This window comes from Salvia hispanica, chromosome 3 (genome assembly GCF_023119035.1).
Source record: "Salvia hispanica cultivar TCC Black 2014 chromosome 3, UniMelb_Shisp_WGS_1.0, whole genome shotgun sequence".
NCBI classification, from domain to species: domain Eukaryota; kingdom Viridiplantae; phylum Streptophyta; class Magnoliopsida; order Lamiales; family Lamiaceae; genus Salvia; species Salvia hispanica.
In genome coordinates, this window is record NC_062967.1 from 7,402,138 (window position 1) to 7,521,921 (window position 119,784).

Sequence of the window (119,784 nt, forward strand, 5' to 3'; positions counted from 1 at the left end):
GTCATATATGCATGAGGAATTGAGAGGAAAATATGCGAATAAGGCCGAAACAAAAAAGGCCTAACAAAATTCAGTAATTATTGCGATCAAATGGGCTATTTAGAATTCTAGAAATAACTCACCAAGCCCAATTTGATTTACCTATTTTTGATTCATTTACAATTCGTTTTGAATTTATATCTCATACCATTGTCTTCTAGATTAGACAAAAATAATTACAATGTATTAGGCATATAACCCATTTTTGTTCTTATTTTCTGATTTACCTATTTTACAATACATTTTTTTTAGTACTTATAATATGTTTTTCTTCCACCATTGTGGAATGTATTAGGTATATAACTCATTTTTTATTACTATTTTTTTTATTTACCTACGTTTTTATTTTACTTCTAATTAATTTTATTTAAATAATGATTTACACTTTTTTTTTGTTTTACTTCTATTTTTATTTTACCTGTTATCTACATAGGTTTTACTTTTATCTAATTTACCCTTAATTTTATCTTTACTTACACTCGCTTTTGTTTTTTGTTTTACACGCTTTTTCATATACATATCCGATTTTTTTTTTCTTATTTTCTCATTTACTTATGGTTTTTTCTAATTTACTTTCATATGATTTATATTTCTCTTATTTCTTCTATTTTCATTATACTTTAATTTTACTTAAACACATGAATTTCTCTTTTATTTTCTATTTTACTTTCATTTTTATTTTACGTGATTTTTACTTTCTTCTTCTCTTATCTTCTAGTTTATTCTCAATTTTATTTTCTAATTTACTTACACTAGCTTTTTCTTATTTTTTTTTGTTTCACACACTTTTTATATACACTTTGAAGAATAACTTTCAAACATGTAATTTAATGACAACCATCATATGTATCCATCACTCATTGTTTTATTATTTGTTTCTATGTTATTTTTTTATCTCTCGCATTCCTCTACTACTGAATGCTAATATTCTAATAATACAATTACTTATGACGATATTGACTCCAAAAATACTATATAAATTTTAAGAGAAATTTGGACCCCAGCTTCAAATTCCTAGCTCTTCAATGGCCGTAATGGAATTCAGATTCATAATTTACGTATATTTGGAGTAATGATTTATACTTTTTGCACATTGCAGATCTTTATCCAAGATTCAAGAAGAAGACCTCGAGAATTCAAATTTTAATCCGTCGTCAATAAATATTCCAAAAATCGCAGCTTGCTGGAAATTAAGTTGTAGAATTGGTAATAACTTTCTACACGCAATTTCAATCGTTTGTATACTCATGACTCCGACTTTACCGCAACTCCTGTGTAGACTAGAAAAATATAATTAAATAAGTAACACATGTCTCTCTAAGAAATGCTAACGTATTAAACCAAACTACAAATAATTAATGGAAAATGGGGCTGACAGTATTCGGGTCATTATCGTGTTAACATAATCTGATAAGCCCAAATTTGATCACAAACATAACTCTTTCATTCAAATATAAACATGAGGACTAAATAAACTATAATCTCGGAATTAAAACAATTAATTAATAAAAAAATAATATTAATGCTAATGGACTACATAAACCCAGCACGAAAGTAACGTCAACATGAATAACATATGAATACGATAATGTGTTACACTAATATGTTAATTTTATACGTGTTTGTATCATGTCCAAAATTGTAAACTATACTAAATGACAAAATATAGTCATATAACCACTATATTCGCCTCATTTAAGATGATTATAGAGTTATGAAATGAAGTAAAGTTGATAGAAAAAATATTTGAATATATTATTAAGGGAAGAGAGAATAAGATTTACTATTTTATTATAAAAAAAGAATATTAACTAACGTGACAAGCTGACAAATATATGAACCAATTAAGCCTCTTTCATTATAAGAAGTAGGAAGTCAGCTCTCAATCAATAATAATTTAGGTTCACTAATAGTTTTCCCTATTTATAAATGGAAATAGACTAAATTATGGTAAATAATTCGACCCGTTATCGGCGGCCCAAATTGTCATTAAAAGTTTGCAACTTGCCCACTACGGTGAACAGCCCAAATACTATTAAATTCGTTATTTAAATTTGGAAACAGTATCATAAATTAACCACCAAATTAACAATTGCTTAAAAGTTATATTCTAATAGCATCTCGTGAATTTTTCTTCCACCTTCTCATTTTGTGGATTTTCTAATTCCTACCAACTACACCTGAAATAGTAGTTACTACGATCACGGTCCCTATTCAATCCTTCACCGCGTTCATAAATATAAACTTAGTATTAACGTCCACAAAATAATGTCTCATTCCGTTCATAACTGGACTTCCATGATTTAAAGTTTTATATACTCTTTTTTAGGTACTTTCTCTATCCACGAGTAATTGATAATACTTTTCTTTTTTCATCCGTCCATAATTAATTAATGCCCACATTCCAGTAACTTACACACTCACATTTTATTATAATACTAATACTAATACTAATACTAATATATAAAAGGATGAACTACATCCTATTAATTTTTCAACTAACTTTCCACTATATATTTTTTAAAATTCAAGTCAAACAGACTAAATTAATCGTAGACGAAAGGAATATCTGGACCATATTCTCCTAAATTGTTCCAATCACATTCAGTTATAAAACTAATACTCCGTACACAATAAATAGTCTCTTTTATCATTATTTTCAGAACATTAACATCAATCCATGTGTATCAATGTCTTATCATGTTTTACTGCTACTAATTTAATAATTTTTTTCTCTCGTAATTTAGTTATTGATTACTCCCCCTAACTATAAAATTATGTGTTTTTGAAATGATATGAAAATTAATGCACATAGATAAAAATAAGAGAAATAAGAATAATGATAGTTAAAATAGTGTTAGTCGATAGTGAAATTCATTTTATTATTAGTTGTTAATGAGCTGTAATGGCAGGTCATAGTGGTATAAGTTGTAAATAAATTGATGTATACGGGTAATGTGTCGGGGACAACATCCATAAATGGAAATACACATACTTTTATGGGATTGACAGAAATAAAAATTGCACATATTTTTATTGGACGAAGAGTATAATGGTTAGAGAGAGTATATAAAAGTGAATGCCGTATTCAACTAATGTTTTCACTAATTCTATTTCTTGTGGTTAGAGAGAGTATATAAAAAGTGAATGTCATATTAGACTAATGTTTTCATTATAGTTTCCTAAAATACACACCGAATCAGAATAAAATTTTAAATCATTGATGAAAAAAGTTTGTCATGGTCATTCAATATAAGTTGTTTTCGACGGGTTTTCAGAAAAATGAGAGCAGGGTAAACTAATCAGGAATATGCATGAAACAGAGTCCAGAATCAAGGAATGTAATAATACTGAATGGTTCAATAGTTTTATTCCATGGAATATAATCAATTGCTAATTAATTATCAATCCCAAATTGAGACCAATTTTCAACCATTAGATTAGAAGATCTTGTGGTTAATATAATGCCAAGTATAATATATTTTAAATTTAAATAATTATTAATTAAATTAAAAGGGTATTAATATCAAATCCTATATGTAGTAATTATAACTAACTACTTTCTCTCTCCTCAAAATCATCTCAAATCTTTAAATTTACGTAACTCTCTCAATTTAAATTATTTTTTTTCGCAAAAAATATATCAAATTAAAGATAATTTAATAAGGATTCCAACGAGATCTCAATTGCATATGTTCCGACGACGTTCGGATGATGAAATTTGATATTTTTTATTTTAGTTTTTTAAGTAAATGTTGATAACCAGATTTTTATCAACAAATACATCAAAAAATCTCAATAAAACCATGTAAAAATCTCAATAAATATGTGTTGATATTTTCTTGTACTAATGTTGATATTCTTATATCATATTGTTGATATTTGTAATACACAATGTTGATATAAAAAAACACCCACGAAATTATCATATGATAACATAATGAAATGCGATACTACCCTTTTGTTGATATTTTGTCTACTATTTATTGATATTTGTGAGCTTTAATCTCATCCACTCATTTTAAAATTCAAGAGTGGAGATTTAGTCTTAATTTTAGATTAGGGTGCTATAAGCATTATAATAAGACCCTTTATTCCATAATTCCATAATTATTTGTTATTAATATTTATATGGAATCAATTATTGTTATAACACCGTGTATAGGAGAGACTTTGTTAAAGTAAACGGAATATGAAATTGGAAATCAACTCCAACTCCAATGTGACAATCGCATAATATAAGACAACTTGAGGCAAACATGAAATTAATTAACAATGAATTTGAGCATATTTTATACGTAATTTTTGCACGTCCATGGTTTTTTGTTCTATAATTACAGTCATAAATACAATAATAATAGTAATAATATACGATCAATAGTTCTCTTACGATTTATCAAGAGCTTAATGTCATGAATGATTGCACTTCCAGCAACATTTTAAACGAGACTTGCAATTAAAAAAGGTATTCCCTGCTGCATGATATATACATAATTTAATTAAGTAACTAAACAAACTTGTAAAATTAGAGGTATATTTTTTATTTGAGCGCGGTATGCGAGTAATCATTATTTCTGTAAATAGTTGACCTTAAACATTTACTAACAAAAATTATGAGATTTTTAAAATAAAAATATTAGTATTATTAAATAGCTTGCCAGCGGTTATAACTTATAAGCAGAATGATGGTTTTATTTTCGGAGAAAATGGGCATAAATCGATATTTCCGCATCTCATCCCATCATCAAATTAATTACTAGCAATATGAATTAGTACTCCATAAAATTGAAAATTTGTATCAAGATTTAGAAAAACAGATCTTAAAATATGTCGTTTTGCGATGCATCTTCTTGGAATTTCAATAGTGATCAAGAAGACTGTGGAGTCATATTGGTGGAGTGAAAACTGAAACTGAATGGATGGGTTGACCTTGACTTTAGTAGACAGAGTCAGCTCTTACAAGAGAATTAGGAAGTGAGTTGATTATTAGAACACCATTGTAGATAAATATACATTCCCAAGGTCTTTTCTGACTTTATGCTGAGTAGGCGCGCTCTCTTTCCGCTCCTTCCGTCTTATAGAAATAAATCAATTTAAAATAACACAAATTTTAATGTATAATTGATAAAATAAAAGAGAATGAGATAAATGAGAGTTTTTTTTTTAGACATAGGTGGTCATGGAGAAAAATGAGTTAAAATAATATAGTGGATTGATAGTAGACTCCATAAATGATAAAGTAAAAAAAAAAGAGAAACAATTTCCATAAATAGATATGAACAATACATATGAGACGGGGCGAAAAAAATAATTAAGTCTATTTATATGGGATGAAGGAAGTAGGTAACTAACACGACCTAAATATAAATAACATATTTTTAAAGTTGGATTAACAGCTATTTATATTTTATTTATATTACTTACTCTAGATGTTTAGCGATGACTCCAATTTTAAATAAAATTAAAGTTAATCTTATCAATATTTTGTCATTAGTTTTGCAAAATATATGACAAACTTGCTCAATTCGTAATTCCGTCGTTACTATTGTGTTTTCTTGTAAGTAATTTACAATTAAAATGTTACTCCCTCAGTTCCATAGTAATAGAGACATTTCATTTTGTTTACTCATTTTGAAAAAAATATTATAAATATTTGAAGTGGTGAAAAAGTAAAGTAAGAGAAAGAATAATGTAGAGAAAAGTCTTATCTATAATATTCTCTCTCTTATTTTACTTTTTCTTCACTTTAACTATTTATAATTTCAAAACGAGTGCGCAAAATGAAATGCCTCTATTACTATTGAACGGAGGGAGTACCATATAATAATACAATTAAATAATAGAGTAATACTCCATATACTTTGTACAACATAAAAACAAATCTACAAGGTATGATACATTTGCAGACTGCAGTTGAACATAAAGCAATAATAATGCTTTTTTCTATAATGAGGTCAATAAATTTCCAAAGTTTGAAGTATGAGTATTACTGTATTTGTTAGCCCGAAAAGTAGTTAAGCTTACTATTTGTACTAGAGCCTGCACATTGGGTTTGAATATTTATAATAGATGAATCCATTATCTCAAGTTCATTATTAATTGCCCTAATTAAACCTATACACGCAATAGGGTGGCAAAAGATCCTATGAAGGATAATTCATCTCTAAATTTAACAAATCTAAGCAAATATAATTGATTATATAACAATAAAATATCACCATCAAATTAAAATAACTCAATTTCTCATATTTTTGGTAGGCAGTAATCGAGTATATCCGACTACATGATGTGAATTAACTGATCAAAGGTAGTACCTTCTGGCGGCTGCTGATGACCTACACTATATCCCTATATGGCTATATATATACTTCAAGTACATATCAGCAATTAATATAGTATTATTCGATTGACAAATTTATGGGTACACCTATAATTGTAATTCTCATCCTTTACCAAAATAATAATCAAGTTTCACTTTTACTATAAATCCTAATTAGGTCTCAAATTTCACTAACTCTCTTCACTTGTACTTTCTTCGTCCTACAAGAATATACACCATTTCTCTTTTAGACCGTCCTACAAAAATATGTACTTTCCTATTTTGGAAACTATTTTCTCTTTAATAAGGTGGGTCCTATTTCCTACTAACAAAACTTTAATTACTTTTTTTCCCTATCTCTCTCTTACTTTACTAATTTTACATAAAAAGTCGAATCCAAAGTGCATATTATTTGAGGGACTGAGGTAGTATATATTCTATGTTAGTATAAACTAATATAAAAAATGGACACATATTCCACTAACTTTTACAATATAATATTTTTTACGTTTCTTAAAACTCGTGACAATACCGGATGTGACTTCTAATGTAGAAAGAGGGGAGCATATTTTTCTCACTGTAATTAATGATAATTACAGCATTACTAGTCGTACTTCACATTCATGAAGCACTCAATGTAGCGAATGTCGGCATGGGGTGTGGATACAACTAACGTACGTACATAAACTTTTAATAGGTTTCAGCCTAGGGCATTCCATCAAATTGTGGTAATGGATTGATATCACGTATTTGGATAATGAACCTCTTAATTATCCCCAAATTATAACTTATCACATAATTATTGTGATTGTAATAATTTCGGTCAACTAGAGCTAACAACGAGGGTTTCTTAGAAAATCATTAAAAAATATTGGAATTTATAAATGTATAGTACTACTTAGCTATTAAAAAGATGGCTAAATAAATTTGGCAAATGTAGAGATCATGCGCGGACCCTTGACGCGGAATTATTTTGCAAATGGCCGCGAGTCACCAGTCAAACCTTTCTGACTTTTCATTACCTACCATCAACTAGCCATTTTTTTCTCCGAATATTGAAGCTTAATTTGGAAACAATATTTTTTTTTGCATTTACCCGTGTAATATCAGATAGTTTTCACATATAGGTACGTAGGGATATATGATGTCATGATGAGAGTATGATTTTTCTACGAGAAATGAGAATGCCAACAAACATATAACATCAATGAACGAGCACATGATTAAATCACTGTAGATGGATCTTTATGACCAAAGAGGTGACCAAGATTTTTCCTTTTGTTATAGTTTCAGTTGCCACTCTCATCCGATCAGTTTTTCTATATAGTAGTAGTTGTAAGAGCATAATTTGTATGGACATGACATTTTTAGTTACTAACACTGTTCAATGACCTGATAATATATCACATGCATGTAATTGAGTAGTACTTAATTAATTAATGTCCTTAACATTAATTACCAGATTATCAGACAGAACTAATACCACGGTTCAAAACGTTTTTCATTGAAACCTTGATCTATATTTCCTCATTAAAGTATCCAATTAAAATATGTTTTAAGGCTCGTTCTAAAATCTAAACCGTGAAACCCTTTTTCAGAGAACATATCTTATTTTGTAAAGCCTTCTGCCATAGTACTCCTCCCTTATCTATAACTGAAAATTCATTCGGTCTAGTTTATAATGGTATATTAAAATAATGTCCTCAGAATATTAAAAATCTATCTGTAATTAATGCAAATATCCGTGTCTTTTATTCTTTTTTTTTAATAACATGTTGCGTCTTTTTTCAATAGTACCCGACCGATTCAAATCCAAATAATTCGAGAATAATACTAGTAATAAACACTTCCAAACAAGTGGGCATCGATAAGTTTCGATTTTGGGACCTATAAATAGACATAATACTCCACTTCACAAACACCAATCACAATCTCCCCTCCAATATTTCAGCTCTCTTTTCCCACAAAAAAACACACACTAAAAAATGGGAAAAACTGATAATTTGGAGAGGTTTTCGAGCTGCAGAGGCGTAGCTTTTGAAATAAAACCCCATTCCGACCTCTTCGCCATCCCGGCCCCGCCTGCTAACACTCCTCGCAACGGCAGCAGCCGCCGATCCTGGGCCCGATGGGGCAGCTTCGCCCGAATCGTCCCATCCTCCGACCTCTTGGACCGTTCCATGAGCCGCACCAGCAGCCATTTCTGCGACCTCGACGACGACGAAGACGATGCCGATCAAACCCTCGCCGACATTGAAGAAGGCCACGAAGAAGGCAAACACGACCACCACCCTCCCCCTCCTCCACCACCTCAATCCGCCGCCAAGAAGAAACCCCCTCCGTCGCGGCTCTCCATCATCCTCCTCGATCAAGGCCTCTTCACCGTCTACAAGCGCCTCTTCGCAGTCTGCCTCGCGCTGAACACCACCGCGCTAGTCCTCGCCGCCGCTGGCGAATTCCCCTACGCCAGAGACCGCGCCGCGCTCTTCTCCATCGCGAATATCTTCGCGCTGGTCCTCTGCCGGAGCGAGGCGGCTCTGAGGGTCGTTTTCTGGCTTGCGGTGAATGTTCTGGGCTATTCATGGGTCCCACTTGGTCTCAAAACTATGACGACCGCTTTGCTTCAATCCCTCGGCGGAATCCACAGCGGCTGTGGGATTTCCTCCGTCGCGTGGCTTGTCTACGCATTAGTCCTCACTCTCCACGACAGAGACAACACTACACCCGAAATCATCGCTGTTGCAGCCGTGATCCTTGGCCTTCTCTGCCTCTCCTCCTTAGCAGCGTTCCCTCTCGTCCGCCACCTCCACCACAACGTCTTCGAGCGGACCCACCGCTTCGCCGGCTGGACTGCGCTAGGCCTCCTCTGGGCCTTCATCACCCTCACCATTTCATACGACCCCTCAACAAAAACCTACACCCATAATCTCGGCTCCAAGCTAGCAAAAACCCAAGAATTCTGGTTCACGACCGGAATCACCGCCTTAATCATCATCCCGTGGCTCACCGTGAGGCGGGTCCCGGTCCGCGTCTCGTCTCCATCCGGCCACGCCGCGATCATAAAATTCGACGGAGGTGTCAAAGCCGGAATCCTCGGCAGGATCAGCCCGTCGCCATTCTCTGAATGGCACGCGTTCGGGATCATCTCGGACAACAAGACGGAGCACATGATGCTCGCAGGAGCTGTGGGAGACTTCACGAAATCTCTGGTGTCAAACCCGCCGAGGCATCTCTGGGTGAGGCAGGTGCACTTTGCGGGTCTTCCGTACTTGACCAACATGTACGGGCGGGTCCTTCTGGTGGCGACCGGGTCGGGTATATGCGTGTTTTTGTCGTTTCTGCTGCAGCCGTGCAAGGCCGACGTGTGCTTGCTTTGGGTGACCAAAGGGGTGGAGCAGAATTTTGGGAAAGAGATTAAGGAGTGGATGAGCGGGCACCCGAAGGAGAAGGTGATCGTTCACGACACCGCGGTGCTGGGCCGGCCCAACGTGTCGGAGATGAGCGTGGATGCGGCGAAGAGGTTTGGGGCGGAGGTGGTGATTGTGACGAGTAATCCGGAGGGGAGTAGGGATGTGGTTGATGCATGCAAGGCTAATGGGATTGCTGCTTTTGGACCTATTTGGGATTCTTAACTTGTTCTCTTCATTTTTACTATATGGTTATTTAAGTGTAACTATGCATATGTTTGTTTATTGTATGTGTCTTTGTAGATGAGGATGTCAAAATTAAGTTTTCTATGTGTTTCCAAAGTATCGGATGTGTCGGTTGAATCCTAAGAAGTTGGGATATGTACTAGTAGTAGTTAATCATGATTGATGTACTACTCTCATTGTGTAAAACTACTACTTAACTTTGTTGATCATGTTTATGGTGCTTTGGTTTATTTCCTTTATAGTGATTGATCGATGATCACATGGATATTAATTATACATATCTCATGCCACTACTTAATCACAATTTTCTAAAAAAATAATTCTAAATGAATGTTTGACCATCTACAATAATTTATTAGGCGACTGGAAAAGTGAATATAGCGTATATATATGACCATATCGAAGATATATTGTGCATTTACGTTTATATTTATATTGACTGAATATGTCAAGGTATAGCGTGTAAGTAAAACAAGTATTGACTGGGTATGTCAAGCCGTCAAGGTCCAATAAGAAGATCAATTTTAAAATTCCAGAGTTGGAATTAAGTTAAAATGGTGTGAGTGTTCTAAAAATTCGAGGCCTTCAACAATAATTAGGCAGTTGTTTTTGATTTTTTTTAAAAAAAAACTATTGAACTTTAAGTGTTAATTACTCCATCCGTTCCATAGTAATGGATGCGTTTCTTTTCGGCACGAAAATTAAGGAAAATTGTATTAGGTGAGTTAAGTAAAAGGAGAATAAAGTGGAAAATAAAAAAAGTAGAGATATGAAGAGAGAAAAAAGTAAGAGAAAGTAAAGTAGGTGTGTAAAAATGTGTTGACTTTTACTAATAAGGAAAATGACTCTATTACAATGGAACGTACCAAAATGGCAAAATGACTCTATTACTATGGAACGGAGGGAGTATTAAATGTGAAAAATACATCAAATATGGATCAAACGGAACCGGTGCGCACAAGAAAACTCAAGATCATGTACGTTCCGGTGCGCACAAGCAAACTCAAGATCATGTACTTTCCACAAATTAAGTAGAGTCATTTCATTTTCTGCACTCGTTTTGAAATAATAATAATAAATAAATAGTTAAAGTGGAGAAAGAATAAAGTAAAAATATAAATACTGTAGATACCCTCTATTGCTCAATTAGCATTGGCATAATTTGGTACTCTCACAAGTAGGAACAGAGTATATGATATTTCATTCGTCCATGAAAAATAGTCTTATATGTGGACGACACATGTTTTAATGAGAAGTTGGTAAAGTAAGAAAGTAGAATAAAAGGAGAGTAAAATACGAGAGAGATGAGAAAATGTGGGTAAAATATAAGAAAAATACTTTCCACTTTTTGAAATGCGACTATTTTCGTGGATACTCTCACGGTAAAATGCGACTATTTTTTTTTGGACTAGTATTCCATGTTTTATTTCAATTCTTGTTGTAAATATAAGTTTAGTTGATTATTTCAAATTAAATTAATACTAATTGCTAGGATTTATGGTCGTGGTGAGAAACAAATCATCCGAGATATTTGGAATACTAGTTTGACCCAAAACGAAAGGATTTCGCCGAATTGAGGTGAAAAAAAAGTTTCATAAACTATGAAATCCAATTTTGTACGCTACTCTGGTTGAAAATACGTGTTTCTTATATATAAATATTGACATTGTCATTTGAAGTAAGTATAGTTATTAATATTGAAAACATCAATATAATTTGACTTCATACTTTGTAGTAGACTTCCCAAAACAAAGCCGCCTAATAAAGTTGCTTGAAGCTATAAAATTATATTCCAAATAAGAGAAATACCACTCCCTCCGTTCCATTTTAGGAGTTCCGATTGATCAATTTCGGACATCCTGCTTTAGGAATCCAGATTGGGATAAACTAATAAAAAATGCATACAAAGTAAGTAAAAAAGTGTTGAAAATGAATCTCAATATCCACTACAACATTTATTTATTACACATATAATTAAAAGTGGATCACAACGTCCCTATAATATTTACTTCCGTCCCGCTTTTTTATAGTGGAGTTGTGGGCTGAGGTGTGCAACGAGAATGGGAGATGGATCAAGGCCCGAACAAAAGTAGCGATTAGCGGCGTAAGTTAAATAGATCCCGGCCCAATATGCATAAGCTTTTGGTTCTGTATTATCGTTGAATTACTAAAACTTACATGATTCCATACACTATAACTTTTTATTTTTATTTTTATAGTAGTTCTTTATTTAACAAATTATATGATCGATGCACTTTTGAAAAAAAAGATGCAATATTTAAACCCTACATATTTCTAAGTTAAATTTGCAATAAAATAATAGTAATATCATTATTATTACTTACTGCCTTCGTCTCCGATTAATCGTTATTCTTTTCCATTTCGGTCCGTCCTTCAATAATTATCACACTTCATTTTTACCATAAATGGTAAGTAGATCCCACATTCCACTAACTCACTTCACTCACATTTTATATAAAATCAATATAAAAAACTGAACCCCACGTTCCACTAAATTTTTCAACCAATTTTTCTTTACATTTTTTAAAATTCATATCCGTCAAAAAGTGATAATTAATTAGAGACGGAGGAAGTATTACTTATCGCTCACTAAAAAAACGGAAGAGATACAGATCCAACTTTACCTATATCCAAACTTAATACTCGCGGTCCATGTTCACGAGGTTTCTGGCCGATGTATATAGGTACTTTTACTAGTGTTTTTCACACTAATATGGGGTTTGATTGTTTCATGTGCTAACAAAATCTAGAGGACAACCTCAACATTCCCGGCATTCTTTCCTTTTAAAAAAAATGGTATTCAATCTTTTATTTTTGCAAATGCAAAAATAATATCGGATCTTTGTTTTATGTTATTTTTTATATTTTGTCACTATAATACCTCTTTTTAAATACTAAATGACATCCATATCTCGTGAGGGTAATTTTGAATTCCAGATACTGTTATTATTATTGTGTAGGAATGGGATATGGATGTCATTTAGTATTTAAAAAATGAGTAAACTACATAAACAATATACGATCTTTGACTTTTGCACAAAAATAGTATAATTTTTACCTAAAATTCACATTTTGAGTACCTGTTTATGATTTTCACCCCAAATTACCCCATAAAAATCACATTTTCACATTTTTGCCATGGAGGGAATTTTTGGGCATACATGAAAAAGGACCTAAAATGATATACTTCCTCCATCCCATGAAAATATGACCACATAAATAATACGAAAATTAATGCAAAATTGGTAAAGTAAGAGAAATGGGGAGAAGAGTAGTTAAAATAATGTTAGTGGATAGTAGAACACCCATTATTATTAGTGTTTAATGAGATGTAATAGTGAGAAATAGTGGTATAAGTTGTACACATAAATTGATGTATATGGATAATGAGTTGATGACAACTTTCTATAAATGGAAATGCCCATATTTTTATGGGACAAATGGAAATGGAAATGGAAAGTGTGCATATTTTTATAGGATAGAAGAAGTATATACATTCCCTGTCTTTCTGTTCTATACTATTATTACTAATTATTATTAATAATATTATTATTATGTTACTATAAATTAATAATTAATTTGTATTTAATATTATTTAAATTATAACTCAAAAAATATTATCTTAAGCGAGACAGAGAGAGTGGATTATATTTTGTTTATATCTAGGAAAATGTATCCTTTGTACTCCCCGATTTTTGAAAACGATACTGTATTTTGGTATCGCTAGGCGAGCATTGAGCCACAACAGTTGGCGCCGTTGCCAAGTAATATTTGAAGTTTCCATTACAAGAATAAACATATACACATCCATGGGGTCCGAAGGGGTCTACCGACCCATGTTACACATGAGCGGTTAAAACGCGGTCTTCTTGCTAGAGAGTCCTACTTTTATATATTAGTTTTAAAATAAAATGTGAGTGAGAATGAGTTAATGGAATGTGGTGTCCAATACAAAAAATGGTAAAAGTGAAAGGTGACAAATTTTTAGGTACGGATGAAAAAAGAAATACTCCCTCCGTTCCTTCATAATTGAGTCATTTTTTCATTTCGGGAGTCATTTCCATACATAGTAACTTTTTCCTCTTTCTTACTTTACTCTCTCATACTTTATTCTTTCTACTTTATTCACTTTTTACTTTATTCTCTCTACCTTTTTTCTCTTTCTTACTTTTTTATCTATTTATTTAACATACTCAATATTCATTTCTTAAACTCCGTGTCGAAAAGTTCCGTTTTAACTATGAGGAAACGGAGGGAGTAGGTGACAAATTTTCAGGGACGGAAGGAGTAGTACTATATGTCATACCGTACCAAACGATGACTAATTTTTTAGTCAGTGGCGGACGCAGGATTTTTATACTGGGGGGTCCAAATTACATTAACGGTAGTTGCATATTTTTTAGCGTCGACGATTATAGCAATAACCCGAGACATTATGAAGCTGCGAGAGAGATGAATAGTTTGAGATGCAGTTTTCTCCTCTTATGTGCTGCTTCGTATTTAGCAGTTACATTTTCTCTTCTCCGATACATTTTATATTCTCTCCATCCCTAAAAAATAGTCTCATCTGTGGGCGAAACTAAGAGAGATGAGAGAAAAAGTAGATAAAGTAGAAGAGGAAATGTAAAAAAACAAGAGAGAAAATGTGAAAAAGTGGATAAAGCATGAAAGAAAGTTTCTATTTTTGAAATGAGATTATTTTTTGTGGATAGATGGAGTAATTTTATTTGATTTCTATTATGCTTTTACTTCTTTTATTCAACACCACATTTTTTGCTTTGGATGTCTAGGTGAAAAAATTGCTCACAATAAAAAAAATAGAGAATTCAACTGAAGGAGCCATTTTAAGAATGCTAGCAATGGGATTCGAACACACAATCAAGTACTTAAATAACCAGATCACAAACAACTGATCAGCTAACTAAATACTTGAACAATGTAGTTTAACTATACATAGTATAGTAAATAGCAAAATGGGTGGGGTTCCAAGGAACCCCCGTACCCCCACATAGGTCCGTCTCTGTTTTTAGTAACTGTCCTATTAAACAATGTTGTTAAATAATTGAAGACCCATGTATTGGTGTTTATTGACAAGATAAAATGATAAACAATAATGAAGTAGCTGCAGATCTAGCTCCAACAATAGGAGACACCATTGCCTTAAGCTGAGTAATGGTACCTGCCACCATTAAAGGATGGGTCAATTAAAAGACTCAATACCACCAGTCCCCACCCCACACCACCTCTAATTATATGCGCAATTTGTTCCCTTTCTTTGATAGACTGTCATCTTTACTTCTTCTTTCCATACAATGAGGAACCCTAATGAAGCGTAAAGCTGATTCCTCTTCGTTAATTGATATACAAATATACTTCCAACGAGCACCATGAACCCTATATTTATAATTATTGATCGGAAAGGTTGACAGCACCATAGTTGGAAGACAAAGCCCATGAATAATTGATTCGAGGAATGGTATAAGATTCTTTGATCAAACCCGTTGCCACCACTTTGTATGCTGCTTCAGTCAAGTGCAAGCCATCCCAACCCACATATTCATATGGATTCTCACACACTTGACTCCCTCGTAGCGACGGGTCTATGTTATATGGTCCGCACCCTCCGCAACAAGTTGCAAGCCCTCCTTTTGTGAACCCTAAAAAAATTTAAAGAATAAATACTAATATAGTTTAAACTTATAGTGCTTAAGTGAATAGTATAAGTGAAGTGCTTCTTAGTGCTCTGTCTTACCATATTCTAGTGGGGAGCCATAGAAGCGCATTGCAGCATTGTAATAGTCCGCGTAGATAATTTTGGTGGTGGGATTCTCCTCTTGGATGCGGTTAAGTTCGGATTGAAGTAGGTTATTGTGGTGAGTAGCAAACTCGTTTAACCAATCAATACAACCGGTTTTTGGGTCGTAATCATTTTGGTTCAAGCTTTTGAACATTGTGAGATATGCGGCTAAACATCCAATGGGAAAGTTGCCTGGAACCATTAGTGTCACTGCTCCAAGTTTAATCAGTTCCTGCATATTGTATTAATTAAATATCCACATTTATATTAGTACTGGGTAGTGATAAAATGCAAACTTATATATTGTACAAATTCAAAACTTCTCAACACGGCTTCAACACAGTTTCAATACAATATCAACACAGTGTAAAATTTCAAGATTTTAATGTCAACACAGTATCAACATAATATCAACACAACATCAATCATTGATTACCGTTGAAATTCTGTTGACATTTTCCTGTTGATGCTTTTTTGTGATCTGTTGACATTTTTCAATGGTCCAGATCATAGTTTTGAATTTGTACAATATTTAGAGTTTTCATTTGATCACATTCCTATTAGTACTGGATTTTGTTTTCTTTTGTGAAGTACTCCTAAATGAGTGCTCGTGGTGAAATAAGTAGTAGCATAATTAATTACATTGATTGCTGAAGTGATTTCACCAACAACTTGAGGTACGAAATTTTTGACTGACTCCATGCTTTTTCCATCAAGTAAAGCGTGATTATAGTCGTTGCCTCCTATCTCTCCAACTATCACCAATGATTCCTCCATAAATCTCTTAAGCTCTGCATATCAATGCCATTAATTTCACGATCTCTTGAAGCTTTTATAATAAAATAAAATAAAATTAAATTAACATATCTAAATATTAACATGTGCAATTAACTAGCTTTTCGGTGGGTGTAACAAAAAATATTTATGACTTGAGTGTCATATGAATAATTGAGAGTCCTTTTTCTATGACGTTCACGTTTAATTATCATGTTCTATGGTCCTTTTGTCATTGAGTGGTGAGTAACTGAGTGTCCTATGAATAACTGAGTCCACACAATTTTGATGTGTCAACCACATATCACTACCAATCTTATAGTATCCCTTTTTATTTATATTTAATCTGAAGTAGCCTATTTTTTAATTTAAATATTTTATCCTTCAATATCTAGTACTTGTATATAATAGTATTAACTTTTAATATTGTATTTTAAATAGTAATAATATTAAAATACTAAGCTAGTCGGGAAACACTTTAAACATACAGATATATGAAAACCAGTTATCCGAAGTGACTGTGAATCATCTGATCAAGTTAATAGGCTGCAGAAACCTTTTGTATGCAAACACTCTATATTAAAATTGCATGACATCCTTAATTTATTCCGTCCCATGTGTTCCACTATAAATAGTTATTATTTCAAAAATATTAATTTATTATTCTTTTTATTTTCGATCAAATGTGCGCAACATTGAAAATGAATGAATTTTTGTAAAAATTTAGATAGATAATTGTTTAGTGGAGAAAGTATCGAATCAAGAATAAATGTTCACTAAAGTTTTGTGCAATATTATTTTAATCTAAGATTCTGCAAGATTCGGCTATTATAGGTTTTCAATATGTGCGTATCAAATTTTTAGAGACTAATTGTAATTCCTAATTCATCAAGCACATCATTAATTAGACTCCTCAGATGAAGATATAAGCAGTGGCGGATCTAGGATTCATAAACGGAGGGGGCGAAATATATATTAGTAGGTTGGTTTAGGGCGAAAATAACAAATTTTTTTCGATTTAAGGAACGACGTTGGAACAAACGAAGGGGGCGGACATGGTAATTTTAAGACCGGATCAGAGGAAATTAGTCGCACGGAGGGGGCGATAGCCCTCTCCTGCCCCCTAGATCCGCCGGTGGAAATAAGATCATGTTAAACTAATAGCTTAAGAAATTTGATAAAATCAGAAAAGAAAGAGAATAATATAAATCTTTCCTGACCTGAATGTTTGCGATAGAATTTTGGCAAAAATAATTCCTTAAACCAACGCAACTGATCGGAGAGAGAAATATTTGCATTACGCACTTTGATGCCTTTGCTCATAAAAAAGTAGTCCGGCAGCGCATTCGCCGATGCCGTCGCAAAATTCACGCTACTTCCGCCGCTCAAATTCTTCCCACCATAAAACGGCGGCACCAAAGGAAGCCCCAAATATTCAGCTGCATAACCACTTCATGAAATAAATATTCAAAAAATACAAAACAAATAAAAAATACTCCATCCGTCCATAAAATACAATCCAAGTTTGATTCGGGGCGGATTTTAAGAAATGTGAAGAAAAGTGAATTGAAAAAGTTATGGAATGAGCGGAGGGAGTAGTAAGTACTACTAGTAATAGTTAATCCATACCAATGAAGTCGATAATGAGGCGGCCGTCGGAGCATCTTCCAGTGGGACGATGGAAGAATGTTTCACCGTACGGCGGCACCTGAAAAAAGAGGGGAGGGTCCGATTGATGCAGGTGCTGCAGGTTGCCTGTATCAGCTATTGAATCACCGAACCCAATTATGGATTTGAAGCATGAACAGGAAGCTTGTTTGGTTTGTGTTAATAACAAAATAATCAAGAAGAAATAAACTATAGTACATGTGAAAATGGAAGAAAAATTTGACGGGGCCATTATGGTTGACACAATTTAGTCTAGTGATATTCTCGTATAGAGTTATAGAAAAAAAAAATATCTACACTGGTTTTTTTAACACGTTTCGAAAAATAAATGACAATTAAATTTTTGGACCAAAGGGACCCCTCCTTTCAGAAATAGCGATGTTGAAACCTCTTATGACTTTGTCGGTAGGTATCCATCCTATACAGTTGAGTTAATATCAATTACTAGTATTAAAGTGATTTGTCATAACATTTTGTATACAATATCAGTTAAGGAAACGTTGTGCCGCGGCGGGGGGAAGAGGGGGTGGGGGTGCAAACGCGGCGTGGAAGGGACGGCAGGGGTGGCACTACAAAAAAATCGTTCATTAGTGACGGCGAAAAACAGCTCAAGAACTACTAACGGATGAATGACTGAAATTAGCCAGTCACTAATTAGTACTCCCTATGTCCCACTTAAAATGAAACATTTGAGAATCGGCACGAGATTTATGCTGTGTTGTTTTTGTGAGTTAATGAAGATAGAGTAAAGTAAGGGGTTTGGATCCCCTGCTGTGCAATCAACCACAGCAAGGGATGCTGTTACAAACACACCATTATTATACTTATAAATTTTAACATTAAAATATTAATCATTATGTATTTTGAGTAACAGCATCCCCTGTTGTGGTTGATTGCACAGTAGGGGATCCAAATCCTAAAGTAAGAGAGATGAAAAAGTAGAGATGGAGTTGTTTCCAATTTAGGAAACGTTTCATTTTTAATGGGACAATTCAAAAAGAAAAACGCTTCATTTTTAATGGGACAATTCAAAAAGGAAAACGCTTCATTTTTAATGGGATAGAGGGAGTATCAGATAAGTCCGTCACTAATATGTGGCAGCCACCTACTTTTCCGTCATTGAGTGGGCTAGTAACTTGGGTGACGGACAAATCCGTCACTAAAGTTTTTAGTGACAAGCTTGTTTTTGACGGATCTGTCGGTACTTTATCTGTCAATAAGTTGCAATCCCTCCTTTTGTAAACCCAAATAAAAATTATAAATATTAATCTAGTGTGAACTTATAGTAGTTGTCAGAGAGTGAAGTGCTTCTTAGTGCTCTGTCGTACCATATTCGAGTGGGGAGCGATAGAAGCGCATTGCAACATTGTAATAATCCGCGTAGATAATTTTGGTGGTGGGATTCTCTTTTTGGATGCGGTTAAGTTCGGATTGAAGCAGGTTATTGTGGTGAGCAGCAAACTCGTTTAAACCAATTAATACAACCGGTTTTTGGATCGTAATCATTTTGATTCGAGCTTTTGAACATTGTGAGATATGCGGCTGAGCATCCAATAGGGAAGTTGCCTGGGACCATTAGTGTCACTGCTCCAAGTTTAATCAGTTCCTGCACGTTTTAATCGAAAATTTATTACAGTATTTGAATATTGTTTCTTTAGCATATACTCATAATTGACTACTCATGGTCAAATAAGTAGTAGCATAATTAGTTACATTGATTGTTGAAGTAATGACACTGACAACGAGAGAAAGAAACGTTTCAACCGATTCTATCCTCTCTCCTTGAAGTAAAGCGTGATTATAGTCGTTGCCTCCTATCTCTCCAACTATCACCAATGATTCCTCCATAAATCTCTTACGATCTGTACATTTAATTTCATTAATTTCATCATCTCTTTAAAACTCCCATATTTTACAATAGAACTAAATTAATTTCATTCTCTCTTTAAAACTTCCATTAAATTTGATGATTTTTGCTAATAATATTGTATCAATCCATAAGTACGCATAACATATAATCACTCAATATCTAGTAAGAAATATGTTACTAAAACATATGAATATATATAGAATTTATAATTTTATATTAATTATAATTAAAATAGTAAATTTAATAGTGAAACACTTTAAAACATAGTACTACATAAAATCATGAAAACAAATTACCGAACTGATTATGAATATATTTCGAGGATATAGGGTCCACAACCATTTGCATGTTCCAATATTAATTTCACAATTGTAATAATCATATCATTAATTAGGATACACAGTTGAAGATATAAGATCATGACAAGATAATAAGTTAAGAAATTTGATCAAATCAAAGAAGAAAAAAGAATAATGCATCTTCGCTGACCTGAAGGTTTCCGATAAAATTTTGGTAAAAATAATTCTTTAAACCAACGCAACTGATCGATGAGAGAAATATTTGCATTAGGAACTTGGATCCCTTTACTCATATAAAAGGAGTCCGGCAGCGCATTAGCCGACGCCGTCGCAAAATTAACGCTACTTACGCCGCCCAAATTCTTTCCACCGTAAAATGCCGGCACCAATGGAAGCCCCAAATATTCAGCTGCAAATCCACGTGAACTAAATATTCAAAACATAAAAATGATTTAAAATTTTGATCGGTCATACATTACCATACTAATGATTTAGGCATTACTATCCACTATCACAATTTCAACTATTTTTTACCGATTTGAATTAAAACTCGTATAATAAGTACATGTACCAATGAAGTCGATAATGAGGCGCCCATCAGAGCATATTCCGGAGGGATGATGGAAGAATGTTTCTCCGTACGGTGGCACCGTAAAAAAGAAGGGAGGGTCCGATTTATAGAGATGGATTAGGTTTCCAGTATCAGCTAGTGAATCACCGAACCCAATTATGGATTTGAAGCATGAAGAAGAGGCTTGTTTGGTTTGTGTTGATGATAAATTAATTAAGAGAAAAATATATGCGATAATGAGTCGGTTTTGGGTAGAAAAAGCCATGTGTAGACCTGAGATAGTACATTGTGTTGGTTTTATGGAGTTACAAGAGATAACCGGGCGTAATACGACCCAAGAAGGAATACAGAAAAGAACTGAAACAAAAAATACAAACGGAAATCAAAACTATAAACCGTAGGAAAAGGAAATAGCCGAGTCGAGGAGACCTTGGATTCTAGTTTCCAGGACGTGGACCCACTAGCCTTGGGCCAAGCCCAAGCACCAAGCCCACGACCAGGCCCAATGAACAGCCCAAAGACCAATTGCCAAGGGCACGGGCTCGAGGCTCGCGGCGGGGCGGGCGGCGCGCGCGTGTGGGCTCTTACATCACATCTTAGTCCACTATAATTATTACAGGTAATAATCCTTCTTATTAAATACTAGTTTAATAAGGGTGTAACTTCCAATGTGTGGGATAATTAACTCTCTTAATTATTCTCTAAGCTTCTCTCATAGCTCATTAAGTTTGCAATTTTGCACAACTTTAATCCATTATTTCTCACTCACCGGGAATCGGATTTGAGAAAATAAATATACCGCGGTCATCTACTCCGAACGTAGATCGACGCTATATTATTTAATTTCACAAAATTAAATATCTCGTTGAAATTATAATTGGTCAAGGTCCATTGACCGGGCATAGATTCCAAACACATTGTGAGAGGGAGACATTCATCTTATATATAGTTAATATATTAGGTGATGAGCAAAGGGAGCCTGATCTCGGAATAAGATGATGAAATCCTCTTATGACTTTTCGAAATCAATATATATTTCCATATATTTCGGATAATGATATGCATTAGCAAATGCAGGGCACAAATATAGCTTTCTCCTAAATTAATTATACAAAGTAAACGCTCTGCATCAATGATTAAACCCGGTCTTTCCATATTAATAATCATTAACATAGTACCAACATATATAGTAGTACTATTGTATAAAACTAACACGAGTTTGTCCACTCTTTTAAGATTGCAAACAGTCTCTTTACAAATCGAAATTTCCAGCACGTCATGTAATATAGTATTACTAGCTGGTATTGTTGACCTATTAATAATAGTACTAATTAATTAATTGTTACAAGAGCAGAAGTGACAAAAAAAAATAGACAATGCACCCCAAGACTAGTAATAGTTCCATTACCTAACTAGTAGTATTAATTAAACATTGTTATCTAAGGTCTAATTTGTGTGTGCTCTCCACTTTTAATGTATTGTAATTGTAATTATTTAGTCTAGATTCATACAACCGCATATATATACATGCATTTATAGGGAATATTGTCAAATAAATCATTTGGTTAAATTCTGATTAGTCACATACTTCTCAAAAACAGAATAATAAATCACCAGGTTTAAAAATTAACAATTATTCCAAATTATGTAATTTGGGTGAAATCGATACTAATATGCCCACCGGAATATCCATGTGGACAAAACGACGAGAAACATAACGCAGACATTTGATAACATTTTGCCAAATAAATCATTAATTTTAATTAAATTTTGACTAATTAAACAAGAAAATGGATGCAAATTTTGACGAGCCATTGGTACATGTACAAAAATAGTTGTACTTTGTACACACATTCTTATAGTGAGAAACTATGATCACGGTAATATTCAATTCAACTCGCCTTATTAACCAATATTTATAGTCATTGATAAATAATTGAAGACCCATGTATTGGTTTTATTGACAAGATAAACAATAATGAAGTAGCTACAGTCTACAGATCTAGCTCCAAAAATAGGAGACACCATTGCCTCCATTAATAAAGGATGTGTAGTTGTAGTCAATACCACCATTCTCCCCCATCACTAATTAATTATGAGTAGTGATTTAGAGACATAATGTCTCCAAGCCATAATAATATTGTGATTAATTTACCCTAACATTAAAGTATTAAATAGATATAGAAAAATGTTTTGGAGACATAATGTCTCCAAGCCATAATGCTTAAAATGGTAAGTATATATTATATCATATTTTTAATTAAATTTATATTTTGTATATGTACTTTATTACCCCTACATTAATTTGTTTACTAAATACACCTATTTAAGGATATAAATTTTGATTATGCATAGATGATGCATGCATTTAATAACATGTTGCAATCATCTAATTGTTTAAAACATGATTTGATAACTTTTTTTATATATGTCCATTTTAATGCATTTACTTAAAGATATTTCTTTAAAATTTTAAATATTAATTTTATTAGCTTTATATATTTAGTGTACATTTTGTCTATAAATAAAATAAGATTTATCAACAAACAAATAATTTCAGACTTCTTAATGAATTAGTCTTTATAAATGTGAATTTAAATAATTTTTAACAAATAATTAGCGCTATAAAATATAAATAATTAGTTATCTAATATTTTTGAACCGTAAATACTTAGAGTTACTATAACATGTGACAAAAAATAATTACTTTGTAATTATAATACTATAATCTTCAATATTGATAAACTTATTCTTTTAATCACTTTTTATTCACAATAATCTTTAAAAAATAATAAATTTTTTAGCTCACTTTAATATAACACCCAACACATTAAAATTTGATAATACTATATTATATATTAATACTACTAATTAAGTGAGTATATGGTTTTGATTTTAAGAATTCTCTAGTTCTAATTTTTTATTTTTTTATTTTGATTTTTTTAAATTCTTAAATCTTGGACCATTATAGTTGAACCTCGATAAAATCATATGTTCTTATATCATTTATTTCATATTTTAAATATATTAAAATATTTAACTATAACATGCAATAAATTAAATTTGATACATGGTGTACGAATGCTAATTGAGTCTAGTGTTTATGATTTTAAGTTTAATTCTTTATTTTACAAAATTATAATTTCTTTAATTTATAATTTTTGAAAGATTATGTTTAACAGTGATCAATAAATAATCGCATGTTCTTAACTTATATATTTAACATTTTAAAGCTACATATTTAATATTCCCTCACTCTTTTTTTTGCAAATATTAGAATTCCTAACTCTAAACAAATAATACTCCGCACTATCTTATAATATTAGCAGAGTTTATGATTCTTATTACTTTTAATTATTAATCAATTAGTAGTAGTTGACATGTGGTATATTAAAATAATCTAAAATGAGAAAAGTAGATTCATCCAATTATTTTTGTATTAAATTAATAATTTCTTTGATTTTTAACATTTAAAACGATAGATTTGAATCTGAATAAAAATTAATTGTATTTTCTTAACTCATCTATTTAATATTTTAAAACTAAATAGTTATATTAAAATATTAGACGCCCTAGCTTAATTAAATAAAAAATATTAAATTTAGTTAAAGCAAAGAAAAATAACAAAAAAATTGAAAAGATAATGAAAAAATAGTATATTATTTTATTATATAAACCAATTTGAATAAGATAAATGTTTAATTTTTTACATATTTTTTCATATACTATTAAATGAATGATTTCATTGTTACTATATTGACAAAATGTTTCAGAAAATTTAAGGAAAAAAATAAGTTATGAAAGAATAGCACAACGTAAAATCTATTTGAAAAAGCATATGATGCTATTTAAGTAATAAAATTATTTTACAATTAAATATAATAATTTAGTTATGTAGTGTGTTAATTAATACTGGTAATCTAAATTACTGATTTTTTAATTAATTGTTTTAAAAATTTACACGACAAGAATGGTTTTGATTGAAAAAATTTTAAATTCATTACTCTAGTTGCATGATTAAGTTTATCTCCAATTAACATATATGCATTTAGATAAGAATAATTAATTTGGTTAAATTTTCCTTAATTAGGTATATATCTATGAGTAGTGATTTAGAGACATAATGTCTCCAAGCCATAATAACATTGTGACTAATTTACCCTAACATTAAAGTATTAAATAGATATATACCTAATTAAGGAAAATTTAACCAAATTAATTATTCTTATCTAAATGCATATATGTTAATTGGAGATAAACTTAATCATGCAACTAGAGTAATGAATTTAAAATTTTTTCAATCAAAACCATTCTTGTCGTGTAAATTTTTAAAACAATTAATTAAAAAATCAGTAATTTAGATTACCAGTATTAATTAACACACTACATAACTAAATTATTATATTTAATTGTATAATAATTTGATTACTTAAATAGCATCATATGCTTTTTCAAATAGATTTTACGTTGTGCTATTCTTTCATAACTTATTTTTTTCCTTAAATTTTCTGAAACATTTTGTCAATATAGTAACAATGAAATCATTCATTTAATAGTATATGAAAATTGAGTCTAGTGTTTATGATTTCATTATATGCTCAATTTGTTCTCTTTCTTTGATATACTCCATTTGGAAGTGTCATCTTTACTTCTTCTTTCCAATTACATATAATGAGGAACCCTACTGAAGCTTAAAGCTGATTTTGTCAGTTAATTGATGTACAAATATACTTCCAACGAGCACCACAAACCCTATATTTATAATTATTGGTCGGAAAGGTTGACAGAAGACAAAACACATGAACAATTGATTCGAGGAATCATGTAAGATTCTTTGACCAAGCCTGTTGCCACAACTCTGCTGCTTCAGTCAAGTGCACGCCATCCCAACCCACATATTCAGATGGATTCTCACAAGCTTGATTCCCTCGTAGCAACGGGTCTATGTTATATGGTCCGCAGCCTCCGCAACAAGTTGCAAGCCCTCCTTTTGTAAACCCTAAAAAAATTCAAGAATAAATACTAATCTAACATAAACTTATAGTGCTTAAGAGTAGTTGTAGGACTCCGATCAATATAAGTGAAATGCTTCTTAGTGCTCTGTGTTAATTACCAAATTCGAGTGGGGAGCGATAGAAGCGCATTGCAGCATTGTAATAATCCGCATAGATAATTTTGGTGGTGGGATTCTCTTTTTGGATGCGGTTAAGTTCGGATTGAAGTAGGTTAATGTGGCGAGTAGCAAACTCGTTTAACCAATTACTACAACCGGTTTTAGGATCGTAATCATTTTGGTTTGAGCTTTTGAACTGTGTGAGATATATCCTTGTACTACTCCCCAATTTTTGAAAACGATCCTTGTATTTTTTGAACTAGAGTTAAAAATACACACATCCATGCAAACCGAAGGGCTCGACCGACCCCACCACCGGCCAAGGAAATTTCGCTACTTTCAATATATAGAATTTACAGAAGCGGATAAAAAGCGGTCTTCTTGCTATGTGATCTCAGCGTGTATTGTGAGAAATTTGTGACATAAAAGAGGGGAGCTATTTGAGGATGTGCAGGAAGAATTGAAAATTCTAGTTGCAGAGGATGGCTGTGAGAAGAAGATTTACAGTTCAGAGTTCAGATAGTAGCATGAAAGAGAATGAGTGTTAATGTTGTTGGGGTGGGGCCCATGTCTTTTTCTCCCTTTTCAAAAAGGTTGGAGATCTCCAATCATTTATAGTACTACTCATTTTTTATACTCAATGCAACTGTCCTATTAAACGAGGTTGATAAATAATTGAAGACCCATGCATGTATTGGTTTTATTAAGAAGATAAACAATAATGAAATCGCTGCAGATCTAGCTCCAACAATAGGAGACACCATATATTGCCTCCATTAAAGGATGGGTAGTTGTACTTAATTCCACCAGTCTCCCCATCACTAATTATATGCTCAATTTGTTCTCTTTCTTTGATAGACTCCATTTGGAAGTGGTCATCTACTCATCTTTACTTCTTTCCAGTTACATATAATGAGGAACACTACTGAATCCTTCAGTTAATTGATGTACAAATATACTTCCAACGGGCACCATGAACCCTATATTTATAATTATTATTGGTCGGAAAGGTTGACAGAAGACAAAACCCATGAACAATTGATTCGAGGAATCGTGTAAGATTCTTTGATCAAACCCATTGCCACCACTTTGTATGCAGCTTCCGTCAAGTGCAAGCCATCCCAACCCACATATTCAGATGGATTCTCACAAGCTTGATTCCCGCGTAGCAACGGGTCCACATTATAAGGTCCGCACCCTCCGCAACAAGTTGCAAGCCCTCCTTTTGTAAACCCTAATAAAAATTATCAATATTAATCTAGTGTGAACTTATAGTGCTTAAGAGAAGTTGTGGGATTCGTGATCAACAAAAGTGAAGTGCTTCTTAGTGCTCTGTCTTAATTACCAAATTCGAGCGGGGAGCGATAGAAGCGCATTGCAGCATTGTAATAATCCGCGTAGATAATTTTAGTGGTGGGATTCTCTTTTTGGATGCGGTTAAGTTCGGATTGAAGTAGGTTATTGTGGCGAGTAGCAAACTCGTTTAACCAATTAATACAACCGGTTTTAGGATCGTAATCATTTTGGTTTGAGCTTTTGAACTGTGTGAGATATGTGGCTGAGCATCCAATAGGGAAGTTGCCTGGGACCAATAGTGTCACTGCTCCAAGTTTAGTCAGTTCCTGCATATTGTCCACATCAAATTATCACCATTTAACTCGTATTTTATTTTTTAAGTAACATTGATTGGTCGTGGTGAAATAAGTAGTAGCATAGATAATTACATTGATTGTAGAAGTGATGACACCAACAACGAGAGGAAGGAACGTTTCAACCGATTCCATGCTCTCTCCGTCAAGTAAAGCATGATTATAGTCGTTGCCTCCTATCTCTCCCACTATCACTAATGACGCCTCCATAAATCTCTTACGATCTGTAAATTTAATGCCATTAATTTCATAATCTCTTAAACCATTTTTGCTGGTTCACAACACATCCTTTTTAATTGTTACTACTAGAACTAAAGTGGATGGTGGGACGAAGTTTTTTTGTCCGTGTAACAACCTTTTTTCATGATCTCTTACTTTTCCTATTAACTTATAGAATAAAACTAAAACTAAAATTAAAATATAAATATTAATTGAATCCACCTCGCTTTGGAACCGTCCACAAATGAGTCTATTTTTTTGGACTAATTAGTATAGTTAACATAGTGAAGCTAGTCCTAATTAAAACAATTTAAAACACACATAATATTATGAAACCAATTATCCGAACTGACTATGAATATCTCAACTCTGAATGATATATGCTAACACAAAATATATTCCCAAACTATTTTTTAAAACAAGTACTATCAAAAGTGTGCACTACGTTTTAGTTCATCAATTGATGGCAAATTAATTGTTTTAATCTAAGATTCCGCAAGATTCGATCAGCGACCATTTCTTTTAAATTGTAGAGTACTAAAAGTATGTCCGTATCAAATATTTTAGTCACTATCATTCCTTAAACCAAGATCATGTTCAAAAACAATACGAGTAGCTTAAGAAATTTGATAAAACCAGAGACCAAAGAGAATAATAAATCTTCCCTGACCTGAATGTTTGCGATAGAATTTTGGCAAAAATAATTCCTTAAACCAACGCAACTGATCGGAGAGAGAAATATTTGCATTACGCACTTGGATGCCTTTGCTAATAAAAAAGGAGTCCGGCAGCGCATTTGCCGACGCCGCCGCAAAATTCACGCTACTTCCGCCGCTTAAATTCTTCCCACCATAAAACGGCGGCACCAAAGGAAGCCCCAAATATTCAGCTGCATAACCACTTCATGAACTAAATATTTAAAAAGAATAAAAAAAATTATAAATAATAGTACTTCATTCGTCCCCCTGTACATGTCTCAATTATCCGTTTTGGGATGATGTCCCTTATTATCCTACTTTGATTTTACTATTTTTGGTAATCTGACTTACATTTTACTAACTCATTCTACTAACTTTTTCTATATGTCCATATTTTTTAAAACTCAAGCTTAGTAAAAATGGAACACATAACAAGGGACGGAGGGATTACTACTAGTAACGTACCAATGAAGTCGATAATGAGGCGCCCGTCGGAGCATCTTCCGGTGGGACGATGGAAGAATGTTTCACCATACGGCGGCACCTGAAAAAAGAGGGGAGGGTCCGATTGATATAGGTGCTGCAGGTTTCCGGTATCAGCTATTGAATCACCGAACCCAATTATGGATTTGAAGCATGAACAAGAAGCTTGTTTGGTTTGTGTTAATAACAAAATAATCAAGAAAAAATAAAATATAGTACATGTAAAAATGGGAGAAAAAATTGACGGGGCCATTATGGTTAACAAAATTTAGTGTAGTGATGGTGTGTATATGTGATACTCTCTTATAGGAAAAAAAAAAAATTATTCACACTGCAGGTTTCATGTTTCAAAAAAATAATTGACATAAATTTTGTACCCAAAGGACCCCAGATCCCTCAATAAAGAATGAGGGATAATGAAATCCTCTTATAACTTGTCGGCAGGTATCGTGTCTCATTCAAGATAAATCGCTATATCATTTCACGAAAAAATTGAATTAGGCAATCAACTTCCAACTAAAAGATTACTTTTTCTATAAGAGCCCATGCACGGAATTCAAAACTATATCATTCTTAATTATTTATGGAGACTTCATATCATTTTTAAACAAATGCAGAAAATCTCACCAACGTCATGTTCGAGTGTATTATCAATTTATCATGCACAATATGGTAATTGTAGACAAAGGGTCAAATGCAGAAAATGATTCTATAATAATGAGTGATCTCATTGCTATTTACTAAAATATTTATTTATTCTTCATTTTTAAATCAATTTCTTTGATTCATGATTTGTGACAGTGATGGAGATACTCCATAAGGCTGATTCATGATTTGTAACAGTGAGATAGGCACTCCATAAGGCTGATTCATGATTTGTAACAGTGAAAGGATGACAAAGTGTCATGGTCATTGGTCGACGATGCCGATACAAATACATAATTGAAAGGACTTATTCAAGGGATCAAAGTTAAATTAATCGTGCATTTATTTTGGAATTTAGAAATATTAAACTTGGAGTTGGAGGTTTTCTTTTGAATATTTGAACTTTGAATGTTTGCTGGACTGACTAGATTGTAAACTCTGTTGGATTGATCCTTGTTGTTTTGAATCTTTGAACTTGAAGGTGTTTACTTTTTTGAATATTTCAACTTTTGGTATTATAAAACTAATAAGTTGTAAACTTTGTTGAATTGAGCAGATTATAATAGGTTATTTGTATATTTTTTTATTAGGAAATATACACATAATTATGTCTACAAACATAAGAAAAATAAAGAGAATGGCAGCATAAGTGGTTGGTTGGCCATTTTTCTCACGCGTTGACCCTGGATCTAATCTCGTTCGTCCAACTATTTCATTGCTACCCTAGTATATATAGGATAATCCTTGTATTCATTTTCATTCAAGTATTCAACGAGAGTTCTCTACGCAATATTCAACTTGATGTTCCAGTTATAGCAATATATTGAGTTGGCAATTGAATTTTGATTTTTTGAGCACATATTAAATGAAGAATGAACCTTAAAGCTAATTTCTCTCTAGCTAATTGGCTGATTAAATAAGAAAATTAATAAAAACATGTGTAGAGAGTAGTCGTTACATGTACATAAAGTAGTTGCACTTTGGGCACACATAGTGAGCACTCTCATTATTCAAATCAACTCGCCAAATTACACCCTTTTTATGATCATTGGTCGGAAAGGCCGACGACACCATACTTGGAAGAAGATGAAGCACATGAACAATTGATTCGAGGAATGGTATAAGATTCTTTGATCAAACCTGTTGCCACCGCTCTGTATGCTGCTTCAGTCAAGTGCAAGCCATCCCAACCCACATATTCAGATGGATTCTCACACACATGATTCCCGCTTAGCAACGGGTCTATGTTATATGGTCCGCATCCTCCGCAACAAGTTGCAAGCCCTCCTTTTGTAAACCCTAAACCAAATTCAAGTGTGAACTTATATAGTGCTTAAAAGAAGTTGCAAGACTTGAATTCATAAACAGTGTAAGTGAAGTGCTTCTTAGTGCTCAGTCTTACCATATTCCAATGGGGAGCGAAGGAACCGCATTGTAACATTGTAATAGTCCGCGTAGATAATTTTGGTGGTGGGATTCTCCTCTTGGATACGCTTAAGTTCGGATTGGAGTAGGTTATTGTGGTGAGTAGCAAACTCGTTTAACCAATTAATACAACCGGTTTTTGGGTCGTAATTATTTTGGTTCGAGCTTTTGAACAGTGTGAGATATGCGGCTAAACATCCAATGGGGAAGTTGCCTGGGACCATTAGTGTCACTGCTCCATGTTTAATCAGTTCCTGCATATTGTATTAATCAAATATCCACATGTGTGTTAGATTTTGTTTTCTTTTGTGGTGTATAATTAATTGAGTGGTCGGGGTGATATAAGTAGTAGTAGCATAGTTAATTACATTGATTGCTGAAGTGATAGCACCCACAACTTGAGGTACGAAATTTTTGACTGACTCCATGCTTTTTCCATCAAGTAAAGCGTGATTATAGTCGTTGCCTCCTATCTCTCCAACTATCACCAATGATGCCTCCATAAATCTCTTAAGCTCTGCATATCAATGCCATTAATTTCATGATCTCTTTAAGCTTTTATAATAAAATAAAATTAAATTAACATATCTAATATATTAACATGTGCAATTAACTAGCTCTTCGGTGGGTGTAACAAATTTTTTATGACTTGAGTGTCATTTGAATAATTGAGTCCTTTTTCTATGTCGTTCACATCTAATTATCATGTTCTATGGTCCTTTTAATTTATGACATGGGTGTCATATGAGTACTTTGGGATGGAGTACAATTTTGATGTGTCAACCACATATTACTACCACTCTTGTAGTATCCCTTTATCTGAAGTAGACTATTTTTTAATTTAAATATTTTATCCTTCAATATCCAGTAGTTGTATATAATAGTATGGTAAATAGTCATTTAAATTACCAAGTTTGATCAAAATTTGATTTATCTCATAAAGTTTAAAATCCACTAATTAAATTATAAAGTTTCAATTTTTTTAGTTTATTCCGTGGGTCGAATTTTAAGTGGAATCTTGCATCTCTATATTGAAATCTATCTTGAAATTTCAATCCAACTTTAAGATCAAGTTCCTTACGATTACACTTTGGATTATACACGCATCATTTTTGTGATTTAAATCTCAGTCCATCTTGAAATTTCAATCACGTCAACATAGATTCCACCTAAAATTCGACTCCTGAGATAAACTAGAAAAATTGAAACTTCGTGATTTAACTAGCGGATTTCAAACTTTGTGAAATAGACCAGACTTTGACCAAACTTAGCGATTTAAATGTCTATTTACCTTAACTTTTAATATTGTATTAATTAAATAGTGATATTACTAAAATAGTAAAGCTAGTTGGGAAACACTTTAAACACACAGATATATGAAAGCCAGTTATCGGAACTGACTGTGAATCATCTGATCAAGTTAATAGGCTACAGACACCTTTTGCATGCAAACACTCTATATTAGAATTGCATGACATCCTTAATTTATTCCGTCGCATGTGTTTTTCACTATAAACTTTTATTATTTCAAAAATATTATTATTCTTTTTGTTTTCTATCCAATTGTGCGCAACATTGAAAATGAATGAATTTTTGTAAAAATTTAGATGGATAATTGGTTAGTGGAGAAAGTATCGAATCAAGAATAAAAGCTCACCAAAGTTTTATGCAATACTGTATTATTTTAATCTAAGATTAGGCTATTATTGATTTTTAAAATGTACGTATCAAATTTTTAGAGACTAAATGTAATTCCTAATTCATCAAGCACGTCATTAATTAGACTCATCAGATGAAGATATAAGATCATGTTAAACTAATAGCTTAAGAAGTTTGATAAAATCAGAAAGGAAAGAGAATAATAAATCTTCCCTGACCTGAATGTTTGCGATAGAATTTTGGCAAAAATAATTCCTTAAACCAACGCAACTGATCGGAGAGAGAAATATTTGCATTAGGTACTTTGATGCCTTTGCTCATAAAAAAGGAGTCCGGCAGCGCATTCGCCGACGCCGCCGCAAAATTCACGCTACTTCCGCCGCTCAAATTCTTCCCGCCATAAAACGGTGGCACCAAAGGAAGCCCCAAATATTCAGCTGCATAACCACTTCATCAACTAAATATTCAAAAAAAAAAAATTAAATAAAAATAGTAGTTCTAGTAATTAATAGTTAATCCATACCAATGAAGTCGATAATGAGGCGGCCGTCGGAGCATCTTCCGGTGGGACGATGGAAGAATGTGTCACCGTACGGCGGCACCTGAAAAAAGAGGGGAGGGTCCGATTGATGCAGGTGCTGCAGGTTGCCTGTATCAGCTATTGAATCACCGAATCCAATTATGGATTCGAAGCATGTACAAGAGGCTTGTTTGGTTTGTATTGATAATAAAATAATCAAGAAAAAATAAAATATAGTACATGTGAAAATGGGAGAAAAATTTGACGGGGCCATTATGGTTTACACAATTTAGTCTAGTGATGGTGTATATGTGATACTCTCTTATAGAAAGAAAAAAATTTCTTCACACTGGTTTTTTTAACACGTTTCGAAAAATAATTGATACTCAAATTTTTGGACCAAAGGGACTCCTTCCATAATTAGCGATGTTGAAATCCTCTTATGACTTTATCGGCAGGCATCCATCCTATTCAGTGGAGTTAATATCAATTAGTATTAAAGTGATTTGTCATAACATTTTATAGACAATATTTGTTTATAATTATACGAAAAATTATGTATACAAATTGTGTTAGTACAACCCTATCCCACATCGGATATTTGAGGGATTTGAGGCATTTTGGGAGTGACCCAAAAACAAATCCGTGCGGGCTTGATCCAAAGCGGACAATATCACACTAATGTTTGCCGACACCGACAATCCTGACAAGTGGTATCAGAGCCAGGTTAGGTGGCTATGGGTCGGGCCGCGACCCATGTTTGTGTCGATTGCGTCTGTCCTGATGTGATCTGGTTTGAGGGGGTGTTTGTTATGTCTGTTATGTACAAACTCCATCCCACATCGGGAGTCTGACGGAAGTTGGAAGGTGTATATAATTTCTGTCCAACTCCAATTAGTTTGAGATTTTTTGGGAGTGACCCAAAAACAAATCCGTGCAGGCTTGACCCAAAGCGGACAATATCAAACTAATGTTTGCCGACGATCCTGACAAATTGAGTTATTGAGTTATCAATTTTATGGTCTGGAAAATAATCTTACAACACTAATTTTATTATTAAAATAATAGTGCAAATTGTTTTGAGATCAATAAAATATCTACGGTCACTATCTCAACAACAATTAATAAATTCACACAATTTCGACGCTGTTTTGTTAGGGGAGTGGATTCTCTAGCTGCTATGGATGAAACACACGAAACAAATTAAAATACTACTATATCGAAACTATTTAATTAGAAATTTTTGCAAGATTAGATAATTTATGAGCTTAATTGTATACTGTATTAAATAAGTTGTAAGCAAATACAATAATAATTAGTTACACTATATAAGTTATTAATCCGTGAAAAAAAGAAAACAAAAAACCGAAAGAAATTTAATAACAGGATAAAGGGATTAAAACACTGGTAGCACCTTTATTAATGAATAAAATCTCCATGGTTACAAAGAAGTAAAAGAGAGAAACTCATATTTGGATTAAAACTCAGTTATTTCACTCCACAACATCTTATGCGGAGTTTTATCCATAGCAGAGGATCCATTCCCATGTGTTAAACACACGAGACTATGTTTACAATTTAGTAGCACGTGATAATAAATAAATATGTATGAAATGATTATTTTAAAATATTTAGTAAACTGTTTTGTATAAAAATAACTTAATCAATGGAAAAATATCTTTACTTTGCTTTTTTTTTTTTTCTTTCAACCGTAAAAACACATCCGCAAGTAGTTTTTAAGTTGTACACCATTTACAAAGAGGAGGGATGGGGCTTGAATCCCATTATTTTCTTCGTCCCTCTGTAGCTCACGAGTAGTATTTCTTTTTGGATTATCCAATTATAGCTGAATCATTTCTTATTTTGGCAAAAAGTACTTTACTATCTCTTTGTCTTTCTATCTTTTTCCTTTCTACTTATTCTCCTTTTTACTTAGAGAGGGGTAATTACATGTTTCATACAAAATGTTTTTATCTTTATTTCAATTTAGTACAAAAAGTATTAAGTTTACATATTTCATACAAAAAGTTACATTAGTATTTCAAATTAATACATTCCGTTAAGTCCCTACTAACACCATTACTTCCAATTACATCATACATACAAAAAGTTTCATAATGTTTCAAATTCGTACAAATTTTTTTTAATGAAAAATGAAAAACACATTAAAAAAATCACCACTCTTCACCATCAAATTAGCGAATTGCATTTTATTATCGAAGCTTTCTCATGTAACAATGGAGAATACAACTAAAAAGATATTGAATCTTTTTTGTAAAGATGAAATATGACCTAATTTTATACTGTGTACTATAAAGAATATAATAAAAAAAAATAGAGTATATTGAGAGATAGAATTTTTTTTTAAACCACGATCAATTGCTGAAGTATTGATATTGACTGATACTATTTTTTAAAGTGATTAATTGTATTAAATCTCTAATTATTCTTTTATTATGATGATAAGTTGGACAAATTATAAAGTAACTAGCGGTGTTTAAAATATTTAACGGAATGTATTAATTTAAAACAGTAATGTAACTTTTTGTATGAAATATGCAAACTTAATACTCCCTCCGTCCCAAGGTATTAGACCAACTTTCCTTTTTGGGATGTCCCAACATATTAGACTCATTTCCTTTTTTAGCAAAAAACATCTATCTTATTTTATTCTCCACCTATTTTTTTCTCTCTTCTCTCCCCTACTTTTTCTCTCTCATACTTTACTCTCTCCACTTTAACTATTTAAATATTAATTCCTTAAATCATGTGCCCAAAAGAAGTGAGTCTAATACTCCGGGACGGAGGAAATAGTACTTTTTGTACTACTAAATTAAAATGAAGGTAAAATATTTTGGACCGCACATAGAAACGGATGGAGTACTAGTTTTATTTTACTAGCTAAACTTCCTCTATTCCAAAGAACATGCACTGGGACATACTAATGGGGTTCAAACCCAATCCCTCACGTCTATAATTGAGCTTGACAACCAATAGCTTGACAACTCAACTTAATAAAAATGTTGCAACGTCTCTTTCACTCTCCGTACAAAACGTCTCTATCATGTGTAACTCGATACATTTTCTTTACTAACTTCTTTTTTTAGAAAATTAGATAAATTTTCGTTCATTAAATTAGATTAATATACAAGTTATGATTAAATTTATTTGTTATGGAGTAATTAATTACCAATCACCTTATGTAACGTCAAATATGAAGAACTTACATGAAAATAAATTAACTAACAATTATACATCTGAAGAAAATCTGTTCGTTTGGCTTTTCTTCAATTTATGAAATTGGTATTTATAATAGTACGAAGATTCTTAGGAAAGCCAACGCTGTTATTATCTTGTGATTAATTCTATTTATTTTGGATGTTGATTTATTGAAAATCACTAAATTGATCATTCATATCTATTTATTTGAGATGCTAATGTATTCACGAGGAGAAAAAAGAGATTGAATATAAGCTCTGTCAAATGTAGACACGTAGGTAATTGCAGATCTGAGATGTCAATGTTAGGAAAGTAAGAAATGTTAAAATGGCTGAACTCATACAAGTGAAAATGACAAGACTATTTAATACTCTAGTGCTTAAAATTAGACTACATCAAACAGGACGTCCAGGCAAATTTTTCCTTCAAGGACCACAAAATTAAGAACCTGAAAACTCAATTTTCCACGAATATTTTTTTTAGTTCACTCTTAAAACTGTATATAATATGAGAGTTTTATTGATATAATATAAAATGACCATGTCCAATATATCAATTTCATTCTTAAATGTTGATAGATCCACTCTTTTAAATTTTATACAGTCACATGGGAATCGTAATGGCCTGTTAATACTTTGTCGCTTTAGCCAATACGAAATTGCAGTAATGTTCTGAATTAAAATTAAACTCGTTGAAAACAAAATTATTTATTAATTAATACTACTTCCATCAGTAGGAGAGACTTTCGATTACTCACTCATATCTACACTATTATCTCTATGTGTCATGCCCGCATTTTCTAAGAATATAAATAGAAACAGAAAAACAACAAAACTCGATATAATAGAAATAGCTAAAATAAATCAGAGTATTATTTCGACAATCAAAACTCAAAATGAATATTATCTCAACTAGGGATGTCAATCGGGTCAGCCCACCGGGAAATTAAAAGTACATGGCAAAATCCGCTTCATATAGACTACTTGTTAGACTATAATTCCCTTTCCCTTCATTTCAAATCCATACTGCCTGAGACTTACAAAATAAATATTCTTATCAAACGAGCTCAAAAATCAGAACTCACCCACTCCATTTCCATGTGCTTAACAATAAATTAGATGCTCCAGCAAGCCATTAAATTAGTCTCATTCCCAGAGGAAAGGAATGCTCGATCAACACATCACCATTCTCTCTCAATTCTCAATTTCTATTTCTTACCACTGCTGCTATCTCTCTTCTAACTCCAAATTGAAACCCCTAAACGCCGATTCTCTCTCTTGCTCACGCCATCTCTAAAGACCTCCATCTCTCTCTCTCTCTCTAAAACTCATCAGTCGACAATCTGATGAGAAATTTGCCATCGTCCTTGATTCTTGCCTGTTATAGCCGCTACCGCCGCTGCTGCCTCTCTTCTCTGTCACAGCGCCACTGCTGCCCTCCTCTTCACGGCGGTGCAGCGCTTCCACTGCCTCGCACCGTCTCTCTTTTCCTCTCTCGGTCGAAGGTAAGGCTGCACTTTCCCCGGTCAGAACGCAGCGCTGCTGCTGTTCGCACCCAACGCCGGCACCGCTGATCCCACCTCGTCACTAGTGTGATATAGAAACGTGGGATCATGGAGCGATATGTATGTAACTGCTGTTGAGATTTTGTCTGAGAAAATAGACAAAATCTGACGTGATTCAAAACTAATTTGGGCTCAAACAATTAAGTGGGTATTATAAATAAAAGAATTAGGCTTTTTAAGAATGAAAAGACTCTAGCCCAAATTCAATAATTAAAACTCCAGCCTATTACATCAAACAACAAAAAGAATTGAAGGCAAAAAAAAATTTGGACGTTCTGTCAAAACAAATTTGAAAGGATTCAAAAGTTAAGGTATCACAGTAGGGGTGGGTCGGAACGGTATATCATACCGAAAACACCATACTATATACCGTATTGAAAACTGCGGTATGACAAAATAAGATACCGCATGATTAGTTTTTTATACTGTTATCATAATGTTATTGTGGTATACCGCACATTTACGATGTACTGAACGGTATATTGTAATATCGTTATGCACAAAAATCTATTTTGTACACAAAATATTTAAAATTAGGATTTTCGGAGATTTTTCAAATTCTATGTTATATATAGTATATAATAATATTTATAATAATATTTTAACATGCCGATTTTTTAGTATGCACCAACGATTCGGTATAGTGATGTGTCGAATCTACGGTATATACTGAATATTCGGTATACCACGGTATATCGCAGTATAGAAAAATTGACATCGTTACCGTACCGATAGATTATTGTACGATAGATTTTGGTACGGTATCATACCATATCAAAAATTGCGGTATACCGAAAAACCAGTATTTTCGGTATTTTTTCGTACGGTAAGTGCGATATATCGGCATTAAGTATTTTTCTCAACTCCTAATTATCTCTTTTATTTTACTCTCTCCACTTTAATTATTTATCATATTTTTCTAAAACGAGTGCTCAAAACGAAACGCATCTACTACAGGTAGACAGAATAAGAACTTTGTACTTTATTAGAAATGAATTGTATCCCTTTCTAAATCATTTATGACACAAAATGAATAGACGCATAATTAATAGAGTAAAAGATAAAACATAAATTTGTATATATGTCCCATAATAAGAGTCATATTTTGTTATTTCCACAATAAAAATCATATTTTACTTTTATCATAAATAGTAAATAGATCTCTCATTCCATTAACCGACTTTACTCTCATTTTATTATAAAATATATATAAGAAAATGGACTTCATATTCCATTAACTTTTTTAACTCACTATTTTTTACGTTTTTTAAATTCCGTACTCAGGTACTAGTAGTTCAGTACTCCGATTACTGAGATTCCCATTTGCCTTACTATTTTATTTTGGTCATACATAATGATTAATAAGGTGTGAAATTCTGAAACCTTAAAATTGATTCATCTGTTGTTGGGCTTTATCTCGTTTAGTAATGGGCTGTTGTTTCTAATATGGGACATAGAGAACATTTGTTTATTATAAATGTGTACGGTAGAGGGATTGGGGGTCTAGCCTATATATTGTAATGTATAATTTTATTTTTTATTTTTTAATTTTAAAAAGATAATTACAACTATTAATTTAGGATTTAAAAATATAATATCAATATAATGTATTAAATATATCAATGTGAAGACCTGACAATGTCAACATAATTTCATGTTAATATTGTACAGGCATTATATTGACATATTATGTAAGGTATATTGACATAAGCTGCTTTACGAAATTTATGAGTATTCACGAAAATTTTATTAAATTTAGGATCTCGTTAGAATTCTTATAAGATTATCTTTAATTTGATATAAGTTGTGCGAAAAAATAATTTAAGTTAAGATAGTTATATGCATTTAAAGTTTTGAGATATTTTTCAAAAGTTAGTTATAACTAATTTGTTGCTAATTGACACACCTCATAATTAATAAAGTTAAATATGTAACATAAAATATATACGTTCTATAACAAGAGTCATATTTTGTCATTTCAATAATAAGAATTATATTTTATTTTTACATTCCACTAACCTACTTCACCCTCATTTTATTATAAAATTTATGTAAAAAAATTGGTCTCATATTCCATTAATTTTTTCAACTCACTATTTTTTACATATTCTTAAATCTCTTACCCACGTCAAATATGATCCTTATTATGGGACCGTGGGACCGAGGTACTATATTAGTAGTAGTTTCTATCATCGATTGTTGAGATTGCCATTTGCCTTACTATTTTATTTTGGTCGTATATAATGATTAATGTGGGGTGAAATTCTGTAACCTTAAAATTGATTCATCTGTTGCTAGGCTTTATCTCCTTTACTGATGGGCTGCTGTCTTGCTGCTGGGCTCGGCCCCTTTATGCCGCCACACTCTTTAGTTGGTTTGTTACTGTTTCAGAATTTCAGCGAATAGAGTATTAAATGTACATGTATATTAATTTCTGATTAATATAAATTATTTAAACAATATTTGAATAGGGAATGAGATTTTAACAGGGCTAATAAATTTTATTCTGTTGCTTTTGCTTATTACTAGTATTAACACTCGTGTTATGCACGCACGGGACGTAAAAGTTTTAAATAATGAAATACAAAATATAATAAATATATAGAAAATAAGAATTCAAAGCAATGTGTAGATTTAAAAAAAAATAGAAATGTACTTATCTTCAGTGCGGATCACCTACTACTTATCTCACACCATCCCCTACTCAACCCCTTACACACATAAGTAATGGGTCCATCATCATGTTTTATGTTTGTGAGGGGTGGAGTAGGGATGTAGGATAAGTAGTAGGTGATCCCATCCGATCTTATCTTGTATCACTCTAAATGAAGAATTTACTACTCTCTAGTGAATGAAACATTTAGAGTGAACTACAAAAATAGTCCCTGGACTATGTGTTTATCTCGCCAATGAACCCTGGACTTTAAAAATATCCCCAGACAACCCTAGATTAAGCGTTTATCTCGAAAATGGTCATTTTTCACTGTTTCGTGACGGAAATACCCTTTTAGGGGTTTTGGAGGGTTTGGGCAATTTGGTCTTTTTACATTTTAAATCTGATATTATTTCAGTTATGTACTAAATCGATATTATTTCAAAATTATCATTCTCTTTCCCTTTTGTCATCCTTCACCTTATTTCAATATTAGATTTAATTTTATAAAATTAAATTTTAAATTTTAATTTTTAAATATCAATAATTTTTTTAATTATGAAAATTACTATTAAATAACAAATTAATAGTTTTAATCAATATTTGATAGTGTCTAATATTTAATCAATAAGGTACGACGACACCTTAGATTTAATCAATATTTAATAATTTTAATCATAAATAGATCATATAACACGATTTATTCCGAAATAAATATGCATCTAATGTATAGGAGAATTTGACTAAAAATATTATGAAGTTGACTAAATCGTGTTATATGATCTATTTATGATTAAAACTATTAAATATTAATTAAAACTAAGGTGTCGTCATACCATATTGGTTAAATATTAGACACTATCAAATATTGATTAAAACTATTAATTTTTTATTCAATAGTAATTTTAATAATTAAAAAAATTTATTGATATTTAAAAATTTAATTTTAAAATTTAATTTTATAAAATTAAATCTAATATTGAAATAAAGAAACAAAGTGAAGGATGCCAAAAGGGAAGAAGAATGATAATTTTGAAATAATATCAGATTTAGTACATAATTGAAATAATATCAGATTTAAAATGTAAAAAGATCAAATTGCCCAAACCCCCCAAAAGGGTATTTTCGTCACGAAACAGTGAAAAATGACCATTTTCGAGATAAGCGCTTAGTCCAGGGACTATTTTTGTAGTTCACTCAAACATTTATACTCCCCCCATCCCAAGTTACTTGAGTCGTATACTCGTATTCCATTTTGGGTTGTCCCAAGTTACTTGAGTCGTTTCTCTTTTTGGTTAAAAACAAAACATCTAATCAAACATATTTTATTCTTTCTTTTACTTTACTCTCTCTTCTATTTCTTACTTTATTCTTTCATCTACTTTATTTAACTCATTTAACACAACTTTCTTAACTCTCGTGCCGAAAAGAAACGCCTCAATTAACGTGGGCGGTGAGAGTACAATTTTAATTTATGATCTAAGTGGAGTAAAAACAATAAAATTAATGACAAAAATACGTGTGACTAATGATCAAAGAGTATGAATTAATTAGAATAAGATATGCAAATAAAGAAAATATGTGTGAATAAAGATCAAAGAGTAGAAATCAGATAATTTGAATAAAAAATGTACTTACAATAACAATATATTAGATAAATAAAAAAATATTTTAATTAAGTAAATATAAATTTTAAAAAGTATATTAATTAAAAAAACACTTTAAAATATCTAATACAAGCATAGCAATCACACTTCAATGACATACTCCAACACTGATAAAAATAAGAAAATTATCATTAAAGAGACTTTTAAGAAATTGTGTTAAATGAAAAAATAAAATAGATATGATAGATGAAGAAATTATGCAAGATAAAAAGAGAAAGTAAGTGATAGAAAAAAAATAAGAGAATTATCTAAAATTAATGATGGGACTCTTAATATGTAAAGAATAAACTTTTTTACTATGAGCATAGAATGAAGAGTGAACTACAAAAATGGTTCCTAGACTATGGGTTTATCTTGTCTATAGTTCCTGGACTTTAAAAATATCGCCAGTAGTCCCTGGACTAAGGGTTTATCTCGAAATTGGTCCTTTTGACTTTTTTTTTGTACGAAAATATCCTTTGATATTATTTTGGGAGGTTTGGGCAATTTGGTCTTTTTACACTTTTAACATTTTAAATCTGATATTATTTTAGTTATGTACTAACTTTGATATTATTTCAAATTTATCATCCTTTTTCCCTTTTGTCATCCTTCACTTTGTTTCTTTATTTCAATATTAGATTTAATTTTATAAAATTTTAAATATTAATTTTTAAATATCAATAAATTTTTTTAATTATAAAAATTATTAAATAGCAAAAATTAATAATTATAATCAATATTTGATAGTGTATAGTACTATGTAATCAATAAGGTATGACAACGCCTTAGTTTTAATCAATATTATTATTTAATACTCCCTCTGTCACACGTTACTTGAGTCATTTCTTTTTTGCACTCGTTTTGGAAAAATAATAATAAATAGTTAAAATGGAGAGAAAAAAAGTAAGAGAGAGAATAATGTAGAGAAGAGTCTTAACTATATTATTCTTTTTTTTTACTTTATTTTCTCTTCACTTTAATTATTTATTATTATTTTTTCAAAACGAGTGCAAAAAAGAAGTGACTCAAGTAACGTGGGACGGAGGGAGTAGCTTTAATCATAAATAGATTATATAACACAATTTATTCTGAAATAAATATGCATCTAATGTAAGACTAATATAATTTTCGTTTATTAATTTGAAAACAATCAAAATTTACTAGAAAATTTCAACAAAAATACTCCTATATAAAATTTTAAGTAGGATCAAATTTTTAGTCAACTTCATAATATTTAATCACAAGCAATTATAACAACCGAACGGAGGCTAAATAGAATAACTCTTATTTTTCCATCATGATTAATATTATTTTTCTGTACTTCTTCAATTCAATTGAATATTATATTAAATAACAAAAATTAATAGTTTTAATCAATATTTGTAGTGTCCATGAATTAATAGTTTTCATTAAAAAAATTTATTGATATTTAAAAATCTAAATGTTAAATTTAATTTTATAAAATTAAATTTAATATTGAAATAAAAAAAAACAAATTCAGTGAAGGATAACAAAATGGAAGAAGAATGATAATTTTGAAATAATATCAAAGTTAGTACATAACTAAAATAATATCAGATTTAAAATGTTAAAAGTGTAAAAAGACCAAATTGCCCAAACCCCCCAAAATAATATCAAAGGGTATTTTCGTACCAAAAAAAGCCAAAAGGACCAATTTTGAGATAAACCCTAAATCCAGGGACTACTGGCGATATTTTTAAAGTCCAAGGACTATGGACGAGATAAACCCATAGTCCAGGGACCATTTTTATAGTTCACTCTAAAATGAAAGATCCAAACTGCATCTTTTTAAATCCAGTAAAAGGGTTTCACAATATTCAGTGTTCTGTCATAAATTGTCTACATAAATGCTGATTCAATTAGTGGTATTACCCTATTTAAAAGTGTTTCAAAATTTCTTCAAGAAGCTAGCATTTTATTGGACCATTATTTGTCTAATTATTTTTGTCTTCAAAAATTAATTAATTAATTATTTTGTCTGAAAATATTTTGGAAACTCAAAATAAAGTAATAAAATAAAAGACGCTCCATCTGTATACTCCATCTTTCCATTTTCCTTTGAAAAAGGGCATCAAAGACTTTTTACCCAACTGACACTTTAGATAGGATAGATTTTATGAGATAGGGATAGTGATAATCTGCAAATTGGAGTACATCTATTTTTCAAACTCCAAATTATGATCTAGACTATTAGATTTTAAGATTTGATATCAACAAAGGATAAATAACGTCAACAAAAAATGTCAACACAACATCAATCGGTTGCCAATGTTGACACTTGTTGACATTTTCTGCTGACATTAAATATTGTGGGTCCCACTATCCACCGACACTACTTTTATTATCCTTCTTTTCCTTTCTCTTACTTTATTAATTGCGCATTAATTCTCATACTATTTCAAATGTTTATATTTTTATGCGATGGAGAGAGTATAAAATTCGTGTAAGTATGCATGGATAAGGAGAAAAGGAGAAAAAATTCCCTACTCATAGAATACCATGGTAACAATCCTATTTGGTATGTCTTTCCAATAAATATTTAATAAATGAAAATATATGTAACACACTTCCAACTAGATATATATACAATGGAAACTCTCTAAATATAACAACATATTATTAATTTATATACTCCCTCCGTCCCGCTTAAGATAACACGTTTTCCTTTTTAGTTTGTCCAACTAAGATGACACATTTCCTTTTTTGGAAACTTTCTCTCTTCAATTAATACAGTCAACCGCTTTTTCTCACTCCTATTAAAATATCTCTCTTTCTTTATCTCTCTACTATAATACTTACACCCACCTTTTCTCTCTCTAATTAAACATTTTGACCAATAACTCCTAAAATCTCGTGTCGGCTAAGGAATATGTCATCTTAGTCGGGACGGAAAGTATTAGTTTTATAACAAAAGTATGAATGAATTAGTGGAATATGAGGTTCACTACCAAAAATGGTAAAAAGTGAAGTGTGTCAAAATTTCAGGGACGGAGGGAGTATCAAAATTTTCTTTTACTTAGATGTAGACAAATAATCACACTACCCACTTCATTACCTTTTTTCTCTTTATATACAACCAATATAAATACATATAAATGTATTATAATTTTAATTTTGTTAACATTGAATATTATAAAATTCAATTACAATATGAATGATTGTATAATGTATAAATTTTTACTAACCATATGACTAACACTAAGATATAGCATATAAGTTAAATTAATTATATAGTAGAATTATATATATAGTTAATTTAATTTACACTAGCATTATTTGTATAGTTAATTTAATTTATAGTATGATTACTTATATTTTCAATTTAATTTATAATATTCAATGAAAACAAAAGTTAAAGTTATAAGTAATTACACTTTATATTTGTCTAGAACTTTTTTGTATATAGATGACGTGATATTATTCTCTATTTATTTATATGCAAGATGACTTTGATAATGATTATGAAAAAAATTGAATATATAAATATATAGTAAAATGAAACACTTTTGTATATAGATTTATTATGTGCTTGAATATACTTATGTATTTGTTATACATTCCTGGTGAAATTTTCTATGTAAATTAATAATATATTATTATATTTAGAGAGTTTTTATTGTATATATATCTGGTTGGAAGTGTGCTATATATATTTCCACTTGTTAACATTTATTGTTGTAAGGACATATGTGCGAACCAATATACAAATAGGATTGCCACCTTAGTATTTCTTGAGTTGGAATTCTTTTTTTCATGGATAGGTGGAGCCATGTATATTGGTTCGCACATCTTATTTTTTAGGTATATCATATTTATGCAACAATGTTTTTTTTTTGGTTAAATCCGTTGTCCATTTATAGATGCAGAGATGCAGACGACATTCTTTAACTTATTTTGAGACGTCATCGCAACAAAAATAGTTTGTGAAATACATACAATAGCATAAGTATGGATTTTAGATCATTGAAATTTATATTTCATTAGTATAAATTTGTATACTTTGTTCGCGCGAGACCTAAAATATATTCAAATTAGTGACACAATACACATAATCAAATAATCAATATAAACTCTTATCAGATTAGTGCTACAAATGTAATAGTAGTGTACTAATTGTTTATGTCTTCTCAAAAAAGTTATTTTATTTTATATTTAAATTGAATGTCGGACTTGACTTAAATGTACAATAGAAACATATTGATTAGTCAAACTTTACGAATTGACTTTATTATTTGCACTTAGTGCCAATGCTTGGCACGGTTAGTAATTAATATTCCAAGAGTCTAACCAATCATCTATCTATGTCATAAAAATTAAAAGTGAAAAATGTTATTTTGGGGGCATTATAGGAAATCATTAAAGACATGTTCTCTCTTATTTCATTCTCAATTTAGTGAGAAATATAAATGAATTTCAAATAGCAGACTGTTTTGGCCAATTAAAATATGCCATTTCGTGCTCTCATGATCTCATCACTTCGAAATTTAGTCTAAATTTGGGTAATTATATGAAATTAATATTCAACTTTTATACCACTTACTAGTGCCATTACGTTAGTTCAAGCTCTCGTCACTTAAAATTTTGAGCCGAAAATTTGGTAAATTAAGTAAGGGCCAAAACATGAATTCAATATCCATCTTTTATTCCCATTAATTAGCAAGAATTAAACATGTGGACTCTACGTTATTTTTCTACATAATATTGCCTCAATAAATAGAAGAGGCAAATTCAAATCACATACAAATAAGCACCACATTTTGAATGTTGATGATTAATAGTGATAAAGTTGATCATCATCCCTGTTGAAGGCAGGACAAGCAGTGGTGATATGAGGAATGGCGTAAGGTCCTTGAAGCAAACCTTGCGCTATGAGTCGGTAAGCTGCTTCCGTCAAGTGTATGCCGTCCCAACTAGCATATGAAGCCGGATCATCACATGATCTCGCCGGAGGAATGCCGCACTTCCCCGTTCCGTTGTAGTTGTACGGCCCTCCCCCTCCACAGCAAGCGCTCAGAATAATATCCTTTGAAAATCCTGCACTCACAACTCAACTAATCAAAGCCCATCTAATTACCGTAGATAAATAAACATTAGATAAACGGTTTCCGAAATGCACCGTATTCGGCTGGTGAGAGATAGAAACGCATTGCAGCATTGTAATAATCCGCGTAGATCAGGACTGCGTGAGGATAAAGCTCTCGAATGCGGCTTAGTTCCTTCTGGAGGAGCTGGTTGTGGTAGATGGTGAAGTCGTTAGGCCAATTGAGGCATCCTGTTTTGGGGTCGTAGTCTTGGGCACTGCTACTATCCTTATATGCTGCTAAACAAAATGGAAAGCAGCCTATTGGTAGATTCCCAGGGACCATCAACGTCTCGGCACCAAGCTTAATCAGTTCCTGCATTTGATTGCATCGGAAAATAAGTTAATTTGCAAGCAATATATTAAGGAATTTAGGACTATATAAAGCTGGCAATATAATACTAATGTGGAGTTTGGGATATTAGTACTTCAATGGTGGAGCCGATGTAGTGAATCACTAGTTGAACGAGCGGTTGCATCTCCTCCAAACTCGACCCTTGCATAATCGGATGGTTGTAATCGTTTCCGCCGATCTCTCCCATCAGAACCAGAGACTTTTGCAGAAACTTTCTCCCATCTTACGTCAATGATAAATCAGAAAACCAAGTGAAATTTTTCTGTTGTGACAGAATAGAGCAATTGTGTAATCGAGATAAACAGAAACTTAAAGAGACACAGAATTTACGTGGTTCACCAACGTTGCATTGGCTATGTCCACGGGCGCGGAGAACAGATTTTCAGATTACAGAGTTGTATGCCCTACTTCTATATAAATAGGCACGCAGACGACGGGCCGTTCGGCTAGCGGCAAATTATACGGATTCAAGACATACTAAAATCTTCTAATTAGATAGTGATTAGGATTGGGGAAGAGATATTTTATACCTGGAATTGTGGCTAAAAATTCTTTGAGCCAATCAATTTGAGTTCCAAGAGACACATTGGTAAAAGTATTAGGGAATCCAATACTCCCCAAAAAGTCAAAATCAAGAGCTGTAGCTCCGATAACCGCAAAATTGACTCCTTTGCTGAAGCTCCGATCTCTTCCAGTAATGTACGGCTGCACCAACGGCAGCCCCAAGCTTTGAGCTGGCCGGCCGGAATGTTGAGATCTATTCAACTACTTTAAAAAAACAACAAAATTACTTGTATATAATAGCATACCGATGAAGTCAATGACGAGACGGCCGTCGGAGCATCGTCCGGTGGGGCGGTGGAAGAAAGTCCGGCCGTAAGGCGGCAGAACATAGCTCGGCGTATGGGTGTCGGCTCCGAAGAGCATTGGATAGTTGCCGGTATCGGCAAGCGAATCGCCGAAGCTGACGATGGATTCATAGCATCCGGCCAGCGATTGGGTGCTAGCTGACCGGATTAATGCGATGATTATGGTTGCAAGTACAAGGAACATTTTGGGGAGCAGGAGGTAGGTAAGGGCCAGGGGGATTCTAGTATCTACTCATTTCTGCTTATGTGTAAATTTCCAAATCGAGTGTATTTTTCACTTTCCAAATATAGAGTGTTTAATTGATGAGTATATTGAGTATTTAAAATGTCAGTGTTAATTTTTAAATGTAGAACTGTTACGATCTTCCAGGCACGAAAATTTTTATATGCATTAATTTTAAAAGAATAATTTGTATGAAAAAATTATTGGTGTTGAGCTTTTTTTTTTCTTACTTATTTTGCGTCTTCGAGAATTCAATTTTGATAATAAATTAGAGTGAACTATAAAAATAGTCTCTGGACTATGTGTTTATCTCGCCAATGAATCCTCGACTTTAAAAATATGCCCAGACAATCTTGGACTAAGCGTTTATTTCGAAAATGGTCCTTTTTTCACTATTTCGTGACGAAAATACCCTTTTGGGGGTTTGGACAATTTAGTCCTTTTACATTTTAAATCTGATATTATTTTAGTGATGTACTAAATTTGATATTATTTCAAAATTATCATTCTTCTCACTTTTGACATCCTTCACTTTGTTTCTTTATTTCAATATTAAATTTAATTTTATAAAATTAAATTTTAAATTTCTATTTTTAAATATCAATAATTTTTTTAATTATTAATATTACTACTCCCTCCGTCCCGCTCAAGATGACACGTTTTCCTTTTTAGTTTGTCCCAACTAAGATGACACATTTCCTTTTTTGGTAACTTTCTCTATCCAATTAATACACTCAACCACTTTTTCTCACTCCTATTAAAATATTCATCTTTCTTTATCTCTCTACTTTAATACTTACACCCACCTTCTCTCTCTCTAATTAAACACTTTAACCAATAACTCCTAAAACCCCGTGCCAGCTAAGCAATGTGTCATCTTATCCGGGACGGAGAGAGTATTAAATAACAAATTAATTGTATTAATCAAATATGATAGTGTTTAATATTTAGAGTGAACTGCCTAATTAGGCCCTAGACTTGTAACGTCTCACCTTTGCGGTACCTAAACAAAAAAAATATCACCAGCGGTATCCAGACTTGTAGTTATGCACGTTTGAAGGTTTTTTGCATTTTTTTATACAGTTTTTGGACCTTTAAACCCCCAAAAGGGTGAAGGGCAAATTTGTTAATTCATTCTTCATTTTGCTGACATCACACTCTCTTTCACAGTTCCATTTTTATTTTGTAATTTTGCATTCACTCTCTCTCCTGGGACGGATCTCCTCCTATCCAGAGCCATAACAATAAAAAATGGGTTGAAAGCTGTATCAATATATGGAGAGAAAGGAATAAGGAGAGAAGAGATACATTGAGCTCATTCTTGGTTGGCGAGCTCATTCTTGGTATTGGAGGAGAGCTGAAGAAGGTGCTAAAATATTGTATGGAAGGAGAAATCACAAGTTTCATCAAGGTATGGCTCTCCACTTATCTATCTCTAACCTATTGTTACATCGCCGCCACGATGTTGCGGAGCTCCGGCGCCGGGCTTGCCTCGTTCCTTCCAGTGGTATGCCTATTTACCACCGGCTTCTTCCTCGCCTGGCTTGCAACCTTCAAACTCCTCATGCTCGCCTTCCACCAAGTCCCTTTCTCTCCCTCCCAAGAATTCTAGCCGTTGCTTGTCTCCCAAACAAGCTCCGTCAAGATGACTAAAAAAAAAAGACACCGAAAGGGGCTCCAAATCACTGACTTATTAACAGAGAGAGTGAATGAGTGCAAAAATACAAAATTAAATGAGAATTGTGTGAGAGAGAGATTGATGTCAGCAAAATGGAGAATGTATGGACAAATTTGCCCTTTACCTCTTTGGGGGTTTAAAAGTCCAAAAACAATGCTAAAAAGTGTAAAAACCCTTCAAACGTGCATAACTACAAGTTTGAATACCGCTGGTGATATTTTTTTTGTTTAGATACCGCAAAGGTGAGACACTACAAGTTTAGGACCTAATTAGGCAGTTCACTCTATTTAGGTACAACGACGCCTTAGTTTAAATCAATATTTAATAGTTTTAATCATAAATAAATCATATAACACGATTTATTCTTAAATAAATATGCATCTAATGTAAGACTAATATAGTTTTCGTTTATTAATTTAAAAACGATCAAAATTAACTAGAAAATTTCAACAAAAATTCTCTTATATCAAATTTTTAGTCAACTTCATAATATTTTTAGTCAAATTCTCCTATACATTAGATGCATATTTATTTAATTGTGTTAATATGATCTATTTATGATTAAAACTATTAAATATTTATTAAAACTAAGGCGTCTGTCGTACCTTATTGATTAAATATTAGACACTATCAAATATTGATTAAAACTATTACTTCCTCCATCCCAGATAATTCGTCCTAGTTTTCCATTTCGGTCCGTCCCACATAATTTGTCTCACTTCACTTTTACCATTTTTGGCAGTGGACCCCATATTCCACTAACTCATTCATACTCACATTTTATTATGAAACTAATATATAAAGGTAGGATCCACATTTTACTAACTTTTTCAACCCACTTTTCATTACAATTCTTAAAACTCGTGCCTTGTCAAAGTGACCCGAATTATCCGGGACGGAGGGAGTAATTTGTTATTTAATAGTAATTTTAATAATTAAAAAATTTATTGATATTTAAAAATTAAAATTTAAAATTTAATTTTATAAAATCAAATCTAATATTGAAATAAAGAAATAAAGTGAAGGATGACAAAAGGGAAGAAGAATGATAATTTTGAAATAATATCAGATTTAGTACATCATTGAAATAATATCAAATTTAAAATGTAAAAAGACCAAATTGTCCAAACCCCCTAAAAGGGTATTTTCGTCACGAAACAGTGAAAAATGACCATTTTCGAGATAAAAGCTTAGTCCAGGGTTGTCTGGGGATATTTTTAAAGTCCAGGGTTCATTGGTGAGATAATCGCATAGTCCAGTGACTATTTTTGTAGTTCACACAATAAATTATATTGTGACCGTGTATTCAATTTGTATGCGTTACACATGTTGATTTATGGACAATTGCATATTTTGGTGAATTCACAAAATCTAGGATTGTGTTTTGTGGGTTTTTTTGGTTGTTTTGATGTTGCTTTGGCTAATTATGTTCGATGGTTTCGTTATTGGAACCATCAAAATTTGGATTTTGTCGATTTTAGTTAAAATCGGATTTGGAAAATTAAATGGAATCACATTCGGAGTCAGCAATTTGCGATTTGCTGGGGAGCTATTGTGCTAGCCGTAAGGATTTAATGTCTTGCTGAGTTCGCGAGATACGGGAACCTAGTGACTCGTTGACTAGCCACTGTACTCCAGAAAGTTAATAACGACTTGCTTGCAAACATTTGTATTCGGTTTAAAAATTGCAAAATTCAATCATTAACAATTCTTTACAGTTAATACAGAAACATGTAACAAGAATTCTTAATCATCATCCAAACATATTGAGTTCAACTAATCCACAAATTTCATTCCATGTACATAATGAATTGCCACGAATTGAAACTTATTTAATACATCAAATTCAGCAACCCAAATAAAACACGTATTGGAATGTGTGCAACAATATTTTGACAATTTAATATGCGTAAATGATAACAGAAATATTTCACTTGATTCACAATCAATTTAACGCATTAAAAAAAAGTTAAAACACCAACATGAATAATCATAAGTCATAACAATCTCGCCGCCAAACACAATAAAAAATTAACCGCATGATTTTAATCATAAAAACGAAAAACCTAATTCCCCTTTTCCCAATTCTAGAATCGTCAATAGAGTGACTCTGATACTACTCATTGAAATAATTGAGTGAACAATTACATAAAATTCTATATGATGATTAACCGAGAACGACGGAGAAGGAGCATAAACTGTAAAGCGGAAGCGTATCTTGATCTATCTAGAATTGAACGAACGACGGATTTGTTTTACAGTCTGCCGAGAGAATACAGAGATATTGAATGTTCTTCTGACATTTGGGGACCATAACCCTAACTTATATTTATAATAAATATAAATCCCTTTATTTTTTATTCGGTCCCTCATCAAATAGAAAATCTCATATGGTATTTACACTTATTTTATTTATTATGGAAATAAGTGTAGATACCATATGAGATTTTCTATTTGATGAGGGATCGAATAGAAAATAAATGGGTTTATATTTATAATAAATATAAGTTAGGGTTATAGTGTACAGACGTTAGAAGAACATTCGATATCTCTATGTCGTTATATGAAATTAATATTCAGCTTTTATACCACTGACTCGTGCCATTACGTTAGTCCAAGCTCTCTCGTCACTTAAAAATTTTGAGCCGAAAATTTGGCTAATTATGAAAAGGCAAAAATATGAATTCAATATCCATCTTTTATTCCATTTAATTAGCAAGAATTAATTAGGAAACAATGTGGGCTCTACATATTTTCTCTACATACTCTAATTTTCTTAAATATTCGTACTAAACATGTGACCAATTCTCACTTCTTTATTCCCATTCAATAATTTTCATTTATTAAATACACGAATAAATACAACCTGAGTAAATTAAGCTATTGCCTCAATAAATAATTAAATAGAAGAGGCAAATTAAAATCACATACAAATAAGCACCACATTTGAATGTTGATGATTAATAGTGATAAACTTGATCATCATCCCTGTTGAAGGCAGGACAAGCAGTGGTGATATGAGGAATGGTGTAGGGTCCTTGAAGCAAGCCTTGCGCTATGAGTCGGTAAGCTGCTTCCGTCAAGTGTAAGCCATCCCAACTAGCATATGAAGCCGGATCATCACATGATCTCGCCGGAGGAATGCCGCACTTCGCCGTTCCGTTGAAGTTGTACGGCCCTCCCCCTCCACAGCAAGCGCTCAGAATAATATCCTTTGAAAATCCTGCACTCACAACTCAACTAATCAAATCCAATTTAATTACTCTAGATAAATAAACATTAGATTAGTATGGTTTCGAAAATGCACCGTATTCGGCTGGTGAGAGATAGAAGCGCATTGCAGCATTGTAATAATCCGCGTAGATCAGGACTGCGTGAGGATAAAGCTCTCGAATGCGGCTTAGTTCCTCCTGGAGGAGCTGGTTGTGGTAGATAGCGAAGTCGTTAGGCCCATTGAGGCATCCTGTTTTGGGATCATAGTCTTGGGCATTGCTACTATCCTTATATGCTGCTAAACAAAATGGAAAGCAGCCTATTGGTAGATTCCCAGGGACCATCAACGTCTTGGCACCAAGCTTAATCAGTTCCTGCATTTGATTGCATCGGAAAATAAGTTAAGTTGCAAGCAATATACTCCCTCCGTCCCGCTTTAGCAGTCCCATTGACTTTTCTGCACTCGTTTTATAAAAATGATAATAAATAGTTAAAGTGGAGAAATAATAAAGTAAAAAAGAGAATAATGTAGATAAGACTCTTCTCTATATTATTCTCTTTTTTACTTTATTATTTCTCCACTTTAACTATTTATTATCATTTTTATAAAACGAGTGCAGAAAAATCAATGGGACTGCTAAAGTGGGACGGAGGGAGTATTAAGGAATTTAGGACTATATAAAGCTGGCAATATAATACTAATGTGGAGTTCGAGATATTAGTACTTCAATGGTGGAGCCGATATAGTGAATCACTAGTTGAATGAGCGGTTGCATCTCCTCCAAACTCGACCCTTGCATGATCGGATGGTTGTAATCGTTTCCACCGATCTCTCCCATCAGAACCAGAGACTTTTGCATTAACTTTCTCCCATCTTATGTCAGTGATAAATCAGAAAACCAAGTGAAATTCTTCTAATTAGATACTTCCTTTTTTTCCCTTATTTTGCGAAGACGAAGATGATATACTAAATAGTTAAAATGGAAAGAAAATAAAGTAAGAAATAGAATAATATAAAAAAAAGTGTATATACATTATTCTATTAATTACTTTCCTTTCTCGCCACTTTAATTATTTACTGATTAATGTTGGGGATGAGTATTTTATAGTACCTGGAACTGTGGCTAAAAATTGTTTGAGCCAATCAATTTGAGTTCCAAGAGAGACATTGGTAACAATATTAGGGAATCCAATATTCCCCAAAAATTCAGAATCAAGAGCAGTAGCTCCGATAACCGCAAAATTGACTCCTTTGCTGAAGCTCCGATCTCTTCCAGTAATGTACGGCTGCACCAACGGCAGCCCCAAGCTTTGAGCTGGCCGGCCAGAATGTTGAGATCTTTTCAACTACTTCAAAAAAAAACAACAAAATAATGTGTATATAATAGCATACCGATGAAGTCAATGACGAGACGGCCGTCGGAGCATCGTCCGGTGGGGCGGTGGAAGAAAGTCCGGCCGTAAGGCGGCAGAATACAGGCCGGCGTATGGGTGTCGGATACGAGAATTGGATAGTTACCGGTATCAGCAAGCGAATCGCCGAAGCTGACGATGGATTCATAGCATCCGGCCGGCGATTGGCTGCTAGCTGACCGGATTAATGCGATGATTATGGTTGCAAGTGCAATGACCATTTTGGAGAGAACGAGTTTGGTAGGGGATTCTAGTCCACTCATATCTGCTTATGTGCGTATTCCCAAATAGAGTGTACTATATTTTTCACTTTCCAAAAAAGGAGTGTCTATTGATATGTTCTTGAAAATGATATAGTGCATCATATATTTATGGAGTATAAAAATCATCATTATTACCGATATAAATCAATAAATGTAATGTAATACCAAATTCATCTTAATAAATATGAAATATTTGTTTATTAACACAAGATTTATTAGTATTAGTTTTGAGAGTTAATGAATAAAAAGTAAAGTAAGAGACAGTAAAATAGAGATGATGTTGTTTCCATTTTGAAAAATATTTAATTTTTATTGAAACAATCCAAAAGAAGGAAAAAATAGTTCTTCCAAGCACGAATATTTTTATATGCATTTGATTTTAAAAGACTAATTTATTTGAGAAAATTATTGGTGTTGACATGTCATTTATGCTTTTTTTTTCTTACTTATTTTGCGTTTTCTTCTAACAAAACACTGAAAATGAAAAATATTATTAAGTCATTTAATTTTTGTGCAACAAATATGATTTATATTTATATAATTTCAATTTACTTAATTTGGTGCAAGACAGATTGTTCTTGTCGTTAAAAGTGCACATGATGTACAAAACTTTACACTGTATTACTCCACGTCATACAATTCTAAAACATTTTCACATCAAAAAGGTCACCAATAAGGTGATTTTTCTAACAAAGAAAACATGAAATTTCGTCAAAAGAGTATGTACCAATATAACCAAATGACTAGTTAATGATTTCGATATATTTAACATCCGATTCGTAATTCAAGTTTGATGATTCGATTATACTATATGATTATCATTTCACTTAAATAGAACAGTAATTTTAAAAGCATCAATAGTTAAGTATTACTCTATAATGCAGTATTACTCTATAATGCAGTATCAATAGTTAAGTATTACTCTATAATGCAGTATTCCCAAATAACTCTTTCTTCATTATACACTGGCTTAGTTGCATATGAACCGAAGAAATAAAAACGACACGCTCCTATTACAAAAGAGCAACGCAAATTCAGAGCAAGCAGATTTTTATTTTGTCCATTGATTATCTTATTGAGGATTGGGAGGTCGACTATTAGCAGCAGAGACACGAGATCCCCATTCCAGCAGCTCTTTGCTCGTGTCATCCTTGTGAACAAACACTTCAATGAAGCACAACGACTCCTTGTGCGTCTCTGTCGCCGTTGCTATGGCTTCCACCAACTCATCTTCCGTTTTCACCTGCTCCCAACAACATGTTAGACACACAACTACTCTAATTCACATTGATCATGAATGTATGTGTGATTACCTTTGCAGTCCAGCATTTGCCTTCTCCATTGTGAATAGCATCCACAAGGCCTGTGTAGTCCCAGTTCTTGATCACATTGTACGGCCCGTCGTGTATCTCGACTTCAATCGTGTATCCACCGTTGTTGATTAGGAATATGATGCTCTTCTGCCCACATCTTATCATGGTGGATATATCCTGAGCCGTCACCTGGAAACTTCCATCGCCTATGCAGGCAATGACGCGCTTATCGTTAGCAGCCTGCGCATAGCCAAGAGTTGCACCAACTGACCACCCGATTGATCCATACTGCATCTGAAACTCGTACCCACAATTCTCCGGGAGACGAAGCTTCTGACAGTTGAACCATGAATCCCCTGTCTCTGAGATCACTGCACTATTGCCACTCAGCATTTCCTGTTGTGCAATTCAATGATTGATGTCAAGGATTTCTACTTCAACTTAGTACTAGTGTTAATGTTTATTAGTAATATTACCTGGATGTGCTTGAAGAGGATGTTAACCCTCAATGGCTCATCCTTATCGTGTCTCAGAGCAATGCCAGGAGGGACATATATCCTTCGGTAGTTCTCCATAGCCGTGGTGTTTCTCTTCAGCCTCTTGGCCAATGCGGTCAGGAAATCAGTCATGAAAACCCAACCAAAGGAAGGGCCGTTGCCTATGGTCACGCGGTTGGGCTGCACGATCACAGATTTCTCCTTCTTGATCAACAGAGAGTAGCCGACCGAGCTGTAGTCGTTGAAGATAGGGCCAAGGAAGATGTATGCATCAGCCGATTCCACAATCTCGCCACAGAAGGAGGTGCTCACCGCTCCCCAGTAGGTGCCTATGAAGTGCGGATGACTCTCCGGGACGAGTCCCTTGCCCGAGGGCATCACGGCTATCGGATAGCCACAAGCATCTGCGAGTTCAACGAAAGCCTTTTGCGCCTTTGAAAACCTCAGCTTTGGTCCTCCTATAATCACTGGCTTGACTGCTTTATTCAGAAACTCGGCCGTTGCTTCCACTGCTGCTTCAAGACCAAGCTGATTGCTAACCCTGTCCAAATCAACAGAAATGAGATTGCTGTTGTTACAGACCAAACAGAAGAACGCATCCCAAAATGACTACGCTACATTCCGAAATCAAGAAAAATATAAATAAATAAAATGAGACGGGACTTACTTTGGAGCAAGAAAAAATGGGACAGGCTCTCTGGCAAAAGTAGGATGAGGAATGGCAGGCAAATTGCAGCTTATGCTTATATAAACAGGCTTACTCTCTTTCAGAGCAGTGGAAATGGCGGTATCGATCAACTCATGGGCATCATCCAGGTTATTAACCACGGCCTGAAAACAAGTGACGGTCTGAAAACAGCGGAGCTCCTGGGTGAAATCGGGCAGGCCGATGGTGTGATGCAGGATCCGATTGGTTCCGTAATCGTTGGAGTTGGGGCCGCCGACGATGCAGATGACAGGCAAGTTCTCGCTGTAGGCCCCGGCGATGGCGTTGAGCACGCTGAGGCCGCCCACGGTGAAGGTGACGGCGCAGGCGCCGACACCCTTTGCCCGGGCGTAGCCGTCGGCGGCGTACCCGGCGTTGAGCTCGTTGCAGCAGCCGATGAGGTTGAGGCCGGGCTCGTCGATGAGGTGGTCGAGGAGGGTGAGGTTGAAGTCCCCTGGGACGGAGAAGACGTCCGTCGCGCCTATCTGGACCAGCCGCCGCGCCAGGTGTCGGCCTAGAGTGCCCGATGACGCGGCGGCGGATGGGGCGGCGGGGCAAATCGCGTTGCTGGAATTCATTTTTGATCTGTTTGTTATGGTTCAGTTGTAAGAGAAGTGATTGGTTTGGAGATAGAAAGATGGCAGAGTTGAGGGGATTTATAGGGGGGAGGTTTTGGTGGAAGTGAATAAACACTGTGGGCAGTGTGTGAGGAGAAGATGCAGTGTGGAATTTAGTGTTGACGGTATTGTTTGTCGCCAAGGAGGCGATTGATTGAAATGTTTATGATTGTTTACAACTTATTGGGTGAATAATGTTGCTTTATGGGTTATAAAATGTGGAAAATAGTGGTGGATTAGCAAAGCATCTCCGAAAACAAGAGGCGTTACTTTTTGTGGTATCCAATAAGCGCAGGTGGTTTAATACTATCAACTGCTGCTTATGCGATTCCGAGGTTATGTCTCTAAATTTCTGCTAGATACTACTAATATCAAATGGTGAGCTTTATTTTTAACTTTATCTTCATAAGGAGATGGTATTAATGGCGTGGAGAACCTCCTCTGGTATCGTATTTGTTAAATAATTTCTTCTTGACCAATACATATGCAACTGGCAAGTGGGTGGGTCACCATAAAATATTGTACAATTACAGAAAAGGCAGTTTAGGCCCAATGGGCTTTAATTAATATATACCAAAAGAGTGGACTGGGAAAACAGAAGAAGATTTTGAAAACTTTTCATGATTGGCCTACTCATTACTGTTCATCTCGATTAATATTTTGGCATGGTGAAAACTTTTCAAACGCCAAATTCATGGAATATAACTGAAATGAGAAGTATTCAGACTTCAGGTGATGCTCTATATCCTACCTTTTTTTTTCTTTTTCTTTGGGGGGGGGGGGTTGCAAAGTTGAAATTTATAAATGGTCCATATATAACTATTAAGTTGCCCACACACGGCTCATATTATCGTCAATACCTTAAACTAACCATATAATAATCACATATGCGTCCTTTATCACTTTTAATTTACTTCACCGTTCTATGTTTATAATAGATGCATATCAGGCAAAAATATTGAAAAATAAATATTTAATAGTATATAAAGTTAAGATAATAAAGTAAAAAAGAGGATAAAATATGAGAGATAGCGTGTATTGATTTATGGCAATTGTAGAAGTGTATTTATTATATTGGAATGATGAAAAAAAAATATGACTTTATTAACGTGGAACAAAGCGAGTACTATTTTGAATAAAAATGATTCTAAATCCCTTAAAGTATATCTAGATTTTATATTAAAGCTAGAATACTTGTATTCTACATTTTTATTAAATACTAATCTGTTATTCTCTTTGTTCTAAGATAGTATCGACATTTCTATTGAGCATGGAGCTTAAAAGATTGATATTTTCAAGCTTATATTGGAGAGAACAAAGTAGGAGAAGAAATAAAGTATAAAAGAGAGAAAAGCTTTTGCCAATAATTCATAATTTATATATATATATATTTTTTTTTTCTAGTGTAATATTATTTTTTTATAGTATAAATCTTTTAGAATTAATATCAGTTTATCTATTTTTATATATAAGTATTAAAAAAATTTCTACATTAACTTATAAGTAATTTATACATTTAAATATATTTATCGATAAAAATCATTCACTAATTTTTAATAATTTTTATATTTATATACTCCAGTAGATAAAGGTTTAATATATTTTGTTATGTATATTATTTATTAAATTGAATATATTTTGTATATTGTGTATTGTATATGTTTGTAATAGGACAACGGTTTCATCAGTGATTCACTCGATCTGACCGGTTGAACTATAAACAAATAGCTTCGTCGGTTTATTTATTGATTCGGTTTTTAAAATATTGATAAGGTTTTAAAAATTTAAAGAGAGGGATAAAATGTGACATCCCTAACCCGAAACTTACATTATTTTGCATATTATCATATTATTTTGTCATTGCATAATAAATTGTCATTTATACTATATAGATATTAAGTGTGCCATAAAAGATATATTTATGGTTATGATCGACTCACTATAATCGAATATATAGATAGTTTTCATAGAAAGGGAAACAGAATGATACATAGTTAGTAGAGGAAAATTAGAAGAAGAAAGGAAATAAGAATTGTGGATCGCAAAACCAGAATCAGAATTTAGTTCAATTATTTATCAGGTGTGTATAAATCACACTTTTAATTTTATATGTGATATTTGAGTGATTGTTAATTATTGAATTTGATTGAGTAATTGAATTATATGGTGTGAAATTTACATGGATATGTTTTATATATCATGTTGGAATTATTTGATTGAATATAATATAGATATGTAGTTGATGACATTGATATATGTTACATGTGGTTTTGAAAGTACATGAATCATGTGATTAAAGAGGATCTGTGACAGCCTTGCACTGGATCTGAAATTTTAGAGGGACCTATGAGTCCAATACAGAGGGACCTTCGGGTCGAATACAGAGGGACCTATGAGTCCAATACAGAGGGACCTTCGGGTCATAGAGGAATCCCGGGCAGATACCAGACTTGATTTGTCACATAATAATAAACTGCGCAGAGTGGCATAATGCATATTTATATGAATTATTTTTAATATATGTTGTTTATTGTTGAATATTTTGGCTAGAGAATATGTTTGATTTTCGTGATGTGAAATTAAAGGTATGGTTTATATATACTGAGTTGTGGCTCATATAAACCACTAATATTTTTTAGGAATAAGAGATTAGTGAAGTTTTTGGTTGACGTTGGTCGTAGGAACTCCACATGTTATCAGGGTCGGCGGCTGACACGTTTTGGCAACCTTCTCCTCCTCATCATTTTTGCATATAAATAAATGTGTAGTATATAGAGTGGTGAGAGGGTACCACTACGGTTTAGAATGTTTTGAAACATGTACTTGTTAAATATTGGTTTTTGAAATTATATAAAATGTGCATTTCATTTACTTGGCGGGTGGATTATTTATTTAAAATCTTGAATTTATTTATAGTAAATGCATACGTCATAAGGGTTGAGGTGTGACATAAAAGATTGGATAAAAGATTGTTGGCGGGTTGTTGAGTATTTAAAAGAAAAGGATAAGAATAACGTAAGAAAAAATAAGTTTATGACTTTTAAGATAATTTGTCTTTAAAAATATGAAAAAGGAAATAAAATAAAAGAAAGAAAGATAGTAAAATATTTTATTTATTTTCTAGATAAGGGAACAGATAAAATAATAAAGAAAGTGAATTTATCTATTACTCTTTCAGACCCACATAATTTGACTTAGTATTTCATTTTGGACTGTCGCACAATCATTTTTAATAGTAGACCTCATATTTCACTAACTTATTCCTACTCATATTTTATTATAAAATTAATATTTTAAAAATAGGACTCATATCCCACCAACTTTTTTAACTCACTTTCCATTAGATTTCTTAAAATTTGTGTCAGGTCAAGGTGTCCCAAATTATGTGGGATGGAGGGAGCAGAGGGTAATTTGCCGATTTCTTATCAATCCAATTTCGAAAGGTTATTAAAAACAGCCCATGGAAATGCGCAAAGAGCACACGGTCTACGCATACTACAATTAAATACAGAACCAACCAAATTTACTAGTCTAAAAAGTCCTACACAAAATCCAGCAACCACCTCCCATTACCTAATAAACTAGAATTCTAAATCGAAACTGCTGAAAACGTTTGATTGGGAGAGATTAGGATTTAAATAGCGCATTGGAAATAACAAGAATAGAGAGTGTGATCGGAGAAATGAGACCCAAGATTTATCTGTTCGGCGACTCAATCACCGAAGGCTCCTTCTCCAACGGCGGATGGGGTGCTTCCCTCGCACATCACTTCGCTCGCAAGGTAATATTATAGTACTACAGTTATATGTATGGCTGTGGTTGGTTTTGACTTTTGACTACTTGACGATTGAAGGCGGATGTGGCGTTGAGAGGCTATAGCGGTTACAACACCAGATGGGCTCTCAAGGTCATTAACAAACTGTTTCCGGCGGCCGGCGACGCTCCGCTGGCGGTGACGGTCTTCTTCGGCGCCAATGATGCCGCGCTACCGGACAGAGACAGCGGCTTTCAGCACGTGCCGCTTGATGAGTACAAGCAGAATCTTCTCGCCATTGTTGCTTATTTCAAGGTATCCACATAAATTATCTAATAATAATTCAACTGCACCCTGCACGTGGCCGCCCCACCACCGGCACGCGCGTGCCGATTTGGAAATAGAGAAACTTTCTTTTTGAGTTGTCTTGATTCATTAATGTATTACACCTAGATTGTTTGGAAAAATAAATAATGTGGAGTAGTTTATGGGAGTGTTACTTGTATCTTAATGAATGTGTAAAGAATTTTACTCCCATATTCAACAAATCAAAATAAAGGAGCCGATATGTTTAGGAGATCATTCCAATTTAATATGAGCAGCATGGCCCTTTCAAAAAAAAAGCAATATTGGCCGCACGCGGCCATCATTGATTGGACAATGGATGATTTTGCTCTCTCCTAGTGTATATATGCCTATTAGAAACAGTGGTGGTAATTACTTTGAACATATGTTGGATAATGACACTTTACCTATATTGATGATGTGACAATGACTCATCAACTATCATACTACCATATATGAGTTGTATATACTATAAATGTGGAGAAATGTTACTAAAACAAAGTAGTAGCTTTTGTGGCACTTATTGCTATCATTATGCATGGACTTGCCTGTCATTTTCACTACCTTTAACTTATTGGTTTCTCTTGTTCTTACTCTTTCTTGATTAATCCCCTCACCAATTTGTCACTTGGGAAATGTGGTATTAACTGTTATAGAGATATTTTAACACTGATGATCAGTACATAAGTTGATGCAAATGCAATGTAAGGGCCTTGCTTTTTCAATATAGAATGTAGTGCTTATGCTATGTGGTGATTAATGCTGATGATGACTGCAGAAGCAATGGCCGTCCACTCGCATCATCCTCATCACACCTCCTCCAGTCGATGACAATGCACGTCTCATGTAATACGCTCCTTGCTGAGTAATTCTATTACATAGATAGCTAGCATTTTGAAGATGCTTGATGTCTATGATTCAATCATTTAGCGTATTGCAGGTACCCGTTTGTTGAGAAACCTCTTGGGCTTCCGGAGAGGACAAATGAGGCTGCTTGCCAATACGCCAAACAGTGCCTCGACGTTGCAGCTGAATGTGGGCTCCCAGCTATCCCTCTCTGCGAAAAAATGCAGCAACTTCCTGACTGGAAGTCTCTTTTGAGGTTCTCTTCTCTCAAGTCTCATCATATTTTCTCTACCTATAACTGCCACTATTTTCCGACCCTGAAAAATATCCCTCTTCCAAAATGCAGTGATGGCCTGCACCTCAGTCAGAAAGGCAATAAGTTTGTATTCGAAGAAGTGATTAGTCTTCTAGCTAAAGAAAAAATAAGTCTCGAGACGCTACCAGCAGATCTCCCACTCATCTCTGAGATCGACCCTAACGATCCGCTCAAGTCGTTTGCGAACTAAATGGAAGAGGACGACCTTTTGCGCAAGCTTTCAGTTCACTACAATAATATATCTCTATACCAAAACTAAACCAAGACCATTATCCTGGATCCAAAATCTTATATATATGTGTTGCTCTTGTCTTCTTCTATTTAAGTTGCTACTTATCACAAGTTCTATATATGGTGTACGTTGAACGTTATGAACATATTTATAATAATCCCTTGATAGCAATACTATTAAAATTTTTCTAACTCAATGTACACATGATAAAATGAAGAGTGATCAAAATATGACCTTCACTAAGATCAGCATTGAGATGCATGTGGAAACTGAAACTGCAGCCATCTTTTTAATTCTTTCGCAAATCTTTGGAAGGAAAAACAGTAACATCAACTAGAGCTAGAAGATGGTTTAAGTAGCAAGCATACAAAAATGGTTGGAGTATGTATCGAATATATCAAAAAAATATGAGAGAAAAAGTTGTTGATTTGGGTCTTGTTGAAGATCCAGGAAGATATATAGAGATGCAGGTCATGTTGTTGGCGCCGGCAGTACATGCAAATGGATATACTTCACACGTGACCTCTTCTTGACAACCCAAAAGGCAATACGACTCAAATAATCGTGCAACTGAGGGACCTGAATTGCCACAGGCAATATATATATGCATGGTAGTTCCTTTTCAAAAAGAATGTGCACTTGGTATAATGGATTATTTAGGTAATCTTTTGCATTTTAATGGAGCTCGAAAGTGATTATCCTTTATAAAAGCTGGTGGACTAGTGCAGATGGACGCATTTGTAAGTTGGTTTACTTTTACTCGCATTCGACAAACCTATTGTTTTCAAGTGGCGGCTCGATTGGCTTATGACCATGATTTATACAAGGGATAATGGTCATAAATGATGAAGTTTGGTCAAATTTTGATTTGTACCATGAACATTGTAGATATTAAATCATGAAGTTTCAATTTTTTTTAATTGTCTCATCTATATGCACAAAATGTCATCTTTTACAATCATCAAAATGACATGTTTCATTAAAATAAATATTTTTTCTTTTATATTCATTTATTTTCTCATTTATCTTCTTATTTTATTGTATTATTGTTATTTTTAACATTACAAAAGATGTCCATTTGTGCATGGCAGAGACAATTGTGAAAAGATTGAAATTTTGTGATTTAATATTTGAATTCTAAATTTCATGGGATAGATCATAATTTGACCAAACTTCGTGATTTAAATGACTATTATCTCATTTATATAATAAATGTATATGGAATTATTAGTCGGGTAAACTCAAAATGTGTATAATTATGATGAGATAAATGAATCTTTTAAGTAGATTATCCAAAAGATTGTTTTCTTATGGACTTAAGGAAATTCTTTAAAATAATCATATTGCCCCTTAGCGTCATCCAAGTGGTGAAAATCTCTCTAGTCTCTATGGGATCGAATTTCACCTGATATATGCCTAAAAAATGTAAACTTTTTACCTTTTCTTTAGACACAAGCTCATTTTTTTTTCCCGCAACTTGGTACGGATACATAAAATAAGCTGAATGTTTAATTTATTATAATCTTGTGTCCATTTTTGTCACCTTAATTTCCAAATAACATGGTTTAAATTAATAAACCTAAATATGAAACTGTGAGAAAATTATCTTCCTGAGTTCATGTGGAGAAACATTAGCATCCTTCATTGATCACAAGCAAAAGATGTAAGTACATTATTAATAACCACTCTCAAAAAAGATGGTACTATTACATTCTCATAGGAAGATCATCGTAAGCCTGCGGTGGTGGTGCGGATCAGGCCCTCCGGGACTGGATCTCTCAGGCCACTCATGGCCGTTACTCTGGGTCATCTTGAACTGAGCTTCGAATGCGCGTCTGGCCATTGTTATAGGCTTAACAGGGCGAGCCGCAATCACTGCAGATGAAAATAGGAGCAACAAAGTTATAAGCCACATGGAAAACTTCATGATGGTTAATTTTTCTTAGCAATCTACTGTCTAATTAATGCAAGTGTGATATAGATAAGGTAGTAAGTGAACATATATATAGCATTCATTTGAAGTGAGAGAAAAGTGATTCAAAAACCACAATATTTTGACGTTGTGTAATTAGTTCAAGAGCTAGCCTCATTTGCATTTGAGGAAATGAGTTGTGCGGATGATGTGTCCATTAAACTAAACATGAAAAATCCAAAAGCAGCTTTCTGCAAGTCAAATGCAAATATGGTTGGTTAATGACTTGAACAAGCCCAAAATTACAGCAATGCATCAATACAATTTGAGTAGATGCTGATGCAGAAGACAAGAACTGTATAAAGTAAACCATTTGTAAACAAACTAGCAGCGTAATGTATGATGCCATATCCAGACATCAAACATTCAGAGTCAGACTTGATCATATATTTTATTTTTGAACATATAATTTAATCTGAGTTAAACACGTTACCAAATCAATTGACGTACAATTTTAATTTTGTAAATAAAAAGGGTAAAGAGTCCATTTTGTCCCATCGTTTTGGACGTTTACCACCGTTAAGGTAATAACCATTTAATGCCCAATGTTTCATTGTTTAGAATAAAGTGTGCTGCAAAATATTTCTAGTGATCGAATATCAACGCGTGACAACTAAAATTACATGTCAATATGCGAATTACAAGTTGATTACACAAAATTACACACTCATTACTTAATCGACATGTGAATGTGATTTCAGTTGTGACGTCGATATTCCGACTGCCATAAATTTTTTACAGGACAATTTATTTTAATACAAATAAAACGATGGATTTTTTCTCAATCATAAAGTTTGGATCTGTTCTCAATCATCTCTACCATTTCACACACTACTATTTCACATCTCTTCAATTATTCTCTCTCATCTTCTCAAAAATGAATCTCGGCGACTACGATTTGAGTACATCGGATGGCTGCAGACGGGCCTTGACTCGAGCCTTGTTCGATGCCGTTAATGAAGCCGCAGGCGGAATGCTTGGCACAAATGCAACGGGAGGCGGCGGCGGTGGCGCGGGTTCCTCGGCCGATACGACGTCGGATGTATGTCCCGCGCGAGCACGACGTAGCTCACGAACGTCTGTTCGCAGATTATTTTTCCGAGCAACCACGGTGGGTCCCGAATATTTTCCACCGCCGTTTTAGAATGAGCCGAGATCTTTTTTTCCGCATTGTGCACACGTTGGAGGGACGTAATGAATACTTCCAGTTTTGCCGTAGGTGATCCTTACAGAAATACAACTCTCTAAATATTGGATATCAAGTAAGAATTGGTGGGCCCCACCCATTTAATTAGCATCAATTTTCAATTCTGCTCAAAGTCAGTTAATTAGCAATGTGGATGGGTCGTTAGGAAATCTGATCCTTATCTTCACCACACACAACACAACAAACCCATACAACCTCCCAATTAGATTTCCGCCACTCCAAATCCCATTCCAACTAACACACTACACATACTGACTTCAACTTCAACATGGCTGGGATTATCGGAGCTTCCTCCACTGCACCAATCTTTGCCTCCAGGCCCCTTTCTTCTCACTCATCACCAACTCCCTCTTTCTCCCTCCACCCCTCTCCTGGTACATTTCCTTTTCAACTTTATCTTCAATCTTTACAATGTTCAACTCTTGTGCTTCCGATTAAGCTTCAACTTCCCGTTTCTATAAATTTGAACAATACTGCAAATAGAAGTTTAATTGGAGTGTTTTTTTTAATTAATTGACGTAGGGCTAAGTTCAGGGAGGAAATTCTATGGGGGAGTTGCACTCCCCTTGAAGAAAGGGCGCTCTCATTTACATCTCTCTATTTCCAATGTTGCCACTTCTCCCGCTCAAGAAGAGGTACTAATTTCCTGCCATTCTATAATTTAAAATGTGTTTTTCCCCCCAAAAATTGCATGCTTTGATGCTGTAGATATGAATGTAATTGTGTTTAACGGCAATCATTGATTCTCATTTTTGGTAATTGTGGATAAGTAATGTCATAATACTGTAAAATCATATGTTCCTCATTTCATTTAATTGGCTATCAGAATATAGATAGAATCTATTGCACAAGTGAAAAACTACATTATGGATGATCAGGTTCAGAAGCTAACTTCTTCCAAGGAGAACCAGAGGCCAGTTTATCCATTTGCAGCTATAGTTGGGCAGGATGAGATGAAACTGTGCCTTTTATTGAATGTGATTGATCCCAAGATAGGAGGGGTGATGATCATGGGTGATAGGGGGACTGGGAAGTCTACCACTGTTAGATCTTTAGTCGATTTACTCCCCGAAATCAGAGTAGTCTATGGGGATCCATTTAACTCGGATCCAGAGGATGCTGAAGTGCAGGGGCCGGAAGTACGTGATAAAGTCATGAAAGGTGAACAGCTCCCTGTTGTTTCCACCAAAATCAATATGGTTGATCTGCCTTTGGGTGCCACAGAAGATAGAGTTTGTGGCACAATCGACATTGAGAAAGCTCTTACCGAAGGTGTGAAGGCGTTTGAGCCTGGCCTCCTGGCTAAAGCCAACAGAGGGATTCTGTATGTGGATGAGGTTAATCTTTTGGATGATCATTTAGTGGATGTTCTACTGGATTCTGCTGCCTCGGGTTGGAACACTGTCGAGAGAGAGGGAATCTCAATTTCGCACCCAGCCAGGTTCATACTCATTGGATCTGGAAATCCGGAAGAGGGAGAACTGAGGCCACAGCTTCTCGACCGTTTTGGAATGCATGCTCAAGTTGGAACAGTGAGGGATGCTGAGCTCAGGGTCAAGATAGTCGAGGAGAGAGCACGATTTGACAAGAATCCTAAAGAATTCCGGGAGTCCTACATCGCAGAGCAAGAGAAACTCCAGCAGCAAATTGACTCAGCCAGGAGTGCCCTTTCCTCCGTTACAATAGATCATGATCTCCGAGTAAAAATCTCCAAGGTCTGCGCTGAGCTCAATGTGGATGGACTGAGAGGTGATATAGTTTCGAATAGGGCAGCAAGAGCATTGGCGGCTCTCAAAGGAAGAGATAAAGTAACAACAGAGGATATTGCCACTGTCATCCCAAACTGCTTAAGACACCGACTTAGAAAGGATCCTCTGGAGTCAATCGACTCAGGCGTACTCGTGATTGAGAAATTCTACGAAGTTTTTGGCTGATGGAGGTAAATTTTCTTCTAATTTTCCAGTGCAAGGTTTATATTTGTATGAAATGTACTTGGCTATTCAATTTTGGAGCTGCAAAACAAACAGATAAAGCTCTAAGCATTTTGTGTTGTATTGGTGAAACTTTGAGTTAATGTTGATAGACAAGAAGTCAAGATGCTATAATCCAAGAATATACTCATTTGGTAGAATGAAGTTAATAGGTTAGAATTTGTTCAAATACTCATCTTAATTTGCAATTTTTAGAGTGATATGATATAATACATATAATCTGCTGATGTTATTCTATCTATTGATAGAAAATAAAAGACACAATACTATTTACAGGTAGGATTAGCCTTGATTCTGTTTCCTATCTAATTTTCCAGTGTAGTTTACTTTACTTCCAGTTCAGCTATAAATAACAAAGCATGTATTCTTGTGGCTAAAATCTTAAATCTCGATAAATATTAAGACAAGCAAACAATAAAATAAATAAAATTAAATAAAGAATTGAACAGCGGAGATATATCTGGACTTATAGAATCATTGTTTGTAGGTAAATCGACCAATTATATTTGTGATTACTTTATTTCAGATAAAGACGAACATGCACGGTGCACCTAAATATTAGTATTCCTCAAAACCTACAACCCTCTTTCATAATTTATGTAATCATAATTTCCACAATTTGTACTCAATCACCCACCTTAATTTGCTGTTTGACATAACCAAATAAAAATTGTTTATTTTTAAACAAATTTGATTTTATTTTTTCAACTTAGTTGGTGATTTTTTTACTCTTTCACCTCGAGGTACTATATTTTAGTTCAACTTTATCATTTTTATACCTTCATAATTCATTGCATCTTAGGCTTTAAGAATGTAAAAGAATATGAGAACAACTAAATTTTTTCTATTTTTAATCGAGGGATGTTTTTGATATTGTGTTTGAACTTTGTTCTCCTCGCATAGAAGAGACGGATGTCGCGTGTGCAGCCGGGGAATGGTAAAAGAGGGGCGGCGACTCCCAGCACATGGAGAAGACGATTTCCAAATCACCGGTCAATTATTTTATGGAGTGTTCGAATGAGAAAAATGAAAGAGGAATCAGAGAAGTATAGTTCGTGGAGTGTTCGAATGAGAAAGAAGAAAGACATGTTCTATATTTTGTTGATTATGCACACAAAGGTATCAAACATAATGTTCTAGACTAAAGTAGTAAAACAAGTACTCCTATATGTAAGACTAATTTCCGACTTTAGTTTTTAAATAATAATAGCAAGTGTTGATTGCATAGTAAATTAAGAGTATTTTATTGAAGAAGTCAAACTGCATTTCAATTAATATGAATTCATCTGATTTATTTTAAAATATTGAAATGATCCATTTTTTAAGAACAGGAAAGAAGTAATCAACAAGATTGGTGTTCCAGCTGTTCCAAAACTAGTAAGTTGCTCTTCAGAACAACGTGACATGCAATTCGGATCAACCTACAACAACTTAAACTACTTATGAGTTTTTAAAGGAAAAACCAAAGTACTTAGGCGTTAATTATTCCTCTGAAAAATGAGTTGATTATTCAAAAGTAAGACATTTAATTTAATACCATGATAATGCCAGTTGCCAGTTTACGGCAAATATAAGTAATGCTCACCTCTAAATCATTGCTTTCACCAAACAGAGATGCCCATTTTAGTTGATTTGTTTTAATTATATGCTGGAATTATATATTCCCATTTTTCAAGTAACTGTATCTTATTGATTGGTGATAATATCTCTATTAAACTTTTTTCCAACGCGCTTTTTGAAGGTATTTTTATTGTTTATAGTAGTAAATATCCTTTTATTTTTTTAATACCAGCTCACTATATTAAATGACATGTTGCTAATCAGTTATGACAAAACAAGTAAGGATTTGTTATTTCGATATCATTTTCAGACATCTATAAATAAGTACTAATAACTATCAATAATTTTCGCAATTGGGTTTCTCGATTTATTTTTCTCAAGAATAACGCTCATATAAAAGTATGCTACATAACATTTATTTCTATATATACTATATGGCTGAGGAGTTGAAATACTTGAAATTTCATGTTCTTTTGAGAAGTCTAGCAACTATTATCGAATAGTACTATTAAATTAAATGGGTATGATTCAAATTTCAAATCATTCAATGATGGATTGATTGCATGTAAAATTACAAAGTTTAGTTAAATTCAAGTTTCTTTGGTTGTAAGTACTTTCCAAAATTAGAATAACAAATCATGAAATTGTGTAATTACCAAAGTTAAAGGTGTGAGGTAAATAAAAAGATACCTATTTTCATAATTTTATAAACTATTTTCATAATTTTATAAACAATTAATTATTTTAGTTTCTGGATATGTATGTACAATTTAATTAGCAAAACATATTAAATCAAGACTCAAGTTGCTATATTTCGACAAAATACTGAAGAAATTGGTTAGTAGGCTGTCGCTATAACCATATATTTATACGGAAAATAAAACTATATTACGCAGATTCGGATTTTGGGGTGTCGGTTAAACCCTCTTGATTGGGGAAATACATGTAATTTTCTTCAAATAATTGGAATCTAAAGCGACATTTTCTAATTGTTGCTACGTTTTTAGATTGATTGTTTCAAGTCTGTCTGTTTTTGAGGTCAGCAGCCGCTGGGCCATGGCAAAGCTACCCACTTTATGTGCTTTCTCTTTCCCTCTCAACCTTCTACTTCAAGTCTGCACTGTGCATATAAGCCAGCCTTTGTATTTCTTCATTTTCACTCATACTTGTCTCTCCCACTCCAATCTCCATCACTGCTTAGTATTTTGCTTGGTTATTTTGTCAGCTCTGAGAGAAACCCTTTTGCCCAAAAGGAGGAGGCCACTTCTTTGGTATGTCTGCTTCTTCAATTGCCCACGTTGTTTTGTTCCTTTCAAGAATGTTTTTTTGTTGTGTCTATAAGCAAAATGTGCCTCTCTTTTTATTTAAATTTCTTTTTTCAACTATTACTGATAGAAACATGTGTTTTTATTGTGATTCTTGATAGGATCCGAATCAGTTTAAGTTATATTGCATTTGCTTTATGTGGACTGTTAGATTGAAACAAACAAATTGAATCTGACATTCTTGATCTTATTCTGGATCTTTGAAATCCCAGTTTCATTTTGAGAACTTGATGTTCTCTGATCCACTAACTATCAGCTTCTTTTCTTTCCCATGATTTGCTTTTATGCAAGGTTTAATGATCCCTGTGATGATTAGCCTTTATTTGAGAACACACTTTGGTTCTTAACTGAGACAGAACAAATTAATAGTATCAGTTTTATTCACATGTGGAAGTACACACTGTAATTCCATCATTGAGATGGAACACAAGCTTTCTTCTTTATAGAATTTTCTCGTTCATCGTTTCGGGTTGATGATTTTTGAGTTGACTAGAGGAAATATTGTGGATTCCTGAGAAATGAAGCAATCTATGTCATATGATACTAACATCTTGTTTTATATTGAAGTACTATTTTATTAGACTAGTGAGCAAGTGCACTGAAGCTATTTCGTATACTTTGCTGTAATTGATGTGATCTATGATTTCTATAGGGTATTGCAGTACTAGTTCGAGGCTTTGAGCATTGAGCATGGGTTCAGGAGTTTGGTTTAAGAATATAATCAGCAAAAAGAAAGTGAAGGGTGGGAAATCAGGGAAAGTCAAGGTTTGAAGCTCTAATCCAAATCTTTGGTTTTCTTTGTTTTATTTTCCTCCCATGTTTTGGGAGTGGCAACATCATGACATGTTATTTGACTATTCAAGTTCAAGATATCTGAAGATTTTCGGTCCCTTCTTCTTGGTGAAAGTTTTTACATGCTGTTGTTTTTTCGGTTGCCTGATTGAATACAATTACACAAGGTTTTTTACAGAAGATAGGACGCAATTTCTGATATTGTTATCTTTTTCCATATTGTTGAGCAGAGATATTCATCCCTTGAACACATAGATGGCTGCAAAGAGGATCTTTGCTCTCTAAAAGGGTGTATAACAGTAGCCAATGGTGCTTGTCTCGACAATCAGGGCAGTGTTGGTCTCTCCAGAGAATATGTTGCTGCTAGAATGATTCAGACTGCATACCGTGCACATGCTGTATGTTATCCCTGCTCCCAATCGCTATCGTTTTAGTACATGGTTCATGACTTATTTTTTCTTACCTAGTAACTGTGTTTGTGCTAATACATAGTATGAAGGATCATTGTGATAATATTCGCCATTTTATGTGCACAATAATTTTATGTAGTAAAATGATATACGAGTGTCTGCTTATAATAGACGCATGGATTCCTGACTAATGTCATTTGTCAGTCTAGTGATTTTTTCCCCTCAAACTCTATCATTGACTGTATTTTCCTCTCCTGCTTCAGGCACGGAGAAGTCTTCGTCGAATGAGAGGAACTGTAAGGTTACAGAAGCTGGTACAGTGTGATTCCATTAAGAATCAAGCCTCGGCTACATTGAGTCACCTGCACTCATGGACCAAGACACAGGCCCAGATTAGAGCACGTCGTGCTAATATGGTTATGGAAGGCCGGCTTAAGCAGAAGAAGCTGGAGAATCAATTGAAGCTAGAAGCAAAACTTCATGACTTTGAGGTAATACAACAGTCTTTCTCTATGGAATAGTTGATGAGGTTTGTACGTAATTACGTAGGGGAAGGCCTTAAATCAACTGTGACTTAGTCCATCAATTATGATAATAAGAAATATGGAAATATGCCAAGATTTCTCCTTATGTCTGTACATTATGGCTAAAAACACTAAAAACTCAAAAAGAATGAAATGCTTCACTAAATGAAATATTCATTCTTTGATTCATTTCATTTCCTTGTGGGGACAAAGTAACTAAGTTAGAGACCCAGGACATAGTGTTATTACCCGGGAAGAGGAGAAAACGAAGGATGCATCAATGTCGTTTCTTAACATGCATCAATAGTAGGATTCGTGCACAGGAAGCCTTGTATCTCCCCTGATATATCTCAATTTCTGATTTTAAAGTGGTTCTTTTAGATATAGTAGAATAATGTGCCTCGTATTTTGTCACTTGAAACGAAGTGTGCACCACATGATGTTATCCTTATTTGAATGTGGGACAGGTGGAGTGGAATGGTGGTTCTGAAACAGTGAGTGAAGCTCTTGCAAAAATACATCATAGAGAAGAAGCAGCGGTGAGAAGGGAGCGAGCTCTGGCATATGCCTTTACTCATCAGGTTTGTCGAGTTCTAGTATTCACCGACTTCATTTTCATTTCTCAAACCTAGAAATAACGAGCAAAAAAACGCGTGCAGTGGAGGGCCAACACAATCCCAAGTTTCGGACCAGGCAATAAAGAACTCAGTAAAGAAAACTGGGGCTGGAGCTGGATGGATCGTTGGATAGCTGCTCGGCCTTGGGAAAGCCGAGTTGAAGTGCTTAACAGCCCCCAAAAAACACAGCTGGCCACCCGACACCCAAAACTGATCTCTCCTAATGGAAAGGCAGTTAAAAAGACCATTTCCCCTACGAGCAAGGCGCCAGGAAAGGCCAAATTGATCTCTCCTAATGGGAAGGCTGCCAGAAATGCACGCAAACTGTCTTACGACGCAGCTGCTGTTAAAAAAGTGAGCGTGAAGAGTGAAGAGAAGGAAAAGAAGAATGAAAAGGAAAGCTCTTAACTCCAGTTGCTTCATTCTGAAGTGTTGCAGGAGAAGTTAGCAAATGCATATGATATCAGATCAACGGGAAAATCGAGTTGTGTTTACGGTTTGACTTGCTAAGTGTGGGTTGTGCATTTGCAGATGAGTTTGTCAAAAGGAAAAAACTGAAGCAGAAAGGGGATTTGATCTGAGCTCGGCCTGCAGGAAATACTCTCTTTTCTCTCTTACATTACTGTGATTTTTTTAAGTTATTGTCATATATATTAATATATGTAATTAATCGTTAATTCAGTATTCGTATTTGGAAGCGTATATATTTATGTTGGTCTTGTACTTGGAAACCGATGAAAGGATTTTGTGGTGAGATGGTTTCGTTTGTAAATTGTATTGTTTTCTTTTTGTTTATTATATGAGCTATAGCTTTTGGTAGATATTTTAGTGAGCTAGAAGTATGTTGTGGTTATTAATGATCGGTTGCGAAGTTGTACTATAAGGATTTAGATAATAAACAGAACACACCTACACCTCTCAACAGAACCACGACGATCAATTTGTGAATGTATGATGCCAAGGGTTTAGGGTTCAAGTTCATGATGACACTGCTTTTAAATTTATGTTCATTTATCAATTAAAAAGTCACCTGCGAAATGAAAAGTCCTGATTCAAATCCCCTAAACGTAGATCATATAACTATTTTCTGAAACAGTAATTATTTCGCATATTGTTTGATCTTTGTCTTGCGAATTTAAGACGAAGAAATCTGAGGAAGAAGAGGACCGAAGGAGGGATGTATTCATTCGAAGCGACATGCAACGTAAGTATACCGTGCTCCCCAGCAGCTGTCCTGAAAGCAGCAACGAGAAGGGAAGGTACTAAAGTACCGTAGTGAGCGATAATAGTAGTCACGGAAAGCTGTAAAAGATTGAGTTCATGGTCCGGGCCTTAAATAGACGGATAAAGTAGAATAATCCTTGAATTCAATGAAACATAGACAAAAATAACAAGAAAAGTGACAAAATATAACGAACCTATTTAATAGTGATACATTAGAATGTTTTCTTAGTCAGATACTACGAAATGTTAATGAAAAAATACTCATGTAAGATTGATTTAGATGCATGAATTAACCCAACATTTATATGTTGGATTAATATACTTTTGATTATACTAACGGGAGCTGGGATTCCGCTAAAGGCCGGTTCGGTACACATATGGTAAAAAAAAAAAAAAACTTTGATTATCAATAGATTAGATAACTACCAAATAAGTCTTAATAAGCAATCAATTTGGACATGCTAAACGCACCATCAGTTATTGAGTGTGGATTAAAATTTAATGCCCAAAAAAAAAAATGTTTGTCACTAAAGTGAGCATACACCATAAAACTAATGTGTCATAAATGAGCATAAAGTGATCCTCATTGACTTATAAATGTGTTGGATCACAAAATTATTGCACCGACTCAATAGTGAAAGAAGCAAAGGCATGAGCTCCAGCAGCAATACTTCCGACCTCCGCTCAATCGCCGAAAGACTACGCCGCCACGACGACACCAATTATTCACGAATTGCCGGCGAATTGGGGACTAATCGAGCTGCAGTTTTGATCTGCTTGTTCCAAGGAAAAGGCGGCCATCTTCGCGTCATACTCACCCAGAGATCTTCAACCATCTCCTCTCACTCCGGTGAAGTTGCTTTGCCCGGCGGCAAGTGGGAAGAAGGCGACGACACCCACGCCGCCACCGCTCTCAGAGAGGCCAACGAAGAAATCGGATTGGACCCTTCCACTGTCGAAATTCTCTCCATTCTCCCCCCCTTCTACACCAAGGTACCGCCTTTATTTAATCAATCCCTCTATTTCTCAGATTCAAATTTCAAATCGATTTGAAATCGATTCAAATTTGCAAATTGCAGCGCCATATTACTGTATTTCCAGTGATCGGAATAGTTTGGGATATCAGCAGCTTCTCCCCTGTCCTTAATGCCTCCGAGGTGGAATCAGTATTCGATGTTCCACTAGAGATGTTTCTCAAGGTTGCCTATTTTTTTTTACTACTATTTTAAATTAAGGTAAATGTCAATACTTAGTCCTGAACATATGCTCATGGTCTACACTAACAATTCCGTCAATTTTTTAAAAGGTTTTAACTCAATTTTTAAACGATTTTAACCCGAAAGGGACTGTCAAAAGAATCGGTCAAAATCGGGTTAAAACCGTTTGAAAATTGATGAAATTATTAGTATATGATCAATTGTGATCCGAGTTGAAATGTTCAGGGTGCAAAAATTCAAAAGATAAAGTATAGGACCAAATCATAAAATGGGCATATGTTCGGTTTTGGTCTTTAACTCTTTAAATTAATTTGAAATGATTTTGGTCGTTGAATAATGTCCAGAATGAAAAACGAAGAGAGGAGAAGATAGAGCTGATGGGAGAAAGGTTTTTGGTGCACTACTTCGATTACCAAACGGAAAAGAGATGTTACACAATATGGGCTCTGACTGCCTCAATTTTAATCAAAGCTGCATCAATTATCTATCAACGACCCCCTGCCTTTCAAGAGCATAAGCCCACGTTCTGGGGCAGAAGTCGTCATTGAAATACCATTATTGTTGATTGTTGTTTGTAATTCTAAACTAATGGAAGATTAAGTTCATTTCAAAATTATACACATTACCCAATTAGCGCAAATTAAATGATCACAAGTGTTGATTTTTAATCTTTATAATCATCATTGATAGTACTTGTTTTATTGTTAACCATGTTTGGTACTAGTAAAATTACATAAATAGGAAAACTACTTACTTTAATTCCAGCCTAACACATACTGGAAAACATAATACATTAGCAAGGAGAATGGGTAGAGGAAAAAGGCCAAGAGGCATGTCCACAGTGGATATGTAGTTTGTGAACATGCAAGAACTCCAATCACTGCACACACCAGCAAAACTGTCAGCACCTCAGCTGAGTAATCCCATTCCAGTCCCTTTATGTACACAATTGCTAAGAGTGTTGACAATCCCATGATGTTGTTCATCACCACTCCACCATATATCTGCCACAAAATCAAACATTCACTGATGAAATAAATTCGATACTAAAACATAAAGAAACCACACTGAATCGATACCTCTGAGAATGTCAGAGAAGAGGTTCTTGAGCTCTTCTGGCTTGCTGGGAATATTGCTGATATTGCTGAGAGTGCATTCAAGCATATGGGGACAACAACGAAGGAGACGAAGAAGGCAGGCACGCCGATGGCATGTGACAAGTGTTGGATGCTGATCTTCAGAGGTCCAGAGAGAAAGGTCAGTATAGCAATGCCTAACATCACTTGAAATATGGATTTTGTGGAACTCCATGTCAATAGCTTCAAACGGCTGTCCTCATTCCGACCAACTTCATACACTAGATTGTCAACTTCTCCCCACATAATCTGCACTTTTTCCATGTGTTAGTGTTAATATATAAATAGTAGTAGTAGCCTAGATTAATTTGATGCAAGATTTATTGTACCTTGTCAAATTCATCGATTGATCTCTTTGCATCTTTGCATTTAGTGACGTCCATGGCTTTGTTAAGCCATTTAGTCATGCCATGAACGAATTCTTGCTCGTCAACAATGTCATCACCATCCATATCGAAATCTTCCACGAACTTCTTCACCATTTCTTCACGATGCAGTTGAGAATCTCCAGTTTTGGTGACTGTAGTGTGGATCAACTGCTCCAGCTCTGGCCGCGACAGCGAGTTGCTTCTGTCTGTATCGAATTGCTTGAACAGACTTTGCAGAAAGAAAAGGAAAAGGGAGTAGTTAAATATACTGCAATGGATAAGAATGAGCAAAGATGATAGAGGAGATATGTGATGTATATATACGCTTTGATTCGTTCCATATTAGGCTTTCCGTCATCTGTTACAAGCTGTTCTGCTTCAAGCTCTTCACTGTGTGCATGCTTCAATATTCTTGCCATTAAATGCTCAATATCAGCCTTTTCAAATCTTTTCTTCTTGCAAACTGGTTCAACAACCTGATCAAAATGTGCACATTACACTCTTACAAATTCAAGATCATGAGAGGACTAATGTTGTATTAGCATACACACTTGCCTCTCGCAAGAATCCTGCTGCATCAGAGTCACCCTTTCCAGCTAGCTCCGCAGCTTCATTGATCCATTTCGAGCATCCCTCTACGAACTCGTCTTCTTCAATCCTTCCATCTCTGTTGAGATCAAATGTTTTCAACATTTCTGAAATAGCATAGCCTTTCTCCACCTCTACTTTCCCGGACTGAATCTCGTGAATCAGTTTTTCCAATTCATGAAACGTTATGCTTTTGTCAGCATCTTTGTCCGTCTCATTGAACAGCCTGCAAGCATAAGTCTATCTATTCATCTGTACTAATACAGAAACCAGTAAATGAGTTCGTGTATGAAAATCACCCTTTGATAACCGTAATGTTAGGTTGGCCACTGTCATCAACGAGCTTCTCCTTGGCATGCCTCTGCACGTGCTGCAGAAATCCAACAAGCAGATTCTCATACTTGGAATACTCCAAACTCCTTTCCTGAATCCAAGGATCGAATATCTGGTACAAGAAGTATGACAGTAGCATCAGTGTTGAGACCACGAGGGCGATCAAGATCACCATTCGCGTTCCAAATGATGAGTCGAAGATATTGGCCACTTGCACTATGAAGTAAGGGATCAAAGACAGAAGCATGATTCCAGCAGTGTAACATGTCTTTTTGTCGATTGTTGTCCCCGTATCTGCACCAATGAAACATCTCTTAGTTCTTAGTTCCAAAATTTCTTCTCATGTTAAAGAAAAGCTACAAAAACCTTTCAGTTCTGATAGTTTTTCCTTGAATGAGGAATGATGATGAGCATCACCAGACTTCACAAGAAACTCCTTTCTGCCAATTATCACACACATTCCCCATACTAATGTGAGATTGAAGACGGTAGATCCAGCATATACGCCTACCCCGAATGAAACAGAATCTTGAGCACCCTCTTTGCTCTTGAGAATTCCAGATACTGAAAATAACAACAAAAAACCATGTTTACTTCCCATTCAAAAAAAGAAAGAAAAGAAAGAAAGAATGAGAAATGACTTACCAATTACCATAGCTATCTTTGGCAACACTGTGAGTATACGAAAAACAGTAGCACCATATACACCAGTACCTAAGATGTTGAAGAGTCTCTTGCTCCCTCGGCCGATTAGCTTTCCGCCAATAATAACCAAGTACTGATAGACAACTATCTCAAAGATATAGCCCCCTATGTTGTCTGCACATGGGAAGAAGCCATAACTGTGCACACATCGACTACTAGGAGAGCTCCCGGGGTTCAAAAAGGGAGCTTGAATCACATCAGCATCAACCCCATCAGAGATTAAGTCATCCAAAGTATTAAGCCTCAGAATACGACCGGTGACAGTATTAGTTACAGACAAAATTATGTAAAAGACTAGACATGCTACGAGGATAGCCATTAAAAGGCTAGTGAAAGCAGCTTGCATATGCTTAGCAAAAACAAATAGCTGATTTATATGCTAATTTATTAAGATCTAGATTTTATTCGTTAATAGGGACACAAAATCATGGATGAAGAACAATTCTTATGTGATTAACTATTAAGAAGTGAAGCATGCATTCGCGAAGAACACGTGGTTGGCCTTATGAGAGCTTGCAGAAAAAGATTGGAATTTCCTCACTTTTATTTATATTCCAAGGTGTGTGAGGTACTAATTCCTTGAAATATAACAGCTTTTTCTTCTAACTCTTTTTATAATTTAGAGAATCAATTCCTTGATTACTTTGCATAAAATATGATGGGAGACAATTAGCATATAACTGATGGCAGCCAGTGCATATCAAATGTAGAATGTTTTCTACTTAATTACACTAATTATTATTACAGTGAAGAAATTTACTCACATCAAAACTAAAAGTAAACACATGGAGTATATCTTACACAAATAATTATAACCACAGTCTTTCTAAGGCCATCCTAGAACATAAGTAAGAACATAGGTTAATGCCAGAGAAACCGGGTATAACATCACAACGACATAACCCAACCAGCTAGGGAATGAGGTGCGGAAGCCTGTCAGAGCCGTCATCACAGTGTTCATCGTGATAACTACCAATACTTCTGCAAAGACATCCACGGACAGATTAAGAGCATAAACTGGTGCAAGGAACACAATCAAGCTCACCACGTTGTTCATGTACACGCTACTGTAAAGCTGCACAACAAATTAAAAATAGAAATTTCAGAATATGGAAAAAGTGATATCTTCATGTATGTATGCATTTATATTGACTGAACAAGTGACGAACTTACTGTAGAGAGTGTCAAAGAAATGGAGTTCTGTGACTTGTTTCCGGATGAAGCAAATGCTTGAACTGCAACTCGGTAGTTGGTAGCTAAGGGTATGGCCAAGTATGAGACAGAGAAATTAGGCAGACTTGCTGCTGTGGCGAAACCCACGACACTGGTGATCAGTGGCTCTGCGAAAGCAGACATCAATGCAATCCCAAAAATCACCAAGGAAAGAGCTTGCAGATAGTTCAGCCAAGTGGTTTGAGAACTTTGGCTTTTGCTTACGTTCGAGCTGTTGCTGTTAACTAACAAGCCCTGTTGTGATGGATCACTTACCTGAGGTTTGCATTATACAGTTTAGGATCAGCAACTGCATTTTCAGTCAGTTTTTATAGAAATATGAGTGAAGTGTAAGTTTTACATTTACCTGAGAATTGGTGGCTCTACTTCCTTTGATGCGGTTTCGCCTCTCCTCAGCCAGATCATCGAGTAATTTGGTCATGCCTGCGATGAACTCTTCCTGGTTGATACGTCCATCTGCGGTGGTATCAAAAGACTCCAACACATTCTCAACATCCCTGTCTGTGCTCAAGTCATCTTCATCCAGCCTCACACCCAAGAGAAGCACTCTGAGTTCTGCTGCTGATACAGACGTGCTTCTGTCCTTGTCGATTTGGTTAAACAGGCTGCAAATGACAACTGATGAGGAATTGGAAAGGTTGGCTTAATACAAGTTACACTGATCTACTTACTCTTGTATTTTTCGAGTATCAGGCCTGCCGTTCCTGGACAAGAGTCTGAGCAGCTTGTCCTTTGCATATTTGCTCATCAAGTACTCGAATCTACGAGACTGAATCCAAGGCTGGAATGCCTGATACAAAATGAAGCCGACAAGCAACAAAACTGAGACAATGAGTGCAATGAGAAGAAATACTCTCTTCACTGATGATGAACTGAAAGCCTGTGCTAGCAGAAGGATGAGAAATGGAAGCAAGGGTATCAGCATTATCCGTGCAGTGTAGCTCGTTTCGACATCTGTTACAACACCATAACCTGCTCAAGAGAGAGAGAGCAGTTTAGCAATTAGATGAACATGAAGAAGATTAGATCAAAGATGAAAAAATGGCACCTTGTGGTGTGGTTTTCTGGCTTCCCGATTTGTCGAGAGTGGGAGCTTCTGAGAGATCATAGCTAGCAAGGATAATGGAAACGCCCCATATGAAAGTCAGAATCAAAACGGTTGATCCAGCAACCAATCCCATCCCAAGAGCGGCCCTTTCTTGAGCAGCCTCTTTTGTTCCCGAAAGCACCGTTGCTGATCCAAAACCAAACATATACCAGTGATAGAAATTAGAAGAAAACAAAACCCAAATCTACATAATCGAGTAAACCTTAGCCAAAGAAGTAAGTAAGGTTTATGTAATAGTCAATGTGTTTAAGCAAGAAAATATCCCTAGAATCAATACTATCCTATAAAAGAAATGTTTGGCTCAAACAAGCCAATACATTGTAGTGTGCAGCTCTTCATTGTTCTTTAATTTAAGTATTTACTTTCAGCATTTTGATTCTATTTTACAACAATCAGAGTGTTTTCAATTTTTCATTAGGTTGAGTTGAGATGTAATGTTATTTTAACTATGGCTTCTGGTTCTGTATAGTTAGATCAAGATTATGCTCCTAAGACATCAAATAGACATGGATACAACAGATTTTATGTTTGCAATCTTATTCGGAACTCCTATTTGCAACATGCATGTTTATTAGTACATAATCTGGCTTGATAATTTTTAAGCTAATGTTGTGTACTTTTTTGTTATTATACTAAGATTGAGTCATTGAGATATTTTTGTTAAATGATATAATCATGGACGAACCTAAATAGGGGAGCTCAAGGGGCTTAATGCTTATTAAACTTATATTTTGAATTCTATTTTAAATTTTATGTAAAATATTATGCAAATTATAAATGATCTAACTCACCCAAAAATATTATTCAATTTTTTAAAGAAAAATATAGTGTCTGATTTTTATTACCCTCGTTATAAGATGGAATCATGCAATGAAATCGAATCTATTGTATTTGGAGATCAAAGGATTTGTGACATGGCAACAAGTTGGGATTACTTAAATTCATCAAAATTTACTCGAATCGGCACTGAGATCCTGTCAACGAATCCATGTGATCATGAAAATTTTTAAATTGTGATCAGTCTATGTCATAAAGAGTAATAACATCAATTATCAAATTTTAATTTTCTTTCAATTGTTCATCTCTAATCTCTATGCAAAATAACGTCTTTTAGTAGTGTTCAAAATGACATCATTTCATTAAAATTGAAATTTTGTGAATTAATATTTTTTTTGCAAATCTTTTGAGATTGACTAAATTTCCCTAAATTTTGTTATTTAAATTCACCTGGCATTAAATATCTGAAAATTCAAAGAGAAGTTTATAGAATGTGATTCAATACTTTTGTCAAATAATACAAAAGCAAAACGAGAGCCAGGCATATAAAATGTACTCTACTTAAAGTAGGCATATGAGAAATCTAATGGGTGATGAAAGTAGGCATAAACAGAATATATGAAATAGATAAAGGCGAAGGAAATGAAAGAAGGAACTGACAAAGAACCATGACAATCTGAGGGATTGTGCCAAGAAACTGAAACACACTGGCGCCAAGTATGCCCGGTCCGATGGTTTGGAAGAAGAGGTCCGATCCATCGCCAACGTATTGGCTGCCCAAGGTTATCAGGATTTCGAAGATGATGACCAGGAAGAACAGCCCCCACGCATTGCTCGAGCATGGCAAGAACCCATACGTCGGCTCACACGTCTCCGTTGCACCCAAACCCATCTCCCTTGTCAAACGGCTATCACCAACACCCACCTGCATGCTCACAACTATAACCAGAGCCACCACACTAATTATGCTCATCTTCCCCATCCTAGCTACTTCTAATTAATCTCCACTCCAACCATTTAGATATCAACCACTATATATATGGGCTGCTGGACTTGATCAATCAGCAGCTTAGCTGGAATCCACGTCATTAAACCACTTGTTTATATGCAACAAGTTACCCGAATTTCTTATTTATTGGTCGAGACAAAGCGCCTTATCAATTGAGTTATGCCTTTTTTTTTTACTCAAATATGGATTAAAGGAAAAACGTCTTACCAATTACACTGGTTTTATCATTATTTTATGTGCAACAAGCTGGCGCATGCAGCGTTCGGTCTAAGCCGCCAGGTCAGAAAAATCTACCAAAGACTACGTAAGGCGGGAATACTGCAGGAGTATTTATTATAGCGTGAGATGTTGCATTATTTAACAAACTCAGCAACTCCGAAAGCGATATTTACCTAACCCCCAATATTCAAAGTTGCAATATTTAACGACTCAATTGGCATCCTCTGCCTATTGCTTCGGAAACATAACTTTGTTGCAGCCCCCAACTGTCATTCTTTGAGCATATTCTGGACGACAAAGATCCAAGTGGGCAGACCTCTAGTTTTAATAAAAAAATGAATAATGATCTTAATTTTAAGTTATAGGATCCTTTCTCACATAATTAAAAAATAATATTTCTCATATTCATGAAAAATAGTTAGTGAAAATATTTTTCTAAATAGAAATTAGACTATTTTTGATAGATTGATCGGAACAAAATGAATCTATTTTTAGTGGATTGAGAGAATTATTAAGGAAAATAGTCTAGTTTTGTTAGTCGAACTAAAATGACTTACTTTTTGTGGATCAATAGAGTAAAAATATGAATGGGTAAGCAGTGACGCGCATGCTCATTCTTACATAGAATCAAGATAGACTTGAAACCCGAATATAACTTTTTTAATCATTTTGGAGAAATTGACTGATACCAACTCACATTTGATACTCCATTCCACCTAATACATTTGATTTCACTGTGACGATGATGACACTCCTGATTTTGATGAATTGTAAAGGTAATCCGACTAAGTAACAGCACCACCACCTCAAGGAATCAGCACTCTGTCACTCTGCCTCTTCCGCTCCGAGTTAGCAATCTCACAGAGGTCTGCGACGAAACAAGTTTGCATGAGGTTTATCTAAGCTCTTTCACTGAGGCGCGATGCATACATCTTCAGGCAGACCATCGCAAATGGCGGGAGTGAGCAACCGAAAGGAGCACAGATCAGGCATAAGGTTAACTGTCAAAGGAACACTAGGAATGCAATCTAGGATCAAGCTGTTGGCGGTGGTAGAAGTGTGGAGCAGCCTCTGGCAGCCACGAGGGTTCTATAGTGATGACATTGCGCATGTACTGACGCTCAGTCGAGACAATAGAATGGTAGATCACCCACTTTGGATTCACTCTGCACAATACATACCAAAACCCTTCAATATGGAACACACGTGATACTTCTATTCTTCTAATTTCTATAACATAGTATCTCAAATCAATTTTGTAAAAAATAAGCAATGAGATAGTAAGAAAATAAATAACACCATCTAACCTGAATAATACAGACGAAGGGTGAATATAGACTTCTTGTGAACCTCGTATAGTTTTGTATGCGCCGTTATGGCTGAAGGCCTAAATATAAGCAACAGATAAGGGACACAAATCAAATTATGCTCAGAGCCAACAAGTTTTCGCCAATTAAGTGAGTTTGATATTAAGATCTGTTAACTAGAAAAATAACACTTACTTCTATGCGACAAGCGTTAGAGAAAAAACCAGCAGTAACTGCCTTCCTCACTGCCTGCCGAATCCAATAACCCATTAAAGAAATTAGGAAAGTATTGCATTTTATTAGAAACAAACACAACAGAACATTGAGCAGCAAATTAATCCAAGTTTGTCTTTAAACTTTGCACTTCCAAGCAGTACTAAGATGTTGAAATCAATATTATTATTACCAGTGACATAGCAATCATTTATTATTTTAATCATGCAAGCACATGTATGAGTGGATGAATTAACAATGCTTAAGAAAATTAGGTCCAGCAATACAAACACCATGAGGAAAATTAGGTGCAGGAAAATTATGTGAGGGGACTTTATCTTTGGCTGGTAAGACAAAATTGATTGTTCTTTAAGCTATGCGACAAAGTAATCAGCAGGTGTTCCCCCTGTACTAACCTGCATATTGTCGTCACAAGATTTAAGGGATATGCCCAAACGTTGTGCTATTCTTCTCAACTGTTTTCGAACGTCGTCAACTTTTTTCTGTAGGCAACGCAAACCAAAATCTAAGACGAGCACATTGAAATTTTGAAATTTTTTAATGTATACGATTTACAATACTCACCATTGCATGGTAGTTTATGTGGTTCCTGTGACACCAACTCGAAGATTTATTAGACTCAACATATCCTCTATATACATTTAAGAAGGTAACATGGTCACCCTGCAAAATTATGAGCAGAACCAGAAAATATATGAAAAATCATTTCTAAGAGAGTAAGAATGTTATGAGAGGATAGGCAAAAAAATATGTTGTTAATTCTCAATTTAAAAACACGAAAATAATAAATTCACCCGATCCGTAAAAGCTGAATGGTAAAAAACCAATTACAGTTGGTCTCTTTTTAAGGTAAGACATTAATGTTAAAAACAGAAAGAAGTATAACAAATCCATGACTAACTAATGGTATTTCTGTTACACTAGCCAATCAGATAACTTAGTGGACAATTCCATATGTAATAACCTATGAGTACTTGTTGATAATAACTAGTACAGCATGTGCATATCTGATTTCTCCTGAAGCTAAAATTTTAAGTAGTCAGTATCCGGAACAGCACAATCCAATACGTATGATGCAAGATACGTATAGGATAACCAATATAAATAAGCAACTCTCACACAAAGTCTGATACTTCGGTTCAATTTAATGGTACATCCATCTTCCATAACAACCATCTAACTATAAGTAACTGGAAGGCACTATACGGATATTTCAAAAGCTCAGAACTTCTTGTTGAGATACAAAATATTAAAACCTGCAAGTCAAAAATTGTGCAGAGCATATGATGGATGAGCAGAACAAGAAAGCACCTCAGCAGCAGCAAATCTCAATTTGGCCTCATCCAATTCCTTTTCTGATCCCCTGGTTGAATACCAGATCGACTTCATGGGGACGAAGAAAGATGGGAAGCAAAAAGGAAGAAATGTGAGAAATGGAATCTTTCGCAATCTGAATTATGCGATCAAATAATAGCAGAATGCAATGCAGAGATATTAACTTAATAGAAGTTGCAGAAAGAAGAAAACAAACCTGTAAGGACAACACAGCAGCAATAGTGATGGCTTCTTCAGAACAGCCTAAATCATTTGAAGCTAAAATCATTTTTGAAACCATCGGATCCTGCATATACATTTGCTTAGCAATGGAAAGATTACGATAAATTATGCAACAAAATGTTAACTATCTAGACGAAACCATCGAGACACTACTTTATACATACATACATACATACTCTGCCAGAGGTGGCAGCCTCACAAAAATGTGAAATTGAAATTATTTTTCATGAGCTTAGATACCGGAAGGGTAAATTAAAGCACCAGAAAGAATCCCGCACAATTTTAGAACAATCATTCTTCATGTAGTGATCGCAGTAACCTGACAAAAATATATACCCTTGATATTCACTAATTTAGCAAAAATTAACATGGTCCCCCTTCACTTTGGTTCACTTTACATAAATAGCAATGATTATGTCATCATCTCATGCATCAGAATTCCTGTTTTCTCTTTCAAAAAAAATAAATAAATTAATAATTCCTGCCCTTTTTCATCCAGAATCTTGCTCTTTGCAAATGAAACTCAAAGTTTCTAAAAAATTTTCTACAACACGACTTCCCCTCAATATATAATACTCTCTTTGTCACACTCTAAGTGACAAGTTTTCTTTTATTCAATGTCCCACTCTAATTGACACATTTCCTAAAATAGAAACGTCACTATCTCTACTTTATTCTCTCTCTACCCAATTCACAAAACAAAACTGCATAAAAAACCATGCCGGATTAAAAATGCTCTACTTAGAGTGGGACGGAGGGAGTAATTTACTGAAATCACAACGCTCCTTACATGACCCTCCTACTCCAGTACACTTCACATAATAAAACAATGATCATCTTGTGCATCAGAATAATTATATTCTTCCATCACAAATTTAATTTGAAAAAGGGGAAAACAAAATTGGGTAGCATACAAAATCATCATTGATGCAATATAAGGAGATTGGGCTTCAGAAACTTACTAGTGGAATTTCAGCAATTTGGAATCCAGTAGGAGATGTAAGTTTTGCATCTTCATCAATAACTCCAAGAGAATACAACACTTCAAGTGCTCTGATCAGTGCTTCAGGCGATGGTGATGATGGCCAGTCAAATCCCAAAATATTGTCTATCCCTAATGCTTTTAACTATCAAGGAAAATTAAAATAAATAAATAAAACGTCACTACGAAGCCTTAAATTGATAAAACATAAAAGATTCAAATCATTCAACGCATGACGGGATCATCAGAAGTTCTTGAAATCACTGCCAGGGTTGGCATGTGACTGAATAGTACAAAAGGAACACAAAAGAATTATACCCAACTAGATCATTCAACTCCCTGCCCTCTCCAAAAAAAAAAAAGAGAAAGCAACGTTTACGTATATGACTAGTAGATGATGATGGACATATAACAATTTGAAGTAATAAAATTGAGTGCAGTAACTCATGTTATTATCTATCTAAAATGAGGATACTTTGCTCGATAGTAAGATGTACAGCCAATTTTCATGATTCAAACAACATTTAGCTTCAAGATGATTTATAATAAACACATACCTGAATAACACACGAAACAAGGTTTGACCTCTGTATCTCCGGAACACCATCAGAAGACATCTCATTTACATAATATTCTTCAGTGTAGAGCCTATTTAAAGTGAAGAAAAGGAAATCATTCAAACCATTCATTTATTCTTTTTCTTCCATAAGTAGATCCATCCCAAGTTAAATTAGACAATAGTTGTATTAGATCAGAAGACAAGGGTTTAGTTCAGCACCTGTAACACTTTCCTGGTCTAACTCTCCCAGCCCTTCCAGCCCGTTGTCGGGCTGAAGCCCTTGATATTGGAGCCACGACCAGATTTTCAATATCAGTTATCTGTTGAAAAGGCCAATGTAGTTTTAGCTTGAGGTGAAAAATCATAAACTTCTATTTTATTGTTGCTTGACAAAAGATGCACTCAGGTTGTCATTATCTGCATACTTCACATCTATTAACTTTCATTGCTTCCTATCCATATTCCCTATTTAATTCTGCATTTGACAATGAGTGGAACATATGGGTTGCTTCTTAGCCCTTAAAATTTACTGCATTCATATAGCACCACATGATTTGTCAGAATATATTCCATGTAGAATCAAGAGAGTACTGGAAACACATACAGGATTATAGAACCGTTGTTTTGAGAACCCACAGTCAACAACATAGACAACGCCCTGAAATAAGATTAGAGAAGAGTAGAAACAAGGATCAGTAGCTACTTAGAATCAGGGGAGTGTTAGGAATGCCCTTTAGAATGAATATTTTACCTCCAATGTTAAGGATGTCTCTGCTATATTTGTTGATATTATCACTTTTCTCTTCCCGCGAGGAGTTGGAGAAAACACAAGATCCTAGTGAGAAGATTAGAAAAGATAAACAGTTAGGAGATTCAGTTATATAGATGAAGGCTGAGACTCCAATATGTTCCCCTCTTTTCAACAGAAAAGGAAGAATCAATAACCTGATCAGCACGCGGCAGTCCAGAATACAGAGGTAAAACAATCAGTCCTACAAACAAACAGAAGCGAGATTAATAAAACAGAATGAAGAAAATGAATAGGATAAATTAACCACTTACCAATCTAAGTAATGAAGATGGGTACAAATTTTCAAGCAGTTAATAAGATCAGGGGTAGGGAAATTTTGCATGATTCAAGCGGAAGTTATCTTCAAAAATAATACACTAAGAAAGTTGTTAGTTAAGACAGATCAGATGATAGAGACTGAGCGAATGATTAAATAAACCATGTCTATCTCTTGTTTCAGAAAATTCCATAGAAGCCACACTTCTTCAAATGCTTAAACAAAGTTTTCTAGATAAAACAATTTATGGCCTCAAGTGCATAATGAAACAAGTGAACCCTATCAATTCGTTCTGTCTACATGAACTACCTTGGTTTCTGTGGTGAGAATCTTCTGCAAGCAACTGCATTGCAGCATCAATATCATCTTTACCAGTAAGAAATACAAGAATGTCTCCCATTGGCTCCTAGAAAGACACACGATTATGATCTCTCTTATGCAAATTATAATTCATTAATGCAATAAATTTTAGTAAATCACTGTAAAGAGGAACTGATGGCATCTTGTGAGGCATAAATTCAAGTTGATGGAACCTGCCTTACAGTCTTCAAATCTTCCTTGGTAGAAAATCAGCTTAGCCTTTATCCAATATAACTCACAACAGATATATAGATTCATACATATAGGAAAAGGGCAATTCTAACTAGACAAATTTTTATTCTGAGCCACTCTCTACTTTTCTGCATGTGCATCTATGTTCATGCAAATCAGCTAAGACATTATCTGGCGGTAGTCCTCGGCGTACCTGGTCATGAATAGAAAGTATGGTCGAAACTGCAGCTCGAATATAATTTGAAACCGGCTCCTCAACATAAGAGGTTTGCACATTGAATCCTCTACCCTATATATTCAATCCAATTTGAGACATCCGGTTATAAATATCAACAATCACCAAAAATTAGATGGTGTGTATGCATGTGTGTATGTTTATGTTTGTCTGAGTTTGTGTCTGCGTAGCAAAGGGTAGCTCTGCTCTTGTGTGTCCAAAAGCATGATTACAAGAACATATACCTCGACAGAGAGAATGGCGGACTCTTTCTTTGGTCCATGTCCTTCAACATCTCGTCCTTGAAGCCTTCGGCTAGTTTTGATCAAATTTTAAAAAGCATAAAGCTCAGAATTTCAAGAAGATAAGTTTAGGGAATTGCTAATATAAATATAATATTGAACAGTTCCATGATCAAATAAATGTGGTTATGCAACTTCAAACTAGCATCATTGCAGTCATACACCAATTAGGTCAAAGTGTCAAGAAAACCCAAAGAATAATTTAGAAGTTTTAAGGTAAAGCGTCTTACATATGATCTTATTCTCAGACCTGTAAATCTTGAACCCACCAATTTACAACTTTCATTAAGCAGTAAAGTACAATAGCCCTTAAAGAAATGAACTTGGAAGTTGTTCTGGCATAAAAGCATTAACTGGTCTCATCAAGCAGGTACAGTGGAATTGTGGAGTTTAACACAACTACATATTCAGACTGATTTACGCAATAAAACCAAGCAAGAGCACCTTGTATCTATGTATTCTCATGAATTTATGATTAGGCTTTACTCAACAAAGCTACAATAGTGCACTAACACATGTTTTGATATTTCTAAATACTATCAGAACTGATTAGAGCCATTTTTTAAAGAGAAATAGGGTCAGAGCATATTGTGTTACTCCAACCAAAATAAAATACTAATATATCATCACTAGACTAGGTTCGAAAGAGCACATGCCTCCTAACAGAAGAAAACAACTAATGCAAAACTCATTTTTCACCCCAAAAAGCTTTACTAGCACAATTGATTAAACAATAAGGCCATATCAAGTGACACAACTTCTGCTTGATAAGGATAAGTGTAATAAATCTATAACAACAAAATGAAGCTAATTAATATAAGTTCACCTGTATACTATAGGGAGCAGGGGATATCATGACTATAATAAGGGGCAACAGATATGGTTTACCAATGTTTTTGAAGCCAAACAGTCATAACTAACTGCTATATTTATGTTATTCAGATCAGATGCAATGAAAAACCTGCTATTAAAGAAGGCAGCCATTGATTTAGCCTCAATTGTAGCAGATGAGATGATGAGTCGAAGCTCAGGCCGACGCCGTTGAATCTGTTTTCAAACAGTTGCTTTCAACTTCAATAGAAGATATGAAACCAAACAGAAAAATGTATCTCATGAAAAAAGGTGGAGAACATAAGAACCAGCAGGATAAAAAACGTACCTTTTTCAGGAGACCTAACAAAATGTCGGTTGAAAGAGACCGTTCATGAGCTTCATCTACCATGATAACACTGTGCATCCAGAAGCAATGGATGAGCCCCAGGAATTTAAATACAAGCAAGTGCCATTCAAGTCTAATCACTCATCAACACAGCGTGTCACACAGTGTTTTGCCTAGCCAAGTTAGTGAAGCTCGCATACAATCTTTAAAAGGCATAAACTTACCTATACTTGCTTAATAGAGGATCATCCATCATTTCCCTTAGCAAGACTCCATCAGTGAGAAATTTTATCCGTGTTAGTTCCTGGTCCCAGAAAATGTAAGTCATTGTTAGTGTCAATTTATATGTAGATTGTAAACCAAGTTGGAGGAACTGCTGCATAATGAGGCGTAGCTTATGTGTCTACTCCCTTATCAGCAAAAGGCGTGATGAAAAAAAACAACATATGATACAACAAATCAACAGAAATAAGACCACAAGAAGGATAGGATAAATGCTCACAGCATCTGTAATATCTTCAAAGCGAATTGTGTAACCAACTTCTTCCCCAAGTTTAACGCCCATCTCTTCCGCAACCCTTGAAGCGACTGACTGAACACCATATAGACCTCGATTGTTATAATGTAAGTGAACAAGTAAACCCGAGTTTCTTGCATCCAAAAAACAATCTGGAGTCTGCATCATACCTGAACTGCCAATCGCCTTGGCTGCGTGCAGGCTATCATCCGTCCACTGTCCGCCCATCCAGCTTCTTTCAAGAACTGCCCAGTTTCATTGTATTTTCAACCATTAGCATCAATAAGCACAACTCCATATTCAATACCCAAGAATAAGAAGAATGCCTAACACAACACCAAAAACTCCAAATGTAGTAGTAATCAACAATAGGAAAGATCAATAATCAGCTTAATTAAGCTCAAACTGAAGCAGAAGGGTGAATTAAAACAGTAAAACCTGAGGGATTTGAGTAGTTTTTCCACTGCCAGTTTCTCCGACGACGATTGTGGTGGCGTGCGTCTCCACTAAATACAAAATGGCAGTCCTGTTCTTGTACACTGGGAGCCTCTGCCTCTGTCTCTCCACACTCGCGTACCCGTGCCTAATTTCACACGCAATTAAACCAGCTGACGACAAATAGTCAAGAGGAAGGAAGAAATAAAGCAGAAGAAAAGATACTCACCCTGAGGAAGAAGATGAAGCGGAGGTGAAGAACAAAACGCCGCCTTCATCATCCTCGACGAATCGAGGTTTCTCTGTTCCCGGCTTCCAGAATTTTGACATTCTTTACTCTTCGGGTTTTTTTTTGAAATAATTTGGTTAAATACAAGTAACACCGCCGGAAAATAATTACGATTGCAATCCTATGACCAAGGGTTGCAATTGTAAAATTGAATTGATTCGACATTGTTTTATCACAAGACCTATACTAAATTTTAGTACTATTATTTAGGAAAATATAAAAACTTTAAATTAAATATCTACAAAATTAACAAAAAAGCAATTTTGTTTATTAACTAGTTTTTGATTAATTAGAATCCAAGTCATGTGATCATTTCTCTGAAAGATTATATTTCTTGATTGAAAATGCATTGTGTTTGGTTCATGATTAAGTATACAAACCTAATTTTAGAGAGATAATTATATAATAGTAAGTGGTAGATATCATCTTTTACTAAAATAATCTTATGATTTAATTCAAATAGATCATCATATATTCTCTTTGAATCATTAAAAATGATCAATTATTAAAAATAAAAATATTTTTATTTTTATTAATTAATCAGTTTTACTTTATTCTCTACCTTTGCACGCAAAATAAAAGGTACATAAAATTTCATGTCATATAACAAAATCTTTGTTAGGACGGTTGGAATAATAACAGAATCTTTGAATAACATAGAAGATGAGTAATTTAGTAACCGATAATGGACAAAAGAAGAGAAAAGAAATAAAAGAGTTTTTGAGAAGCAATGTTAATTAATGAATATGATCGAAATTTTAGGGATTGGCACCACTAAAATAGATCGATATAATAGGCTAAATGGGCTTAAATAGATGGGCCGTTTAAATTTTCATTTGAAGTAATGAAATTAGAAGACTAGGAAGAAGAAATTTAGGAAGTATGTTCCCAAATTATGGCGGGTTTATGCAAATCCAACATCCAACCGCATTTTGTCTACAAACCAAACACCACCTTACTGCCCTACGCCGCTCTGCTATCCTACGCCCTAAGCGCACCAGCGGAAGAAGAAACCAAACAATCAAATCAATGAGGGCCGTGGTTCAGCGCGTAGCTTCTGCTAGCGTTGAGGTCTACCTACAATTACATTCTCCCTCACTTTCACCCACTCAAAACGGTGTCGTATGTACTTGGATTACGATTGCTCACCTCAGTTCGATTGCAGGTGGAAGGCCGCTTGATATCGTCGATTGGGCCGGGCCTGCTTGTCCTCGTCGGGCTTCATGAGGCTGATGTTGAATCTGACGCTGAATACATGTACGTATGAATTGGAAAGATGAATTTTTTATTTTATCTTCAGTGTTACTTTTGGAGCTCTCGTTTTGATGTGTTTTGTGTGGTGCAGATGTCGCAAAGTGCTGAATATGAGATTGTTTCCAAACGAAAAAACTGGGAAAGCTTGGGACCAAAATGTAATTTCATTGACCTTATATTTGCTGTTGAATTCTACACATTTTCACTCCCTTCGCTTTGAGTTTTACTTTGAAAGTTTAACATTCACTCTGCTGAACAAAATCTAATTTTGCATCACTGTTAGCAGAACAGAGAGAGTAGCAAGTTTGTATGACTTGAAAAATAATGTCTAAGTTGATGTTTGTGGAAGAGTTTTCCAAAATACAATAGGTGGGAAGGTGTGGCAGTTTTGCCATTCTGTTTTACATTAGACAATATTGTACAAAGAAAAAGAAGGTAATAGCTGTTGAAGAACATGAGATTATTATGCATTTGCTTGAAGGGTGATGGCTAATGGCTTGATGCTCATTGACAGGTTATGCAAAAAAATTACAAAGTTCTATTAGGTAACACTCCTTTTATGCCGATTCCAGTTTGGTTTGATAACTATCGTGTTGGATGCTGATGGCGCTATGGTTTGATTTAGTGCAGTTAGTCAGTTTACGTTATATGGGGTATTAAAAGGCAACAAACCTGATTTTCATGTGGCGATGCCTCCCGCTGCAGCTAAATCATTCTATGCTTCTCTAGTTGAAAGATTTCAGAAAGCTTACCGTGCAGATGCAGTTAAAGGTGAACTTTGTATCTATCACTACTTATTAACTTGGTTCTTATAGTGATGGATAGCATGCAAAAGAATTGTCAAATAAGGCCTTGTAATGCTTTCCTTATTTACTGTGTACGACTCTTTATGCTTAGCTAAACTTCACACACTCCATCGATAAACAAATACATAGTTCTGCTATAGTTTTAAGGAGCGGCTATAATGAATGCTATTACCATAACAAAAGCCTTGTCAATAATTTTTAAGTACAGTATTTTCTGAACTTGGACAAAAATCGCAAAATGATTATCTTTCTCTGCCCAATTAGGTTGCGTGTTGATCGCTTGCTATTGTCAGCCATGAGATGTTGTCCATACTGTTGTTTGTTGCTTCCACAGAAATAATTCAACAAGGTTTATACTAACCACTGATTGTTCATTCAATGCAGATGGTGTATTTGGAGCAATGATGGAAGTAAGATCCGTAGCTTTGTGTCATCACTTATAACTCTGCTCAAAACACTAATATTCTTGTTTTCTGTCTGAAGGTTAAGTTGGTGAATGATGGTCCGGTGACGATGCAGCTCGATTCATCTAAGTAAGTCATGTTTGGTGGAATACCCAACTGTGATAATCTGAATATGCTTGAAATTTATGCTATCTCAGTCCAACGCATCGTTAATATTTTCAGGAATACAAATGGTGATTAGACAGAGAGATACCTGAGATCATATATTACAAGATCTACTTATTCTTGCACTCATCTATGAAGTCGGCCACCTAAACTTAAAATATCCCTCAATGTTACTGTTATCGATATGGTCAGAGCAAACTAACAAATTGCTATTGTTTTATTGAATACTGAATTTGGAGTGTTGAAATTCCTTCAAGCATGGTACAATTAGTTAATTTTCATATCTGAGACCATGCTCTAAGTGCACCTCGCATGTATTGGACCTTCTGGTATGAAGTTTTATTCAAATAACAGATGATTTGAGAATTTAGAGGTAAAAGCTTGAATTGGCTGGCAATGGTCAACTGATTTAATTCAATCATCTTAATAGAACAGGCGCAAATTGAAAATGTCGAGGATAAAGATAAGATGATGATTCACTAGAGAAGCAATAAGACATTATTCTGATAAAAATACATATTTGAGCTCAAATTAAGACGAAGTCACGAACCACCTGCTTTTATATTATATGGAAATTTCTATTCGACTTGTAGAACAATGTTGATTTAAGTTTGATAATTGAAAACGGTATTCACCCTTTGTCCAACAAAATAAATTATTGTAAGAGTTTGCCTGAAAATGGAAGTTTTGTTTATTTTTGCATGCAACATTCAAAAAAACATATACTCCGTATGACTTTTTTTTGTACTCTTTTAAATGCCGGATTATTTTACAATTATACTCCATGAAAGACAAATGGGTTATTTTTCATCACTATTACCATTTTTATGAAAGATCATAATTTTTTTAATATTTTTTAAAAAGAGTAAAGGCCCAAATTAGACATGAATATATGGTCATTTTACGTTTTTGGTCCTAAACATTATCTTTTGGATTTTGTGGTCTTGAACATATGAAAATTTGATCATTTTAGTCATCCGTCAACATTTTCGTTAAAAACTAACGGTCAACGAGTTTAATCCCGATTTTGACCAAATTTAACTTTTAATTATGATTTTGTTCTCCTTAATTAAAGAGAAAAAAGAAATTCCCAAACACAAATCAAAGAGCAAAAAAACCATTTTTCTCTTTTCGCTTATTCTTCAATTTACCCAAAAACAACTCCTTTCCCCTTAAAAAAAAAAATCAAATCCTGAGCTCAACAATTTCTCCACATGGGATTTCAAATCGAATTTGCAATTAGGGCTCCATTAAAACCCATCTCCACAAAGCCCCGAAACGAGGTTGTGCAGGACGGCAGCCGTCATCCATACAACCAAAACGAGACGTTGGCTCTGTACGACGCTTGGATCAGCGTCTTGTACGATCTTGTCGTCGGGAATCAACAAACCAACAAGTGTTTTTGGAAAAAAGTCACCAAAGTTTACAACCCACGAAGGCCGAAGAACACCTTTGCCCGCAACGTGAAGATGCTCCGCAGTCATTGGGACCGATGCGACAAAGATGTCAAAAAATTTTGCGTGATATACAAGGTAGAAGAGGCGAATTATCAAAGCGGAGCCAGTGGAGCCGACATTCTGAGAGCGGCGTTGCGAGTCTTCAAAGACGACGTTGGTAAAGATTTCAAGTTTGTCGATGTTTAGTCGCAAGTCCACCACCTTGAAAGGTGGGCTGGCGGTGTCGAGTCGGGCTCGAAACGCATGAAGCACACGGCGCGTGGCCACTACTCGTCTAGTGATGGCGGTGAAGGCAACACCTCACGTTAGAGCACGCCAACTGATGATGCAGGGGGGTCTTCTTCCGGTTCACGGAGTCGGCCGCAAGGGACCAAGGCGGCGAAGGCGGCGAGAGCGAGGGGGAGAGAGAGGGGGATGGGGAGGGGCCGCGGCGAATCAAGCCAGGCGGGCGAGGGCTCGGGCCCCGGCACGGGCACGGGCGAGGGCTCGGGCCCCGGCGCGGGCACGGGCTACAACAGCCTAATGTCCATGTACATGGTCGCCACGGTGGCTGACACTTCAAAAATGAATCCTCGCCAATTTGAAGCCCATATGGACGGAATTGAGCATCTGAAAGCTCAACTTGGTATTCGGGATCGATCTAACTTGGGTGCACCGCCGACTTCGGGGGATGATTCGCCGGCGGAGTAGTTTTTATAGTTTAATTTAGAGTATTTTAATTATGTATTTTTTTTTAATTTTTTAGGATTTTAAATTATGTATTTTTTTTATTTTTTAGGCTTTTAAATTGTAATTTTTATTTTATTTAATGAAGTGTGTTTTTATTAATTGAATTTGTTGGAATTAAAAATAAAAAATGAAATTGAATGAATAGTTAAGGGATGAGATGGTTTAGAGATGGAGGGATGCGGGTGTTGTCTCTTAGTTAAGAGATGAACTGAAAAGTACAGTGGGGCCCATGAATAGTGAATAAATGAGACGATTAAAAGACGGATAAGAGACATGAATGCGGATGGACTAAATTAAGTAGTTGGCAGTGGGTCCCTCTCTGCTTGTGATCACTTTTGGAAGCAGTCACCACTTTTCTTAATCAATTTTTTGTTTATTTACATATTCTATTTTACTATGTCATTAGAATTTCCAATCATGATGACCGACTCTTTCTTTTTTTTTTTGGGTATGCATAACATATTAATAGAAAAAAAATACAAGAAATGATGCAGCTGAGTTGCTTGGTAAATAGTTCGATTCTAGTTAGCGCTGATTGGCGTTTTTCATTGCTTGAGGGCATCCGCAACGCTGCGCGATGCTAGCTCGATCTCGTCTCGACGAGATGAGCTGTCTTGATGCGTGACGCGTCCCGGCGCCATGTGGCGCACGCGGGCGGCTGGCGTGACGCCCACTCGCCGACCCGCGAGTGGGCGTCGGAATTATGACGTCATAATTCATATTTTTTTTAAAAAAAAATCAATTTTTCCAAAAAAAAAAATTTAAAAATTAAAAAAAAACGGTAATATGTCCGTTCAACGGTCATATTTTATTTTTAATTTTTTTAATTTTTTTTAATTCTATATATACTCTTCTCCATTCTCCATTTTACGCACAAACACAAACACACATCTATTCTCTCATCTCTCTTTCTTTCCTCTCCAATCACTTCTATAATCATTCCTTTATTTTTTTCTTCTCCCAAATTTAATCTATTATGGGTCCATTTGAGCAAATGCGTCGAACAATGGAAGAATCGAATGAATTGTGCTTTTTATTAATTGAATTTGTTGGAATTAAAAATAAAAAATGAAATTGAATGAATAGTTAAGAGATGGAGGGATGCAGGTGTTGTCTCTTAGTTAAGAGATGAGCTGAAAAGTACAGTGGGACCCATGAATAGTTAAGAGATGAGACGGTTAAGAAACGGATAAGAGACAGGGATGCGGATGGTTTGAGCCTGTTTTTATTTACTTTATTTTGTTTACTAATTTATTTAGTACTTATTAGTTTATACTTACTAGTTAGTCAATAATGTAAATTACTTTACTAATTTTTGTTTTCTAATACATTTCTGTTAATATATTATTCAGTAATCATCTGTACAATTTGATTTAAAAATAATGATTGATTTCCTCAGTTATATACTATTTATATTTTTCACTTTTTTACATACACACGTAGTCGCGCAATTCCACACATTCAAATATCTACTCTCACATTTCGAAAATCACCCGCCACCGCCATTTCTCTCTGCTTTCGTCTTTTTCACTCTCGATCTCACTCTCGATGGAAAATGCGGAGCCAAATCAACCTCTCATGCAAGGTTTTGTTTCTGATTTCTCCTATTTGATTGTGTTGATTCTATTGTCTCTGTTTTTTTTTCAAATTTTTCATCGCTTCATTTGTTTTCATTCGATAAATCAGATCAGTCTGCTGATGCTGATGCTGATTTCGCTGATGATGTTCTCAAATTTGATGATCTCGGTAATCTCGTTGTCGCTAACTTCCAGCAGCCAAATCAAGGTTTTGTTTCTGATTTCAGCTAATTGTTAGGGTTTATTCTGTCTGTTTCTGTTTTTTCATAATTTTTATCTCCTTTTCATTCACTAGATCTTATGATGTCGGACACAGAAATCATTTGTTATGATTTCAGTGTTTAGAAGGTTGATTTTGCTTTTACATATCTATGATCTACATTGAAGTAGGTTTCATGAGTTTTGGTTTTGTTGATTATGATGTCGACACATAATATTTCAATGTTTAGAATGCTGATTTTGCTTTTACATATCTATAATCGACATAGAATTAGGTTTCATGAGTTCTGGTTTCGTTGATTATGATGTCGACACATAATATTTCAATGTTTAAAATGTTGATTTTGCTTTTATGTATCTATGATCGACATAGAAGGAGGTTTCATGAGTTCTGGATTCAACGGAGGTTTCATGAGTTCTGGAGGTTTTGTGAGTTCTGGATTCGATGGAGGTTTTGTGAGTTTTGGATACTACTACCAATCTGTTGCTAGCTTCTCTACCTTACCCTTCAATACTGGATATTCACACCCCCTTGGATCAACCTTCTCTAATGCTCCACCATCTCATGTCTATGGTCAACCATACCTTGTTGAAATAGGGTTAATGGAGATTTATTAGTTGTTGATTTGAGAAATCAAGGAGACCCTTATTAATTTAATCTCAGTTTTGGAAAATGACAGGTAATATTGCGTAGATTTGGGAAAATGAACGTAACCCTATATTTTCTTCCCCTTTTAACCGCATTCACATGTTTTTTTTGTTACCATATTCACTTTTCTCTCCTTTCAAAAAAATGAAATTGTATGTAGTTTACATTTGTGTCTACTCTTTTGTATATCTCACATAAGTTATTCCTTCAATTCCTTCAATTCATATTATTGATTTTTTTTGCACTCATAGAATTTCGAAGCTTTAAATTCTTTCCGAATTCTTCTTTTGCTATTTTTGAATCTTTACTCTTTTGAAAATTCGTATACTATTAATTTTTTTTCAAGAAATGAGACTCAATATAGGCTGCTGATTTTAATATTGAGTACTCCAATTTAATTGTATTATTATTATTATTATTATTATTTCTTCAATTCTTATTCTTTAAATAGAATCTATTTCTTCAATTCTTGATTCTTCAAATGGATAAAGTGGTAAGTGATATAACACTTTTCATTGGAATAGTTATACGGAGTAACATAGATACCCTCTTATATTATGTCTTTGGATACACTTTTCAACGGGGATCTAAGTGGAGTCCTGGATCAAAAGGGTTCTTCTTATACAAATTTTCAAATTTTCTCAACTTATACAAAATGTTTCAACTTACCCATATTTATAGGCATACACTTCCTATTCTAGAATCATCTACTTAATACTTTTATATTCTAAATATCTAGATTTTTATCTATAAAAATCTACATATTTCTTAAATAGTGAATTCTATATAATGTCGAGATATTTATCAAATCTAGATAATTCTACTAAAAAATCAAGTTTAATTACTTTTTATTCCAACAGAATTGATTATGTACATAAGTTTTCTAACTCCTTTTTGTTTTTCATATGTTGTCCAAAGCAAGTTACTGTTTTATAGGCTCTTGATTAAAGTTCTTCATTGCTTTATTTTTTGTCCAACAAATATGTTCGAGGAAGCGAACGAATATATGAATTCTATAGGGGTGTTCGGTTTGCAATATCAAATAATACCAAAATACAATCTAGGATTGAGTTTTCTTTAGGATTCTTGTCAAATCGTGCTCTCTCCTCGACTATCTTGACCCTGAGCTCAACATCCCTCACTGTCCCAACTTGGGCATGCATCCCAAAACGGTCAAGAAGCTGTGGCCTCAGTTCTCCCTCTTCCGGATTTCCAGATCCAATGAGTATGAACCTGGCTGGGTGCAAAATTGAGATTCCCTCTCTCTCGATAGTGTTCCAACCCGAGGTAGCAGAATCTAGCAGAACATCCACTAAGGTGGTGTTCGGTTGACATGACTAATATCATGAGACTATACATCTAGGATTAAGTTGTTGTATTATTTTAGTTGAAGGCGAGAGACTATGACCAATTATCATAAGATTATCCATCTAGGATTAAGTTGTAGGGTTCAATCTTATGAACCAAACATGATACATATTTAATACCGAACACCCCCTAAATGATCATCCAAAAGATTAACCTCATCCACATACAGAATCCCTCTGTTGGCTTTTGCCAGGAGGCCGAGCTCGAATGCCTTCACACCTTCGGTGAGAGCTTTCTCAATGTCGATTGTGCCACAAACTCTATCTTCCGTTGCACCCAAAGGCAGATCAACCATATTGATTGTGCCATGATATCCTAACCAATCCTTGATAGATGTTTAGGTAATTTCTAATACCCATTTAGTATGGTAGATAGTACTCCCTTCGTCCCAGATAATTTGGGTCACTTTGACCTGGCACGGGTTTTAAGAAATCTAATGGAAAGTGAGTTGAAAAAGTTGGTGGGATGTAGGTCCTACTTTTAAAGTATTAGTTTTATATAAAATGTGAGTATGAATGAGTTAGTGGAAATGAGGTCCACTACCAAAAATGATAAAAGTGAATGGGGCAAATTATGTGGAACGACCCGAAATGGAATACTGGGTCGAATTATCTGGGACGAAGAGAGTAATATTATACCAAGATATAGTATGAGATAAGTTGCATTTTGATTTGTATAAGATTAAATCAGTACTACTTTTTAGCTTTTATTTTATTAAGGGATATTAGTCCCTAAAATCATTAACTTTGCTTAAATTTTGGTATTTTCCATGAACTTTAAAATTGGTCTAAAAAATCACAAACTTTACATTTTGTTTGTTATTTCCCATGGCAGCCTAAATAAGAAATCTTCGGCAAAAATCATATTATACGTGGCAATCGTGAAATGTTTATAATATTTTAGATTACTTTTTAAGTTCGTGGCAAGTAGGATAAAAGACTATATCGAAAATCAAGTTGATTTAGTAGTACTAAGTAGGATAAAAATGCACGGAAGTTGGTTGGATATGATGATTGAGCCGCCATGGAAAATAACAAACAAAATGTAAAGTTTGTGATTTTATAGGCCAATTTTAAAGTTCATGAGAAATACCAAAATTTGAGCAAAGTTCATGATTTTAGAGACCAATATCTCTTTTATTAATTGGTTGGTAATTAAGATTATGTCTAATATTATTGTACTTCTTCCGTCCCTGAAAATTTGTCACCTATTTTTTTTCGTACGTCTAATATTAATTGGTTGGTAATGGACCCTACACTCTACTAACTCATTCCCAATCAAAAAAAAAAAAAAAAACTCATTCCCAATCACATTTTATTTAAAACTAATATATAAAAGTAGGACCCACGTGTCACTAACTTTATCAACTCATTTTCTATTACATTTCTTAAAACCCGTGACGAGTCAAATGGTAACAAATTTTAGGGGACGGCGGGAGTATCAATTAATATATACAAAATGATTAAATTGATTGATAAAATTAAATTATTAGAAATGCAAGCTGTGTAATTATTGCCCACCACATTTTAATTAATCAATAATTAATTCGTCTATAAGATGTTAATTAGCTAAATAATTATAATGTCTAATATTACTTTATTGTCAATTAATATCTATAAAATGATTAATTGATTGATAAAATCAATTTATTAGAAATGCAAGCTGTGTACTACTCTTTAAGCTTAGCTAACTTCACACGCTCCATCGATAAGCAAATACATAGTTCTGCTTTAGTTTTAAGGAGTGGCTATAATGTGTTGCTTCCACAGAAATAATTCAACAAGGTTTATACTAACCACTGATTGTTCATTCGATGCAGATGGTGTATTTGGAGCAATGATGGAAGTAAGATCCATAGCTTTGTGTCATCACTTATAATTATAACCATGGCCTAGGCCCTAGTGTGTGGGTGTGCTCAAAACACTAATATTCTTGTTTTCTGTCTAAAGGTTAAGTTGGTGAATGATGGTCCGGGGACGATGCAGCTCGAATCATCTAAGTAAGTCTTGTTTGGTGGAATACACAATTGTATTCTTAATATGCTTGAAATTTGTGGTGAGTCTAATGCATCGTTAATATTTTCAGGAGTACAAATGGTGATTGGACAGAGAGATACCTGAGATCATATATCACAAGATCTACTCATTCTTGCACTCATCTCTAAAGTCGGCCACCTAAACTTAAAAACCTCAAATAGACTTCTTCATTTTTCTTGTAACAAGCCTTTTATGGGATTTGGACTATATATTTTTACAGATATTTCAGTTAATTACTTAATTCAAAATTAAATAATTAATGCTGGTGCGGTGCAAAACACAAACATTTAAAGTTAATCATAACAAAACATTTACCAATGAATATTCTTTTTTTTTTTTTGCTAAAAGAATAAAACCAATAAAAACATATTCCAACGTATTAGTATAAAATTCCATAGTTTTATCCTATTCCATCATCTACTTTCAGATTATGAAGAATCAAACAATAAAAAGGAGTAAACTAAAAAAACATTTCCGTTGCCGGGACTTGAACCCGGGTCTCTCGGGTGAGAGCCGAGTATCCTAACCAACTAGACTACAACGGATTACTGATTAAAATCTTACCTTTAAAATCTATATAAAAATTAATAATTTCATTCAATGTTGAATTCTAAGATACTAGCTGTAGTACTCAGCAATACTATCCTTCAGCACTGTAGCATATATTTCCAGCCTATACTTGTTGTAGTAATTTCATTTACTGGATGTGAACATTCCAGCCTATACTTTCAGAAAATTAGGTTTCGTCTATTTTTTTTTTCTATTTCTTACAAATAGATGAAAAAAGAGGTTGGTTTTTTAGTGCACTTGCATTTTTTGCAATATAGAGTTTAAATGGATTACGTTTTACTAATATGGAAGTTGTTAATAATCTATCAAATTAATTGCCTCTTTTAACATCGCAGTTTGTTAGATTTAATGGCTGATAAAGACCATAACCAAGATTCCACTGAAATTGAAGAATGGTTATGGCCATACGGGCAGAACTTTGATTAACAAAAAATAATTTAAATTGAATGATTATATTAGTGATTACATCCCATCATATTTAAACTTTATAGTTGAGAGAAATTAATGATGGTTATGGCCATACAGGCAGAAATTTTATTAACAAAATTTAATTTAAATTGAGTGATTATATTGTTATTACATCCCATCATATTTAAATTTTATTGTTGAGAGGAATTAATTATCTTCACCCTATCATGTTTAAGTTTAGGGTTTACTATTTTTTGTGCTATCGCACATATATCGCATTTGTAGCGCACGAAGAAATAATCTAATTCTCTATAAAGTAAAATTTTAATTTTCTTTTGATTAACATGTGGTATATCTCTGTATTGCTAAATTTACGATATTCCTACTAGGATTAAAACATGTTGCGGTTCAAGTATCAGACACTGTCCAAATTGCCTCCAATGTCCACAGTTTTTATGTTGAAGCAGTATTTTGTGTTGGACTAGAACGACAACCGCCCTTCTCTCTTCCTTCCTTGTTGGTAACCATCTCCACTGCGTCGGCCACGACCTCTAAAGCTATCACTTCTGACATAGATCCGGCCGCCATTGTAATTCCCACAAGCCTTGAAGCCATCATTACGACATCCTCCACATGAAGGATTAAATCGACCACCTAGGGTGGTTGTTCTCTTTATTTCCACAACAGTTTGGCGATCACCATAGCTATCGGAGAAGCCTTAATTGCACTCTGCATGGAGCTAAACTCTAGAAATTCAATGAAGCCTAAACACAAATCTTGTTACTCTTGACTTGTATTAATAGCTCCAAATTTCTGAAATGATGTCAAGCAGCCAATCACTAGGACAACCACTCTATCCTTGTAAGAATCCTGTGCGTCATTGATGCTTTTCATAGTTGACACAGTGGTCATATGGCCATCATAATGTTGTTTTTCATAGTTGTCATACTCAAGTAAAATTTTATCTAATCAAAGACAGAGATTCAACACATTTTGTTTTAGCCATAACTATTTTCGTGCATTGCACATATATCACACGAAGACAAAATCTGATTCTCAACCAAAAAAAACTTCATATTTTGGAATAATTGTTATATGTAATGGCATTAATTCATCTCTTTAAATCAGTTTTAACTATAACTAATTTCGTGCATTGCACATGCAGCACCATACGAAGACACCATCTGATTCTCAACAAAAAAAATTCATATGTTGGAATAACTTTTTTTTATGTAATGGCATTAATTAATCTATTTAAATCAGTTTTAACTTTTAACCGTAACTATTATTGTGCATTGCAAATATTTCACACGAAGACAAAAAATCTGATTCTCAACAAAAAAAAAAAAAAAAACATATTTAATCTGGAATAATCCTTTTATGTATAATGGCACTAATTCATCTATTCAGTTTTATCCTATTCCAGCATCTATTATCAGAATATTAAGAATCATAAAATAAAAAATAAAAATGCAGTTATTTTCTGGGGTTTTAATCCAAGTCTCTCACAACGAGTATCCTGACCAACAAGACTACAACAGAATTGTGCTATGATTCCTACTGTGTCAATGTAATTCTGAGATTTTTATTTACCATTCAGAAGTCAGAACTGTAGAATTATTGATATTTGGGGAATTAAAAAAAATCAAAATGTGTTTGCCATGTCAAATCTTGATAGTAGATGTTTTGGTACTATTAGAATCCGTTTGGTTTAATAGTGGTAGATAATTATATTACTAATATAAGATAAGTTTTTCGGTTTGTATAAGATTAAATTTAGTATACTATTGGGATTTTTTGGTTGTTTGGTAGGTAATTAAGATTATATCTAATATATTTTATTAATTAATATATTAAAAAATGACTAATTGATTGATAAAATTAAATTATTAGAAATGCAAGCTGTTTAATTATTGGCCACCACATATTAATTAATCAATCAATTAACTCGTCTATCAGATATTAATTAGTTAATTAATTAATCATCATTGTTTGTCTCCACAACAATACGTTCCTTCTTTCTTCTCTCGCAATGAAGTGGACAAAATGAGTAGAACAGAACACACCCAAACCCAGCTCTCACTCCCTCTATTCGGTTATCTCTGAAATCTGAATCGAGACAAAGCTTGACTTTGCATGAGTTAGATAACAAACGAGAAGAGAATAGTATTTCCACATAGTATATAGAGAATCACATTCAATGAGAATCTTTACACACATATGTAAATTTGAAACAAAGTAGCTAAATGTGCATGAATCGATCGACAAGCGGACGAAGGCCCAGAAAAATAGAATAGTAAGCAGCTTGAGTTGGGTGTACGGAGTCCCAGAAGAGATACTTTGCATCGTCCAAACAAACTGGAGATAATGAATTACATAACACCGCAAGTTCTATTGTTCCGGTCCCGCAGCAACCCCGGTTCACATTCTCAAAACCTGCAATTTTTCAAATTCCTTATCATGTAAAATTAATCAGAGCACCATATGGCTATTGGGAAGAGATTGTTACCGAATTGTTGCGGGTTGCTGACCATGCGATCTATGGGATTAAATATATCGAGATAAACGATAGTGGCGGCGGGAGTCTGCTTTTGTAAAGCCGCCAATTTGCTTCGGAGTAGGGTGTTATAACGGCTGGCGACGGCGGAGAGGCGCTGGATGCAGCCGCGGTGAGTAAGAGCGTTGTCTGAAAAAAGAGTGATGACAGCTGGCACGCATCCTATTGGTGGCAATCCCACAAAGGCAATCTTCCGTGCCCCCAGCTCTAATAGCCCCTGCATCCACCAAATTATTACTACTAACATTTAGTCCCTCCGTCCACCATTACGAGTCTCATTTATAAGCGGCACAAATTTTAAGAAATATTAACAAAAGTTGGTGGAAAAAAGTTAGTGGAATAAAGGTCACTTGTATATTAGTTTTAAATGAAATGTGAGTGGAATGAGTTAGTGGAAGGTGAGACCCTATTACCATTTATGGTAAAAAAAAAGTGAACCGGGACTCTTATTCGCGGACGGATTAAAATGGAGAAACGGGACTCCTATTCGCTAACGAAGGGAGTAGTTCAGATCAATTTTAATTTATGTGGCTCAATATTCAATAATCGTAGCATCATATTTCTTCAATAGCATTAATATTTCGAGTTATTGTCACAAAAACGTCCACCAGCAACTGCATGTATTAATAATTTTTTTGCTAGCTGATTACTTTATTATGGAGAGTAATTATCTATTCCGTCATAATACTATGTTTTTAGCACTTCATATTGCATATATTATTATATTATTATTGAATAGTAGTCTTGGAGTATTAATTATTTTATAAATACTTGATACTAGTATATTTACTATGCTATAACGTTAGAATGTTTAAGAATGTATATAGTCGCCCGCCCTATTGATTTAAGAAAGACAACTCATATTGAGAAAAAAATCCTTGTTCATAACTCGTAATTAAACCCCTAAAAATGGGTAAAATAATAGTCAAAGAAAAATGTGTTTCTAGAGTCAATATAGTTTCTATCTATTTTTTTATAATTATTTGAAATCTATCTCGTTCTTTGCTAAAATATTAATTTTGTACCTATTCAACGTTTTGAAACATAATCAAATACTATCGCTAGAATTTTCGGCTAAAATATTAATTACCTAACGTTTTGAATCATAATCACGTACTATTGCTAGATTAATTTTCAGTGTCAAATCAAAGTGTTGACTTGAAATAAGTGGAGTATGTTCTATTGCAACAAATTTTATGCGTTGATCATATTTGAGACGTTTCGACAGAAAATTTACACATTAATCTCTCACATGTCAACTCCATAACATGACGCCAAATGATTAATCTTGTGGTGGATTTTGGATTATTGGAGTATGATTTTAGAGAACACGTATAAAATTGATATTTGAAAAAATTGGAATAAATTTAAAAATCTAGTACTACCAAAAATCTTGAATGATATTCCCGCCGTCCCAAGGTATTAGACCAACTTTCCTTTTTGGGATGTCCCAACATATTAGACTCATTTCCTTTTTTAGCAAAAAGCATCTATCTTATTTTATTATTCACCTACTTTTTTCTCTCTTCTCTCCCCTACTTTTTCCCTCTCTTATACTTTACTCTCTCCACTTTAACTATTTAAATATCAATTCCTTAAATCATGTGCCCAAAAGAAGTGAGTCTAATATTCCGGGATGGAGGGAGTAGTAATTTTTTATTTGAGTGGCTATGAGCGATCTCTTTCCGTTATCCAGAATGTATGGACTGTCGTACCTCCACAAAAGTTAGTTAAAATGTATGGTGCCGTATATATGATGCCACATAAATGTATTTAAAAAATCATATGATGAATTCATGAAGCGGTTGTAACCTCTTAATCTTATTGAATTTGTTTCTATTTCTACATTCCACATAGTTGGGGAGTATTTCTTTTCTGTTCATTATTTTCCTTATGTCTGATTTGGAACATAACAACATTATGGTCTTTAAATTTAGTACTACTCCTACAATTTATTAAATTAGGTACTACTCCCTACTTTATAGTTTTTCATAACTAACAATTGCCTTAAAAAAACTAACCATATTAAGTACTAGCACACTCTACTTAATGTGGCCCACCTCATAAATATGAATGTTATTACTACTGATGGTTGAACAGTCCAACAGATAGTACACACTCATTACTCGAGTAAGGCTGTCATCGACAGCACTATGGAACTGAAATCTTGTAATTAATATAGTTTTATAACAAATTGAAATTAGTCACAATTTGTTCATGCAATTGTGAAGGAGAGAGTATAGTATAATAGTACCTGAATGAGTTGTTGGCCTTGCTGCAATATGAAATCCTGATATGCAGAAATATTGTAGGTTTTGCTTCGAATTTTGGTGGGCCCATAATAATTAATCATAAAATCGTTAGTACCCGCGCTTATTAGAAAAAAAGCACTACTTATCAGCCTTCTCGTTTTCTCCTTTCCAATCTCCAATTCCATTCTTGATTTGTACTCTTTGAAATATTTCAGTTGCTTTTGTATAGGAATCACCCCCTGCATTTCCACAAATCCACCATACTCAAAATACATGTCACATTTTTGTGTTGTGTGTGAGAGAGATAGAGGGTGAAAGAGAGACATTGATTTGGGCGGTAAGGGGGTCGAAGCCAGTGCCGGCAGAAGCAAAACAAACTCCGGTCTTGAGGTCATCAACGGTAAGCGTGGGGTCTAAGTATGGCGGTATCATGTCTTTGATCCCGGCATAAGAAGCTGCACTTTCACAAACATAACATGATAGGGACTTCATCATGTACTTGTACAAACTAGTTGATGGATAACTCAAAAGTTTCTTGATTTAGTAATACTTTTTTGTTATCCATATACTACAAATTAAGTAATCTTGTTAGAAAGTTTTACATCACAAGTTAAATAGAAAAAAGAAACTGATGGTACATCTCAATTCTGGGCATACAGGTCGCAGAATCTTACCAACTGAGTTGAGCTTTGTAGTCGTGCATGTTATTTTTGCTAACATAATTATGAATGAAAATAGGATAATACTTACACAAATAGTCAGTGACGAGCTTGCCGTTAGTAAACCTTCCGGTGGAAATGTGGTCAGGAAGATCCTTGCCATAGGGTGGGAAGTTGCTCCGACTAATAGTGGGAATATAGTTGTTGTTGCCAGAATCAGCTGTAGAGTCACCGAAGATAAAAAATGCAGAGATTGAAGAGTTAATCGCAGCCAAGCTCCGCGCCTCTGCAGTTTGCAGTGTGAAAACGAGTAGGACCACAAAATGAACAAGGAACAGCATGGAAACTGTTTGGAACAAACCGGAGGGAGACATGCTTGGAAAAGGAAACTGAACTGCTTTTTCCGAATTCAGGAAATCACTGCTTCCACCTATGGCATATATATAGCCCTGCCTAAATAAATTCTGCTAATAATAATACACTGTTATTTTTGCTTTAATCAATCATTCGACGTACTCTTACGTATTCTTGATAAATAAATAAGGTAGATGGGGGCACAATTGATTTTTTGGAATGACTATAGCAGCATAGCTTAAGATAGGATTTACGATCAGTAATCAAGATAGTGTTAGATAGGACTTTTATAGGTATTATTAATAAAATAGTACTACTAGTTATCGAGACTATATTATAGATAGGGCTTGAAATGATAAAAATGTCCTTACTTCAAATCTATGGTAGTAGTATAAAAAATTGCGTACACAAGTTCGGTCGGTATTCAATATAATAGCCAAATAATTTATGAATTGATAGTAAATTGATTATATATTAATTGATGATTAATTAGGATATGCGAAATCTATTAGTTGTTAATTTCGACTAATTGAATTTATAATCAATTAGATTTGATCGACGAACAAATCTAAAGAAGGTAAAATTGTAGCTACGGTTGGAACAATATATAGAAGTCTCCCAAAATCAAGCAGAGATGTTAAGCAACGACAATACTTGCCAGCCTCTAATATCAAAAAATTAAGTATTAAATATGACAGTAAGATTTTATCATATACTAGCCCCTGCTTTCAGAAATCAAGTTTTGTCTATATAATTCATTTTTTTTCTATTTCTAATCTATTTCTTACTTCTTACTTCTTACACAGAGATGAAAAAAGAGGTTGATTTTTGAATGTAAGGACAATTGAATTACATTTTAATATAAAAGTTGTTAATCTTCTACTCAGTTACTTGCCTCTTTTGATTTACCAGCCTGTTAATATATATATGTTCACAAATTCAATGACTGCTAAAGTTCATAACTAAGATTCCATTGAAATTGAAGAATGGGGATGGCCGTATAGGAAAAAATTGGATTAACAAAATTGATCAAATTGAGTGATTATATTAGTGATTACATCCCATTATATTTATATTTTTTCATTAACAGAAATTAATGATATGTTCTATTCCATATTTAAGTTTCATTTTTAACTATAACTATTTATGTGCATCGTACGTATATCGCATTTTTGCAAAGCACGAAGGGATTATCTGATTCTCTATTGAATAAAAACTTATTTTTCTTTTGGAATAATCCTATTATAAGTAATGACCTTAATTAATTAATTTCTTCATTTTCTGTGTTCACCTTCACGGCTGTACTAATTAGTTATCTATATTTGGCGCATCTGGCTACTTTTCAAGCATGTTATTATACTGAATGCACAATTTTTTCAGACAATGGATCGACTTCAGATACTTGCCAGTGTGTTACTAGGAAGCAGAACAAAGAAATTCGACCTCTACCTACAATCAAGAACAATGTAAAGAATGTGATGTTTTGACATCTGAGGAGTATTTTTGTTATAGTTTTTAGTTAATGAATAGCATCACACTCACACCTTTACAATTTATATGGATGTTATAGTTTTCATGTATATAACTATATTTTTGTTATATGCATATACATTTTCTACCGCCGTTCAACCCGAATTTGACTCAAAAGATTTTGATAGTATATGTTTCTATGATGATTTTAAAAAACATAGGGAAATGATTGTAGCCTTTAAGTACTATCATCTAGGGTAGAAAATGTTAGCATGTCTAAGTAGATATTTTTAAAGGAATGTTTTTATTATCAGACCAAGGTTGATATCTAAACAGTAACTATTTTCGTGCATTGTACATACTTAACCCGGAGACAAAATCTTATTCTATACAAAGTAAAAACTTCATTTTTTGAAATAAAATGACATTAATTCATCTATTTCCATATATTTAATTCATTTTCTTTTATATATACTTATAAAATTCCAGAGTTTTATCCTATTCCATCATCTATTTCAGATTACGAAGACTCTAGACTCAAACAATAAAAAGGGGTAAATCAAAAAAATGAATCATCTATTTCAGATTACGAAGACTCTAGACTCAAACAATAAAAAGGGGTAAATTAAAAAAATAAATTCCGTTGCCGGGACTTGAACCCGGGTCTCTCAGGTGAGAGCCGAGTATCCTAACCAACTAGACTACAACGGAATCATGCTTTAACTTCTACTGCATCAATCTAAAATTGGACTAATCTATCATTAAACACTGTAGCATTATTAAAAAAATCAAAATGTGTTTTCCATGTCAAATTCTAGATAAAATATTAATGCTTAGGTAATCAAAATGTGTAAGCATATAAAGTAAGGATGGATCATATTCCGACTGACCGACACCTTCGTTTCGTCATTATGGGCTTGTGGCCTTCTAAATTACTTCTACCGATCACGATGCATTACAATCACATTTTTTAAAATGTACTCCCTCCGTCCCCAGATAATTCGGGTCACTTTGACCGGGCACGAGTTTTAAGAATTGTAATGAAAAGTGGGTTGAAAAAGTTAGTGGAGTGTGAGTCTTATCTTTATATATTAATTTTATAATAAAATGTGAGTAGGAATGAGTTAGTGGAATATGGGGTCCACTACCAAAAACGGTAAAAGTGAAATGAGACAAATTATGTGGGACGGACCGAAATGGAAAACTGAGACGAATTATCCGGGACGGGTGGAGTATTTCCTAGGCTATTTATAGTTAAAAATAGCTATGCATATAATTTAGTAAAATTCTTATAGGTAATTCATTGTGAGACACAAAACATTGAATGCTCGCCCGAACATATTCAATACTTTTGTCTATAAAAAATAATCATGCTTTTTAAATAAAAAAGATTTTGACTATTCAAAAAATTAATTTCTATTTATTTATAGTTAATTTTTTCTCTTCATATTTTTCAACACTTCAACTAGTATTTTTTTAAGTATTTTTTATTTATTGTTTGCATTAAAACTTGTGCCGTTAATAATTAAATTACTTTATATGAACTGGAGGTATACGTAGTTGCTAAGTAGCTAGTTATAATAAGTAGGGACTTTGAATCCTATCAAATTTATCACATATTGTATATAATTCTAACATCAATTGAACACCCTTGAAAGAAATTGGTCATGGTGTCGGCTTACAGAATGATATTGGTAGTTAATACTACAATTATCTGTGCCGCCACTTTGTCGTACCTGAGTCACACACCCAATTGCTCACAAGTCACAACATCTGCCGGTAACAGCCGTCAAAGGCCAACTATTTACCTTAAGGGATCGATTTCCTTCTCCAACGGCAGACTTGCCACCGTCTTATTTGATAGGCAATCTCTACTTTACTTTTCATGATTGAGTACTATCTCCATCTTTGGAAAAAATAGAAACTTTTAAAACGTTATGGATTTTAATACATAAATTGTAAAATAAAATAAGAATTAATATAGTGAGAAAGAATGAGAAAAAATGGATAATTTAAGATGAAGGGAAAAAAATAATAGACGTAGTGTTAGAGATTGTGGGGTCCGTTTTCTAACAAAAAAATTAATTTTTTTACTAAAGAGACAGACTAAAATAAAAATAATTAATATTACTATTTTTAAGGAATGGAGGTAGTATATGTTTAATGCTATAGTGTAATTTATCTAATTTTACTTCTTTTAAGTGGATATGAATCAAGAAGAGATCATCCCAAACTATTAAATAATTTATCAATAGTATTATAGGAAATCTCTAACTGCCTTTAATCAAGCTTTATTCAATAGTATTATAGGATATCTCTAACTGGCTTTAATCACGCTTTTAAGTGATAAATGTTCTTGTATGAAAAGTGAGAAAAGACCTATTTTCGTTTTACCATAAATCTAAGACAAAAATCATCACACTTCGTTGTGGAAAAAGGGATTGGATCCCACGAATTTGGCATGTTATTCGATACAAAGATATAATGTATTGACTGATAACAATGTATAGATTTGATCTTAAAGCTAGGGGTGGCAAATCATGCGGATTGAATCGTTATCGGGTTGATCTGATAGCGATCCAACCCAATAAAGCCTAACATGAATTAGATGTGTGTGTAGTTAAACAGTAAAAAAAATCAAATAGTATGCTCTATAAATCAATATACTCCATAATATACAGTATGTATTGAATAACTGATCAGCTAGGGTTTATATATTAGGTACCAATGTGGCTCCATCCGTGTGTGATACCAAATTTTAGAATTACCCTTCTGAATTATAGTTTTCAATCTAACTATAAGGGGGTCTGATAATATTATCTCTTAAAGGGTGAAAAAATAGAGATTGGATTTTAAAGTATAAGAATTTTCTTGTCCCTCAATTTTCATTAAATTGTGAAGACCTCCTTATTTTAGAATACAATACGCTGTTGATATTACATTTGGACAAGCTAAGTAGAATCTTTACACACGTGCACAAAAATAAATAAAAGTATGTAAATTTGAAACAAAAATAGCTAAATGTGCATAAATCGATCGACAAGAGGACGGAGGCCCAGAAAAACAGAATAGTAAGCGGCTTGAGTTGGGTGTACGGAATCCCAGAAGAGATACTTTGAATTGTCCAAGCAGACTGGAGAGAACTTATTACACATTACCGAAAATTCAATCATTCCGCTTCCACAGCAACCCATGTTCACATTCTCAAATCCTGCAATTTTTCAAATTCATTATCATGTCAGAGCACCAGATTCCTATGGGGCAGAGATTGTTACCGTATTGTTTGGGGTTTTTGACCATGCGATCTATGGGATTAAATATATCGACATATACGATAGTGGAGGCGGGAATCTGCTTTTGTATAGCCGCCAATTTGATTTGGAGCAAAGTATTATAACGGCGGGCGACGGCGGAGAGGCGCTGGATGCAGCCGCGGTGAGTAAGAGCGTTGTCCGAATTAAGCGTGATGACAGCTGGCACGCATCCTATTGGTGGCAATCCCACAAAGGCAATCTTCCTTGCTCCCAATCCCAATAGTCCCTGCACCAACCAACAACCCTCCTTTATTACTCCTATTACCATTTAATTCAACCAATTTTTCATTTTTGTTGCTCAATAATTGTAATATTACTTCAATAAAATTAAGATTTTTAGCTATATATTGTCACAAAAACATCCATCAACAACTGCAAGTATCAGCATTTCTTCACTAGATTACTGTATTCAAAACATGTGATTTTTTAATATTTTAGATGAGAATTTACACATATATAAACCTCTTAATAACTTTAGAATTTGGTGTGAAATAGTGCTATTTCATTTGGGAGTAAAGGCCAAATATGGTTCCTAACATATGGTCGTTTTATCAATTTGGTCCTTAACATTATCATTTTGATTATTTGGTCCCTCACAAATAAACTCGGACCCGAATCGGTCCTCACTTAACAGAACCGTCAAAAAATATACGGTGATTGCAATTTGACTATATTAAATTACTAATGGTAATTAATTATACCTTATAATTCTTAATTCCTATTAAATTACAAATTATTCATTTCATTTTGCAACTGATACTATCTTTTTTCTAATTTTGCTAATAGGAAAAGAATTATAATTAGGTATAATTAATTACCATTAGTAATTTAATATAGTCAAATTGCGGTCATCGTCTATTTTTTGACGGTTCTGTTAAGTGGGGACTGATTCGAATCCGAGTTTATTTATGAGAGACCAAATAATCAAAAAGATAATGTTAAGGACCTTATTGATAAAACAGTCATATGTTATGGACCACATTTGACCTTTACTCTTAATTTGGCGATATATTTTATACTGGGCGATATATTTGATACTGAAGTATAGAAAACATATGAAGCGTATATAGAATATTTTAGATATACTGAAATAAATTTAAAACTTTAAAAAATTGGAATATAAACCGTATTTTTTATTTGACTGGCTATAGACGATCTCCTTTCCTTATCGAGAATGCATATTTATAGTGCCGTATTTCCACAACAAATAAAAAAAAATGTATCGTGCCGTATATATAATGCCACATAAGTACATCATATTTAAAACCTCATCTGAATTCATGAAGCGGTTGAAACCTTTTATTGAATCTGTTTATGTGTCCACATTCCACATAGTTGGTAGTAGTATTTATTTATTTTTCTGTTCACTCTCTTCCCTTTTCTCCGATTTATTATGGTCTTTAAATTTTTGGTTTTCAAGCTAACACGTTCCCTTTTAAAAAAAAATAACCATATTCTACTTAATATGGCCCACCTCATAAATATGAAAATTATGATGGATGATCAGGCCAACAGATAGTACACACTCTTTAATCAAGCAAAGCTGTCATTGGCAGCACTTATGGACTTGTTTTGTAATAAAATTATTGTTATAGTTATTAACACTTATAGAATAATATAGTACAAGAAATTGGAATGAATGATAGTTGTATTTGTTTATGTAAATGTGATGGAGAAAGTATAGTATAGTGTACCTGAATGAGTTGTTGGCCTTGCTGTAATAAGAATTCCTGATAGCCAGAAATATTGTAGGTTTTGCTTCGAATTTGGGTGGGCCCATAGTAATTAACCATAAAATCGTTAGTACCCGCGCTTATTAGAATAAAAGCACTACTTATCAGCCTTCTCGTTTTCTCCTTTCCAATCTCCACCTCCATTCTTGATTTGTACTCTTTGAAATATTTCAATTGCTTTTGTATAGGAATCACCCCCTGCATTTCCACAAATCCACTAAAGTCAAAACTATATAGTACATGTCACATGTGTGTGTGAGAGAGATAGAGATTAAAGGGAGAGAGAGACATTGATTCGGGCAGTAAGGGGATCGAAGCCAGTGCCGGCAGAAGCAAAACAAACTCCGGTCTTGAGGTCTTCGACGGTGAGCGTTGGGTCTAAGTAGGGTGGTATCATGTCTTTGATCCCAGCATAAGAAGCTGCACTTTCACATATATAACATCAGATGGACTTCTTCATGTACTTGTACAAACTAGTTGATATAGTATAACTCAAAACTTTCTTGATTTGGTAGTACTTTTTGTTTAACCATATAACTACAAATTAAGTAATCTTGTAAGAAAGTTTAACATCACAAGTTAAATAGTATAGAAAAAAAGAAACTGATAGTACATCTCAATTCTGGGCGTAGCAGAATCTTACCAACTGAGTTGAGCTTTATAGTTGTGTATGTTATATAATTTTGTAACATAATTATGAATGAAAAATAGGACAATACTTACACAAGAAGTCAGTGACGAGCTTGCCGTTAGTAAACCTTCCGGTGGCAATGTGGTCGGGAAGATCCTTGCCGTAGGGCGGGAAGTTGCTCCGACTAACAGTTGGAATGTAGTTGTTGTTGCCAGAATCAACTGTAGAGTCACCGAACACAAAAAATGCAGAGGTTGTAGTGTTAACCGCAGCCAACCTCCGCGTTTCTGCAGGTTGCAGTGTGAAAACGACTAGAACCACTAAATGAACAAGGAATAGCACGGAAACTGTTCGGAACGAACCGGAGAGAGACATGATTGGAAAAAGAATCTAAACTGTTTTTTTTCCGGATTCAGGAAACCATTGCTTCTATGTATGTATATATAGCCCTCTTTCATAAATAACTTTTGCCAATAGTAATATACTCCTGTTATTTTGGTTTCTATCAATCATGCGACGTGCTCTTATGTATTCTTTAATTTTAAATAAATAAATAAGGTAGTTGGGTGCACAATTTCTGTACATTCCCTTGACACCGGAAAAATGACTTCTTTTTAGATCGACACAGGATTTTATGAGTATTCCAATAATAATCTATACACGCGCTACTATCACTTTTATCAATTTTATTAATTATATCAAGCTCCACAATCTACTAATGCTAGCAAGGGTAACAAATAGTCTGCAACACCATGTATAACATGATTGATGCATGTGTGAGGCATTTTACAATGAAGATGTATCTGCAATATGAGTTAATCTTTTAGTTGTTTTCTAAGTTTTTTATTTAATTTCAATTATTTTGTTTGTGTCAAATTATATCATCTTAAGGATTTGAATTTATTTGTAGTAGTTGTTTTCGATTAAAATTTAAAGTTGAGTATGGATATAATTCTATCCCCTTAAGGATATATCTTTTTGTTTCCAGTATTAGTAATAGAATTTTTCGTTGCCAATATATCGACAGTATTGTTAATTTTTAAAGGCAACTTTTGGACGATTTAATAAACGAGATTCGGAAACTTGAGATTATGTAGCAGGTGATTTCATTTCATTCATATTCTTGGTCATTTTCGAGTGCAATTCAACATCAATTTTATTATGCTTATTCCAATTCGATTGCTAACGATTTGTTGCAATATTTGGCAAAAAAATTACTACAAATTAAACATATATACAATTGTGTTTCTACCTCTTGCTCTTTTTTGAGACGTTGTGACGTCCAAATTTCAAATTGGAGAGGGCACGAATTGAAGTAGTATAAGAGCATCCGCAATGGTGCATAGGCCAGCCATAGGCCAGCCATTCTCTCCTCTGCCACGTCAGCAACACTAAAAAAACCACCTGCCACGTCAGATTTAGGCCAGCCATAGGC

General features: G+C 34.1%; 18 protein-coding genes, 1 long non-coding RNA gene and 2 other non-coding genes across 22 annotated transcripts; 7 read left to right on the plus strand and 14 right to left on the minus strand.

The window, feature by feature from the left end:
- Window positions 1-8,301: 8,301 nt before the first annotated feature.
- Window positions 8,302-10,220, plus strand: LOC125216197 (adenylate-forming reductase 03009). The gene has a single exon (XM_048117854.1). The coding sequence runs from the start codon at window positions 8,344-8,346 to the stop codon at window positions 9,988-9,990; it is 1,647 nt and encodes a 548-aa protein (XP_047973811.1). The 5' UTR covers window positions 8,302-8,343; the 3' UTR covers window positions 9,991-10,220.
- A 4,720-nt stretch (window positions 10,221-14,940) lies between these two features.
- Window positions 14,941-21,276, minus strand: LOC125209166 (GDSL esterase/lipase At1g28590-like). The gene is made up of 5 exons (XM_048108774.1): window positions 21,012-21,276; window positions 17,824-18,042; window positions 16,472-16,620; window positions 15,785-16,061; window positions 14,941-15,689 (listed from the first exon to the last, which is right to left on the minus strand). Exons 1-5 carry the CDS (start codon window positions 21,274-21,276, stop codon window positions 15,439-15,441), a joined length of 1,161 nt encoding a protein of 386 aa, XP_047964731.1. The 3' UTR covers window positions 14,941-15,438.
- A 5,430-nt stretch (window positions 21,277-26,706) lies between these two features.
- Window positions 26,707-29,426, minus strand: LOC125212997 (GDSL esterase/lipase At1g28590-like). Its single transcript, XM_048113323.1, has 5 exons — window positions 29,156-29,426; window positions 28,663-28,881; window positions 27,849-27,997; window positions 27,470-27,746; window positions 26,707-27,358 (listed from the first exon to the last, which is right to left on the minus strand). Exons 1-5 carry the CDS (start codon window positions 29,424-29,426, stop codon window positions 27,120-27,122), a joined length of 1,155 nt encoding a protein of 384 aa, XP_047969280.1. The 3' UTR covers window positions 26,707-27,119.
- Window positions 29,427-30,697: 1,271 nt separating this feature from the next.
- On the minus strand, window positions 30,698-33,701 carry LOC125216309 (GDSL esterase/lipase At1g28570-like). Its single transcript, XM_048117993.1, has 5 exons — window positions 33,426-33,701; window positions 33,121-33,339; window positions 31,612-31,760; window positions 31,221-31,497; window positions 30,698-31,117 (listed from the first exon to the last, which is right to left on the minus strand). Exons 1-5 carry the CDS (start codon window positions 33,694-33,696, stop codon window positions 30,864-30,866), a joined length of 1,170 nt encoding a protein of 389 aa, XP_047973950.1. The 5' UTR covers window positions 33,697-33,701; the 3' UTR covers window positions 30,698-30,863.
- A 13,448-nt stretch (window positions 33,702-47,149) lies between these two features.
- On the minus strand, window positions 47,150-49,110 carry LOC125212286 (GDSL esterase/lipase At1g28580-like). The gene is made up of 5 exons (XM_048112406.1): window positions 48,773-49,110; window positions 48,494-48,697; window positions 48,037-48,185; window positions 47,645-47,924; window positions 47,150-47,562 (listed from the first exon to the last, which is right to left on the minus strand). Exons 1-5 carry the CDS (start codon window positions 49,014-49,016, stop codon window positions 47,300-47,302), a joined length of 1,140 nt encoding a protein of 379 aa, XP_047968363.1. The 5' UTR covers window positions 49,017-49,110; the 3' UTR covers window positions 47,150-47,299.
- Window positions 49,111-53,531: 4,421 nt separating this feature from the next.
- On the minus strand, window positions 53,532-55,648 carry LOC125212780 (GDSL esterase/lipase At1g28590-like). Its single transcript, XM_048113038.1, has 5 exons — window positions 55,340-55,648; window positions 55,059-55,262; window positions 54,672-54,820; window positions 54,041-54,320; window positions 53,532-53,956 (listed from the first exon to the last, which is right to left on the minus strand). The coding sequence occupies exons 1-5, from the start codon at window positions 55,620-55,622 to the stop codon at window positions 53,694-53,696; spliced, it is 1,179 nt and encodes a 392-aa protein (XP_047968995.1). The 5' UTR covers window positions 55,623-55,648; the 3' UTR covers window positions 53,532-53,693.
- Window positions 55,649-56,558: 910 nt separating this feature from the next.
- On the minus strand, window positions 56,559-58,912 carry LOC125210582 (pyruvate decarboxylase 1). Its single transcript, XM_048110120.1, has 4 exons — window positions 58,100-58,912; window positions 57,412-57,973; window positions 56,936-57,331; window positions 56,559-56,865 (listed from the first exon to the last, which is right to left on the minus strand). Exons 1-4 carry the CDS (start codon window positions 58,714-58,716, stop codon window positions 56,695-56,697), a joined length of 1,746 nt encoding a protein of 581 aa, XP_047966077.1. The 5' UTR covers window positions 58,717-58,912; the 3' UTR covers window positions 56,559-56,694.
- Window positions 58,913-60,734: 1,822 nt separating this feature from the next.
- Window positions 60,735-61,626, plus strand: LOC125210583. Its single transcript, XR_007174376.1, has 2 exons — window positions 60,735-60,835; window positions 61,395-61,626. It is a non-coding gene; the product is annotated as an uncharacterized LOC125210583 (long non-coding RNA).
- A 603-nt stretch (window positions 61,627-62,229) lies between these two features.
- On the plus strand, window positions 62,230-64,387 carry LOC125212002 (GDSL esterase/lipase At5g45920). The gene is made up of 5 exons (XM_048112002.1): window positions 62,230-62,536; window positions 62,609-62,824; window positions 63,633-63,700; window positions 63,795-63,956; window positions 64,047-64,387. Exons 1-5 carry the CDS (start codon window positions 62,438-62,440, stop codon window positions 64,204-64,206), a joined length of 705 nt encoding a protein of 234 aa, XP_047967959.1. The 5' UTR covers window positions 62,230-62,437; the 3' UTR covers window positions 64,207-64,387.
- Window positions 64,388-67,618: 3,231 nt separating this feature from the next.
- Window positions 67,619-70,672, plus strand: LOC125213907 (magnesium-chelatase subunit ChlI, chloroplastic-like). 2 transcript variants are annotated; one of them, XM_048114699.1, is made up of 4 exons: window positions 67,619-67,801; window positions 67,950-68,062; window positions 68,306-69,366; window positions 70,322-70,672. In XM_048114699.1, the coding sequence occupies exons 1-3, from the start codon at window positions 67,696-67,698 to the stop codon at window positions 69,359-69,361; spliced, it is 1,275 nt and encodes a 424-aa protein (XP_047970656.1). In that variant the 5' UTR covers window positions 67,619-67,695; the 3' UTR covers window positions 69,362-69,366; window positions 70,322-70,672. The 2 variants fall into 2 exon arrangements, with proteins under 2 accessions (XP_047970656.1, XP_047970657.1); XM_048114700.1 differs by having other exon boundaries at window positions 70,325-70,672.
- A 1,345-nt stretch (window positions 70,673-72,017) lies between these two features.
- On the plus strand, window positions 72,018-75,465 carry LOC125213908 (protein IQ-DOMAIN 9-like). The gene is made up of 6 exons (XM_048114702.1): window positions 72,018-72,249; window positions 72,956-73,068; window positions 73,326-73,493; window positions 73,769-73,996; window positions 74,497-74,610; window positions 74,689-75,465. Exons 2-6 carry the CDS (start codon window positions 72,994-72,996, stop codon window positions 75,052-75,054), a joined length of 951 nt encoding a protein of 316 aa, XP_047970659.1. The 5' UTR covers window positions 72,018-72,249; window positions 72,956-72,993; the 3' UTR covers window positions 75,055-75,465.
- Window positions 75,466-76,460: 995 nt separating this feature from the next.
- Window positions 76,461-77,703, plus strand: LOC125213909 (nudix hydrolase 11-like). The gene is made up of 3 exons (XM_048114703.1): window positions 76,461-76,863; window positions 76,950-77,069; window positions 77,432-77,703. The coding sequence occupies exons 1-3, from the start codon at window positions 76,468-76,470 to the stop codon at window positions 77,633-77,635; spliced, it is 720 nt and encodes a 239-aa protein (XP_047970660.1). The 5' UTR covers window positions 76,461-76,467; the 3' UTR covers window positions 77,636-77,703.
- Window positions 77,704-77,732: 29 nt separating this feature from the next.
- LOC125213905 (sodium/calcium exchanger NCL-like) lies at window positions 77,733-80,637 on the minus strand. The gene is made up of 8 exons (XM_048114697.1): window positions 80,158-80,637; window positions 79,879-80,076; window positions 79,479-79,806; window positions 79,147-79,405; window positions 78,916-79,067; window positions 78,553-78,820; window positions 78,167-78,472; window positions 77,733-78,091 (listed from the first exon to the last, which is right to left on the minus strand). The coding sequence occupies exons 1-8, from the start codon at window positions 80,561-80,563 to the stop codon at window positions 77,843-77,845; spliced, it is 2,166 nt and encodes a 721-aa protein (XP_047970654.1). The 5' UTR covers window positions 80,564-80,637; the 3' UTR covers window positions 77,733-77,842.
- Window positions 80,638-80,886: 249 nt separating this feature from the next.
- On the minus strand, window positions 80,887-84,353 carry LOC125213906 (sodium/calcium exchanger NCL2-like). The gene is made up of 6 exons (XM_048114698.1): window positions 83,996-84,353; window positions 82,499-82,684; window positions 82,122-82,422; window positions 81,797-82,055; window positions 81,391-81,705; window positions 80,887-81,292 (listed from the first exon to the last, which is right to left on the minus strand). Exons 1-6 carry the CDS (start codon window positions 84,315-84,317, stop codon window positions 81,044-81,046), a joined length of 1,632 nt encoding a protein of 543 aa, XP_047970655.1. The 5' UTR covers window positions 84,318-84,353; the 3' UTR covers window positions 80,887-81,043.
- A 759-nt stretch (window positions 84,354-85,112) lies between these two features.
- LOC125213419 (probable pre-mRNA-splicing factor ATP-dependent RNA helicase DEAH9) lies at window positions 85,113-93,780 on the minus strand. The gene is made up of 23 exons (XM_048113961.1): window positions 93,678-93,780; window positions 93,452-93,596; window positions 93,184-93,258; window positions 92,999-93,088; window positions 92,721-92,800; window positions 92,497-92,566; window positions 92,299-92,384; window positions 91,281-91,350; window positions 91,015-91,110; window positions 90,579-90,675; window positions 90,148-90,194; window positions 89,954-90,037; window positions 89,807-89,860; window positions 89,422-89,522; window positions 89,201-89,291; window positions 88,624-88,788; window positions 87,636-87,725; window positions 87,416-87,487; window positions 86,669-86,767; window positions 86,500-86,586; window positions 86,066-86,119; window positions 85,871-85,950; window positions 85,113-85,729 (listed from the first exon to the last, which is right to left on the minus strand). The coding sequence occupies exons 1-23, from the start codon at window positions 93,776-93,778 to the stop codon at window positions 85,579-85,581; spliced, it is 2,085 nt and encodes a 694-aa protein (XP_047969918.1). The 5' UTR covers window positions 93,779-93,780; the 3' UTR covers window positions 85,113-85,578.
- A 4-nt stretch (window positions 93,781-93,784) lies between these two features.
- Window positions 93,785-96,649, plus strand: LOC125213421 (D-aminoacyl-tRNA deacylase). Its single transcript, XM_048113962.1, has 8 exons — window positions 93,785-94,808; window positions 94,903-94,994; window positions 95,083-95,149; window positions 95,506-95,536; window positions 95,622-95,762; window positions 96,182-96,207; window positions 96,281-96,330; window positions 96,424-96,649. The coding sequence occupies exons 1-8, from the start codon at window positions 94,620-94,622 to the stop codon at window positions 96,440-96,442; spliced, it is 615 nt and encodes a 204-aa protein (XP_047969919.1). The 5' UTR covers window positions 93,785-94,619; the 3' UTR covers window positions 96,443-96,649.
- A 3,945-nt stretch (window positions 96,650-100,594) lies between these two features.
- Window positions 100,595-105,994, minus strand: LOC125209167 (magnesium-chelatase subunit ChlI, chloroplastic-like). The gene is made up of 4 exons (XM_048108775.1): window positions 105,874-105,994; window positions 102,492-102,680; window positions 102,055-102,309; window positions 100,595-100,602 (listed from the first exon to the last, which is right to left on the minus strand). The coding sequence occupies exons 1-4, from the start codon at window positions 105,992-105,994 to the stop codon at window positions 100,595-100,597; spliced, it is 573 nt and encodes a 190-aa protein (XP_047964732.1).
- On the minus strand, window positions 104,874-104,946 carry TRNAE-CUC. The gene has a single exon. It is a non-coding gene; the product is annotated as a tRNA-Glu (tRNA).
- A 1,526-nt stretch (window positions 105,995-107,520) lies between the features above and the next one.
- LOC125212437 (GDSL esterase/lipase At5g45960-like) lies at window positions 107,521-111,243 on the minus strand. The gene is made up of 5 exons (XM_048112608.1): window positions 110,939-111,243; window positions 110,513-110,643; window positions 110,191-110,427; window positions 107,889-108,153; window positions 107,521-107,815 (listed from the first exon to the last, which is right to left on the minus strand). Exons 1-5 carry the CDS (start codon window positions 111,219-111,221, stop codon window positions 107,622-107,624), a joined length of 1,110 nt encoding a protein of 369 aa, XP_047968565.1. The 5' UTR covers window positions 111,222-111,243; the 3' UTR covers window positions 107,521-107,621.
- A 2,066-nt stretch (window positions 111,244-113,309) lies between these two features.
- TRNAE-CUC lies at window positions 113,310-113,382 on the minus strand. Its single transcript has one exon. It is a non-coding gene; the product is annotated as a tRNA-Glu (tRNA).
- A 2,147-nt stretch (window positions 113,383-115,529) lies between these two features.
- On the minus strand, window positions 115,530-118,775 carry LOC125212436 (GDSL esterase/lipase At5g45960-like). Its single transcript, XM_048112607.1, has 5 exons — window positions 118,442-118,775; window positions 118,008-118,138; window positions 117,680-117,916; window positions 115,947-116,211; window positions 115,530-115,882 (listed from the first exon to the last, which is right to left on the minus strand). The coding sequence occupies exons 1-5, from the start codon at window positions 118,722-118,724 to the stop codon at window positions 115,689-115,691; spliced, it is 1,110 nt and encodes a 369-aa protein (XP_047968564.1). The 5' UTR covers window positions 118,725-118,775; the 3' UTR covers window positions 115,530-115,688.
- Window positions 118,776-119,784: the final 1,009 nt, after the last annotated feature.

Coding starts and splice junctions, on each gene's coding strand:
- LOC125216197 (XM_048117854.1), top strand. CDS start 8,344: ATGGGAAAAACTGATAATTTGGAGAGGTTTTCGAGCTGCAGAGGCGTA.
- LOC125209166 (XM_048108774.1), bottom strand. CDS start 21,276: ATGGCTTTTTCTACCCAAAACCGACTCATTATCGCATATATTTTTCTC. Junction 16,062..16,471: donor AAATCACTTCAGCAATCAAT/GTAATTAATTAT, acceptor TACAATATGCAG/GAACTGATTAAACTTGGAGC. Junction 15,690..15,784: donor TGGCTCCCCACTAGAATATG/GTAAGACAGAGC, acceptor AAATTTTTTTAG/GGTTCACAAAAGGAGGGCTT.
- LOC125212997 (XM_048113323.1), bottom strand. CDS start 29,426: ATGGCCCCGTCAATTTTTTCTCCCATTTTTACATGTACTATATTTTAT. Junction 28,882..29,155: donor CCTCATTATCGACTTCATTG/GTACGTTACTAG, acceptor GTGGTTATGCAG/CTGAATATTTGGGGCTTCCT. Junction 27,359..27,469: donor TCGCTCCCCGCTCGAATTTG/GTAATTAAGACA, acceptor AATTTTTATTAG/GGTTTACAAAAGGAGGGCTT.
- LOC125216309 (XM_048117993.1), bottom strand. CDS start 33,696: ATGGCCCCGTCAAATTTTTCTCCCATTTTCACATGTACTATATTTTAT. Junction 33,340..33,425: donor CCTCATTATCGACTTCATTG/GTATGGATTAAC, acceptor GTGGTTATGCAG/CTGAATATTTGGGGCTTCCT. Junction 31,498..31,611: donor CTATCACTTCAGCAATCAAT/GTAATTAACTAT, acceptor TACAATATGCAG/GAACTGATTAAACATGGAGC.
- LOC125212286 (XM_048112406.1), bottom strand. CDS start 49,016: ATGTTCCTTGTACTTGCAACCATAATCATCGCATTAATCCGGTCAGCT. Junction 48,698..48,772: donor TCTCGTCATTGACTTCATCG/GTATGCTATTAT, acceptor CCGGCCGGCCAG/CTCAAAGCTTGGGGCTGCCG. Junction 48,186..48,493: donor ATTTTTAGCCACAATTCCAG/GTATAAAATATC, acceptor CATTGACGTAAG/ATGGGAGAAAGTTTCTGCAA.
- LOC125212780 (XM_048113038.1), bottom strand. CDS start 55,622: ATGAGTGGACTAGAATCCCCTACCAAACTCGTTCTCTCCAAAATGGTC. Junction 55,263..55,339: donor TCTCGTCATTGACTTCATCG/GTATGCTATTAT, acceptor CTGGCCGGCCAG/CTCAAAGCTTGGGGCTGCCG. Junction 54,321..54,671: donor ATATCGGCTCCACCATTGAA/GTACTAATATCT, acceptor AATCAAATGCAG/GAACTGATTAAGCTTGGTGC.
- LOC125210582 (XM_048110120.1), bottom strand. CDS start 58,716: ATGAATTCCAGCAACGCGATTTGCCCCGCCGCCCCATCCGCCGCCGCG. Junction 57,332..57,411: donor TCCTCTTCAAGCACATCCAG/GTAATATTACTA, acceptor ATTGCACAACAG/GAAATGCTGAGTGGCAATAG. Junction 56,866..56,935: donor GCAAATGCTGGACTGCAAAG/GTAATCACACAT, acceptor TGTTGGGAGCAG/GTGAAAACGGAAGATGAGTT.
- LOC125212002 (XM_048112002.1), top strand. CDS start 62,438: ATGAGACCCAAGATTTATCTGTTCGGCGACTCAATCACCGAAGGCTCC. Junction 62,537..62,608: donor CACATCACTTCGCTCGCAAG/GTAATATTATAG, acceptor TGACGATTGAAG/GCGGATGTGGCGTTGAGAGG. Junction 63,701..63,794: donor GATGACAATGCACGTCTCAT/GTAATACGCTCC, acceptor AGCGTATTGCAG/GTACCCGTTTGTTGAGAAAC.
- LOC125213907 (XM_048114699.1), top strand. CDS start 67,696: ATGGCTGGGATTATCGGAGCTTCCTCCACTGCACCAATCTTTGCCTCC. Junction 67,802..67,949: donor CTCCCTCCACCCCTCTCCTG/GTACATTTCCTT, acceptor TAATTGACGTAG/GGCTAAGTTCAGGGAGGAAA. Junction 68,063..68,305: donor CTTCTCCCGCTCAAGAAGAG/GTACTAATTTCC, acceptor ATGGATGATCAG/GTTCAGAAGCTAACTTCTTC.
- LOC125213908 (XM_048114702.1), top strand. CDS start 72,994: ATGGGTTCAGGAGTTTGGTTTAAGAATATAATCAGCAAAAAGAAAGTG. Junction 73,494..73,768: donor CTGCATACCGTGCACATGCT/GTATGTTATCCC, acceptor CTCCTGCTTCAG/GCACGGAGAAGTCTTCGTCG. Junction 73,997..74,496: donor CAAAACTTCATGACTTTGAG/GTAATACAACAG, acceptor AATGTGGGACAG/GTGGAGTGGAATGGTGGTTC.
- LOC125213909 (XM_048114703.1), top strand. CDS start 76,468: ATGTGTTGGATCACAAAATTATTGCACCGACTCAATAGTGAAAGAAGC. Junction 76,864..76,949: donor TCCCCCCCTTCTACACCAAG/GTACCGCCTTTA, acceptor TGCAAATTGCAG/CGCCATATTACTGTATTTCC. Junction 77,070..77,431: donor CACTAGAGATGTTTCTCAAG/GTTGCCTATTTT, acceptor AATAATGTCCAG/AATGAAAAACGAAGAGAGGA.
- LOC125213905 (XM_048114697.1), bottom strand. CDS start 80,563: ATGCAAGCTGCTTTCACTAGCCTTTTAATGGCTATCCTCGTAGCATGT. Junction 78,473..78,552: donor CAATCGATGAATTTGACAAG/GTACAATAAATC, acceptor GAAAAAGTGCAG/ATTATGTGGGGAGAAGTTGA. Junction 78,092..78,166: donor CTTCTCTGACATTCTCAGAG/GTATCGATTCAG, acceptor ATTTTGTGGCAG/ATATATGGTGGAGTGGTGAT.
- LOC125213906 (XM_048114698.1), bottom strand. CDS start 84,317: ATGGGGAAGATGAGCATAATTAGTGTGGTGGCTCTGGTTATAGTTGTG. Junction 82,685..83,995: donor TCAGATTGTCATGGTTCTTT/GTCAGTTCCTTC, acceptor GTTTTGGATCAG/CAACGGTGCTTTCGGGAACA. Junction 81,706..81,796: donor GTAGAGCCACCAATTCTCAG/GTAAATGTAAAA, acceptor TGCAAACCTCAG/GTAAGTGATCCATCACAACA.
- LOC125213419 (XM_048113961.1), bottom strand. CDS start 93,778: ATGTCAAAATTCTGGAAGCCGGGAACAGAGAAACCTCGATTCGTCGAG. Junction 87,488..87,635: donor CTGCTGTGTTGTCCTTACAG/GTTTGTTTTCTT, acceptor GTCCCCATGAAG/TCGATCTGGTATTCAACCAG. Junction 86,587..86,668: donor ACATAAACTACCATGCAATG/GTGAGTATTGTA, acceptor CGTTGCCTACAG/AAAAAAGTTGACGACGTTCG.
- LOC125213421 (XM_048113962.1), top strand. CDS start 94,620: ATGTTCCCAAATTATGGCGGGTTTATGCAAATCCAACATCCAACCGCA. Junction 94,995..95,082: donor GAATCTGACGCTGAATACAT/GTACGTATGAAT, acceptor TGTGTGGTGCAG/ATGTCGCAAAGTGCTGAATA. Junction 96,208..96,280: donor TATTTGGAGCAATGATGGAA/GTAAGATCCGTA, acceptor TTCTGTCTGAAG/GTTAAGTTGGTGAATGATGG.
- LOC125209167 (XM_048108775.1), bottom strand. CDS start 105,994: ATGGCTTCAAGGCTTGTGGGAATTACAATGGCGGCCGGATCTATGTCA. Junction 102,681..105,873: donor GGAAGGAAGAGAGAAGGGCG/GTTGTCGTTCTA, acceptor AGGATTGGTTAG/GATATCATGGCACAATCAAT. Junction 102,310..102,491: donor TTTGGATGATCATTTAGGGG/GTGTTCGGTATT, acceptor ACACCACCTTAG/TGGATGTTCTGCTAGATTCT.
- LOC125212437 (XM_048112608.1), bottom strand. CDS start 111,221: ATGTCTCCCTCCGGTTTGTTCCAAACAGTTTCCATGCTGTTCCTTGTT. Junction 110,644..110,938: donor GCTCGTCACTGACTATTTGT/GTAAGTATTATC, acceptor GTGAAAGTGCAG/CTTCTTATGCCGGGATCAAA. Junction 107,816..107,888: donor CAGCAACCCGCAACAATTCG/GTAACAATCTCT, acceptor GAAAAATTGCAG/GTTTTGAGAATGTGAACCGG.
- LOC125212436 (XM_048112607.1), bottom strand. CDS start 118,724: ATGTCTCTCTCCGGTTCGTTCCGAACAGTTTCCGTGCTATTCCTTGTT. Junction 116,212..117,679: donor AAGGCCAACAACTCATTCAG/GTACACTATACT, acceptor TGGTTGGTGCAG/GGACTATTGGGATTGGGAGC. Junction 115,883..115,946: donor CAAAAACCCCAAACAATACG/GTAACAATCTCT, acceptor GAAAAATTGCAG/GATTTGAGAATGTGAACATG.